This window comes from Convolutriloba macropyga, chromosome 4 (assembly GCF_964194025.1).
Source record: "Convolutriloba macropyga chromosome 4, txConMacr16.3, whole genome shotgun sequence".
Taxonomy (NCBI): Eukaryota; Metazoa; Xenacoelomorpha; order Acoela; family Convolutidae; genus Convolutriloba; species Convolutriloba macropyga.
The window spans coordinates 26,348,329-26,458,721 of NC_134471.1; the positions used below are offsets into that span (position 1 = coordinate 26,348,329).

The 110,393-nt window shown below is 35.5% G+C and overlaps 5 protein-coding genes across 6 annotated transcripts in view; 1 reads left to right on the top strand and 4 right to left on the bottom strand.

Annotated features, from left to right (window-relative positions):
• Positions 1-11,442: 11,442 nt before the first annotated feature.
• LOC142337558 (uncharacterized) lies at positions 11,443-25,458 on the bottom strand. Its single transcript, XM_075386873.1, has 6 exons — positions 24,499-25,458; positions 13,745-13,937; positions 12,632-12,740; positions 12,142-12,239; positions 11,978-12,057; positions 11,443-11,593 (listed from the first exon to the last, which is right to left on the bottom strand). Exons 1-6 carry the CDS (start codon positions 24,684-24,686, stop codon positions 11,458-11,460), a joined length of 804 nt encoding a protein of 267 aa, XP_075242988.1. The 5' UTR covers positions 24,687-25,458; the 3' UTR covers positions 11,443-11,457.
• Positions 25,459-25,518: 60 nt separating this feature from the next.
• LOC142337559 (cilia- and flagella-associated protein 299-like) lies at positions 25,519-42,729 on the top strand. 2 transcript variants are annotated; one of them, XM_075386874.1, is made up of 6 exons: positions 25,519-25,639; positions 25,937-26,073; positions 29,897-30,027; positions 30,795-30,885; positions 31,209-31,481; positions 42,501-42,729. In XM_075386874.1, the coding sequence occupies exons 2-6, from the start codon at positions 25,969-25,971 to the stop codon at positions 42,612-42,614; spliced, it is 714 nt and encodes a 237-aa protein (XP_075242989.1). In that variant the 5' UTR covers positions 25,519-25,639; positions 25,937-25,968; the 3' UTR covers positions 42,615-42,729. The 2 variants fall into 2 exon arrangements, with proteins under 2 accessions (XP_075242989.1, XP_075242990.1); XM_075386875.1 differs by lacking the exon at positions 25,519-25,639 and adding an exon at positions 25,653-25,806.
• Positions 42,730-46,072: 3,343 nt separating this feature from the next.
• LOC142338346 (histone H1.0-A-like) lies at positions 46,073-48,050 on the bottom strand. Its single transcript, XM_075388057.1, has one exon. The coding sequence runs from the start codon at positions 46,782-46,784 to the stop codon at positions 46,242-46,244; it is 543 nt and encodes a 180-aa protein (XP_075244172.1). The 5' UTR covers positions 46,785-48,050; the 3' UTR covers positions 46,073-46,241.
• A 10,126-nt stretch (positions 48,051-58,176) lies between these two features.
• LOC142338347 (eukaryotic translation initiation factor 3 subunit K-like) lies at positions 58,177-58,990 on the bottom strand. The gene has a single exon (XM_075388058.1). It carries the CDS (start codon positions 58,948-58,950, stop codon positions 58,279-58,281), a length of 672 nt encoding a protein of 223 aa, XP_075244173.1. The 5' UTR covers positions 58,951-58,990; the 3' UTR covers positions 58,177-58,278.
• Positions 58,991-103,629: 44,639 nt separating this feature from the next.
• The window catches only part of LOC142338348 (uncharacterized), a 40,167-nt gene continuing 33,403 nt past the window's right edge, over positions 103,630-110,393 (bottom strand). Inside the window, exons 2-4 of the mRNA XM_075388059.1 lie at positions 106,939-107,146; positions 104,833-105,043; positions 103,630-104,035 (exon numbers count right to left, since the gene is read on the bottom strand). Of these exons, the coding sequence (XP_075244174.1) occupies positions 103,802-104,035; positions 104,833-105,043; positions 106,939-107,078 (585 nt within the window). The 5' untranslated portion in view covers positions 107,079-107,146 and the 3' untranslated portion in view covers positions 103,630-103,801. The remainder of the gene's footprint in view (positions 104,036-104,832; positions 105,044-106,938; positions 107,147-110,393) is intronic.

Below are 110,393 nucleotides of genomic sequence, written 5' to 3' on the forward strand. Positions count from 1 at the left end.
GGACACTTTCATTTTCAAAACGGGCCGACCTCATAGTTGAACAATTTTAAAATTTCCCATTTTGGCACCTATGAATCAGACTTTTTAAGCTCTCAGAAAAAAATCAACACCTGCAAATTTGATGCTAAAACGTCAACACTGTCAACACCTGCTAAGGCTCTTTCTAATTTAGTTTGAAAACCATTATCAGCACTACCCATTAGTTTGCTTGAAACTGTTTCCGTTCTCAGTAATATCTTGGTTTGATTACAATTGAGATCAAACGAGTTACCTTCTTGCACTCATGATGGTTTGCATTGACCAAAAGATAATGGTACAAGTCATTATAATCGACGATTCTTGGCAGTTTGTGCCGCTTCATTTAATGCAATTAATGATAACATGTTCTTTGCGAACTATGCGCGCGCGTACTATTTCAAATAGTTTTTATATTTTACATAAAACAATTTAAGAGCAGTCCGGATAAATAAACGGAAAAAAAGAGCAAACCGTGTGTTAGTAAATGTGACAACAATTTATTCAAAAATTAGGGAATTTATATGCGAGGCTGGCTTTTTTCTTCAGTCAAATTTTCACTTTTTGTTGACGCATCGAGAAGAACGAAAAACACCATTTTTCGTCCTGGGGATCTAGTTTTAACATATAAAAAAATAATCAGAAATTCGAAAAAATTTGAAAATTTGAGGGAAAAATTGAAAAGGAAAAAACATTGCTCGGGGGATGCGGTTAGGGGTGACGGTGACAGATCTCGAGAAAAAAAAGAACAAGAAAAAAGAAACGGAGATTTTTGTAGTAAACTTAGTTGCTTTAAGGTGAGTTTAAATTGACACGAGTAAAACTTTACAGTTCCAAGCCCAAAAATAACAATTTGACCCAAACAATTTTGACAATTTGACAAAAAGTTGTCAAAATTTGACAAAAATTGACAAATTTTCAACAATTTGACATAAAATTTCGAAAAAATCAATTATTTTGTTTTTCGTTTCATCACTATTTTGAGTAAAAATGTATTTTCAGTCTCTCCGTTTCCTTTTGATTTTAAACTACTGTAACAACCAATGTTTCGCTGTAGGAACCAAAGTATCGAACGGATTTTTCGGAAAACAGAAGACTTCAGGCAAATTGAAGCTCACAAACTAGCCAAAAGTTCGACTTTGAAATATTAAACCAGAAGCAGAAAACGACATTCTTTTCTAAAATTTAGAGTTTATACAAACGATTCGCCCAACTTTTTCAAAAGTAATCATTTCCCTATGTTCAAAACCGAGGTGACGTAAAAAAAAACAGTTTCTTCAAATGAACATCTACTCAACCAAATTATTTATCGAGAAGTTAGGACGGATTTCCTTTCGAACCATTTTTATCCGTATTCCTTATGTTCTCAGAGCAGATTCTTTTGACTAACTTCCTCTAGTATATTTAAATACAGAAGGTGTTGGAAGTAGAGAGTTTATGGATCGACAGTTTGGAAAACCCAATACAAATATCCATAATTGTTCTAAAAATTAAAAAAGTTCGTTTCTCTGTATTTCTAAATTAATCATGGAATTGACCTCTTCTAGACGGTGGGAATTACTGTGCGCTGCACAATTTAACAACTTGTTGATTGTGAAAATTCTCATATAAAAACGTAGTGTTTGATACAAAAAAATTCTCTTCCTCAATTCACACGACATTAAAATCTACTTTTTCTGTGAAAAACTCCAAAGAACGGCTCAGTCGCAACGTTAAATTTACTAATCACCACTGTCCTTTGATGCTACGATTTAAGAGTTGTTAAGGACAGCGTTTAACGTTCCCTTAGATGTTAGACACAAACAACGACAGAACGCAAATATCGCCAGAAATTTTTAAGTTTAGAAAAAAATACTTGATAGTTGCTTTAAAGAGCGGTATTAAATTAGTTCGGTCCCAATTTCTGTTTTTTTGCTAATTTTTTAAAAATCTGACGGATTTTGAAAAAAAACGAATGGGCCCGTTACGTTCATGAATCAATAAAGCAACCATAACGTCAGATACGAAAAATCAAGATATTTGGGCTTAGATCATGTGAATCATGGGATTAACATAATGATTAATGTTGAAAGAGTTTAATCAAGAGCTGGCCCATCTGCAACAAGTTCCGCAATCCATAAGAAAAACCGCATCCAGTGTGTGTTCTGATTAATTGTTTCCTCGTTCCAGTATTCACTAAGGGCCAATTGTTTGGCGTCCAAAAAAACAAACGTTGCAGCGCTTAGGAATAATGCAGAGAAATAGTGCAGATGTGTTAAACGGGCACTCAGCAGACAGGAACTCTCTGATTCAGAACATTCGTCCTTCATTCAGAACAGAGTTCATTCTTTCCTTCAACATTCTTATCCGACAGACAACTATGAATCCAAATCATTTCGGGAAATTCATTATTAATGATTCCAACATAGGCTGTAGCGGCGAACTGTTAATGTAAAGGCAAGAAAGCAAGGGCGATGACAGGAAAACTTTCGAAAAGTAGCTGTCAAAGTTTTAAAATTAATTGATGTTCTTTCAAGTGACTAATTTGATTCAGCTAGTATCCATCAGCAACTGAAGTAATCTGCCAATAAAGAGATTAAGTTATTAAATAGTACTAAGTACAACAACTTCTAATATAAAAATCAGTAAAATCTTTTGAAAACGAAAAGCGTATAAGTCAAAGAAAAAACAGACGATAACAGAAAAGAAGAATACAATTGGACATTCGAATTGAACATTATCAGTGTAAAGTCGTAACCAATAGGCTAAGACCACAACTATTAGAATTTTGGTCGTGAAACCTTCTTTTTTTAGTTAAACGGACAATTAAGTAAAGCAACTAGTGACAAAATAATAGCTATGAACAACGGACAACTTTTGAATACCTTTAAGTGAAAATAAAATGTGGACAGGGAAGAAGCTAACAAGCAGATTAGGGTCAGTGACGGCTGTAATGAGAGACTGAGAGCGGATTAATTTTGTTGAAACGGTTTAACTTGAACTCTTAGAAGTCGCAGGTATTCTATTAAAGATTGGGGATTTGTGGTGCACTGAGTGAGAGTTGGCGGAACCCCGGTGCATGCTGTTGTCATAAAGACTGGAGTCATAACAAATGTCATCATTATACTGTTATCATGAAAATGATTATATCATGAAAGTCGTTATAAAAGGGTTGAGCCATCTCTTTCTATTTCCTGCGAGAATTATTTATGGATATCCTAGCTCTCATGATGCCTGATAAATGCAAATGAAAGGCCGTTGCTACGCAGCTGAAGTTCATAAACCGAAGATAACGTATTACTGACCTCAATGCATTTTAAAGGGATTTATATGAAATTGAGTTCTATAATGAATACTAGGCTGCTGTAATCCGCGAGTAGCTTGTTGCAACGAAGAAAACCGTTAGTAGTAACTGCCATGCATTATAAATGAAAAAAATTAGAGTTTTACAAAATACCCGATTTTGGTCAAATCTGAAAATTTTTACAAATTGGGACTGAAAGTTTGTCCACCCCCACCCCCGATTTTGCAAACCCGATATTGCCGAACCCAACCGGGATCACCAACACCCTAGAGGACCTCTAAGCTCTTTGTGTACAAGAATTTGTAGTGACAGCTTTACTAGGCGGGTAGCCATTAAAACTTATAGGGGGAAAAGTGATAATTTTAGGAGAAAATCCAATAACGCTGATTTTCAAATCCATGAAAGCCACCTATTACAGGGTGTAATAAGGCCTTGAGCCCATGCCTGAGTAGGCCGAATGGAAACCGTACCCCCCAAACCGCCTTATGTAAACAAAAGACCGGAAACGTAGGATCGGCCGAGAACTAAGCGTGGACCGATTTGTCGGCCATTTTGAATTATTTCGTTTATCACGGACGTACGACGCAACCAGGCCGTAAACCTGCAGCGGGTGAGTGGACGCGCGCGGACGGTACTTTAGGAACCCCCCTATGTAAACAAATTGCATGTAAGGACAGAAAAATCCGGAATTCACATATACGTAAATTTGGCGGCCATCTTGACTGACGTTTAATAAGTATGTGTTGGTATTTAACACGTCACCATATTACGGCATTGGTATTGCGGACTTTCAACGAAGTAGCCAATAGCAGTATAGAAGGCTGAAAGCCTTGTGCAATAATGACGGTTGTTTGGTTTGAGTAAACAAACTGTTTGCTCGGCTCAGTATATAAGCGGCTTACACTATAAGCGCAGCGGAGAATTTGCTAACCGTGAACGAGTTAATATTCGATTGTTTGGCATAGTTTGTCGGTATTATTGAGCTAGAGGCTCTGTGAATCGTTATTGAGCGTCGTTGCGTTAACTTTGCCGGAGCGATTGAGCGCGATGCTCTGAATAGTCGCTGTTATAGAATTAGAGTTATTTGGCTAAGTTTGCCTGATTTGATTGAGCGAGAAGCTCTGAGTAGTCTTTGCAGTTCGGTTACGTTATTGAGCACCGATTGCTGTTGCAAATGAGCGAGAGGCTCAGGAACTTGCATTATATGATTGAGCAAGGGAATCGGATTAGTTATAGTTATTTGGCAGCGTTTGCCTGATTGAGCGAGAAGCTCGGACTTATTGTTGTTGTTAGACTGTGGTTCATCAGTCTGTTATTAGCTGAGGGATAATTCCAGCTGTTTGATTGCGTTTGAGTATAGGCGGCAATCGGTATTATAGTAGAGTTGAATCGAGAAACAACTTAGTTAGTTATTGTTTCAAGCTTGTGGTTGCTTGTGTTAGAATCAGTTATAGTGGTAGTTATTTTGATTGTCATAGTGCATGTTACCTGATGCCTATTGGGTTATTGTAATTAGCTATTAGAATTACTTATTTTAAGTGTTTTACCATCGACACTTTTGAACAGCCAAGAGCATAGTACGGGAAATCTATTGTTGTTAAAAAGAAGACTAACCACCAAACTAAAATCCTTTCGAATTGTGAGATCTGGGCGCTATCGTTTTCCCGTGATAGGCAACCTAATCAAAATTCAGAATCTTACAGTGGTGCTCCTGGGTGGGCTTCTTCTTCAGCGGGACACAATGGAGCGGAAATCTACGAGTGGTGATAATGTATCGAAACAACGACAGATGCGAGGGGGATGGCAACGATCGGTGTGACTTTGGCTCAGGTCCAGGACAAGTGGCGAGCAAGTAGGGCGAAGAGAACAAAATACACAATTGACAGAGGAATGAAGAGATGGAATTGTTGGAGATGGGTAGACAGCTCTTCTAAAATGTTTCGATCATGTTCTAATGGACGTGTTGTGGATTTGGAGCAAGTAGATCGCTGGATTGCGGACAATGGACTTAACTCAACAAACGTGTTAGAAATGATGCGAGAACAAGTAGAGGCGAAACCAGCCCCCGGTTTCTACAGGCAGCCGTAGGACTTAGAGGGATGTGAAGACTATAGAGCACCGACGGTGAGCTACGCCGAACAGGATGTTGAGACGATGACTAACCTGGACGAGATAAGTTCCAGACTGCAAGCCATTCAACAAGGCATCCACGCATTTGAAAGACATGACCCTATGTGATGGTAGAAGACTTCGCACAACGTGTTCATCTGTGGAGTTTAGAATTGAGCTGCTTGGAAGAAGGGGAACGAGATGACATAACCATCGACGTGATGTGACAAAAGCTCGCGAGGAATTGAAGGAGGGGCTCGAATCGAACCACAACTATAGCTATTTCGAAGAAGTTGTCTGGGAGCTCCAGAGATTAGAAATAGAAACTGGAATCCTCGTCCCAGAATCAAAGACCCTAAGTGATGGCAGCGAGGTGGCGGTGTACCAAACATCGAGCGAGTGGTTAACCCGTAGCAAAGAAAATGAGACCCTGCAAGGGAGAATACTTGAAACTGAAAAACTTGTAGAGGAAGCCATCTCCTCTAAAGACAAAGGCAATTCCACAGCACAATCAATTCCGAGCACTGAGAGGGAAGTGGAAAAGGAGACTGATGTGACTCTCAACAATCTCGAACTGGAAGACACAGCAGAGGCAAGTGCCGAACCTGGAGTACTAGACATCGACTGGTCCAAGAGTATGGAGCTAGAAGGAAGCGAGCATGAGTTGGACTCGCTGATAGAACACGAGTTAGACAACTTAACTTTTCAAACACCAGAGGAACTGGTAGCCAATTTTGCGGAGCGGGTAATTGCTTGGAGCACCAATCTTGATCTCAACGAGGCGGACATAGAGTACGCCAAGATTCAAGCGCTTTGGTTCAGAACGACAGATCAGTTCTACCTTCAATTGCCTAGAGACAGAATTTGGAGCCACATGCCAGGTCTAGTGGAAGACATGCAGGTGGTGGAGTGGCAGATCAATGAGAGACTGCAAGAGTCGGTTGAGCGCAACGAATTAGTGGGAACTGAAGCAGCAGCAGCTAGTGCAGTCCTGGAGACTGAGGAGCCCAAAAACACTGATCAGTGGGACCAACGAAGTCAAAGAGGGTCTACTGAAAACTTTCTGGTTGACAGTAAAGAGTCAGAAATGAATTATTTAGCTCTACCCACCAGTGAGAGGACAATAAAAACCTACCCCTTTCCTCACAGAGATGAGCGAGTGGACGAAGTAATCACGTTGTGCACTCAAAAATGTCCATTACTGAAAGTAGTGGCAGTAACAGACGGAGACGGACTGAATTGCGAAAGTCTTGCCTCCCAAATTGGCACGCAAGAAGACAACCCAGACAATCACAAGACAGCTGGTCCGTCAAAGGAGAAGGGAACAAATGTGAAAGAAAGAAAAGCAAGTAGAGGATGCAGAAGACGATTTAGAGTTTGTCACCAAAAAAGAAGATCGAGCGCAAGGCAACGCTACCGGAGCCTACCTGAAAGCTTATCTGAGGAAGCCTTGCACTCTGATTAAGCGACAACACCGCTTCAGCAGGAGGAGAATTAGATGATGGAAAGACAACTGAGCTGGTCCAAAGCAATTTGCAGCTATCCCCAAGACTCCCGACGAATGAGGGGCCTGATGAAGGGCCGCAACACAGCCAAGAACACGCTGACTTCGGCCCTCCGACCCCGGATTGCGAGGAGAGCTACTCAACAGATTGGGAGCGTCCACCCCCTTCCCCCGTTTTGATAGATGAGAGGCAAGGCAGTCGGAATCGGGAGGATGCACAACCACAGGGAGCAAATTTTACGGTCAGAGAATTAATTGACGTTAACACGTCGAACGAGCAGCTAGCCGTCGAACATTTGAGTGCACATCTTGGCTCAGGCACAGACTATAAAATTGAGTTCAAATCTCAGTTGCATGCGGCTGACCATTGGCGGGAAGCGATTGGTCTGGAGGCACCAGTGGTAGCTAACAGTCAGGAATTGTTCTCCAGTAGTAGCACGGAACTTGATCCGGCAAGTAGCGAGAGAAGCGGCTGCCAAAAGGAAACCCCTTACCAGGAGGAATTGACGACAGAACAGAACCCCACAGGACCTAACCAAAGCAGACCAGCGAACCTGTCTGCGCAAAAAGCAGGAGCGACGGACAATCAAAACTTTCTTCCAGCGGACGGGTGGGAACAAAACCACAGATGGAGTCAAACCCTACATGCAGGCCAGCCAAATTCTGGTCAACTTCCGGACGGGAGAAACATGTCTCCCAGCCGATGGGCAACAATGAAGGGAACCCAGTCAGAGTGTAGAAGGGAGGAGAAGCAGGAACAAGAAAGAGGAATCATGTGGGTTAGTTCAATGGAAACTCAGATCCTTGGTGTGGCTTATGAAAGCCCGTTTGATCCAGGTCCTTCACGAAGTCCGTAAGACTTTTCAAATTTCTTGCTCATTAACTTTTGCTCTATTCATTCATGGTGCTAAAGAACCTCCATTTGTGCTGTAAATATCACTAAAGTGGTAAATTGTTGCCTTCAGGGCCAATTGACAGCAAGCAATCACAAGCTAGAACTCAAATATGACTCGGCAAACAAATAGGTAAGGTGATATAGAAACATGTATTGGTTTAGCAAATGTCAAACAGCATAATATGCACTCGCCAGTTAAACGTAAACAAACCAGGGATCATTGTTAAGAATCAACAGTCTGAAGCCGGTTATCTTTCAGTTGGCATCGCGAAACCGCTTAACTAGGCTACGTAGAGAAAATACGGAGAAACCAAAAACTATAAATGGATACGCAGTTTAGCGTGAGGCAAGCACTGCAGGACGATGGAATCTTCTCATCAGAAGAAGTCAAAGCCGCTGCCAGGAACGTAGCGTGAAGACTGGGAAGGGACCTTAAAACTGATGTTTACCCGGCGATGCTCGAACTGAAAGTACGGCATCTCAACACGTGCTTCTTTGCCCATTGGGATTATTCTATCCACCAAGTGCTCATCTATATGGATCAATCATACATTGGACAACCAGCATTGATGGCCAACGAGATACACAGGCTCGATGTTTTCCAAAGGAATGGGGGTACTCCAACTAAAGATGGGAATATTGGAGGAGTCTCTGAAGAAACACTAAAAATACTGCGATTTTTTGAGAAAGGTGCAAAGTTGAAGAAATATAGAGAAATATCAAAGGTGTGGTGGAGCCCAACCGAGGGAGCGCTTTTTCAGAGTATGTACGACAATCTTAGGGAAGGGAACGTTAGTGGGATCAATTTGGCAGACGATACGCTCAGGAGCTTGATTCTGAGGCAAGTGATAGAGCGAGCCGATGAAGAGGCGGAAGCTTAAATTGGACACTTAAATAAGATGAAGAACATTGGCCTAATCGAAAACTTTTTGTGTGTTCGAAAAGTCTTGGGCTAAACGTTACAATTTTACTGATAGTGCATTTTGATCTGATGTTAAATTTATCCAGGAGGATAAAGAGTATAGAAGGGAGGTATGTAAAATCGTAACCAATAGGCTGAGACCACAACTATTAGAACTTTAGTCGTGAAACATTTTTTTTAGTTAAACGCACAATTAATTAATGCAACTAGTGACAAAATAATAGCTATGAACAACCGACAACTTTTGAATACCTTTAAGTGAAAATAAAATGTGGACAGGGAAGAAGCTAACAAGCAGATTAGGGTCAGTGACGGCTGTAATGAGAGACTGAGAGCGGATTAATTTTGTTGAAACGGTTTAACTTGAACTCTTAGAAGTCGCAGCTATTCTATTAAAGATTGGGGATTTGTGGTGCACTGATTGGGAGTTGGCGGAACCCCGGTGCATGCTGTTGTCATAAAGACTCGAGTCATAACAAATGTCATCATTATACTGTTATCATGAAAATGATTATATCATGAAAGTCGTTATAAAAAGGTTAAGCCATCTCTTTCTATTTCCTGCGAGAAATATTTATGGATATCCTAGCTCTCATGATGCCTGATAAATGCAAATGAAAGGCCATTGCTACGCAGCTGAAGTTCATAAACCGAAGATAACGTGTTACTGACCTCAATGCATTTTAAAGGGATTTATATGAAATTGAGTTCTATAATGAATACTAGGTTGCTGTAATCCGCGAGTAAATTGTTGCAACGAAGAAAACCGTTAGTAGTAACTGCCATGCATTATAAGTGAAAAAAATTAGAGTTTTACAAAATACCCGATTTTGGTCAAATCCAAAAATTTTTACAAGTTGGGACTGAAAATTTGTCCATCCCCCCCCCCGATTTTGCGAACCCGATATTGTCGAACCCAACCGGGATCACCAACACCCTAGAGGACCTCTAAGCTCTTTGTGTACAAGAATTTGTAGTGACAGCTTTACTAGGCGGGGAGCCATTAACACTTATAGGGGAAAAGTGATAATTTCAGGGAAAATTCCGAAAACGCTGATTTTGAGTTTCATGAACGCCACCTATTACAGGGTGTAATAAGGCCTTGAGCTCATGCCTGATTAGGCCGAATGCGAACCGTACCCCACAAACCGCCTGATGTAAACAAAAGACCCAAAAACGTAGGATCGACCGAGAACTAAGCGTGAACCGATTTGTCGGCCATTTTGAATTATTTCGCTTATCACGGACGTACGACGCAACCAGGCCGTAAACCTGCAGCGGGTGAGTGGACGCGCGCGGACGGTACTTTAGGAACCCCCCTATGTAAACAAATTGCATGTAAGGACAGAAAAATCCGGAATTCACATATACGTAAATTTGGCGGCCATCTTGACTGACGTTTAATAAGTATGTGTTGGTATTTAACACGTCACCATATTACGGCATTGGTATTGCGGACTTTCAACGAAGTAGCCAATAGCAGTATAGAAGGCTGAAAACCTTGTGCAATAATGACGGTTGTTTGGTTTGAGTAAACAAACTGTTTGCTCGGCTCAGTATATAAGCGGCTTACACTATAAGCGCAGCGCAGAATTTGCTAACCGTGAACGAGTTAATATTCGATTGTTTGGCATAGTTTGTCGGTATTATTGAGCTAGAGGCTCTGTGAATCGTTATTGAGCGTCGTTGCGTTAACTTTGCCGGAGCGATTGAGCGCGATGCTCTGAATAGTCGCTGTTATAGAATTAGAGTTATTTGGCTAAGTTTGCCTGATTTGATTGAGCGAGAAGCTCTGAGTAGTCTTTGCAGTTCGGTTACGTTATTGAGCACCGATTGCTGTTGCAAGTGAGCGAGAGGCTCAGGAACTTGCATTATTTGATTGAGCAAGGGAATCGGATTAGTTATAGTTATTTGGCAGCGTTTGCCTGATTGAGCGAGAAGCTCGGACTTATTGTTGTTGTTAGACTGTGGTTCATCAGTCTGTTATTAGCTGAGGGATAATTCCAGCTGTTTGATTGCGTTTGAGTATAGGCGGCAATCGGTATTATAGTAGAGTTGAATCGAGAAACAACTTAGTTAGTTATTGTTTCAAGCTTGTGGTTGCTTGTGTTAGAATCAGTTATAGTGGTAGTTATTTTGATTGTCATAGTGCATGTTACCTGATGCCTATTGAGTTATTGTAATTAGCTATTAGAATTACTTATTTTAAGTGTTTTACCATCGACACTTTTGAACAGCCAAGAGCATAGTACGGGAAATCTATTGTTGTTAAGAAGAAGACGAACCACCAAACTAAAAACCTTTCGAATTGTGAGATCTGGGCGCTATGGTTTTCCCGTGATAGGCAGCCTAATCAAAATTCAGAATCTTACAATTAGCATAAAATTCCAATGAGTCTTATCATTAAGGAGACTAAGAGATTAAACAAATTGAGCAATAAAACTAGTAAAACCTTTAAATATTGATAATATTTTCGAAAAGTCAAAGTCATAGAAAGGATTAACTGAAACCTTGATTTCAACTGAAACATTTAAATCGATTAAAAGAATTCACATTAAAACCAGCCTGCAAGAGCTAGAAGAGAAAATGATGATTCTCTTTTCCTCTACGATGCGCTAATAAAAATTGAAGTTTTGACTGAAGAAAATAACCGGCCTCAAATATATTCACCATTTTGGAAAAAAACGTTGGAACAAGAAATTCAACAATCATAAATAGCATCGATTTCATCACGAAATCCACGTTTCATTACTTACTTCTTTCCTTTTGAGTTTCTGCGTAAACTCGTCTGTGATTCGTTGGATTTCAAGTTGTTTTAAGTTTAACTCCGCCATCTTGGCTTTGTACGCTTTCTCCACTGTTGATCTGAGAGGAAATGAAACCAAAAGTACACATAAAAAGAATTAAACTTAGCAGAGGCTATTTAATTAAATTATATTTTGACATTCAATTTTTAATTATCTGAGAATGTAATTGTAGTATATCGTCAGTAAGATCTGACGAGTTGGACATAAACTTTAGGAAGAGAATATGATACTAAAGAAAACGACATTAAAACCCGAGTTTGTCGATGAGTCAGCGTTAATTTCATTCTTATTAGTTTCTGCCTCAAGAGGCCTAAGCCTCGATCCAAATCAACGACTTCAGTTTTAAGTATCTTCAAGGATCATTTTAAGGTCTATAATGTTCTCGCCAAACAGGTTTTTTTTCGTTGGTTTGTATTAAAAATATGATCACAATTTGGCTTACAATTGTAGGTCTGATTTCCTGGCATTTTTGGTTCTACTGATTTGATTGCTTCTGTTCTCAACACTTCTCGCAGAAGACTTCTGAAATAGAGAAACACAGTTGAATAGTCATGCTTTTTATCCTTCCCTTTTCTGATTTGATTGATTTATGATAAGAGTAGTGACCTCTTTTCTTTTGTGAGCATACTCCTGTTGTGATCTGGCACTCTCCTGGTTCAGACTCTTGAGTTGTTCGTCTTTCTTGTCCATCCTCCCGGACACCACTACAGTCAACATACAAGTTAAAACTGGAATATAAACGTCAAAAAAGACATTAAACTATGATAACAAAAAAAAACAAAGGCTTTATTGATATGAACAGATATCAACAGTTGATATGCAACAGTTATCGTATTACAAGATGGCGAATCTGCATGGACGACTATATGAAATCCGTCTAGCTTTTACCCACATAGCATAATCATGAGGAGAGAGGTGAACAACACAAGACAATCATTCTGTAAAACAACTTCCCTTAGGCCCGCCTACATACCCAAATGAGCAGTTCATCATCGACAGTGTTGACAAAAATGCTTCTATATGTTGTCAAAAATAGCAGCCCAAGAAACTTCATGTGTTCTGTTGTACGTCTAAAACATTCTGAATACTGACTGACCTGATTCGAACTTTTTGAATGACTTTCTAATGGAGTATTGATGTTTGTTGAGGTCGCCCTCCAGGCGTCTCAGGTCTCTCTTCTTGGCACGGGTCAGGGCTATGTTTTGCTAAACACAATAGAACCCTAACAGCCACAATTGATCTAACATAAATTGTTCTCAAGTGGAATGGACATTTGTTTGCAACTCGTATGTTATAAATTATGTTGCATAATATGACATCTACTCGACAGGTCATCAATATCTCCCAGGGCCCTAGTCAAGTGAAATGGACAGTATCAGTACTATGATGTGTGGTGTAAATTAAGTGACTTACATAGCATTGGAAAACAGGGGGAAACCTCAAAACGTAGTTTATGGAATCTATATAACTTTGTTAATAAAACAGAGCAAAAAGTTCCATGTTGTTCACAAAAGATTGTCCCACAAATTAGAAAGAAATCACTTCAGTTTTCTTGGACTTCTAAAACAAAATTAGGATAGAATTTTAAAATGAAGCTCTGTAGTTTTCGAGTATGACATAAATCGGCTACGGTTAAACCAATGGAATGGAGTGCCATGCCGCAGAACTAATTTACGCTGCGACTTAACGACAGTCATTCAAAACTTGAGGCCAGACAAAATTCAATGACCTCGTCTGACCTCGCCTTTAACACAGACCTCGCCTTTTTTGAACGCACACACCTTAAATATTTTGGAATTTATATTTTAAGTTAATAGCAAAATTTTATAAACAAACTAGACAGGAATACATTTTAATATAGACTCAACTTGTATAGTAAACTGTCCATGTTAAGTTTTGTTTCGTTTGAACAACTCCTGTGCTCGATTCGATTGAATCTGCTTTTCAATCGACAATTTTTTTGTTATCTTTTGAGCACCAAGTAAGTCTAGGTCAAAACCTCGGGTACGTTGCGCTCAAATATAAACATGCGCAAGCCACGGTTTCTTAACGAACCACATAAAGACCCTATTTACTAGCAGTAGCTAGTGCTAATTGGTCCAATTATTTAATTTTTAAAAATTGTAACAGCTGTAAATGCTAACAGCTCTTAAAATTTTCAGACACTGACAGAAAAGTATGACAACAACAATAATTCCTGTAAACGTACCTCGATAGTTCTCAATTGCGTGTTCCTCTCCTCTTCGAGGTCTTTTGTGGTACTCAATGCATCTACCAGACTCCCAACGGACCTGGATCTCTTCACACCTCCAGATGGTTTCTCTGGTGGCAGGTACTTGGCTTCTCCGCTCCTCATTGAGTCTATCGCCCGGTTGTCAGGCCCAAATGCACGTTCTTGAGCTCTAGAATGTGGAAAAGTATAGAAATATTTTTAAACTGAGAATTTGAATCGATAATTAAGTTGGTTGTCATATATATGGTTATCAACAGTATAAATAACAGTTTAATGATTATGACGTTAGCAGTCCATCTCATTTTCAACCCGTACATTTGGCATTTCTAGTAATTTGTGAATGGATGGTCGCAATTTTCAGTACAGAATAGCCTTAATTCTCCCCACTTTGATCAGGTACGAACATAATTTTGTTCGCCAGAGAGAAATTAAGAAGAACTAAAAAGTTAGTTTTGTACAACTCGTCCATGGCATGGTATGATAGTCCCAGTTTAGACTTAGACTTATGGAGAAACTCAAAGACTCTAATGTGGAGTTAACTTTTAGTAATATTACATTGTCCAGAACCCTAGTTAAAATCGAACCGAATTCTTTGCACTAACGGGGAAATAAGATTTCTATAAACAGGGAAAAATGTGCTAAGCAGGGAATGCGCATAAAGATCGAAAAATAAGATAAAACCGAGTTTAGGACAACTAGCATTGAATTTAACAGTATCACGTAAAAATATAGCAATTTGATTTAAAAAAATTTTTGAAATCCAATTGCAATAGAGACACTTTTCGTTTTATGATTACAAAATCACACTCAGTATTCCAGTCTCACAGACCTCAAATAACTCTATTTTGAATATTTTTAGTCCTTAATTATTAAAAGAGAACAAAAATCATGCCAAATCGCAGCAATAAAATTTTGAAGCAACAATTACATTAACTAATAAAATTGCTAAAAATAAAATTTGTTTTTGTAAAACGAAATGCTTCAGTCTGAGATAACATTTTAACATAATAAAGATTCCCTTCTTAAAAGATCTACATTAAACTGGTTTCAGCAAAGTCAATTGCATAAATACTGATCGTATGTTCTTCTTCTCATCAATTCTTCTCATATTTGTCTTCAATAGGCAAATTCCACGCATAAAATATTATCGCAGATCATTGACTCAAGAAGGCGTAGAAAAGTAAAAGACACTTCAGATTTTTTCAAAAGTAAAAATTGCGAACATAAACCACTAATTTAGGGCAAATTGCTCTCAGACGACTGACAAGCGGTTGGCTTCGTCAGCAGCTAACTGCGGCCTAATAAGGCTAGCTTAAGTTTAATTGAGGAGTTGGGTGAGAAGTGCATGATGAGCAGTGAACGGGGAAGGGTCGTGTGCCCGGTTGAATGAGGTGCGGTAGGGTTGATGAAGGGAAAAAGGGTAGAGTGGGGGTGAGTGGGGCGAGGGCAGGTGCTGAGTGGGCGGTAAAACTCTATAGAACCGCACTTTACACCATAAATTCATGCCTCCTCATTGGAACCCAGGCGTTACGAGCATATCCCGTTCTTGACGGAAAGTAAAAAAAAATCAGAATATTCGACGAAAAGTTAGTAACACGAAGAATTGCAAAAAACATCAGAACTAATATAGTTGCTACAAACATCGTTTCAGAGAATTTCAAAACTTTACAATAGCAGATTGAAACAATCTAGAGATCAATCAACCGAATTAAATTTGAGAGCAAATGAAATTCTTACAGGTTCATAGCGACATTAAATATTTTCTCTTTTTTGCAGTTAAAATTGAACAAAAAGATTGACAAAAATTCTCAGTTACAAAACAGCTTATACGACAGTTAAAAAGTGAAAACAATGGATGATTGTTAGGAGTGCATAATTTGTTTTTTGTTCATCCTTATAGTTTTTTGTTCTTATTTTTTCCAGCAAGCAATTGTACAAATGATGCTTTGAAGAGAAACAGCTTTTTGATTAAACTCTAAAGTGATAAAATCTTGAATTATGCAATGCGAGGTTTGAATTGATTTCAATTCAGATTTAATTCGTAACTAATGAGTTTTCTGTCTGTTCAAAGTTGTACAGTTTTATCAGATTAAAATTTAGTGGACACCTCTAAAACACAGAAAATTTTTTATTTAAAACAACCGTTTAGATTTACTATAATGAAACTTGTGAATAAATCAAACTTACAGACCGATAAAAACAAAAAAAGATGAATAATTATGACGCGATATCAAAATCTGTTATTTTGCAACATCGAAGGATATGTTAGTTGATAATTTTGTATTCAGATATATTTTTACGTGGAGATTAGAATACAGTTAACATCTTCATTCTAAATTTTAAATTGTTCTCTTCTAGAGCAGACACTTTGAGCTATCATACAAAGTTGTCACCTAAGCCATCAACCCAAATAGTTCTCCGTATCAACTTTTCTGTAAATTTGTGTCCTCAAGTGATAAACCTCAACAATTTGTAGGAAGAGCAATACAGGGAACAAAATATCAACCATCCCATTTCAAACAAAAGAAGTTATATAAAACATTCCACCAGCACAATGATCATGATTATGAAAAACAAACTTGAAAGCTTTCCGTTGAAATTAATTATGTTTGATGCATTCAATAAACAGCAGAGTATGTTCTATGTGCGAAGAATACGCTTTTGCACAATGCAATCAAAGCTTAATATTTGTGAAAATCTAGCTTATCTGAAATTTCTGAAACAAGGGAAAAAACTGAATGAGAGGCACAAATTGAGATTGCTATGACAGTTATTGTTTAAATAGGAGGAATTTTTAATTCTTAAAATCTTTTTTAATTTGAAATTTGGGATCTTTCGAACAATTACCCCACTTTTCCAAGGGGGGGGGGGGGGTTGGGCAATTTATTAACCAATCAGAGCCGACTGCTAAATATCAACGTATACGCATACTATGTTAAACTGAGGAGAACAAAAGAGGCCATGCAGTCACAATCAGCCAAATTGGAATATAAAGCGAAATAAATTTCCAACTGGCGGGTCAGTGGGCGCGCTTCGTTAACAAAAATTGACAATTTTTGAAAAGATCCAAAATTTGTTCAAACGCATACTATTTGCAAGTTAGCGGGAAATTCCGGAAGGGAAGAAAGCAAAAGAAAACGTTTTAAGAGTTTGCGAGCTCATATAATACCTGAGATTAAAATGCTATAAAAGATTGTTCTGTATAACAATTTTTGGGGCTGGCAAATTAAAGTTCAAAATTTGAACCAATCGAGAAACTTGTGATTGTTCCGGCCCACTTTATTGGGGGAGAAACTATATTCCAAACTCGTTATTTATTGTTTAGTCAATTTTAGCCGATCGATATATTCATAGTTCTGAAGTTCAACATTGGAAAGCTTGCCAAAACGTAGAATATTAAATTAACAAGGGTTCTCTTTTATTTTCAATTTTTGAGAGGAATTAGGAAGGCAGTTTTGAGGTTTTTTGAACGTTAGCCTCACTTATGTATTTTTGTTTGCATTTTCACAGCATTTGCATAAACATTTAATTAATTTTACTACAAAAAACGATGAAATTGATAAAGAGTGTCATTGGTTGTAGCTTTTGACGATAAAAGAGTTGCTGAACTGTTCAGAACAACACTTTTGACTAAAATTTGGGCTAATATTTGAGAAATTCGGCAGATTTTTCATATTTTCTTTTTCTTGATAATGGCACCAAATATGCTTCTTTAGTCCAATTTGACCAAATTGTCCAAAGAGACAAAAAAATTGACGAAATAGTTCTTGTTCATCCAGATGATGGTTGCTTTTATCTCCGTTTCTTAACAAAATATTCCTGAACTAACAATTTGGCGGACTTTATCTATTTTAAAGTGATATTTATCAAAAATACATAACTTATATTTGATATATTAATATTACCGTCTGCCAACATATCTATTACACAATTAGTTGGTAAAATAACGTTATTAATTAGCTGAGCAGCGATAACAAGTCCTTTTGCAATGAAAAAGTATCCGGATTGTATTTAAACTCTGTACTTTGTAAAATATTTCTTGCATTTTTTCATCCGCCCTTTCAACCTTCCATTTAGAGGTTCAGTCACTGAGAGGTTCCATTCATGATCAAACGAGAACCAATTTAATTTTTTGAGTGTCTTCTGAGTAAAGCTCATAGTTTGTCTCCCACGAACTTGAAGTAAATGCTTATTGAGTTCTTATGTTTTACCAGCATAGGTTGTTCTTTTTGCTGTCTTATGATAGAGTCTAACCAATCAAAAGTCTACTTCGCTTTCTAATCGAATTCTTCAGCTGATACCTAATGGATTTTCAATCAAACAACCTGACAACTATCCAAAATTCATAATTTATTAATCATCAAATTCATCATTTGGAACAATTTGTTTTAAGGGACAAAAAACAGAAAAAGGACAGTTCACGTCTAAGATACTGTTATAGCTTTTATTTATTTTAATTAAATACCAGAATTATATCAAAGCAAAACTCACATAGTGATAGATCAAATTTAAGTGCAAATGAAGCCCAACGTACATTAAAATTTCGGCGAAAAGAGTAGTTTTTAACCTTTATTACTCTGTTTAAGTAAAATTGTTTGCAATTTGAAGTCTACCTGTGCTTGTTGCTATCTATTTGGTCTTTTGACTTAAACACACTAATGAGTTGATAATTGGATTCCCAAACACTAAAATGTTCATCTAAAAAATTTCTTAGTTGAACACTTTCGCTTGTTATAATTTAGGATTTTAATAAATTCGTTTTCAAAAAAAATTATTGTTTTTTATATTTTGCCAAATTTTATCACATTTTTTTCACATTGTAGCGCGGTGTCGACAAGTCATTTTTTTAAATGACTCAGTTTTGTTTGCTCTTTCATCATTAGAAAAACTGTTTTTTCGCCTTGATACTACCTTTATATATTCTTGGACATTTTCAAGCTTAAAGGTAACTTTTCTGTCTTGTCCGATGGTCGCATTAAGCACAAGTCATATGACACATAAGTGGCGTTTAAAGAATGCGCAATTGGCCATATTTAGTTTTTTTATGATCAATAGATTATGATTTTAAAGGCGTCGACTCCATTTTCTCGCTAAACATAAGTGACTGTTTGATTTTGCATGTATTTGTTCATTTTGTGGTCGCATAACATTCTTAATAATGACAAGTCTCAAGGGCTTCCTATTGAGGTATAAATTGAGTTTTGGTTGTAATCAATGTTAATTGTTTTCATCTGATTTTGTTTTTTGTCTTGACTCTATTTTTCTGTAATGGCAGGTATCATCGCTCCTCTAATGAGGAATTCTTTATTTTGCTTATTTTTGTAATTTTTTTGCGATTTTTTGAATACATCAATTATTTTTGAACAATTCATGAATTCTTGAAAGCTTCCTATCTCTTCCTCATCTAATAGGCAATTAAGTCAAAAATGTGGTTGAGCTGGGTCGGAACATTATGTGCAAACGCACATTACCGAGTTTCCTTGCTTTGTTTTTACCTACAAAGGCTAATTAAAAAGCTGATCGTGACATTTAAGAAATGAGTTGTGTTCCTAATATGAAAAGTTGAATTTTTTAATTCCTAGCAATTAATTCCTGTATTTTAATTCCTAACAAAAAATGATCAAAATACCCAGAATTTTATGGAAAAAATTTCCAACAGAAAATATTGCGAGCTTTTTATTTGCTACCAGGTTCTAGAATATCCCTTTCGGCAAATTTTGAGCATGCTTAATTTTTTAAAATCAAAAGTACATTGCTGTACATACTTTTATAAACAATGAAAAGTAGATCGTTTTAAGAATTTGCATCAAATTTGTAGTTTGATTTTGTCTGGTTTAAGAAAATATATAATGAAACTCAAGACTGCAAATTGACCTGAACTTTGAGCCATTTCTTCAGCTTTTAGGTGTACTTAACTGGATCTTGATGATATATTTGCTTTATTTGTTGTCTCTGAGCAAGGTGAATCATAAGACCCTCTTAATCAGAATGTCGACATCAGAATGCTCAATCAAATTTGCACGATGAGCGGTGAACGGTCGTGTGCTGGGTTGAATGAGGTGGGGTAGGGTGGATGAAGGGAGGAAGGGTAGAGTGGGGGTGAGTGGGGCAAGGGCAGGTGTTGAGTGGGCGGTAAAACTCTATAGAACCGCACTTTACACCATAAATTCATGTCTCCTCATTGGAACCCAGCCGTTACGAGCATATCCCGTTCTTGACGAAAAAAAGTAAAAAAAAATCAGAATATCCGACGAAAAGTTAGTAACACGAAGAATTGCAAAAAACAGCAGAACTAATATAGTTGCTACAAACATCGTTTCAGAGAATTTCATAATTTTACAATAGCAGATTGAAACAATCTAGAGATAAATCAACCGAATTAAATTTGAGAGTAAATGAAATTCTTACAGGTTCATAGCGACATTAAATATTTTCTCTTTTTTGCAGTTAAGATTGAATAAAACGATTGACAAAAATTCTCAGTTACAAAACAGCTTTTAGCACAGTTAAAAAGTGAAAACAATGGATGGTTGTTAAGCGTGCATAACATAAATTGATTTCCGGCATCCTTATAGTTTTTTGTTCTTATTTTTTCCAGCAAGCAATCATACAAAAAATAATGCTTTGAAGAGAAACAGCTTTTTGATTAAACTCTAAAGTGATAAAATCTTGAAATATGCAATGCGAGGTTTGAATTGATTTCAACTCAGGTTTAATTCGTAACTAATTAATTTTCTGTCTGTTCAAAGTTGTACAGTTTTATCAGATTAAAATTTAGTGACACCTCTAAAACACAGAAAATTTTTTATTTAAAACAACCGTTTAGATTTACTATAATGAAACTTATGAATAAATCAATTTTACAGACCGATAAAAACGAAAAAAGATGAATAATTATGTCGCGGTATCAAAATCTGTTATTTTGCAACATCGAAGGATTTTTTAGTTGATCATTTTGTATTTAGATATATTTTTACGTGGAGATTAGAATATAGTAATCATCTTCAATCTAAATTTTAAATCGTTCTCTTCAAGAGCAGACATTTTGAGCTATCATACAAACTTGTCACCTAAACTATCAACCCAAACACAGTTGATAGTTCTCCGTATCAACTTTTCTGTAAATTTGTGTCCTCAAGTGATAAACCTCAACAATTTGTAGGAAGAGCAATACAGGGAACAAAATATCAACCATCCCATTTCAAACAAAAGAAGTTATATAAAACATTCCACCAGCACAATGATCATGATTATGAAAAACAAACTTGAAAGCTTTCCGTTGAAATTAATTATGTTTGATGCATTCAATAAACAGCAGAGTATGTTCTATGTGCGAAGAATACGCTTTTGCACAATGCAATCAAAGCTTAATATTTGTGAAAATCTAGCTTATCTGAAATTTCTGAAACAAGGGAAAAAATCTGAAATTTCTGAAACAAGGGAGAAAAACAAATTGAGATTGCTATGACAGTTATTGTTTAAATAGGAGGAATTTTTAATTCTTAAAATCTTTTTTAATTTGAAATTTGGGATCTTTCGAACAATTACCCCACGTTTCCAAGGGGGGGTTGGGCAATTTATTAACCAATCAGAGCCGACTGCTAAATATCAACGTATACGCATACTATGTTAAACTGAAGAGAACAAAAGAGGCCATGCAGTCACAATCAGCCAAATTGGAATATAAAGCGAAATAAATTTCCAACTGGCGGGTCAGTGGGCGCGCTTCGTTAACAAAAATTGACAATTTTTGAAAAGATCCAAAATTTGTTCAAACGCATACTATTTGCAAGTTAGCGGGAAATTCCGGAAGGGAAGAAAGCAAAAGAAAACGTTTTAGGAGTTTGCGAGCTCATATAATACCTGAGATTAAAATGCTATAAAAGATTGTTCTGTATAACAATTTTTGGGGCTGGCAAATTAAAGTTCAAAATTTGAACCAATCGAGAAACTTGTGATTGTTCCGGCCCACTTTATTGGGGGAGAAACTATATTCCAAACTCGTTATTTATTGTTTAGTCAATTTTAGCCGATCGATATATTCATAGTTCTGAAGTTCAACATTGGAAAGCTTGCCAAAACGTAGAATATTAAATTAACAAGGGTTCTCTTTTATTTTCAATTTTTGAGAGGAATTAAGAAGGCAGTTTTGAGGTTTTTTGAACGTTAGCCTCACTTATGTATTTTTGTTTGCATTTTCACAGCATTTGCATAAACATTTAATTAATTTTACTACAAAAAACGATGAAATTGATAAAGAGTGTCATTGGTTGTAGCTTTTGACGATAAAAGAGTTGCTGAACTGTTCAGAACAACACTTTTGACTAAAATTTGGGCTAATATTTGAGAAATTCGGCAGATTTTTCATGTTTTCTTTTTCTTGAAAATGGCATCAAATATGCTTCTTTAGTCCAATTTGACCAAATTGTCCAAAGAGACAAAAAAATGACGAAATAGTTCTTGTTCATCCAGATGATGGTTGTTTTTATCTCCGTTTCTTAACAAAATATTCCTGAACTAACAATTTGGCGGACTTTATCTATTTTAAAGTGATATTTATCAAAAATACATAACTTATATTTGATATATTAATATTACCGTCTGCCAACATATCTATTACACAATTACTCGGTACAATAACGTTATTAATTAGCTGAGCAGCGATAACAAGTCCTTTTGCAATGAAAAAGTATCCGGATCGTATTTAAACTCTGTACTTTGTAAAATGTTTCGTGCATTTTTTCATCCGGCCTATCAACCTTCCATTTAGAGGTTCAGTCACTGAGAGGTTCCATTCATGATCAAACGAGAACCAATTTAATTTTTTTTGTCTTCTGAGTAAAGCTCATAGTTTGTCTCCCACGAACTTGAAGTAAATGCTTATTGAGTTCTTATGTTTTACCAGCATAGGTTGTTCTTTTTGCAGTCTTATGATAGAGAGTAATCAATCAAAAGTCTACTTCGCTATCTAATCGAATTCTTCAGCTGATACCTAATGGATTTTCAATCAAACAACCTGACAACTATCCAAAATTCATAATTTATTCATCATCAAATTCATCATTTGGAACAATTTGTTTTAAGGGACAAAAAGCAGAAAAAGGACAGTTCACGTCTAAGATACTGTTATAGCTTTTCTTTATTTTAAAGAAATACCAGAATTATATCAAAGCAAAAATCACATAGTGATAGATCAAATTTAAGTGCAAATGAAGCCCAACGTACATTAAAATTTCAGCGAAAAGAGTAGTTGTTAACCTTTATTACTCTGTTTAAGTAAAATTGTTTCTAATTTGAAGTCTACCTGTGCTCGTTGCTATCTATTTGGTCTTCTTTTGACTTAAACACACTAATGAGTTGATAATTGGATTCCCAAGCACTAAAATGTTCATCTAAAAAAATTTCTTAGTTGAACACTTTCGCTTGTTATGATTTAGGATTTTAATAAATTCGTTTTCAAAAGAAATTATTGTTTTTTATATTTTGCCAATTTTTATCACATTTTTTTCACATTGTAGCGCGGTCTCGACAAGTCATTTTTTACATGAATCAGTTTTGTTTGCTCTTTCATCATTAGAAAAACTGTTTTTTCGCCTTGATACTACAAGTTTTCATAACCTTTATATATTCTGCGACATTTTCAAGTTTAAAGGTAACTTTTCTGTCTTGTCAGATGGTCGCATTAAGCACAAGTCATATGACACATAAGTGGCGTTTAAAGAAGGCGCAATTGGCCATATTTAGTTTTTTTATGATCAATAGATTATGATTTTAAAGGCATCGACTCCATTTTCTCGCTAAACATAAGTGACTGTTTGATTTTGCATGTATTTGTTCTTTTTGTGGTCGCATAACATTTTGAATAATGACAAGTCTCAAGGGCTTCCTATTGAGGTATAAATTGAGTTTTGGTTGTAATCAATGTTAATTGTTTTCATTTGATTTTGTTTTTTGTCTTGACTCTTTTTTTCTGTAATGGCAGGTATCATCGCTCCTCTAATGAGGAATTCTTTATTTTGCTTATTTTTGTAATTTTTTTGCGATTTTTTGAATACATCAATTAGTTTTGAACAGTTTATGAATTCTTGAAAGTTTCCTATCTCTTCCTCATCTAATAGGCAATTAAGTCAAAAATGTGGTTGAGCTGGGTCGGAACATTATGTGCAAACGCACATTACCGAGTCTCCTTGCTTTGTTTTTACCTACAAAAGCTAATTAAAAAGCTGATCGTGACATTTAAGAAATGAGTTGTGTTCCTAATATGAAAAGTTGAATTTTTTCTTTCTGCTTTTCTTGCGTATTTTAATTCCTAACAAAAAATGATCAAAATACCCAGAATTTTATGGAAAAAATTTCCAACAGAAAATATTGCGAGCTTTTTATTTGCTACCAGGTTCTAGAATATCCCTTTCGGCAAATTTTGAGCATGCTTAATTTTTTTAAATCAAAAGTACATTGCTGTACATACTTTTATAATCAATGAAAAGTAGATCGTTTTAACAATTTGCATCAAATTTGTAGTTTGATTTTGTCTGGTTTAAGAAAATATATAATGAAACTCAAGACTGCAAATTGACCTGAACTTTGAGCCATTTCTTCAGCTTTTAGGTGTACTTAACTGGATCTTGATGATATATTTGCTTTATTTGTTGTCTCTGAGCAAGGTGAATCATAAGACCCTCTTAATCAGAATGTCGACATCAGAATGTTCACATCGATAAATTGATTACCTTAAGAATTCGGCATATGTTAAAGGTTTGCGTCGCCTCCTTGATGACAGGTCGCCCCTCTCCCCCGAGGGGTCACTCTCATACCCCCCAGCTGTGGAACCCGCTTCGGACTCCGTGTCGTCATCAGTGTCATAATCAGGACCCCCAATCCGCTCCAGTGGGGTCAACTTCGACCGGGCAAAAACCATGTTATAATGGTAGTTATAACTACTAACTCAATATTAAAGAAACTGTTTGAAGGCTCAAATTTTGATTATTTGGAATTAATTCGCACTGTTTTCGAACCAATAAAACGTTTCAGAAAAAAGCTGGATGTGAAGAAATTTTGTCTCAACGATAAAAATTTTGCCGTTACCAATTAGAAATAACTGCAAATTAAAAAATGAAAATTTGAACTGACAGCAGATATCAGATAATAAAAACCTGGAGGAAAAGATTGGGAGCAGAAAATTTTTTTGCCAAGTTTTTTTTAACTAAATGATCAGATTTGGTAGATAACAAAAATACAATAGCTGGAGTCTATTATTGCAACTTGTTTCAAGAAAGGGTTGTTCCAATCTTGAAAGCGATAATTCTCATCTGATCTCAACAGAAAAAACAACAGAAAACATAAAAGCCAGATAGCTTAAAGCAATCACGGAAAGTGCACCTTAAATTTGTTGATTTGTAATAATAAACAAACACATCAATTAAATTTCAAATCATTCAACCATGAAGCCAAAGAACAGAAATAGCGGAAATCGATCAAAATTTTAGGCGCCGAATTTTGGTATGAATTTTCCACAATTATGCCATCACAATTTTTCATTAATGGTATTAACGTTTTTCACCCGGCATTCGCTTGTTAATATTAATATAAGCTACAAGAAGAAAGACCGCAAAAGCGAGAAATAATAATTACACGTGCGTTTTCGCAGCTGCGCCAGAACTAAAACCAAAACGCATTAATCCCCCTACGGTTCAAATACAACTACATACAACAGTACTGCAGCGTTTTTGTACCTTTCATTGTATATTAAGTGTATTACACACCAAATCTTCAGCCGAGCAGATTATTTTCAGAGCGAAAACAAAAAATTCGAGAGATATTTTGTAGCATTTGTTCGCGCGTGCTTAGCTGAAGGAAAATTACGCTTTCCAGGTATAAATATATGCATATTGTTTTGGTACGAATTACCAGCACGTGAGATTTTGTCAATTTTGATGCAACGATGCTGGTCGTTTTATAAATTATTCAAAGCATTTTGAAGAGTTGCAATTACATACAGCCATATTTAAAAAGAAAATAGAAAGTTCGGAGCGTTACAGGTACAACAGAGCACAACTTTCAACGTTTAATTTTACTCAACAATTTTCGCAGAGCTTTTATAGCACAAAGTTCCCTGCAAAAAAACCAATTTTTTCTTCGTTTTATACCAAACTTTATTTTAAATTGTAGTCACAGACCAGACAGAAAAAGAAGGACTAGAAATGGAGGAAGAGAATCTGGGAGGCGATACGATGATCTCTGACTTTGCTACTTACGAGGACTTTTTAGATGCTCAGATCACAGTCGCAGATCTTTTCTATTTGGAGGTAAGAAAAAAGACAGATTTTTTTTTGGTGGTAGGGTATCCGCAATTGATCTTTTGATACACTGATAATAGGACACTTTCATTTTCAAAACGGGCCGACCTCATAGTTGAACAATTTTAAAATTTCCCATTTTGGCACCTATGAATCAGACTTTTTAAGCTCTCAGAAAAAAATCAACACCTGCAAATTTGATGCTAAAACGTCAACACTGTCAACACCTGCTAAGGCTCTTTCTAATTTAGTTTGAAAACCATTATCAGCACTACCCATTAGTTTGCTTGAAACTGTTTCCGTTCTCAGTAATATCTTGGTTTGATTACAATTGAGATCAAACGAGTTACCTTCTTGCACTCATGATGGTTTGCATTGACCAAAAGATAATGGTACAAGTCATTATAATCGACGATTCTTGGCAGTTTGTGCCGCTTCATTTAATGCAATTAATGATAACATGTTCTTTGCGAACTATGCGCGCGCGTACTATTTCAAATAGTTTTTATATTTTACATAAAACAATTTAAGAGCAGTCCGGATAAATAAACGGAAAAAAAGAGCAAACCGTGTGTTAGTAAATGTGACAACAATTTATTCAAAAATTAGGGAATTTATATGCGAGGCTGGCTTTTTTCTTCAGTCAAATTTTCACTTTTTGTTGACGCATCGAGAAGAACGAAAAACACCATTTTTCGTCCTGGGGATCTAGTTTTAACATATAAAAAAATAATCAGAAATTCGAAAAAATTTGAAAATTTGAGGGAAAAATTGAAAAGGAAAAAACATTGCTCGGGGGATGCGGTTAGGGGTGACGGTGACAGATCTCGAGAAAAAAAAGAACAAGAAAAAAGAAACGGAGATTTTTGTAGTAAACTTAGTTGCTTTAAGGTGAGTTTAAATTGACACGAGTAAAACTTTACAGTTCCAAGCCCAAAAATAACAATTTGACCCAAACAATTTTGACAATTTGACAAAAAGTTGTCAAAATTTGACAAAAATTGACAAATTTTCAACAATTTGACATAAAATTTCGAAAAAATCAATTATTTTGTTTTTTGTTTCATCACTATTTTGAGTAAAAATGTATTTTCAGTCTCTCCGTTTCCTTTTGATTTTAAACTACTGTAACAACCAATGTTTCGCTGTAGGAACCAAAGTATCGAACGGATTTTTCGGAAAACAGAAGACTTCAGGCAAATTGAAGCTCACAAACTAGCCAAAAGTTCGACTTTGAAATATTAAACCAGAAGCAGAAAACGACATTCTTTTCTAAAATTTAGAGTTTATACAAACGATTCGCCCAACTTTTTCAAAAGTAATCATTTCCCTATGTTCAAAACCGAGGTGACGTAAAAAAAAAACAGTTTCTTCAAATGAACATCTACTCAACCAAATTATTTATCGAGAAGTTAGGACGGATTTCCTTTCGAACCATTTTTATCCGTATTCCTTATGTTCTCAGAGCAGATTCTTTTGACTAACTTCCTCTAGTATATTTAAATACAGAAGGTGTTGGAAGTAGAGAGTTTATGGATCGACAGTTTGGAAAACCCAATACAAATATCCATAATTGTTCTAAAAATTAAAAAAGTTCGTTTCTCTGTATTTCTAAATTAATCATGGAATTGACCTCTTCTAGACGGTGGGAATTACTGTGCGCTGCACAATTTAACAACTTGTTGATTGTGAAAATTCTCATATAAAAACGTAGTGTTTGATACAAAAAAATTCTCTTCCTCAATTCACACGACATTAAAATCTACTTTTTCTGTGAAAAACTCCAAAGAACGGCTCAGTCGCAACGTTAAATTTACTAATCACCACTGTCCTTTGATGCTACGATTTAAGAGTTGTTAAGGACAGCGTTTAACGTTCCCTTAGATGTTAGACACAAACAACGACAGAACGCAAATATCGCCAGAAATTTTTAAGTTTAGAAAAAAATACTTGATAGTTGCTTTAAAGAGCGGTATTAAATTAGTTCGGTCCCAATTTCTGTTTTTTTGCTAATTTTTTAAAAATCTGACGGATTTTGAAAAAAAACGAATGGGCCCGTTACGTTCATGAAACGTGAAAAGTAACAGAAATTTTAGAAACAAATTTTGAAAAATGTTCATTTAAATTTTAATGTCAGTTTTGCAATTAACGAGTTCTGCCTGTACTCGTTGAAAATTTTTTGTCTTAAGACTTGCTTGTCTCCATTTGTTTGAGGTACCAATTAGCTCCCATACATTTGAAAATTGTTTCTAGTATATTATAGTTGAAAGTTTAGGTTTTTTGAAACTTTAGAAAAATCTGGTTAAAAAATCATAACTTTTGAATTTCGGCGTTTGTTAAATCTCATTTCTGACAATTTGCTACAGAGTCTCTAACGTAAACACAGCGCAACTAACATCTTTTTTCCCGAGAAATTTTTCTAGAAATTTCACTAGTTTTTGTAGATTAGCGGCGTTGTGGCTCCGTTGTTTTAAGTTTTCATAAATCTTTTGTGACCCGATTAAAGGGATTTTTTTTGAAATTTGAATTTCTTGTGTTTCATATTTATTGCTTTTTGGCATACTGCAACAATAACGGCTATTTTCAAAACACATGACGGTTGCTTTAATTTTGAAATAGCCAGATGAGAACCGTTAATGATATATAACGGTTTTTTAACGAATTTGAGGCCATTTTCTCCCAAATTTAAAATGAATTATTGATTTTTAGATTTATCTCTCTATAGCTCACGGTTTTTAACGAATTTGAGTTCATTTTCTCCCATATTTAAAATGAATTATTGATTTTTAGATTTATCTCTGTCTATTGTAGTCATAGGAGAAATTCTGGATAAATCGAGATTTCAATGTATCTCTGTATGGACGTATAAAAAAACCTATCCCGTTTTTTCGGTTGTGAGCTAATTGGTTTTTTTGAAATTGTTGAACTTCAAACGTTGAAAATGGTTTCAAAAATATAAATGTATTTTCAAAATTCGATCTTCCGTTCTTTTTCTGTCTAAATGTTACCTAGTCTCAGTCAGGCACAGTCCCAGATGTTTTCTGGACACAGTCAAGCTTTTTTGCCAATTTAATGTTAATTGATGTTTTAATTGATACTATTTAGGCTTTTGTCTGGTTTTATATGTTGCCTTTTGACTTTTTTTCATGTTGCATTTTGTCTCCTAATTGCAAGTACCATTGATTTCCAAGGTGGCATTATTTATTTCATGCTAACGAATCCTCTCAAGGGCTGTGACGGAGCTACATGAGACTATATAGTATTTGTAGTTAACAGCTGATGGTTGATTTCTGCACATCTGCTTTGAGGTGAACTCAAAGTTGTTTTTTTTTAATTTAGGTTTTAACTGATTGTATTTTGAGGTTGCTAGTAATTTTTTGAAATATAAGAAACAGATTTTGAGTTAGAGGGGAATTGTTGTTTTTTGTTTTTGTTGCTTATCTTGTCTCGTAGTTTCATTCATTAGCAGCTATCATCGGCTCTCCAATGTTGCAGTAATTAATTCAGTACTAGGTTTGCACTTAAGACAAATTAGTCTTTAACAAATTGTTTTTCGAGCGTATGTGTCTTTTTGAAAGTTTTCTTTCTTTACGTCATTTCGTAGACAAGTAAGTCAAAAATATGAGCGGGGTCGGAACATTATATGCGAACGCACATTATCGAGCATCCTTGTTTCCTATCTGAAACGAAGTGGTTTTTTTCCGGTGGAAATTAAGTTATTTTTCCGAAACCGAGCGAGCTTATAGCTCATATTATATGCCCACAGTACGTAGATATTTGATACTAATGCTGATAACATTTGAGGCAACTCTATCTGAACTGTTTTTCATAGGATGAAGATTTGGCTCGTCAGCTGGTGGAGTTGGGCTATCGCGGCAGTGGAGAAGTGCTCAAGAGATCAGAGTTCGAAAAGAGGAAGGAACTGGCAGAAGCAAGCAAACTATCCAAGACCAACCAGGAAATGTTAGCACACAATTTTCACAAATTTATTAAAATTCACTATAAGCAATCAAAACTATTCGTCTCCCACAGATATTTCAGATATGAAGTTCTGATAACATTTTTCCTCTATTTTTTTGGTCTGCAATAAGTTATTTCGTTAGTTAAATTTTAAATCAAATATATTCCTTAATGTAGTTGCTCACAAAAGCAGTCTTTTACAAAAGTAAATACAATTTGTTGAAATCTGTTCTGGCAGTTCCCAGAGCAAAATCAAATTTCATCACTTCCTAATTAAAAATTTCAACAATAATTTTAATCTAAATTTTGTATTCATGCAAATTAAAATTGACGTAGAAAACGATGGACTCACATGAGGGTTTTCATATAGCTCAAAGCTGCAACTACAAAATGGGGAAAATGGGGAGAAAGTGGACTTGGAAGACAGAAAATTTGTATAATTCTTTATAAAACCTATAGGTTTATATGGAGTTGGGCTCTATACTTGAAAATCAAATTTTCCTCCAAAAAGGGACTCCAAAAAGAATTTTCCTCAGCATGAATATTAGCAAACATATTGCTGCAGTGTCATTTATAATAAAAAACCCGATTGTATGGGTTTGTTAGCTCTAAATGCAGACCCGATTGTGTGGCTCCAAATGCAGCTATGTTGACGTTGTAATTAATTGAATCGTATTGCGAGTTCAACTTCTGAGTTGAACTTAATTAAAAACTAGTAAAATTATTCGATGTTCACTTTGCATGTCATTAATGCATTTCATGTTTCATAGGACGTTGGCAAGTTATGGCAAATCAATCAAGAATCCTTTGTTGAAAGAATTGGCCAAGAGAGAAGAAGCCAATAGATCAGGAAAAATGACAGTGAGTCCATTTTTTAACTCTTTCATCAATCTGCAAAATTCCCATCCAGATGAGTGAAAAATGAAATTTATTTCCAACTTATTTCAATCGATAACTTCCAAAGAATGAGTTGTCTGTTGTTGTCTTATAATCCAATTGCACGATATAAACAAGAGCGCGTATTGTTCATATTGCAATGATTATTTGATTCCATGAGCTGCTCAAAATTTATGTGAAGTTTTTTTTAACTACTAGATGTCACGATATCCAGAGATATTATAAATATTGAAAATCATTTTCTGGAATCTTAATCCAGCGATAATGTAACAAATTGTTTGTTTCAGACAATAATTTTTATCCGAGACAGAAATGCCAAGGGTCAAGAAATATCTGGCTACATAGACTACGCATACAGGCTGAAAAGCGAGGATTTCGGACCATACTTCACGGGAAAGAAGCGACTCCTTCCCAGGGCATCTGATTTGAGTTTCTACAATTGGGAGACACAGAAGTCAACGAGTAATCACACGACTAACTTCGAAGTCATAACTGAGAACACGAGTGGCTTATTGTTCAAAAGCAAACGAGATCGAAAGATAATCAACGTCGACCCAAAGGTTAGTTAATTTTTTGTAAGCCTAATTTAACAGCAGAGTCGCATAGGGTGTGTCAGAGCCAACAGTTTCTGCACCTGGTGTTGAGATTACTTTAACTCGTGTCTCAAATACTGGCTTCAACTGTACACGTACTCAAAATCGGTTTTGTATACAATTGTCTCAACTCAAAACTTCTGGTGACTGGAAATTAATTTAAAAAAGTTACGCAGTAGATGCGCATTTAGCCGCTGCTAGTTGAAGAATGTCGGATTTTATGTGTCTTTTTTGTTTCATATGAAGGCAATATTTCAAAATTTAAACTGACGCAACTTCGAAGAGATTTTGTTTCTCTGAAAATACTGTTATCAAACGCCAAAAGTTGATTTTCGGCGAAAATCTTAAAAACTTACCGTAAGAAAACAGGTGCTATTGTCTGCAGCATTAAACTTGACAGAAATTCAAATTAGACCAATTTTGTTCTCAATAGTTTCTTAATTTTTGTCCTATCAGACATACGCCGATGGATGTCTAAAATTCTTTTTTTTTTCTATTGACTGAGACTTTTAAACAAGCCAACCTCAATATAGCCCGATATATTAACCAACCGATTAATTACAGGCATTGCAAAAGGCTTCAAAAGACATTCCATTTATTCTCGTTGATCCAGGTGCACTAAAAATCGCAGATCACTCTAGTTATACGATTACCATGAAGAGGATTTTTCGATATTATGAAACTTCGCTAATAGGGGTTACCGTACATGGTAAACAAAGCAAAGTGCAAATAATTTTTTTCCTTAGCATTTAAAGATAACAAATCCGCGCTTACACTTGAGGTAGGTATTATAGAGAGAATGGCAAAGTAGTCTTTTGAATTGAGCTCTTCAATAGTGTTCAGATTGTTTACTTCTTGAAGCATCTGGCCTCAAAATAAGGATTTCGCCAAGATGTGAGAGCAGGGGAAAATTACGTGTCTCAAGTCGAGCAGGTGCCTTCTTTAATAAAGTTGTTTGAAATTTTAAATGAACAATTAAAATTGAGAAAACATATTAAGAAGAACGGAGAAGTTGTTTATTTCTCGAGCACTTCAAGAGATGCGAACTCCTGAAGTGTTAAAAATTTTAGAGCGATTTAGATCAGCTTATTTGTTCTAACTTCCGCCAATAATTGAGCATTGCCGAATTTACTATTACATTAAAGTTGGTTTTATTTTCTTACTATTTGACACTTAAAAGAGCTTATTTTCAAATCGCGAAAAATTATCAATTAGCCACTGAAATGGTAAACATCTTGAAAAAGTCTCCCACATAAAACTTTTATCGCAGAGGTGTCTATTTTAATAATATTCTGCACATAAAAGATTTTGTTGATTTAAAGTGTCAACTTCTTGAAAAATTCTGCTTTATAGTTAACGGTTTGTAAGAGTTCAATTGCGTTGAAGCTGTGAAAGATTCAAAAACCTTATTTGCTAATTGAAAATAGACTTCCTCATAAAAGCAACTGTGGTGGAGGAATCCACAAAACGCAACCAAGTATACCAAGTATTAATATAAACACTCTTAAACTATATACATATTTATCTTATGGTATAATCTCCATCCGTAGAACAAACTCATTTGTTGTCGTACGTACTTCTCTACATGTTAACACTTCACCAATTGGTGACAACGCATTGTACATAGATTGATGATTGTGATTGACATTTCTGTTAACTGTTAACCACACAGTATAACTGGTACTGTGTCTTGACCAACAAGTGCGAAAGCACTCCGTTGCAGTTCTGCCTTAACGCGTTCAGAGATTAGTTGTTGAAATTCAAGATTAACTCTTGCTCTTTTCATTAATAAGCGAATCGTATACAACATGGCGCAGTCAACTATGGCTCGTTCTCCACTAGGAGTAAATTTCTTTTGGGACAAAGGTCACCAACCCGAAATAGAATGGGAAAAATGGCTAGCTACAGTAAAACTAGCAATCATGGTAAAAGAAAATATACAAGTTGACAAGCTACTACAACCAAGACCCGAAAATGAAGATCTTGATTACCCAACAGAGCCACACTACGAACCAGCACTACCTGATGAAACAACCGCCAAAAGAAGGCAAAGGGAACAAAGAAACGTCAAAAGACGTACCGATTGGCAAAACTCATGCAAAGACATAGAAGACAAGGGACCACAAGTAGATAACATACCATGGGAAGAAGCAGATAACAAAACAAAAAGCCACATATACCTCTCACTAGGAACACAAGCAACAAACACTTTCCACCAAAGATTCCCTCACACAGACATTCAAAAATGCACCACGGACGCACTAGTAGAACAACTCAGAGAATCATTCATACAAACAAGGAATGAAACATTTGACAGATATCAATTCTTCCGATGCCGACAAAAAGAAGGCGAATCACTAGAAGTATTCCACTCACGAATCAAAAAACACGCATCAGTCTGCAACTGGGAACACATGGAGGAAAGCCTTGTCAAGAGCATCTTCATGCAAGGAATGAACAACCAGCAAATCCAAATGGATTTATTATCAGAGGCACGAACACCATCAGAGACACTACAATATGCACTAGCACGAGAAAGAGGACAAGAAAGCCAACAGATAATGAGAAACACTTATACAAATACACTACAAGCAAACCCATGGTTCGAAAAAATTCAGTACATAAAACGACAAAACAGGGTCCCAATTCTCCCAACCCCACAATCAGGACAAATCCAAGACTGCCGACGCTGTGGCAACAAATTCCTCCCTGGCCACTTAAACGTTTGCCCCGCAAAAAACGAAATCAGCAGAATATGCAAGAAAATAGGGCACTTTGCAAAACAGTGCAAGTCAGGGATGCCACCACGTCCACAATACAACCCACAACAACGCAGACAACAAAACTATCCCGGACAACAAACATATTCGGGCTACCAACAACAACAAAAGAGTAACCAATTGGTTCAAAGAAAAACATCACAGAAAATGAGAAACATAAATGAAGAAGAACAGGAGGATATACACAATTCAACTGAAGAAACAATCGACCCAGAATCAACTTGCTACATTCGGGAAATGATGGAAGACTGACAAAACACAACAAACTTCATCCATTCAGTTAAATTTACAAATGAAAAAGTCAGCGACATCAACAAGACTAGAAGAGGGGAATTTTGGCTGAAAACATACACCAACAAAAAACAAACCTATTGGTTAGCCGATACAGGAAGCCCCAGGAGTTCCATGAACATCCAGACGGCAAAAAACCTACTAGTAGATAACAAGACAAAGATCCACCATCCGGATAAATCCTTGGGCGAATTCAGATGTTTCAACAACAACAAAATAAATATACTCGGCACAATCCACGTGGACTCCACGTCAGGAACATCAACTGCAAAAAACTGCACAATCCTATTGGTAGACACCAATACAATAAATATTATGGGAAGAGACATCATGAAGAAACTAGGCCTCCGACTCACAATGGGAACACAACAAAAAGAAGGTGAGAGAAATTTACTCAACATAACAAACACCCATTTAAGAATATCCCAATGGATATTCCAAAAGTACCCACACCTATGCACAAGACTAGGTAGATCACAAAATCATGTAGCAAAATCAACATTCAAAAGCGAAATCAACCCAACACAACACAAGGGTAGACGAATCCCACTACACCTAGTAGAAAAAGTAGAAAACGAACTTAAAAAATTAATCGAAGACAAACAAATTAAAAAACTAACATCATGTTCAGACGAATATTTCATAAGCCCAGTAGTAATAACTGTCAAAGCAGATCACTCCATCAAAATCGCATTAGACTCAAAAATACTCAACGACGCAATGGAATAGCGCAATAGCTATGAAAATTTCTGAACTCAAAACAACAGGGGGGACGCTATACTTTAGCAAAATAGATCTCAAATATGCTTATAGCCAACTCCCCCTACACCCCGAAACACAAAAACACTGCAATTTCAATATACTAGGCGGCAACGCTACGGGCACTTACAGATTCCTAAATGGCTTCTACGGCCTGACAGACCTACCAGCAACATTCCAGAAAATGATGGATACGACACTAGATGGATTAGACTCAACAAATGCATTCCTTGATGACATAATAATAATAACAAAAGGAACAATAGAAAAACATGAAAACGAAATAGACAAAGCACTAAAAAGACTAGACCAAGAAAATCTTGCAATAAGCCTTCACAAATGCGAATTTGGCCTAACAGAGATTACCTGGCTAGGATACAAAATAAATTCGGAAGGCATTACCCCAACTAAACGAAAAACAGACGCAATCATCCAACTGGAGAACCCAAAAACGCTGAAACAACTAAGATCATTTATGGGCAGCATACACCACTTGGTAAAATTCATACCAAACCTAGCAGCATTAAGCGCACCGCTAAGACCACTATTAACAAAACCAACAAATAAAACACCCAAAAAATTAGAATGGGAAGAAATACACACCAGTGCATTTAACAAAATAAAACAAGCAATTAAAACAATCGTCGAACAAAAACATTTCGACATTAACTGCCAAGCACGAGTAAAATGTGATGCCAGCAAAGAAGGCTTAGGCGCGTGCCTCGAACAAAGACAAAACAACATATGGCAACCAATAGCATACGCCAGCAGATTCCTTAACAAAAATGAACAAAGATATAGCATAAACGAACTAGAACTACTGGCCGTAGTTTGGTCACTCGAACACTTTAAGTACTATCTATACGGATCACATTTCACTCTCCGAACGGACCACCAAGCTCTACTCTCCGCCCTAAAAAACAATAGAGGCAACAAAACATACCAAAGTAGATTAACTAGATGGGTAGACCGATTACTACCATTCCACTTTAAAGTCGAACACATCGCGGGGACAAACATGGGATTTGCGGACTATTTAAGCCGCCATCCAATAACACAACCAACCGGTGAAAACTTCGACGAAAATCATGTAATAAACACCATAGAAGCAATACATTATACACTACAGACAACGCAAAGAAAAATAACCAATCAGATCGCTAGAAAACAGAATGAACTAAATGACGTCACAAACCAGTCCAATCCAAGCAAACAGAAACAGAACGCTTTTCGCCATTTACACGCTATAAATCAGTTGCCTCCTAACACATTAAACAATTCAATTACTTCAAAATTAACTCAAAATTCTACAAATACAAATCGAATTATCAGAAATTATTTATACAAATCTTCTATTCATCATATTACAAATCCTTTATCAACATCTTTATTTAGTAGATCTTACAACTCAATTAACCCTTTATTTAGCAACAAAATACACGTTACGACAAGTAACAACCCACAAGTAGAAACGTTCCAAGTCCCAAAAAACGATACCGAGCACCAAACACAACGAAAACACAAATGATGACAAACCCACTGGAAACAAATACAATTGCCACACAGACAGACGAAACATCTAACATTGGGCAAGGACGCCAACCACTAGAAGAAAAAGAGGAATTCAACCCAATCCCAGAACTAGACTACCAAAACACTCCCAACTACCTAACACAACTACATCGAGTATTCGGAGAAAATTTCATCGCCGAAGCTACACGAAACGACCCACAGCAAAAATTTACTACAAATCATAGAAGATAAAAACTGGGACTCACTCAAACAATTCAGCAGATACTGGCACTCCCTAAAACGAGATCTGAGCACGACACCAGCTGGCTGCATACTCTATGACGGGAAATGTATATACCTACACAACTACGTAAACTAATCATGAACTCCATTCACCGCAATCACCCAGGCCAATCAAGAATGATGCACTTAGCAAACATGATATGGTTCCCAAGAATCCATAGAGAGATAGTAACTCTCACCCAGAATTGCCAACCGTGCATCAAAATAGGTAAGAATTTAAAACCAATAATCCCAAAATCAAAATTAGCAAACCTACCACCACTACACGAACCAAACGAAGAAATCCAAATGGATTTTGCCGGCCCCATACTAGACGAACAAAATAATGATTCGTATATATTAGCTTCGGTAGATAGATTCTCAAGATACCCACACGCAATAGTATACCACAACTGCGACACCGACACAGCAATAAAATATTTAGAAAAATACAAAATTTCACGGAATACCTAGAAATATAAGATGCGACCAAGCCCAAGCATTCAAATCCAGGCAATTCGAAATTTTCTTTAACAATCACAATATTAAACTAATACTAGCTCCAGCTGGAGACCACAGAGCTAACGGAATGATAGAACGTCTAATACAAACAATAAAACGCCGTCTCTCAGTCCTAAATAACGACCCCAAATGGTCAAAAATCACACTTGCAGATAAAATCACAGAAATAATCCAAGAAATAAAACCCATACCTAACACAACTACAAAAATCGCACCATTCACAGCTCACTTCGGCAGAAAACCTAACACACCAATATCAAACATTACATCCAGGACATCACCAAAAAACCTATCATACAATGAAATAACAAAATTACATTTAGATAAACGAAGAGGACTAAAACAACCGATGCTGAAAGCCGACACAATCGGGAATCTCGAGTCAGATTCTGAACCTCAACTGGACATACAATTCCAACCAACAATCGAGGGAGATGACTCCTCGGACCAATCTACGCTGCAGAACATTAAGAAAAAAGCCATCAAACGTAAGAATACTTCTCCAATTAAGATAACACCTGACAAACTAATGATAACATTTGGTGATAAAACAACATCAATAACTAACAAACGAAAACAAATAGCACGAAAAACAATAGCACGCAAAGACCCTGAACCACGCGGCACACTAAAACCACTTTGGAACATAATACCAGATGGTACTATTACTAATTACTCACCAACAACAATAACTCTAGACACAAACACCAGAAAGAACACAGTAATCAGAAAGAATGACTTGGCAATCATAAACGAAACAAAACCGAGACTAATGCACTTCGTAGCGTGTAAAACAGTACGAGAATATAATAGAAATCAGGAAAAAATAAAACAATTTTTGTTAACAGAAAAGAAACAATTCAAACAGTCCAAGCAGAAAGACCAACTGGACAGACCAGAAGAACCAACCAACATAAACGAAGCCCACTTCTACTCGCAACCTGGACCATCCCACCAACTCGACATCCCCGGACCAAACAACCGAAACCCACCTCAACGAAAAAGAAAACAGCAGCCCACAAAAAGATCAACGAAACCCAAAAGCGATTTTGACAGAAAATCAAAAGAAGCGGCTATAGCCCAATCGAAACTAAACAAGGCAAAACAGCGCCAGCGCAAAATTTCCAACTCCCCAAGAATCCAAATGGATACTTCAAAGTTAGAACAAAACAAATCTATCGAAGTTATTAACCTAATCTCGGACTCCTCACAAGGCAGCCCGATAAAGATATTTACCTCAGATGACCCAACAGCCTTCATGTCAACACCAGCGAGGAAAAAGTCCCAAGAACAAGTAAACAAAAAGATAGATAAAATCATCCACCGCATCACCCACTCACCAAAGAAACAACAGAACAACGACGAAAAAATAATCTCAATCACCCCAGCTAACCACACAAGACTAATCCAAGACATCATATCCATTACTCCAGCACACCAGTCGACCCCTGTAGACCCAATAACTAAAACAATGACAACAACTCAGGATACCGCGAGGACCAGCACAAATGATTACCAATTGGTAAAACCCAACGCACCCACCACCACCAATTGCGAGAACGAAAACAGTAACCAACTGGTACATACTATTTGGACAACCGATACCAACTCCGACACAACATCCCAAGACAATTAACCGAGACAAACACAAAACAAGGAAACAATCAAACACACAAAACATCACAACATCGAAGCACAACCAGACATACCGGAGGAAAGAGAAAAGGCCGACGAACCTATTGATTTAATACACATGGAGGAGGACAATGGCGAAAGCCTTACAACAAGCTCCATCTCATCCCTCAACACAGAGGATATCGCCGCCCTCGACAAACTCTTTGACTAGTCAGCCAAAGATTCGACGAAGGGGGAGTGTGGTGGAGGAATCCACAAAACGCAACCAAGTATACCAAGTATTAATATAAACACTCTTAAACTATATACGTATTTATCTTATGGTATAATCTCCATCCGGAGAACAAACTCATTTGTTGTCGTACGTACTTCTACATGTTAACACTTCACCAATTGGTGACAACGCATTGTACATAGATTGATGATTGTGATTGACATTTCTGTTAACTGTTAACCACACAGTATAACTGGTACTGTGTCTTGACCAACAAGTGCGAAAGCACTCCGTTGCAGTTCTGCCTTAACGCGTTCAGAGATTAGTTGTTGAAATTCAAGATTAACTCTTGCTCTTTTCATTAATAAGCGAATCGTATACAACAGCAACAAAAAATCAATTGTTAACATCCGGGCAATGATAATAAAGGGTATATAGGTAATCTTTTGCATTTGTAGATTTAGGATTCATTTTCGTAAGTATTAATATAGGTTTTATTAATTTAGTTCGCTAAATTAACCTATGAGAATTTCTCAACAATTTGTATTGAAATAAACTTTTCCAATTTTGAAAAGAGAAATATGAAGGCCTTTGAAATTAAGTATGGTATGCTTAAACTTTTTAGTTTTGTTTTAGGTTTTTACCGCAAAACGTTTTTCTTGCTTTGAAGTTTTTAAAATAAGGGTATAAGACTTTTGATCAGGTTGTCCATTAAATATGCATCCAACTACCAAACAGAAAAAACTATTCATAGCTTCAAAACATGCAAGGAAGATGAAATCAAACAAAAAGATAAAATAATAAATGGTTTTTGTGCAGTTGTCAAAGAATCAAAATTGAGGTAAATTTTTATTGCTCTCGTAGTTTCCGTAATACCGATCTTGTTTAAGCTTATGATCAAAAATATTCCGAGAAAGACCAATAAAGTCACATTCTAACGTAAGTTAGCATTTAAAAAAGTAAATAGATGGTAACGTCGCAGCCAGCTGTGTAAAAGCACAAAACTGATGTTGAGGTGTGCCAGAAAAATAATACTCACTGAACAGCTTAACTCATTATTTTTGAGCTCCAGGTTTGACCAAATGGTCAAACGGAAATTCAGGTCAGTTGACAAATTATAATTTCACGAACTGGTTCGTAAGAGCGTCAGCTATCGGATAATATCTACTAGCAAAATTAAACCGCCACATTAAAAACCATAATTTCATTTTGCAAATATGCAAAATTGTTGATCCAAAAATCATAAACTGCCAGTTTCAAAAATTAGTAGTCCTTAAAAATACCTTTTTAAAATCTAAATGGCAGCAATTGTTTGCCTTTCTCTGCTAGGAAAAACACATGAAGCTTGAACTTTTAAACCAAGATTTAATTTCCATGCTGACAAAAAAACCAAAATTTGCACTATGGTATCAAGAAGCTGCTTTCAGCACAATTTGAGCTGTTTAAGCGTTATTCATTTGTAATATGGCGAGGAAATAAGACGTGACATTTCGAAGTTTTAACAAGATTTTTGCTGTTCTGCGATTTAAAAAAATGTTGCGAAATGTGATGGTCAATGATTTCTGTTGTCATGGACAAACAGAAATAACTAAACCCAATATTAATATCTACTATACAGCGTTCATACAAACGTTGCCGAAAAACTAACAAGCTCAAGGCATCTCCAGCAAAAAAAATGTTCTTCGAGGAAATGGAACGAGATTTATGGAGAATCATCGAAAACTTCAAATTCAGAAAAGCAATCTGAGGGGCTACAAGCAATTTGTTTTTCAGTTACAATACAATCAAACGGGCCCAAACTCTTCCATAGATCTTCAAACAAGTTAAAGATTCTAGGTTATCTAGAAATTTAAATAAATAAATCACAAAGACGATTTGCATTTCAAGACATTTTTCAACTAGATGATGCTCCTGTGCATAAGTTTAAGATTGCTAGCAATTTCGTGAGGGAATAGCAGCAAGGTGCACTAGAAGTATTAGCAAATTGTCCATATTTGAATGCAATTGAAAAAGTATGGACAATATTGCACCACAATAACTAAGACAGTAGTGGAAAAATTTGGAATTAAAAGTGTCGAAAATTTCACTGAGATGTCGTTATAAACTTGTAAGGAAACTATATAAACCCTCTACTAGATGTTTAAAAATTTAATGGCGTAATGACTCGTTAATAGAGAACTGATTTGAACACAGAATGTTGTATTATTTGACGTTTGTGGCGCTTTTTAAAAACTCCTAAGGTGTAGGAAGCTTTTTGGAACATTAGTGTTTCTGCTTCAAAACACTTAGGTACGATTTTAGTTTTGTTAAAACCCTGATAGAAATATATCTTGAAAAGGTACTTAAATCCTATTAAATCTATTCTCCTTTTTAAAAGAACTAGTTTCTTATCCTTTTAAAACTTTGCCTATTTTGTCTGAAAGAGGTTTTCTAATGGGGGGAAACATTTAAAATGTTCACGTTTATTAACAAAAACTAGGGAAGCTGTTTGAAATGATCGTCAGATTTTGCGGGACATTATTTCGGACATGGTCCTTTAATAAAGTTCTCTGGAATTTATTACGTCAGTAAAGTTTTTGTATGTGACGTAGTAAGGCAACTTGTCAACAAGTCGTTTATGGTGCTAGGACAATAAATCGAAAGACAACAGATCGAAAGCGAAAAATGGGACAATAGATCAAAATTAAATTATTCAAGTTGCGTATTGGCCAATCAGATTTAAGCCCTCATTTAATAAGCACATTAAGATGTTCTGTTGTGATATTTTGTTCGGTTGCAATAGATTCATATCAAGTCCCACGGGCCGTTAAGGCATGGTCATGGCTCGCGAGGCATGGCCATTATGTGGTAATTATATTGCAGCTCGCAAATAATGCTTAATTTCAACCAATAAGGATAGATTAATTTTCGATCTATTCTCCCAATTTTTCTGTTTTCGATCAGTTGTCCTTTCGATCTATTGTCCGATCACCGTCTTTTATTTCATTTCAGGCATCGACTCCTGGTGACAATTCGACGAGAACACGAATTGAGAACAACGAAGACTATCCTCCAGTCTACAATCAAGTGGTCCTGTACGATCACATCACCAGGAGGAAAACTTAACGCAAACCAAGTCTCAGTCTCCGCAATTTTCCAAAGGAGCTAGTTTAATCTGCCTCTGCCATTATATTATTGTTCAAAGAATACAAAATTAGAACAAATTGACGCTTTCAAAGTAGCTGTTTTTAGCTTTAGCGCCCTCAACTTGCTGTGGCATCAAAACATAACTGTTTTTCCTTAGTCAAAATATTGGCAAACTTACTGTATTCTAGTTATCGTGAAAAGATTTTTTAATGTATCTTCCTTTTTAATTTTCACAGACCCATTCATCAAAATCAAAGTAATCAACTGCTACCTATTTTCTTGTAGTATTGATCGCAAGACGAATCACATCCCAAACATACAATTATATCTCAACCATAACCGGCAGATTGCCAGAAAATTGCACCGCTCTCAGAACAGAGCATTCAAAATTAGGTTTTCGAGATAGAAAATTTAAAAAATCAAATCATCGGCTTCTAGAGCACAAAAATTTGGGGCACAATTTCCGTGCCTTCAATTAACCAATGTTTAAAAATCAAACTTCGTCAAGTGCAGAGTGCAAAAGTTAAATTTGCCGTACGAGGTAAGTCAAAACTTTTGATAAAAATGACGTAAAAGCTGACACCACTGAGAGTAAATTATGACATCAGTCATTCAATTTCAATCTTTGGGGGCAGAAATCACTGAAAAAGATGCCAAATGGTCACAAGAATTGCTGTAGACGATCAATTAATACAGCATGCAAGACAAGTCCTGAACTACAAGAAAAAAAGCACAACTTGTGACTCAAACAATACTCAAAAGATATACTCAATGGACCATGCCAAAGAGCTTTTCTTTAATGAGACATAAGGAGATAGAGGAAAACAAAAACAGCTGACAGATCGTCAGGAAGTAGCAGCTATAGCTTTGTAGATTTGCAGTCTCGAAAAAGAATCTATAATTTATTGCTGTTTCTATTAGCTGCTTCTATATAACTTCACTCTTCAATTAGAGTGACACATTAAAGTGATAAAAGGTCAATTCGAGAGAGGAAGTCTTTTTTGAAAGAGAGGTAAGTCACGTGCGGCTAAAACTTATGAAGCGGATCAACAAAAAACTCGCTCCACTAAGAGTTAAAAATGACGTCACATGCAATTTAGTCATGGCCTCATGCTCAAAACAAAAATCCTGAAGAATAAAAAACAGCAAAAATTAAATATACAAAAATTTCAACAAGTCTCGTCCTAAAAATTAAAGAATTATCATTGACTTAAGAAAAAACTAGACCTAGAATTGATTATGCATGGCTTATGGCTTAGAAAAACTATTGAGAAAAAATCCGAACACAAAATCGAAAAAACATTTTCAAAAGTCAAATCGCCGAATATTATTACTTCTATTGGTTTAAGCACTATTTACATTATCAAAAGTGCTCTACAATAGATTTCTTCTTGTACAGTAGCGCTGTAAAAGACTTCCAATTCAAGAGGGGAAGCCTTTTTTGAAAGAGAGGTAAGTCAAGTGCAGCCAAAAAATTATGAAGCGGATAAACAAAAAACTCTCTCAACCAAGAGTTAAAAATCACGTCACACATGCAATTTAGTCGTGGCCTCATGCTCAAAACAGAAATCCTGACGAATTAGAAACAGCAAAATTTAATACATACGATAATATAAACAAGTTCTGTCCTAAAGAATGATCATTGACTTAAGGAAAAACGACCTAGAATGGATTATGCATGGCTTCAAAAAAACTTTCGAAAATCTGATTAAGAAAATCGAAAAACATTTTTAAAAGATAAATTGCCACAAATTATTATTATTTTAAAAATTGGTTTAAGCACTAACTACATAAACAAAAGTGCTTTACAACAGATTTCTTAAAACAAAAAAGTTTTTAGTTTCTGAATGCAATTTTGTTTGATGAAAGTTCTTTCAAAGGAAGTCTCTTCCATTCAAGAGGAACTGCAAAGTCGAATAATCTTTTTCCGAAAGCTGTCTGCAAATCTGAAGTTTGAAAGTTGTAAATATAGAGATCTTGTCACTTTGCCATTTCGAGATACCAGCGAGTTAAGATAGTCTGCAAGTCTTTGCGGATGGTGATCCAGACGATGACCCGTCAGAAGAATTTTGAAAATACGTTTTTGTACAGGTAACCAGTGCAACTGTTAAATAAAAATCCGAAGTTGGTGTGCCAGGTGATAGTCGAAAAATTAATCTGCATTCAAAGTTCATTATCCTTTGTAATTCCTGAAGGAGAACGTCGGGCAACCCATCGAAAAGCCAATTACAATAGTGATGCCTAGTGTGAATAAAAACTCACTAATAGTCGCATATATTGCTTTGCGGCTGTTAAAAACAATACATATGAAGAAACGGAAAAGGTAAAGAAAGGAACACATAGATATTGGCAAAATCTTTGTCGCCAACAACAACCTTCAATAATTGTGACGTCTCATTATTTCTTCTCCCGAGAACCTATAAACTTCATTATTTGCTACTCAAACTGCGAACAAATTAAGAAGAACACGAAATGTCCGTTTCATTCATTTTCGGTTCATTCATTTTCAGTAAAATGGCCTATCAACCTAAAAACTGGCCTATCAACCTAAAAATGACTATATAAAACATCAGAAACGTCGGAATAACATCGGAAAAATTGCTCTCGAATGACAGGCGCAGCAATTTATTTTAGGGGCTGTAGCTTAGATTAATTTTTCTTTATGGGTGCGAAGACATCAGCCAAAGGTAGGGTTCGTTCGAACCCCGAGCTCCTGAGTCCGATTGCGTCACCTCAACAGAGGTATTAACAACACTCGTCAATCAGTTTCTTGCAAGCGTCTCTCTAACAATCGGTTTTTGTTTGAGCAACAAACTTTATTTCAGAGTGAGAGCAATTGAAATCTTGAGCACTTGAGAAGTCAAAGAAAAGCGCAAAAATGGTCAAGCAAAAAATCTGCATTTAGAAAGACATACAAGTTTGCAATAATTGATTCTCATTTGAGAGCAATTAATAACAGTAATCAATCGAAAGTTCGTCTATACTAGTCCAATCTTTGACCGCCAAAACTCTAACAGTAAAACATTTAAAAAAGCCAATGGCTGCAAAAGGCGCAACCTGACAAAATTGCATCTAAAAGTCTAATGTAATGTATACTTCAAATCCGATCGGTTCCCAAAATTACTATTGCTGGTTAAAATATGTCAGTAAAATCACTTTAGCAGGAAAAGTTGAGCAAAAAAAGCTTTCGAAAAAGCCGAAAGTGAAGAATTTTAGGTCGCTTGGTGAAAGTTTGTGCCTTTTTTCGCTATAATTTATAATCCGACGTGAACAATTAACTATTCTCTATTACTCAAATTTTTTTCACGCGCGTTATAGAGATCAATAATATCCTCGCCATCTCTTCGCGGCTATTTATAAAGACTGATTTTTGGCGCGAGATCGTATCCGTAAAAGTTCCCTTGTTAATCTATCCCTATTCTGATAATTATTAGAACTCAGGCTATATCAAGTGTAAATTCATCTGATATCCGTAAATTCGTTCAACTAAAATTAAAATATCTATTTCCATAAACAAAAATGTTTTTAATAACAAGTTCTGAAAGCTGAAACAACCAAATTCATTTGTAAAGCAAAGAAGTTCATTCAATTTAACGCAAGAGTCATTCAATGTTTGGTTTTACGCGATTTCGAACCTGTAGCTTTTGACATTGCAACGGATTTTCTCCCTGATTTTGGACTAGAGGGGCCACTTTGCTTCGAAGATTTTTTAGCAGCTGGTGATTTACTTGTATCGTTACTCACGGATTTTTCCTCCTTCTTATGTAACTTTGACCTGGGAATTCTGAACACGCCGTTCGCTCCAACAGAAGCATCAGATGCGTGAGCAATGTCCCCTTCCTCCAACATGGACAAAATGTTCTTCCTAATAAGACCTGTCAGTCGATTTTCACTGACGTCATAGTTTTCCTTCACGTATTTCTGAATAGCAGCCCGGCTAACTCCAGCTCTGTTATGTAATGTAGTTACCGCTTCCGTAATCATATCACGAATAGTCTTTTTGGAACTTGAAGGGGGTTTGGGCGAAGTTTTTGACGTTGGCTTTGGGGACTCTTTTGACGCATCTTTCGTTTTATCGGGTTTTGATTTCTTGCTGCTTTGCTCTTCAGCTTGGCGTTCTTCCATTTTTCGCTTCGAACCCTTTCCCATTATAACAGGAATTTAGACAATTTCCAACACAAATAAATAATTCACAAGTTGAAGGTCAGATTTTATTTCGCAATGGGTGGCGGAATTTCAAGTAACTGATTTCAAAGTTTCAGACAATAGAGCAAAAGGCACTGAAAAAGGTCAAACAAAACGGTCATTGTGTCTGGTTAGAAAACTGAAATCAAAGCAATTCGAAAGACCTCCATCTAATGAGATTTTAGCAATTGCGGCTCAGGGGAGAATCAATAAAAAGTCAGGACATCTAATATGCATAGGTTCAGATTTTACGCTTTTGTCCGCTTATACTTCGTATGTTCTCTTTTATTTCCCAACTCTATCAAACTACAGTAGAGGATGTAAATTTCCATCATGCAAAAGACCCGCACCATATTTTCTTAAAATTTGAAACGTAACCAACTAATGTTGGGCTAATTGCTCTCAAGACGACCCGCAAGACGTTGGCACCGTTGGTAGCCAGCTTGGAGATAGGACAGCAAGCATTAAGAGTATATTAGGTGGAGGGGTTAGGAGATGTGTGGGGAGCCTATGGACGGGGCTTCCTAATTGACGTGGTTGGGGGCTTAACTGAGGTCTGTGTGCGCTGAGAGCATGATTTTACCTGTCTTCGCAGCAACTTCAGTGACGGAAACTTAGACTAGTAAAACTTTTACGAGATCAGTCTGTTTAGCCCGTTGTTGAGGACGAAAAGTCAAACCAAACCAATCACAAACAGTCGGTCGTACAAAAAATTGCATAAACAGGAAAATTTTTTTCTATTATTAATTTTAAACTTCAAAATTGCCTCATTTGAAGCATTTATTAGTGTGAGGTTTTTGATTGAGTAGCATAAAGGTCATGGTAGGTTCTCCTCTGTAAAAGCTAGCACGAAAACATTTATTACATTAGAGGGAGTTTTTATAGGAAATTTTATGGGAGTTTTTATAAAAAAAGAGTAAAAAATACTCGCTCATTTACATTTAACACTAGAACAACAAATACAAAAGAAGAGCACACAAAATCAAAAATTTTGTTCAGAAGTTATTATTACTGCTCTTCGAACAAAACCGGATATTTTGTTAAAAAAATATCGATTTCGCATGCGCAAATGGCAAAGTTTCCATTGGCCTGACTTAGTCCGCAGCAAGTTAAGAGATTATTAGTTGTCTGGTGAAGCTCACTGTACCTGATTGAATGACAAAAAGCTTGAGAAGTTTAAAATTATAGCATCCCGATAAATTTTGAGACAACAGGGCAAACGTTCGTAAGTTGAACTCATAGCACCAGGCGAGAACTTAATGGTCTCTTAGATGTTTAGAATACATCAGTTTTTTGTACTTACAAACTGCCTTTACCAAGGGATGCTTTTGTTACTTAATAGTTATAAACCGATAGAGTGAATACAACTCGCCTTCTTAAAAACTATACTACTAACTTTATTACGATAGATTACTAAACTACAAAGCTATGACCATCCCTCGACAAGTCAGCTCGAAAAAGACAAGCAATCATCTAACGTTGGGTTAAACGCTCTTTAACGATTGGCGAGACGTTCGCATCGGCAGTAGCTAGCTTGGACTTGAGGAGACAAACATTACGGAGTACATTAGGAGTGGGAGCGGGCGTAGGACTGACAATTAAAGTGGGGGCTAGGTGTGTATATGAGTGCAGGGGGCTAGGAGTGCAATGAAGGGATTAAAATCCCCAAAAATGGCCCTCAAAAGGAATATTTAATGTATACTATGCAACTTACCTGATTGGTAGACTTAAACAAAAGTAAAACTCTATGAACTCAGTCACTTGATGCAATCAGGGAATTATCTGTTCACACCGTTGCTTTGGACAAACAGTTATATGATTAGAAAAGAATACTATCAGACAAAAGGTCGGTAGTACCAGAAGTCAAAAAACGAAGATTAACAGGACTAATACAATTACTATAAACTTTGTTTGATAGCAATATAAATTTTTGAAATCAATATTCAGCTAATCAAAAAAACGAGACTCTGGTTAGGTGAAAAATTGAAATCCACAAAAAATGAAGCACTCAACATGGCGTTTAACAAGCAAATGTTTTTACACGCGTGGCAAGCAACGAAAAATGTCAAAATTTAAAACGTTCAACAGAAAAAATTATACTTCAAAATAACCCAATTTATACTTTGAAACACTTATCAATACGAGGTCTCTCACTGTGAAGCAAAAACGCCAGGGAAGGTTTTGCTCTGTAATCGCTAGCGCAAAACATTTATTAATGATTGCAATTATTTCTTGAACCTAAGCCAGGTTCATGAAAAAACTCAACTCAAACTCAAGATAAAAGCTCGTCAAGCAAATAATTATTAGGACAAAACACAAAAAAAATTTCTCGTTAATTGAAATCAACGCTACAGCAATAAAAATTTGAATCAACAGAATTTGAAGCACTTATCATGACGCTTGTCAAGCTCGACAGTTTATACAGGCTGGGAAAGCCACAAAAATTGATGAAAGTTCAAACGTTCAACAGCAAAAATTGTTTTCTATTAATAATTTCATATTTCAAAATAAATCAATTTATACTTCTAAGGAACTACATTTGACAAGGGAAGCTTTTGTTATTTTAGAGCTAAGAAGCGTCACAGTACGCTGATTGTAATTAATGAGAAATATTTTTTAAATTGTATTTTCTCTCCTTAACGAGCCACAAACACTCTCTAATAATTTGCTTGGCGAGAGCGTTTTTCATTTTATTTTAGCTACTCATTCTTTTTGGAGAGTTTATCTTCGCAGCTACAAACAACCATTGTCAGATGTAGTTTCGAAACGACAAACACAACAGACCAACGTTGGGCTAATTGGTCTCAGGCGACCAGGGAGGTTGACTTAGGAAGTAGTTAGCATTCAATAAGTTTGAGAGCAATTCAAAACAAACTTTTGAAATCAGTTTTCCGGAAAGATGTCAATCTGCCTCGGTGACAATTTCAATCCACAAAATTGGAAGCACCTATTATGACGCTTGACAAGTACAAGTGTTTATAGTCTTGGAAAGCAACAAAATCTGATTGAAAATCAAAACGTTCAACACCAAAAATTAGTCTTCTATTAACAATTTTATATTTCAAAATAACCCAATTTATACTATGAAGCATTTGCCAGTTGGAGGTCTCTCACTGTGAGGCAATGTAACCATGGAGGGGGTTTCTCTGTAAACACTCTCATAGAAAAGTTAGCAATGGCGGTAGCCATTATTTCATGAACCTAACTTTCAACTCAAACTTGAATGAAAAAAATGAAAAACGCTCTCGCCAAGCAAATTATTAGAGAGTGTTTGTGGCTCGTTAAGGAGAGAAAATACAATTTAAAAAATATTTCTCATTAATTACAATCAGCGTTACAGCAATAAAAGACAGAGGTTATTTTTACTGCTAATTCTTTGAACAACAGGCTTGAACAATTCATAATTATAGCGTCCTGTTAATTTTAAGAAAAAGCCAAGCCTTCTCATTTTAATTTTATAACAAATAGAATTTCATTGGCTCTATGATGTTAACAAAACGTCCCGCATTTTCATCTGGTAGTAGTTTTCACACTGCAATTGACAAGGGAAGCTTTTATTTAGTAGCTAAAAAGCATCAGAGGGAGTACTCACTACTATTTGATAGATTACTTATCTTCACAGCTATTAGCATTCATTGTCAGAGGTAGTTTGAAACCGACAAACTAAACAGACAAACGTTGAGCTAATTGATTTAGACGACGTTGACTTATGAAGTAGCCAGCATTGAAGATCTTCAGGGGGCTTGCTATGAGGTGGCTGGGGGCTTAGCCTTGAGGTGAGTTTCCAAGGGCTGTTAGGGGCCGAATGAGGTTGGTTTCAATCGCCAAAAACACGGTCTTAAAATTATGATTTTACTTTTTTCTTAGGAGGCAAATTAAAATGAAATTTATTTGACGAAATTCACTTGTTTAAATAAGAACAGTCTCGAACAATTTGCAATTAAAGTAACGTGTTAACTTTGGGAAAAGAAGCCAAGCGTTACCAATTCGATTTCATAACAAATATAGACAACATTAATAGCTTTTAGATGTTTAGAATACCTTCTGCAGTGTCGTCTTGTTGTTGTTGTTTTCGAACTATCTTTGACAAGGGAAGCTTTAATACTTATGAAGCGTCCAAGGGACTTTTAATATTCTGCTAATGGATAGATTACTTATCTTTACAGCTATCACCATGCCTTGTTAGAGGAAGTTCAAAGGAGATAAACATAAGAAACTAACTTCGGGTTAATTACTCACAGAGGACCATCGAGATGGCTTCGGCAGTACCAACTTGGATTTAGGCAACATAGGGGAGTGCATTAAGGGAGGGGGCTTCGGAGCGGAGGGGGACCTCAGGGAGCGGATGAAGTTTCGAGCGTGTCCAGTTAGGAGTGGAATTGAGAGGAGGTGGAGGTTGGGGGAAAGAATTGCGGACGGAGTAAGGGAGCCAAACCGCCAAAAACGGCTTTTTTCACCATAATTTTTTTCTCTCAATAGCTTCGGCGAAGTGTAAACTTAGAGACTAGTAGGATTAGAAAGGTCAGACAAAAAATCGATCACGCGATAGATTGCATGAAAAAGACTGCAGGACTTTTTCAAGAAATATCTGGTACAAACTTTGTTTCAGAAGGAATCAATAACATGAAGACAATGCGGCATGAGGGTTTTAATTCTCAAGTTCAAAAAAGAGCTGACAGTTAACAGACAATGGTAAGTTGCCCCTGAAAAGAACGAATAAAATCTTCCTAACGCAGGAAAGTTGTTTGAGCTGAGTCTTTGTTAGCAACAAAGTAACATATAAAGCAGCTACGCGGCAACAACTCTATTTCACTCAAACAAAAAAGCAATGTTTAAAAAATTGGCTCACAAAAAAATTCTGTTATTACCAGCTATGATGATATGAAGCCGCAAGCTCTCATGGGAAATTTATTTGGCTCATCCCAATCTAATTACAGCAGTAACACTCACTAAGACTTGTCCCCCGATATATATACAGGATACATGTTCATTCAGCAACAACCGTCTATGATCGGGATGAAAAAGAAGAAGACGAGAACTAAATGAAGACGGACAAGTCAGCGCATCAAAAAATTCGTTCATCAGGATTAGTACTGATTTTTATTTCTCTGATGGCCCTTGGGTTATTTTTTATCGAATCTAAATTGCCACTGAAATCCCTCTAGCAAAATTATTTTTGAGAAATTATCAAAATTGAAAACCAAGACAGTTGCAAAACCCCTGGACACCACTTTGAAAAAGCAACAAGCCTCAATAGCATAATTGAAATGTTAATTTATAGCAAAATTAGAAATAAAAACTTCCTCTATTTGGCCTATCTCACAGAATATATTGAAATATTTGGATCATCCATTTTCTTCCGACCCCACTTGTGGGGGGAGGAACTATATACTCAAATGGTTTTTTTCAGACAATATTGGCCGATCGATATATTCATCGTAGAGAAATAAGAGTGGTATCATTAAAAAAACTCGTAGCGTAGAATTCAAAATTAAAAAGAGTTTTTTGAAGAATTTCGTTTTTTTTTTTTTCGAGGAGTTATCGAGGTTTAAAATTTAGTGAGAAGACAGGAAATTGACATGATTTTGTTCGCTTTCAACTTAATTTTCGTAATTTTTTCTATAAAAATATTAATTCAAGATTACATTTCACGCTACTAATTGAAACAATTTTGCATTCCTAATAGACTAAAGGCAACAAAAATAATAGTTTCGGTCACATGGGTGTGTTTACTATCAGAAAAAAACCTGAATTCTCTTTAAGAGCTGTTTTTTTAAATAAAGCTTTCGCGTTTTTTGTTTTTTTAAAAAGTTACTCATAGACTCATTTCGAGATTCCGTTGATGACGGGCCCCACTTACAGTAAAATATAGCCCTAAGAACCGCTCTTGTTTTCTTTTGGCATCTTCTCTGAATTTTGTAATTTTCAATGAAATTTTGATTTTATTTTTGAGATTTTACTAAATTTTTGTAGTCCAATGGCATAGACTCGTTGACTAAAAGTGCAATTGGCTTCCTAATGAGCATTAAGTGAACATATCTAGTGCTCTGAGTGGACAGATAATGGCTGTTGAATGAATTCGCAATTTTTTTTGAACATTAACCGATATTAAACTTATTTTTTTGAACTGTAATTCAATTTCAGTAATGAGAGTACCCACTTATTGTCCACTGCAACCGAAATTGATCCGGATAGCGATTTTTAATTCTAACTATTGGTTTCATGACATCGATGCCACGAGTTTTCATATTTTTTTAATTTTTGGATAACTTTTTTTTCATTATTTTGTTCATTTTGAAATCTTAAACCATTATCTCAAAATTGATAGTTCCAATTTGCAGAGAGAAGACTTTAATGTATAATTCTGAAAATATTCATAGAAAAGCTTATGGTTTAACTGGCTTCGGCACCTTCTCGCACTTTTCTATTGAAATTTTAGCTTTTGCCTGTATTTGTTGTTGTTTTCATAGCCATAAGACTGACAGTGATGTCTTATTGATAACTTATGAATGACAAACATTATATTCGTCCCATCCAGGCACAAGTTACCGTATTTATTGACTTCCGTTGAATGCCATTGAATTTAATGGCGTTGATAACGTTTTTTTCAAAAATTTCGTCCTTTTGTTATACTTGTTCATATTTCTTGATAATTTTTAGGTCAAATTTTCTAAACAAAGAATCAATCCATTGTTGTTAAAAAAATAAACTAAAAAGCAAGCTTTTAATGAAAATTTTTCTTTAATGGCTTCGACACTTTTCTCCCTCATTTTTTTTAATTTGCTGTTTTTGACTGCTTTTTCTTTAATTCTTTTTGTAGTCGTAAAAAGCTGGGAGGTCTCATAATCTACGAATTGAGAATTGCAAGAATGATGATTCTCAATGCAGTCAGTTTATAGCGAAGAGTCTTAAAGTTTATATTTATTTTCAAAAAAATTTTTAATATTTTCAGTTTTGTTGTTCTTTTCGTCAACTTGAAACTTATTCTAATCACAGAGGTCCTATTGAACATCAGGACCTAGTGAAAATTTTAATCGTTCAGATTATTTTTAGCTGAGTTAAAAAAATAACAATTGAAATAAGAAACAATATTGAGATAAACGCTAATGATTTTAATGGCTTCAATAATTAGTGTATTTTGCAACTTTTCTACAAAAAAGTTTTTCTACAACGTTAGTTCGTTTCTATGGTTTAGTCTAAACAAATATAGGTCATATCAGTTTCGTACGGCCATTTTAGTAAAATTATCACGAATGTTTCGTTAAAGGCTTAGGGTTTTTAAGACGTTTGAAGTTATGATACGTTTTTAAAAATGTTGATTGAATTTTGCCCCATTATTTCTTTTTGTTGACCTTCTACCTAGTCCCATTAAGGAAAAAACCCATCTGCTGTTTAGCTGAGAAAAAGTAAATTTGTGTAGCTAAGGTTTTATCTGACTGCATTTTGACTTTGTTACTAGGTGCTTTTAAATTTAGATATTGAGGTTTTGCCGTGAAATGTTTGTTTTTCCTGATTTTGTTGTTTGTTTTATTCTCGTAGTCTTTAGAATACCTCCTGCAGTGTCGTCTTGTTGTTGTTGTTTTCGAACTGTCTTTGACAAGGGAAGCTTTAATACTTATGAAGCGTCCACTGGACTTTTAATATTCTGCTAATGGATAGATTACTTATCTTTACAGCTATCACCATGCCTTGTTAGAGGAAGTTCAAAGGAGATAAACATAAGAAACTAACTTCGGGTTAATTACTCACAGACGACCATCGAGATGGCTTCGGCAGTACCAACTTGGATTTAGGCAACATAGGGGAGTGCATTAAGGGAGGGGGCTTCGGAGCGGAGGGGGACCTCAGGGAGCGGATGAAGTTTCGAGCGTGTCCGGTTAGGAGTGGAATTGAGAGGAGGTGGAGGTTGGGGGAAAGAATTGCGGACGGAGTAAGGGAGCCAAACCGCCAAAAACGGCTTTTTTCACCATAATTTTTTTCTCTCAATAGCTTCGGCGAAGTGTAAACTTAGAGACTAGTAGGATAAGGTCAGACAAAAAATCGATCACGCGATAGATTGCATGAAAAAGACCGCAGGACTTTTTCAAGAAATATCTGGTACAAACTTTGTTTCAGAAGGAATCAATAACATGAAGACAATGTGGCATGAGGATTTTAATTCTCAAGTTCAAAAAAGATCTGACAGTTAACAGACAATGGTAAGTTGCCCCTGAAAAGAACGAATAAAATTTTCCTAACGCAGGAAATTTGTTTGAGCTGAGTCTTTGTTAGCAACAAAGTAACATAAAAAGCAGCTACGCGGCAAAAACTCTATTTCACTCAAACAAAAAGAGCAATGTTTAAAAAAATGGCTCAAAAAAATTCTGTTATCAGCTATGATGATATGAAGCCACAAGCTCTCATGGGAAATTTATTTGGCTCATCCCAATCTAATTACAGCAGTAACACTCACCAAGACTTGTCCCCCGATATATATACAGGATACATGTTCAATCAGCAACAACCGTCTATGATCAGGATGAAAAAGAAGAAGACGAGAACTAAATGAAGACGGACAAGTCAGCGCATCAAAAAATTCGTTCATCAGGATTAGTACCGATTTTGATTTCTCTGATGGCCCTTGGGTTATTTTTTATCGAATCTAAATTGCCACTGAAATCCCTCTAGCAAAATTATTTTTGAGAAATTATCAAAATTGAAAACCAAGACAGTTGCAAAACCCCTGGACACCACTTTGAAAAAGCAACAAGCCTCAATAGCATAATTGAAAAGTTAATTTATAGCAAAATTAGAAATAAAAACTTCTATACCTCTATTTGGCCTATCTCACAGAATATATTGAAATATTTGGATCATCCATTTTGTTCCGACCCCACTTGTGGGGGGAGGGACTATATACTGAAATGTTTTTTTTTCAGAAAATATTGGCCGATCGATATATTCATCGTAGAGAAATAAGAGTGGTATCATTAAAAAAAACTCGTAGCGTAGAATTCAAAATTAAAAAGAGTTTTTTGAAGAATTTCGTTTTTTTTTCGAGGAGTTATCGAGGTTTAAAATTTAGTGAGAAGACAGGAAAATTGACATGATTTTGTTCGCTTTTAACTTAATTTTCGTAATTTTTTCTAATAAAATATTAATTCAAGATTACATTTCACGCTACTAATTGAAACAATTTTGCATTCCTAATAGACTAAAGGCAACAAAAATAATAGTTTCGGTCACATGGGTGTGTTTACTATCAGAAAAAAACCTGAATTCTCTTTAAGAGCTGTTTTTTTTTTAAATAAAGCTTTCGCATTTTTTGTTTTTTTAAAAAGTCACTCATAGACTCATTTCGAGATTTTGTTGATGCGGGCCCCACTTACAGTAAAATATAGCCCTAAGAGTCGCTCTTGTTTTCTTTTGGCATCTCCTCTGAATTTTGTAATTTTTAATGAAATTTTGATTTTATTTTTGAGATTTTACTAAATTTTTTGTAGTCCAATGGCATAGACGCGTTGACTAAAAGTGCAATAGGCTTCCTAATGAGCATTAAGTGAACATATCTAGTGCTCTGAGTGGACAGCTAATGGCTGTTGAATGAATTCGGAATTTTTTTTGAACATTAACCGATATTAAACTTATTTTTTTGAACTGTAATTCATTTTCAGTAATGAGAGTACCCACTTATTGTCCACTGCAACCGAAATTGATCCGGATAGCGATTCTTAATTCTAACTATTGGTTTCATGACATCGATGCCACGAGTTTTCATATTTTTTTAATTTTTGGATAACTTTTTTTTCATTATTTTGTTCATTTTGAAATCTTAAACCATTATCTCAAAACTGATAGTTCCAATTTGCTGAGAGAAGACGTTTAATGTATAATTCTGAAAAAATTCATAGAAAAGCTTATGGTTTAACTGGCTTCGGCACCTTCTCGCACTTTTCTATTGAAATTTTAGTTTTTGCCTGTATTTGTTGTTGTTTTCATAGCCATAAGACTGACAGTGATGTCTTATTGATAACTTATGAATGACAAACATTATATTCGTCCCATCGAGGCACAAGTTACCGTATTTATTGACTTCCGTTGAATGCCATTCAATTTAATGGCGTTGATATTACGTTTTTTTCAAAAATTTCGTCGTTTTGTTATACTTGTTCATATTTCTTGATAATTTTTAGGTCAAATTTTCTAAACAAAGAATCATTCCATTGTTGAAAAAATAAACTAAAAAGCAAGTTTTTAATGAAATTTTTTTTGATGGCTTCGACACTTTTTTCCCTCATTTTTTTTAATTTGCTGTTTTTGGCTGCTTTTTCTTTAATTCTTTTTGTAGTCGTAAAAAGCTGGGAGGTCTCATAAGCTACGAATTGAGAATTGCAAGAATGATGATTCTCAATGCAGTCAGTTTATAGCGAAGAGTCTTAAAGTTTATATTTATTTTCAAAAAAAATTTTAATATTTTCAGTTTTGTTGTTCTTTTCGTCAACTTGAAACTTATTCTAATCACTGAGAGGTCCTATTGAACATCAGGACCTAGTGAAAATTTTAATCGTTCAGATTATTTTTAGCTGAGTTTAAAAAAATAACAATTGAAATAAGAAACAATATTGAGATAAACGCTAATGGTTTTAATGGCTTCAATAATTAGTGTATTTTGCAACTTTTCTACAAAAGTTTTTCTACAACTTTAGTTCGTTTCTATGGTTTAGTCTAAACAAATATAGGTCATATCAGTTTAGTACGGCCATTTTAGTAAAATTATCACGAATATTTCATTAAAGGCTTAAGGTTTTTAAGACGTTTGAAGTTATGATACGTTTTTAAAAATGTTGATTGAATTTTGCCCCATTATTTCTTTTTGTCGACCTTCTACCTAGTCCCATTAAGGAAAAAACCCATCTGCTGTTTAGCTAAGAAAAAGTAAATTTGTGTAGCTAAGTTTTTATCTGACTGCATTTTGACTTTGTTACTAGGTGCTTTTAAATTTAGATATTGAGGTTTTGCCGTGAAATGTTTGTTTTTCCTGATTTTGTTGTGTTTTATTCTCGTAGTCTTTTTGGTGGCAGATCTCATGAGCGCTGTAATGAGGCAAGGCATTATGTAATTTAATTAGTGGGTGTGTAAAGATTTTTTTAACTCAAACTTCTATTTTTGATTATCTCTTTATTTGGTGGACAATTAAGTCAAAAATTAGATGAGCCCGGGTCGGAACATCATGGGCGAACGCACATTAACGAGCCTCCTTGTTATATTTGAGATTTCAATGCAGCTAATAAAGTCTTTTACTACTACTACATATTTGAATTGCTTCGGAATATACTATTGTTCCTGAAGCTGACAGATATTGACAAAAAGCCTTGAACAAATTACAGAAGATTTGAATTAATACCATAAGAATCCGAAACACATCAGATCAAATATAAACATTATCATCAGGGGTCTCATGCCGTTTTCTATTGCATAGTTAATTTGAAGACAAAGCGGAAGCCACCTTCTCAAAATTCAATATCTCTACGATGTTCTTCGATTTCACATTATCTTCGTGTCCCGGGAAGAACACCTGGTTTGTGGTAACTTGCCATTTCTTAGCTGCTGCCATCTGGTTGAGAACCGTGACGCTGATTCCTCCTAAATGTTGGCACATAGTATCGCGCGGAACGTTTGCAAATGTCGATGCCACAACGTGTCCGATATAATTACGAATGGCTATGTCAAATCCTTCAATCTTACAAATAAGATGTTGCATCTGGTCAATTCTTTGCCATGCATCTTCGAATTGACACGTCTCCAACAAGAAGTGTATTTCAAACACTCCGGTAAGATCATGGGGCGGAATTCGCTCGCATAAGTCTTTATCCATGAGAGCTTTGCAGATTAGAAAATCCGGATGCGGCAGATTCATTAGAGCTTTGAGCAGAATTTTCAGAATTATCTGGTCATTGGATTTCTGAGGATCGAATTGATACAACTTCAGCAAACAAAGATTAGCTTTAAAATCATATTTATTTGCAGCTACTTGAGCATCGACGTAAGCCTCGAATTGCACTGCATTTTCAGGATTGTATAGTTCAATTCCTTCTAGAAGATACTCGATTTGCTCTTTGAGTTCTTCGTAATTCCCATCGGTTTCACTCATTTCGACCTAAATTTGCATAACTGCGACAAGTCGTGATACAATCAATAGACTAAATAGAACGCAGTCAGCAAGTTGAGCAAAATTGAGACACACAATTTTTGCTATTACTGGATTAACTAGTTTCCTACTTTCTCTGGGATTTCGGATTTTTTCAGTTACTAACCCCCTGGGATTACGTTAAGCCGACCTGGAATATGAAAAAATTACCTGCAAATAACTGGCGGGAGAAAATTGAGAACAACCAACTAACTTAATTGTCAAAATACAGCATTCATTGCAATTATTGATTCAACCTTTTAACCATAATTATTTTCGTAGTTCTGCCTTGATTTTATCAAAATTTGTAATAAAACTTGGACTTGAGGGTTGCTAATGACGGGTCAGTCAACTAATATGGGGTCACAAACCGACTATCGTATGTTTGGTAACTATACGTTTTCTTTAAATCCCAAATACTACAAAAATCTTTTTCTGCCGAAAAAATTTCTCAAACTTCAATCAAAAGAAAGTCTCTCCCAATTGGTTATTAGGTCAACTCGGAAATGGCAAGTCTACTCAAATTTTTGGGCATTATATGTAGTAGTAGATAGGCTTTAGGACGAGAACAGGGTTGAAAATTCACCCTTCAGTTTTCAGCTGGCACAATTTTCTTGGCAGGGTCACAGAGACAGAGAATTCGCTAGGAACAGGGTTCCATTGTTGCTCCTATCGAAGAACTCGTGATACATCTTCGTCAGTCTTGATTTCGTTAACTCATTCTCAGGTATGTGCTTGTTTAAGATGTTCATAAGTCTGTGTCCACAAATTTGCATCGGTCTTCTTCAACCTGTTAAAGGAACTTCGAAGTTTTTGTTTTGCCGCGTTTCTGTTGATCTGGATTTTGGTTTGTCGTTCGAATCTAGAGCATAATTGTTTTGGCATATTGCGTTTGTGAGTGTCACACGTATGTAAAAAAAGGGTGTACTAAAAACCTTGGGTTTCAAGGTCAAAGATTTAGTTTAAATTTTAATTTATTACTTGATTAATGACTGACACAATCTTGATAGGTGTCGACAGATTGAAATAGACAAAGCTCGGGCTTCGAGCAATACTAACAATTGTGACATATCAGTATTTACTTGGTTAATTTACCACGGTGATAGAACCGATATTGGGTACGGGCAAAACTGAGGATAAAACTCATTCATTGAATAATAACCCTACCTTCAGAGTTAATCACTCAATTAGATCTTCATTTATTTGAAACAATTCTCTTCTGCTTTTATCTACTTATTAATTAATCCTCAATCCTTGTATTTTAAACAAGTACCACGCTCAATTACAAAAGATAATACATATTACGTACGGGCGGCTGCTATAGTGGCGACAGAGATTAAAAGTAAATAGAAAACCACCACCCAATAACATTGAGCGTTGTACTAATTTCCAAGAGAAATCTATTTTTTTGTTTGAAAACCAATTTTTAAACGCGAGTTCGACGTCTTAACATCACGAACCGGAAAAGGAATTGTGGACTGCTGTCGGGATTCGACAACAACAACTGCCACCTTGGAACTATCAAGTGAGTACTCCCTAAAAATTCGAATAGCATAAATCAGGGCGTACATGTTTTTTTGATAATAAAATAGCGTTCAGAAATATCAGTATTTTAATTTGACTTAATTTGACTTAAACTCAAGCATTAAACCTCGAGTTTTTTATGCATTTATTGACGAGGGAATTAGAGTTTCAATCAAATTTAAAAGCTGTTAACTAGAGTATCGGAAAAATAGTTCGAGTTTCGAACAGAATTAAAGAAATATTTTGAATAATAACAGCTTTTAAATAAAATAAGGATGGCGTGGCACTCCTCAAAAACGATGTTACCGGAACCGTTTACTGAATCAAATGATTTTGAAAGTTACATTACACACTTTGAGCTCTTGTCACAACTTCAAAAGTGGCAAAGAAAAGAAACAGTAAACGGCGCCGAGACCGAAATTGATGAACGGCCGCATTATTTCGCGATAAGGGTACAAAACCGGGCTATTGATTTCTATCGTACACTTTCGGAGGACACTAGAAAGAGTTATGACGAGACCGTAAAGGCTTTCAGACAACATTATAATGACTAAATAGAACGCAGTCAGCAAGTTGAGCAAAATTGAGACACACAATTTTTGCTATTACTGGATTAACTAGTTTCCTACTTTCTCTGGGATTTCGGATTTTTTCAGTTACTAACCCCCTGTGATTACGTTAAGCCGACCTGGAATATGAAAAAATTACCTGCAAATAACTGGCGGGAGAAAATTGAGAACAACCAACTAATTAATTGTCAATATACAGCACTCATTGCAATTATTGATTCAACCTTTTAACCATAATTATTTTCGTAGTTCTGCCTTGATATTATCAAAATTTGTAATAAAACTTGGACTTGAGGGTTGCTAATGACGGGTCAGTCAACTAATATGGGGTCACAAACCGACTATCGTATGTTTGGTAACTATACGTTTTCTTTAAATCCCAAATACTACAAAAATCTTTTTCTGCCGAAAAAATTTCTCAAACTTCAATCAAAAGAAAGTCCCTCCCAATTGGTTTTTAGGTCAACTCGGAAATGGCAAGTCTACTCAAATTTTTGGGCATTATATGTAGTAGTAGATAGGCTTTAGGACGAGAACAGGGTTGAAAATTCACCCTTCAGTTTTCAGCTGGCACAATTTTCTTGGCAGGGTCACAGAGACAGAGAATTCGCTAGGAACAGGGTTCCATTGTTGCTCCTATCGAAGAACTCGTGATACATCTTTGTCAGTCTTGATTTCGTTAACTCATTCTCAGGTATGTGCTTGTTTAAGATGTTCATAAGTCTGTGTCCACAAATTCGCATCGGTCTTCTTCAACCTGTTAAAGGAACTTCGAAGTTTTTGTTTTGCCGCGTTTCTGTTGATCTGGATTTTGGTTTGTCGTTCGAATCTAGAGCATAATTGTTTTGGCATATTGCGTTTGTGAGTGTCACACGTATGTAAAAAAAGGGTGTACTAAAAACCTTGGGTTTCAAGGTCAAAAATTTAGTTTAAATTTTAATTTATTACTTGATTAATGACTGACACAATCTTGATAGGTGTCGACAGATTGAAATAGACAAAGCTCGGGCTTCGAGCAATACTAACAATTGTGACATATCAGTATTTACTTGGTTAATTTACCACGGTGATAGAACCGATATTGGGTACGGGCAAAACTGAGGATAAAACTCATTCATTGAAAACCAATTTTTAAACGCGAGTTCGACGTCTTAACATCACGACCCGGAAGAGGAATTGTAGACTGCTGTCCGGATTCGACAACAACAACTGCCACCTTGGAACTATCAAGTGAGTACTCTCTAAAAATTCGAATTGCATAAATCAGGGCGTACATGTTTTTTTGATAATAAAATAGCGTTCAAAAATATCAGTATTTTAATTTGACTTAATTTGACATAAACTCAAGCATTAAACCTCGAGTTTTTTATGCATTTATTGACGAGGGAATTAGAGTTTCAATCAAATTTAAAAGCTGTTAACTAGAGTATCGGAAAAATAGTTTGAGTTTCGAACAGAATTAATGAAATATTTTGAATAATAACAGCTTCTAAATAAAATAAGGATGGCGTGGCACTCCTCAAAAACGCTGTTACCGGAACCGTTTACTGAATCAAATGATTTTGAAAGTTACATTACACACTTAGAGCTCTTGTCACAACTTCAAAAGTGGCAAAGAAAAGAAACAGTAAACGGCGCCGAGACCGAAATTGATGAACGGTCGCATTATTTCGCGATAAGGGTACAAAAGCGGGCTATTGATTTCTATCGTACACTTTCGGAGGACACTAGAAAGAGTTATGACGAGACCGTAAAGGCTTTCAGACAACATTATAATGAGAAACCAGTAGTGTTCCGGGGGAGGCTAGCTAGGAGAGTCCACCAGACTGGTGAAAAATTAACAGATTCTCTCGGTGATTAGCAAACTTTAGCCTTAAAAGCATACCCTCAGGAGTCTAATGAGATAAGAGAACATCTCATTTTGAGGGGTTTTCTCGAAGGCATAGAAAATAGTCAGGTGCGACGTGACCTGAGAAAAAACTTGGGTGACGCGGATATGCCTTTAGACAAAGCTTTAGAAAGAGCACTACACATTGAAGCAGTCACGAGAATTGAGGAGGAGGATAATGAGCCGCGGGTTTCTGCCATCCAGTCGAATGAAAACACACAACTGGTTAATTCGATTAACGATTTAGTGCGAACACTGCAGAGTAATCAACCTAATAGGCAAGAGAATCAAAAGTTTTCATCGCAAGGAGCGCGGCCAAAAGAGTTTCTGCGCGGTAGTCAGCGAAGTTCAAGAGAGAACAAAGATAGAAATAGAAATACTAATAGCTATACTAGAAGCAGCGCTGAGCATAGACAAAACAATTACGAAAGTAGAGCGCGTGCGCTAACACCGGTAGGTGAGAACAGAAGCCGAGATCGATCGCACGAGAGTCTTGCCGAGCAGTCGAAGGCAGCGGCGAGTTTCGAGAAAGAAAAATGTCGCCGTTACGGTCAGCGAAACCATGCATCTAGGGATTGCAAAAATTATTTCGAATGTGGGAGTCCAAATCACTTCAAACGAAATTGTTCGTATTTGAACGAGAATTAGCTGGAAATGGCAGAATAAATAATTGAGTAGTTCGAGATACAACGATACAGTCAGTTCGTTGAGTTTTAGTAGTCGCTGTTTGTAGTCAGCATCTTTTCCGCATATCCATGCAGTGGCTTTGCGTTGCACTCTTTCATCGACTTCAGGTCAGTTTTTGATGCGTAACAAACCTGGGAAGCGAAGGTCAGAACAGGCACTACGTAACCAACGTTTGCATTTAGTTTTGTGTCGGGATTAGCTTTGTGTGAACATATTATTTTCAAGAACCAGAAAGATCGCCAGGCCTTGATTGTTTTTCGAGAGCAGTTATCACTCCAGAAGATTTCCAGATGATTACCCCAAGGTTGTTCTGTTGCGACACCACTTCGAGTGAATCGCCGGATTCTCATGAGGCCCTTCCTTACAGACATATTTTTTTGCTTTTCTCGACGTTAAGGGACATGTGGTTGTCTTTACTCCAAGTTTGAATCTTTTCAACGAGCCAATTTGCGTCAGTTTTGCTCTCCATGATGACTTTGAAGTGGTCAGCATAGCCATACGATGAGTAATGGGCATTTTCTATGGACACTATATGCAACATCAAAGGGCATTTTAAGCCAAAAAATTGCCGCGAGACCAACTAAAATGTGCGATAACTTCGTAGACCTGGGGTTTTAAAAATTTTAGAAAATATGACCGAAGATAAGAAAACTGCTCTGATAGAATTGCTATCTAGAGAAGAGTCGCGTAATTTCTACGGTTATCCACAAAGGAACATATGGAACTCGACAAAACGAGTCATGCAAAAACTGTTTTCATTCAAAAATATAGGGAAAAAAGAGAAACTGAGAACATTTACAACATGGTGTGGACTTGCTCATAGCCATCATCGTAAAATAAGAGATTGCCCAAGGGCATTGTTCTCGTAGTGTTTCTTAAAGTTGAGGTATCACTGCAAATACCAGAGCTCAGTGAAAATATCTCTAAATCTGACTAAACCGGAATTGAAAGACTGCAACCGGAGAGCGCCTTTCCGAGGAAAAGCAGAATGTGAGTCATGCAAAAATTGGTTTCAATCAAAATGCCAGATATCAAATGAGGAGTACGCCAACATGCAGGATGTTGTTTGAATTTGTACGTATTGCAGCAATCCACAGTCGGAAGGGCAAGTTGAGGAGATGAAATTGTTCAAAAATATGTGGATGATACTATCTGCACAGTTCCTGGTGAACCGGAAAAGTACTTGAAATTTGCCAATTCATTACACAAAAAATCTGCAATGTACCTTAGAAAAAATGAACATGGAAAAGGATTTGGCTTTTCTTGATATCAGCGTATATGTGAGCAGGGAAAATAGAATCCCCTGTAATTGGTATCAAAAACAAACTAGCACAGGAATAAAAACTGAATTTTCTCTGCTCTGCACGGTTTCAGCATAAAAAAATGGGGTTTTCTGGCCCCCTAGATTAGTGGACACATATAATTTGCTTCCCCCAAACGTACGTGCCATGTTTTCACATAAAGATTTGCAAAATGATTTGTAATGGAACGTGCTATCGTAACTGGGTGGCGCATAACGTACTGGGGTGAGGCGCAAAGTGAAAAGATCCAAAAAATGTGATTCAAGGGACGGTTCACATGGTTTTCAAAGCAACATCTAAGTGGCCTCCGATCAAGCGCTCGAAGAACAAGACATGCTGAACCAAGTATCAGTACCCAGATGAATGGTCTTCAAAACTAGTCAACAGATCATACAAAAAATAATAGTTTGCAGTCAAGATTAATTGAAAACAGCACCAAAAGAGCATCAAAAACGAAAGATCAGATCTCATCATAAATCAACAATTTTTCTCCGATAGAGAAGCAACAAAAATCAAAATTTTGCAAGCAAATTGAAGAACCTATGCCACTTGCAGGTTGTTTTCGAAACGGGAAAAATAAGATCATGCCTCACCACCCTTAAATCATCTCTGGATTGAGACATGAAATCCCACGTGGTATATGAGATAAACTGTAATTTATGCGGATCTATCTATTTTGAAAAGGCAATCAGGCATATTACCACTAAAATATCAGAACATCCAAAGAAGGATTCACATGTGGGTTAAAACCCTGTTGATTGTAGGGGCTCCACAAATGATATTGAATGAAAAGTTTTTAATGGTGCCGCACAGTAGAGAACCTCATGAGCATCGAATCTATATACATTGGCAAGTTGAAGCCGGGACTAAACACACGCGATGAAAATAGGGCTCATGAATTCACACTAAAATATTAGTTCAAGTCATAATTTTAGATTGGGAAAGCAAAATAGGGCAAAAAAATTTGTGCATGACAAAACGAATTTTGCAAGACCTCTCCCAACAGGAATATTTGGTGTTAGTGGTAATTCGGAATTAACTTAGAAATACAAAAACATTGCCAAAGTAGAAAATTCAGGAAAAAGAATATTTTAAGAGAATTGGATAATAGCTGTAATTATCAGTTGTATATAGTTTAAATATTGTTTAATTGGAAAAAATTTCTATGTGATTTTTCAAGGTATTTCAAGTCTTCACACAATTAAAAGTACATACGCATTTTATCTTTTAACAATTTGTGAAACAGATTTAACCTGACGATGAACATAAAGTTCGAAAACGTTTGTTTTAAATATCACAATTGCTTTTAACTTGACAAACTTACTGTTTCTACAATAAAAGTTTATAATTTGTTCGTTCAAGAGTCCCCATAAAATCTCGTCACCTATGTTGATGATCAGTGGCGCTCGGTTGTTGGCCACTATCTTTCTCTAAGTAATTCGATTACCACCGATGGTTCTACCCCATTTTTCAAGGTTGATGGAGTGATCGTTGCACAGGCTTTCCTGGAGGCAATCTAACTAAGTTCCCGAAGAATTGTAGTCTTCTTCTAGCAATCACTTTGGACCAGCGTTTGTGTTGAGCTTTAGATAAATAAGTAAAAAATCCTGATTGGGTAGTCACTAGGAGTTGGACTTGAGCGCAGAATGAACCAGTCACTATACTGCTCGGGCACAGGAAAATGAATTTGACAAGTAAGGCAGCCGCTTAAGAAAAATTGTTCAAAGAATAACCAATAACGGATACAATACAGCATGATAATCTACATAGTCGCTCAGTAAAGTTTTAAGAAGGGATTTTTGCGCTCCAAAGTTTCGGAAAATTGTAAGTAAAATTGTAAATAACATAATGAAGACTTGATTTTCAACGGTGCAACTCCACGATCAAATCATTGCTAAAAAAGTCTTTGGATAGAAAATCTTGTTAAAATATGGCGTGTCAGTCAGAGTTCCCAACAGACACGCAGTGTTTAAGACTTGGATTAACAAAGTTTCAATATTTAAAAAACGCTAACTCTGCATTCGGTGTTTACGTTACAGAGCATTTTGAAACGATCTCGTTGAAAGGATTCGAACGAAGACCCATCAGCTCCTTGCAAATCTTTTCTATATGCTGGTACAAATAGCCCTTCTCAGCGAGTTCTCAATATTTTATTTTATTGCTTTTAGTTTTCGGCCTCTGCAGCTGCTCTGCCAGGGTTGGCGACCAATCTATTCTCAACCAGAGCAGGGCAAGTAAGTGCACATCTGTAGCATCCCAAACATATGCTTACTTTTCTTCTATGGTACGAGTGTAATCCCGTTTGGTCTCTTGTTGTCTCTTGTGTTGAGATGATACAGTTCTATAAATGAGGATATATGAACTGAAAATATTGTTTGTGAATCAAATGGTTGAAGTTAGCGTTGCGACCGACAGAAACTCCTTTTGCTCATGAGACAACAAAAGCTTGCCTTCTGTTTGACTCAACCATTTTACCACGTTCGCGTTTGTAAGGTTCCCAGAACCCTTTTTCTGGGAGCAAAACTATTGACATTGCACGGAATTGCGTTTAATTATTGGGAAGCAAATATCCCTTGCAAGCTGTCAAAATGCTTTACTCTGAAAAACAAAATGAGTTCACCAGAGAATGTCTCGTAAATTTGCTTTGACTAATCTTTTTTGGTGTTCAGTGGCAAGTGCATCTTGAGACTATGCCTCCTCATGTCAAACTGCTAAGCCATGTTTAAAGCTTAAGTCGTTAACTGCCTCACCAGAAGATGTGAAATAGTGTCCTATGTATACCCACTGCTGAAGCTAATAAAGTGTAAAGAACAATTTTTCGCGCAGATGAAACACCAAGTCCACCATTTGAGGAGGGCAATTCTGCTTGGAGAAACGTTTTTTATCAATAATTACATTTTCTACTTTTCTTAATTCTTATTTCACGATGTTTGCGTATTTCTCCAACAAATTTTTTTCCATGAAACAAGGCTTGTTCTGAGAAAGTGGAGCAATTCTGGAGGAAGACGAAAAAGTAAGTGCGCATCTAGTTTGTCAATAATTTCAGCGTTCTTTTCATTTCTTTTTTTCCCGAGAGCAGAGAACACCTCATGTTTTTGTAAGAGTCGAGCTCGTAAGATAACATCATCGTGTTTTGCTGTAACCTTAGTTCAGAGAAAAGTTTTGAAAATTGGGTAGGCATGTCTTTTCTCTGTGCTTGAGTTGAATCTCCCAAGAAACACAGCTCATAGTTTGCAAACATAAGACTCATGAATAACTCTTCTTCAAAAGTTGAAACCTGTTTTAAATCACTAGCACATTTTTTGGTCATCTGTCAGATTATCAAAGTCCAAGTACAGTATGTTGAACTTGGACTCAAAATCAGTTAACGAGGGCCTGTTTTCTTTCCACCAACAAGAGAGGCGTTTCTGTGTACTTCTGAGGACTGCTTTACTCCGATGAAATACTAGTGTTTCACAGGAAACCGGGTTGACTGCGGGCGGCGTTTGTATAGGTTTGAGCAATTGGTCAGACATTGTGTTCAGCTTTAAGCATTGTTTTTCCAACATAAGTAATTGAAGCCATTTTCATAGTCTTAATTAGAAGAAACGTCCGTTTGAGGGAAGGTGAATCAAATAAGTTTTGAAGAAGATGAACTAATTGAAACCTTTGCAATTTCCACAACAGATTTGCCTATTAAAAATACGTCTAACGTGCATCAAGAGTGTTTTAGCCCAAACAATTAGAACTCTACTTAATGCAATTAGAACAATTATAGCGCAAAAACACTTGTCAATTTCAACAAGCTCAATCAATTTTGCTCAAAAAAGAAGCGTTCTTCGTCTGGAATTATATTTACTAGTTTCGTTAAAATACTCAAAAAATTTTTTTTGACGCCGTTCGACTTACAGACCGGATCCATGCAAACTATCAAGTCCAGTTTCCGAGCCGTTGTCAAATTTATTATGTTTTTGCGAACATAGAGACCACTTGTGATGAAGGGCTCTGAAAACCATGAGAGGCAGCATTTATATTCGACCACTTTGGGTTCTCTTCAAACAACTTCTCTTCATTGCTTTTGTTTTTTGGAACAAATTTGTCGCCAGAGCATGCCAAGCGGATGCCGTTTTGTATGTTGCTTCCGTTGAAATTGATTGAAATTTCCCTATTAAATCGTTCACCACGATTGATTTTTGTTATTGGCCTTTTACTTTCCACAATCAGCATCGTTGAGGGTGGCATTATGAGCTCTAATCCTCTGATTTATGACTGAGTTCAAGTTCGTCGCTATCTTCTTAGCACCTTTGTTGAAACTTAGAAAAACACAGTTAAGGCAAAGACAAAATTCTTTTTATGAGCGTTAAAAGGTTGAGATGTAATCTTGTCATTTCTATCCGTGGGAATCGTTGGCAGTTGAACACTTGCGTCTCTGGAAACGCGCTTTAGAAGACTTATATTTTTCCTCAAGACATAATGTGTTATCTGAGTGGTCGAACTCTTCTGACCACCTTCATATTTATGCAATTTGGACAGTTTAACAGTTCACATTTTTCAGAAACCTTAAGGGTTAGGCCAACGCAGATAGTATGATACCTGAAACTAGAGCAATCTTAAAATATCCAATTCAAACAGTATCCATTTCAAATCGAGAAGTCCTTTGCGTTGAATAGCTTATTAACTTTTGGGGATTTAATGGTAAAAGTGTAACAGGCGTGCCCGATCATTTATGACCGGTCGAAGAAAAGCTACAATTACCGGGCTAAAATTATACAAGGTAAACTAAGGAATACGTTAAAAAAAACAATGCGAAAACACGAAGTAAATGAGCAAGCTCACGGGAATCCGACTTATAGTCCCATTTTCCTGAAGCCTCAATTCAGATCCTTGCAAGAAAGAGCAGAATTTTAGCCCAATTGTGCAGTGACGACGAAAATTATCATATCTATTTATCACCAGAAATTTGTTAAAATAGTATCATTCTGTACTGATGGCAAAATGTAGAAGGATGCCCACAAAGCGATGTATGGATATGTACTTTAAAGGATGATCCTCAACATTTCTTCATTGCGCAAAATTACTGAAAAAATCTCAGGTTACAATACTTCAAAAGTTGATAAAATTTAGACTGAGGGGCTGACAGGCAGCATTTGAAAATCCATGCTAAGCTGATCACTGCAAGAGGAATTAGTTTGGAAAATTTTTCTTTTATTAATCTCTAATGCTTAATTGCACCCTAAAATGTATAAATATGTTGTGCTTCTCCTTTTTTGCTTAACCTTGATTTTGGTGCCATTTAGTTCAGTTGGTTTTTAGGGCATCTTCAGGACACCGAGGACAACGAATGGTTTTTGAGGACACCGAAGTAGTTTTTTCATAAAAATCTCAACAACTTTTCTTGGTTTTTGTTTTCTGGTTTTTTGTTGGCATTTTTAACGTTTGGAAGAGATTTGTGTTTGTTCATCAATTCAGGCAGCCATATCGAAGAAGGCTAGTTAACAATTTTTATTAAATCTGTTCAAGGCAATATTTTAATGCACAGAATGTCCTAATTAAATCAACCCCTTTGGGTTGTCTTTGACTGTACAATTAATGACATTTCCATATCTTTTGAATGCTTCTCTTGTCCTAGTTTAGTCATTAACTTTTGTAATTGTAAATTAAAAAGATTTCAAAGCAACATTCCACAATTTTTTGTATTGCTAACTACCCGGGAACATCCTCCCAGACGACAATTAAATGGTCTGGATCGTACTTTTTGTCGCACTAATTTAAATCATAGCCGCATTATGTTGAATATTAAACAGTCTTTTTCGGACAGTATCGCTCTAATTTGATTCTTAGAACTCGCAATTTTGATCAAAATAACGCTATTTCGAATCATAAGACCTGATTTTTTGATTCATACAAGCAGAAATTTCAATTATTGTTCCAAATTATTCCGATCAAAGTTGCATTTATTAAAAAAACATGAAAAACTCTCCCAAACAGGTTATCAGACATGTTCTGACAATTTCTGCCTCATAGTTGCAGAAATTCGAAAATTAGGTAAGAGAAATCTCCCTGAGAATTTCAAACTCTGAAGAATTCTGTCAATTAGTGAAAACAATTAGATGAAAATTTACAAAAAATCACAAAGAACGAAACATTGTCTGAAGAATGCTGCCACAAAGTCAAACAAGTTATCAGAGCAGTGCTAATCACAAATAAGCTCATTCAAAAAAATGAGAAAACACAGAATAATTCGTTTGTATTTTTGAAACCCATTCTGAAAATGAGGTTATCAGATATGTTTGATCGCAAATTTGTCTGCTGTTGATATACAACAAGAACTATTGCGAGACACAGCGGCACCCAAAATAGCTTTCAGTAATGCAATGAACAAAAAAATGGGTCAGAAAACTCAACAACGCATTGGGGCTAGCATTTCAAAGAGCGAAAACGTGATACAACATCATTAGCAATTTTGGGGAGCAAATACAATTCAGAATAAATAAGGACAAAGATTATACAACTGCGGAGGCAACAACTTAAACAATGGTAGAGGTAACAGGAATTGTCAGATTATTGGCCAAAATTGGAATTCATCCCACAGACTGAACTGCTCTTCACTTTGAAAAAACGCATTGGGAAAACAAATTGGGAGATACTAGAAGAGAATTTGTTGGGATATGTAGATGGGAGATACCTCAAGAAAATGATACTAGACGGAACATTTGAAAAAAAAACAACTACAAAGTTCAAACTTGCAAAAAAGGAAACACTTTGGTACAACGTTGGGAGAACCCCTAGGCAGAAAAAACTTTTATCATTTACAAGCATTTTAAGCCAACTTGACAGCGATACAGCAAATTCCGAACGATAAAAAGAGTAAAAATGAACAAATCATAGATTTTTTGCGCAAGAGGTATCAATCATAAAATATAGAAGTAGTTGATAGCCTTTGAGGAGACAAAAAGTTTGATATTTTTACCGAAGTACTATTTTTATAAGTTCTTGGTCGTTATTGTTTGTAAACTCTTCTCAGTGATTCCGATAACACAAAAAACGGAACGGTAATAGTTCATTATACATTTCCCTAAAGAAATACTTTAAAATCTTTTAAATACCACATCCAGTTTATGAGATAGAACTGTCTTCGAGAGCATTTCGCATCGCCAAACAGCTACAAAAGTATGTTGGTGGTTAAGTGCTGTTGCTCATTTGTGGAGCAATGCTGAAATCATTAGAAGAGACGCAATGCTAAAGTCAGAAGAGCATAAATGTTTAGCGATACCCCGATCAAATCATTCTCATAAATTCATTTTTTTGCACTTAAATTTTTATAAAGTTTGATTCTTATTTCAGTTCATTTCTGTGTTTCCTTTAGATGCACTTATTTGGTGGTTTCTTCATTTTTTTCAATTGTTTCTCTGGTTGAGACATTGTGTGTAATGAAAATCTCATTTTAATTTCTTCCCCCATCAAATTTCAGTCCATATAATTTATCTTAAAATCAACGACGTGAAACTTAACTTAGTCAAAGCTGAACAATTGATATCAAATTGCAGAAGCAATTTGAAGTAAAATTTTAAAACTACTTTCCACACAGCAAAATTAAGTTAAATGTTGAAAAAAAAGGAATTAAATTCAAAAACAAAATAATAAGCAAGTTCACTCCGCGAAATCAGTCAATTAATGTCAAAACCCAAGTCTAGATTTCGTTGATTGAATTCAACATTCAATGGAATTGTCTTGCTGGTGACGACATGGCACAGTCAGCACACAGAGTCATTACGGAGTATGCCCTTCTCTAACAAACCTTTCTGGAAACGACCAACTCCAGATCCACTAATTATATGGGAAAAAAATTGAACTCATAATGGCTAGCCAGCTTTTTAAAATGTTGCATTTGTCATCCGCCTCCGCCAAAAATCGAAAAAAGCCTCTGCCAATAAAAATCAAAGACGACTCCATTGTCCTGAAGCCTCACTTCAGATCCTTGCAAGAAAGAGCAGAGTTTTAGGCCAATTGTGCAGTGACGACAAAGCCTATCATATCTATTTATCACCAGAAATATGCTAAAAGTAGTATCATTGTGTGCTGATGGGAAAATTTAAAAGGAAGCGCACAAAGCGATATATGAATATGTACTTTAACTGATGATCCTCAAAATTTCTCAATTGTGCAAAATTACTTCATTGCAAAAAATCTCAGGTTACAATACTTCAAAAGTTGGTGAAATTTAGATTTAGCGGCTGACAGACAGAATTTGAAATTCCATGCTCTGTTGATCACTGCAAGATGCATTAGATTAGATAATTTTTCTTTTATTATTGTCTAATGCTTAACTGCAATCTGCAACCTAACATGTAGAAATATGTTGTGCTTCTCTTTTTTTGCTTAACCTTGATTTTGGTGCCATATAGTTCAGTTGGTCTTTAGGGCATCTTCAGAGGACACCGAGTTAGTTTTTTTCATAGTAACCTCAATATTTTTTTAATGTTTGAGGGGTTCGCAGCTAAAGAAATTAGGAATATTTCTTGTTTTTGTTGGCTTTTGTTCACATTTGCAAGGGATTTCTGTTTGTTCATCAATTCAGGCGGCAATACTGAAGAAAGCTATTTAATAATTTTCATTAAATCTGTTCATCGCACCATTTTAATGCAAAGAATGTCCGAACTAAATCAATCCCTTTGGGTTGTCTTTTACTGTACATTTAATGACATTTCCATAGTTTTTGAATACTTCTCTTTTCCTACTTTGGTCATCAACTTTTGTAATAGTAAATGAAAAAGATTTCAAAACAACATTCCCCAATTTTTTGTATTGCTAATTACCTGGGATGAATTGAGAAATAGCATCGGGGGGGGGGGAATCCTCCCAGACGACATTAAATGGTCTGGATCGTACTTTCTGTTGCACATCATAGCTGCTTTATGTTGAATATCGCTCTAATTTGATTCTTAGAACTCGCAACTTTGATCAAAATAACGCTATTTCGAATCATAAGACCTGATTTTTTGTCTCATACAAGCAGAAATTTCAATTATTAATCCAAATTATTCCGATCAAAGTTGCATTAGTTAAAAAAACCTGAAAAACTCTCCCAAAATGGTTATCAGAGATGTTCTGACAAATTCTGCCTCATAGTTGCAGAAATTCGAAAATTGTGTAAGGAAAATCTCCCAGAGAATTTCATGTTCTGAAGAATTCTGTCACTTAGCAAAATTTTTTTTTAAAAAAATGTACAAAGAATCTCAAAGAACAAAACATTGTCTGAAAAATGCTGTCACATAGTCAGACAGGTTATCAGAGAAAACCTAATCACAAAAAAGCTCATCAAAAAAGGGAGAAAACACAGAACAATTCTTTTGTATTTTTGAAACTCATTCTGAAAATGAGGTTATCAGATATGTTTGATCGCAAATTTGTCTGCTGTTGATATACAACAAGAACTATTGCGAGACACAGCGGCACCCAAAATAGCTTTCAGTAATGCAATGAACAAAAAAATGGGTCAGAAAACTCAACAACGCATTGGGGCTAGCATTTCAAAGAGCGAAAACGTGATACAACATCATTAGCAATTTTGGGGAGCAAATACAATTCAGAATAAATAAGGACAAAGATTATACAACTGCGGAGGCAACAACTTAAACAATGGTAGAGGTAACAGGAATTGTCAGATTATTGGCCAAAAATGGAATTCATCCCACAGACTGAACTGCTCTTCACTTTGAAAAAACGCATTGGGAAAACAAATTGGGAGATACTAGAAGAGAATTTGTTGGGATATGTAGATGGGAGATACCTCAAGAAAATGATACTAGACGGAACATTTGAAAAAAAAAACAACTACAAAGTTCAAACTTGCAAAAAAGGAAACACTTTGGTACAACGTTGGGAGAACCCCTAGGCAGAAAAAACTTTTATCATTTACAAGCATTTTAAGCCAACTTGACAGCGATACAGCAAATTCCGAACGATAAAAAGAGTAAAAATGAACAAATCATAGATTTTTTGCGCAAGAGGTATCAATCATAAAATATAGAAGTAGTTGGTACCTTGATTTTGGTGCCATTTAGTTCAGTTGGTTTTTAGGGCATCTTCAGGACACCGAGGACACCGAATGGTTTTTGAGGACACCGAAGTAGTTTTTTCATAAAAATCTCAACAACTTTTCTTCGTTTTTGTTTTCTGGTTTTTTGTTGGCATTTTTAACGTTTGGAAGAGATTTGTGTTTGTTCATCAATTCAGGCAGCCATATCGAAGAAGGCTAGTTAACAATTTTTATTAAATCTATTCAAGGCAATATTTTAATGCACAGAATGTCCTAATTAAATCAACCCCTTTGGGTTGTCTTTGACTGTACAATTAATGACATTTCCATATCTTTTGAATGCTTCTCTTGTCCTAGTTTAGTCATTAACTTTTGTAATTGTAAATTAAAAAGATTTCAAAGCAACATTCCACAATTTTTTGTATTGATAACTACCCGGGAACATCCTCCCAGACGACAATTAAATGGTCTGGATCGTACTTTTTGTCGCACTAATTTAAATCATAGCCGCATTATGTTGAATATTAAACAGTCTTTTTCGGACAGTATCGCTCTAATTTGATTCTTAGAACTCGCAATTTTGATCAAAATAACGCTATTTCGAATCATAAGACCTGATTTTTTGATTCATACAAGCAGAAATTTCAATTATTGTTCCAAATTATTCCGATCAAAGTTGCATTTATTAAAAAAACATGAAAAACTCTCCCAAACAGGTTATCAGACATGTTCTGACAATTTCTGCCTCATAGTTGCAGAAATTCGAAAATTAGGTAAGGGAAATCTCCCTGAGAATTTCAAACTCTGAAGAGTTCTGTCAATTAGTGAAAACAATTAGATGAAAATTTACAAAAAATCACAAAGAACGAAACATTGTCTGAAGAATGCTGCCACAAAGTCAAACAAGTTATCAGAGCAGTGCTAATCACAAATAAGCTCATTCAAAAAAATGAGAAAACACAGAATAATTCGTTTGTATTTTTGAAACCCATTCTGAAAATGAGGTTATCAGATATGTTTGGTCGCAAATTTGTCTGCTGTTGATATACAACAAGAACTATTGCGAGACACAGCGGCACCCAAAATGGCTTTCAGTAATGCAATTAACAATAAAATGGGTCAGTGAAATCAACAATGCATTGGAGCTAACATTTCAAAGAGCAAAAACGTGATACAACATCATTAGCAATTTTGCGGAGTGAATACAATTCAAAATAAATAAGGACGAAGTTTGTACAACCGCGAAGGTAACAACTTGAACAGTGGTAGATGTAACAGGAATTGTCGGAATTTTGGCCAAAATTGGAATTCATCCTACAGACTGAACTGCTCTTCAATTTGAAAAAACGCATTAAGAAAACAAATTGGGATATACTAGAAGGGAACTAGTTGGGATATGTAGATGGGAGAGACTTCATGAATCTAACACTAGATGGGAACAACTGAAAAAAATGTACAAAGAATCTCAAAAAACGCTACCAGTCTTTACCAATCAAGACGCTACCAGTTCAAGAAAAATGCAAAGTTTACGCAAATTGCACCACCAGGAATATTATCTCCTCGTCGGACACCACCAACGGGAGTATAATCGTCATCACAGAAAAAATCTTGCCCAATTCAAAGTAAAAAAATCATATTGGAATCTGCTTCTCGATATTTTTCATATGGCACAACATTTAACCATCACAGGAGGCGTATAAAAGTTCTCATTTCGTCTACAGAAAAAAAGAAGAGTCTCGCATAAATAGTTACTATTACCAGAAATGTTGGAAGACTAAGGTAGCTTTGCCTCCACGTTATGATCCGCCATCTTTCATTGCCACACCCGTACGGCAAACATCAAAGGTAAAAAGTGTGCATTTCTGAACAACAACTCACTCAGTTTGGCAAATTGTGGCTTTTCTGAGAGCCGCAGAGAGCTTGCAAAAAAGGAAACTCTTTGATACAACGTTGGGAGAACCCCTAAGCAGAAAAAAATTTTATTATTAAAAAGCATTTTAGGCAAATTTGACAGCAATACAGCAAATTCCGAACAAAAAAAGAGTAAAATAGAAAAATCATAGATTTTTTGCGCAAGAGGTATCAATCATAAAAGTATAGAAGTAGTTGGTAGCTTTTAAGGAGACAAAGAGTTTGATATTTTTACAAAAGAACTGTATTTATAAGTTCTTGATCCTTATTGGCTATAAACTCTTCTCAATTTTTCCGATAACAAAAAAAATCCGGAACGGTAGGAGTCCATTATACATTTCCCTAAAGAGATAGTTTAAAAACGTTTAAATCCTACATCCAGGTTACGAGATGGAACTGTCTTCGAGAGCATTTTGCATCGCGAAACAGCTACAGAAAAATTTTGGTGATCAATTGCTGTTGCTCATTTGTGGAGCAATGCTAAGATCATTAGAAGAGAAGCAATGCTAAATTCAGAAGAGCCTAAGTGTTTTGCGATACCCCGGTCAGACCATTCTTTTAAATTCAATTTTTGCTCCTAAATTTTAATTGAGTTTGACTCTAATCTCAGTTCGTTTCTGTGTTTCCTTTAGTTGCACTTATTTGTGGTTTTCTTCAATTGTGTTCAGTTGTTCCTTTAGTTGAGTCATTGCCTGTTACGGAAATTACTTTTTAATTCCTTCCCCAATCTTATTTCAAATTTCAGTTTATATAATTTCCTTTAAAATCGACGAAGTAAAACTTAACTTCATCAAAGCTAAACAATTGATATTAAATTGCAAAACAATTTAAAGTAAAATTTTAAAACTACATTCTACGCAGCAAAATTAAATTAAATGTCGCAAAATATGAATTAAATTCAAAAACAATATAATAAGCGACTTCACTGCGCGAAATCAGTTAATTAGTGTCAAAACCCTAGTCTAGATTTCGTTGATTGAATTCAGTGATCAATGGAATTGTCTTGCTGTTGACGACATGGCACAATGAGCACACAGAGTCATTACGAAGTACGCCCCTCTCTACCAAACCTTTCACGAAACGACCAACTGCAGAGCCACCAATATGAGAAAAAATTCAACTCGAATTGGCAATTCAGCTGTTCAAATAATGCATTTGTCATCCGCCTCCGCAAAAAACCGAAAAAAACCTATTCCAAAAAAACTCAAATATAAAGAGCAAAGATTTCGCAGAACAGAATGATCAATACCGCCAAATTTAAACCGTCAACTCAAATCTCAGTGAGATAAGAAAAAGCCAAAAATTGATTTGGACAGGCTTTCCTTGAGGTGAAATCCTTTGCACCATAGTTGACCAGAAATGTGTTTTTTTTCTATATTTAACTATAAGAACGAACGACAGACAAATTTTGACAAAAAATTTCCAAATGAAGAGTTTACGGTCTCACAAATCCCCGGCTTCAAGAGACACTCAAACAGCCTTTTTTCTCCCTGGGAACATCATTTTTGACGGGTACATTTTGTTCTCAAGAAACCAGAAAAGAGAGATACTATAGAAAAATATCTGCAACTCTAGAAGAATTGGCAGAATACTGCTTTTTCGAACCCCATCGTAAAAACAAGGTAATCAGAGATGTCTTCATCACGAGTGTGTCTCTTACTGATATTCTATTCAAACATTTGCAAAATACAGTAGCACTTTAAAGATTTTTGAGTATATTATTCTCTTTTGTTAGATTCGCAGCACATCTTCAATTTGTAAATTGTATTTGCCATAGCAAAATATGTACAATTGCGAGAAAGAACCCAAAAATGGTTTGATAAAAATATCAATGAAATTAAAAAATTTCAAATGAATCAGTTGATACACTTTGATGCCTGAAAATACATGTCAAAGAATCATGTTGTCAAACCGGAACTTTACAAAAACTGTAGAACATAGAACTAAAAAGGACGAAAAGCACCAAATAATGCTCAACCAAAAGTCTAATTTGACTGAGAAAAACTCTAGACAGGAGAAAAATTAGAAAAGCTTTCTTGTTGTTCTGATCAAAAATTTGTATCTCTAATCGTTGTTACTATTAAAAAAGATCAGTCTATAAAAATAGCGCTCGATTAAAAAATTCTCAATAAGAAGATACTCTAAAACAAATACCAACTGCCATACAATGACTCAGTACTTCAAACAATCTCAAAAACAACCAACTCTATTGCTCCCCATGTTATGGCATTCATAGATTTGTAGTACGCACAGTCTATTAATTTTGTAATCAGATACCGTCGGCCGTTGTAACACTAATTTTTGCAGCCCAGATATGAGAGGCATATACCGCTTTAAAACGGAATTCTACGGAATAACCAATGTGATTGCTGAGTTTCATTAAATTCTTGATTGGACGCTAATTGGACTGAATAATACCATTTGTTTCCTGGACGACATCTTAATATTAAAAAAGCAAAGAAATCTATGACGTCATATAAATACCAGATAAAAATAATTCGGAACGGTAGTAGTCCATTATACATTTCCCTAAAGAGATATTTTAAAAGCGCTCAAATCCTACATCCAGGTTACGAGATAGAACTGTCTTCAAGAGCTTTTCGCAATCGCCAAACAGCTACAAAATAATTTTGGTGATTAATTGCTGTTGCTCATTTGTTGAGCAATGTTAAAATCATTAGAAGAGAAGCAATGCTAAAGTCAGAAGAGCCTAAGTGTTTTGCGATACCCCGGTCAAACCATTCTTTTAGATTCGTTTTTTGCCCTTAAATTTTCATAAAGTTTGATTCTAATTTCAGTTCATTTCTATGTTTCCATTAGTTGCACTTATTTGGTGTTTTCAGTTTTTTTCAGTTGTTCCTTTAGTTGGGTCATTGCCTGAATTCACTTATTATTTCATTCCCCAATCTTATTGCAAATTTCAGTTCGTATAATTTCCTTTAAAATCAACGAAGTAAAACTTAACTTCGTCAAAGCTAAACAATTGATATTAAATTGCAAAACAATTTAAAGTAAAATAATAAAACTTCTTTCTGCCCAGCAAAGTTAAATTAAATGTCGCAAAAATATGAATTCAATTCAAAAACAAGATAATAAGCGACTTCACTCCGCGGAATCAGTTGGTTAGTGTCAAAACCCTAGTCTAGATTTCGTTGAGTGAAATCAGCGATCAATGGAATTGTCCTGCTGGTGAAGACATGGCACAGTTAGCACACAGAGTCATGACGAAGTACGCCCCTCTCTACCAAACCTTTCACGAAACGACCAACTGCAGAGCCACCAATTTGAGAAAAAATTCAACTCGAATTGGCAATCCAGCTGTTCAAATACTGCATTTGTCATCCGCCTCCGCAAAAAACCGAAAAAACTTTTGCCAATAAAACTCAAATATGAAGAGCAAAAAATTCGCAGAACAGTATGATCAACACCGCCAAATAAAACCGTCAACTCAAATCTCAGTGAGATAAGAAAAAGCCAAAAATTGATTTGGACAGGCTTTCCTTGAGGTGAAATCCTTTGCACCATAGTTGACCAGAAATGTGTTTTTTTTCTATATTTAACTATAAGAACGAACGACAGACAAATTTTGACAAAAAATTTCCAAATGAAGAGTTTACGGTCTCACAAATCCCCGGCTTCAAGAGACACTCAAACAGCCTTTTTTCTCCCTGGGAACATCATTTTTGACGGGTACATTTTGTTCTCAAGAAACCAGAAAAGAGAGATACTATAGAAAAATATCTGCAACTCTAGAAGAATTGGCAGAATACTGCTTTTTCGAACCCCATCGTAAAAACAAGGTAATCAGAGATGTCTTCATCACGAGTGTGTCTCTTACTGATATTCTATTCAAACATTTGCAAAATACAGTAGCACTTTAAAGATTTTTGAGTATATTATTCTCTTTTGTTAGATTCGCAGCACATCTTCAATTTGTAAATTGTATTTGCCATAGCAAAATATGTACAATTGCGAGAAAGAACCCAAAAATGGTTTGATAAAAATATCAATGAAATTAAAAAAATTCAAATGAATCAGTTGATACACTTTGATGCCTGAAAATACATGTCAAAGAATCATGTTGTCAAACCGGAACTTTACAAAAACTGTAGAACATAGAACTAAAAAGGACGAAAAGCACCAAATAATGCTCAACCAAAAGTCTAATTTGACTGAGAAAAACTCTAGACAGGAGAAAAATTAGAAAAGCTTTCTTGTTGTTCTGATCAAAAATTTGTATCTCTAATCGTTGTTACTATTAAAAAAGATCAGTCTATAAAAATAGCGCTCGATTAAAAAATTCTCAATAAGAAGATACTCTAAAACAAATACCAACTGCCATACAATGACTCAGTACTTCAAACAATCTCAAAAACAACCAACTCTATTGCTCCCCATGTTATGGCATTCATAGATTTGTAGTACGCACAGTCTATTAATTTTGTAATCAGATACCGTCGGCCGTTGTAACACTAATTTTTGCAGCCCAGATATGAGAGGCATATACCGCTTTAAAACGGAATTCTACGGAATAACCAATGTGATTGCTGAGTTTCATTAAATTCTTGATTGGACGCTAATTGGACTGAATAATACCATTTGTTTCCTGGACGACATCTTAATATTAAAAAAGCAAAGAAATCTATGACGTCATATAAATACCAGATAAAAATAATTCGGAACGGTAGTAGTCCATTATACATTTCCCTAAAGAGATATTTTAAAAGCGCTCAAATCCTACATCCAGGTTACGAGATAGAACTGTCTTCAAGAGCTTTTCGCAATCGCCAAACAGCTACAAAATAATTTTGGTGATTAATTGCTGTTGCTCATTTGTGGAGCAATGTTAAAATCATTAGAAGAGAAGCAATGCTAAAGTCAGAAGAGCCTAAGTGTTTTGCGATACCCCGGTCAAACCATTCTTTTAGATTCGTTTTTTGCCCTTAAATTTTCATAAAGTTTGATTCTAATTTCAGTTCATTTCTATGTTTCCATTAGTTGCACTTATTTGGTGTTTTCAGTTTTTTTCAGTTGTTCCTTTAGTTGGGTCATTGCCTGAATTCACTTATTATTTCATTCCCCAATCTTATTGCAAATTTCAGTTCGTATAATTTCCTTTAAAATCAACGAAGTAAAACTTAACTTCGTCAAAGCTAAACAATTGATATTAAATTGCAAAACAATTTAAAGTAAAATAATAAAACTTCTTTCTGCCCAGCAAAGTTAAATTAAATGTCGCAAAAATATGAATTCAATTCAAAAACAAGATAATAAGCGACTTCACTCCGCGGAATCAGTTGGTTAGTGTCAAAACCCTAGTCTAGATTTCGTTGAGTGAAATCAGCGATCAATGGAATTGTCCTGCTGGTGAAGACATGGCACAGTTAGCACACAGAGTCATGACGAAGTACGCCCCTCTCTACCAAACCTTTCACGAAACGACCAACTGCAGAGCCACCAATTTGAGAAAAAATTCAACTCGAATTGGCAATCCAGCTGTTCAAATACTGCATTTGTCATCCGCCTCCGCAAAAAACCGAAAAAACTTTTGCCAATAAAACTCAAATATGAAGAGCAAAAAATTCGCAGAACAGTATGATCAACACCGCCAAATAAAACCGTCAACTCAAATCTCAGTGAGATAAGAAAAAGCCAAAAATTGATTTGGACAGGCTTTCCTTGAGGTGAAATCCTTTGCACCATAGTTGACCAGAAACGTGTTTTTTTTCTATATTTAACTATAAGAACGAACGACAGACAAATTTTGACAAAAAATTTCCAAATGAAAAGTTTACGGTCTCACAAATCCCCGGCTTCTAGAGACACTCAAACAGCCTTTTTTCTCCCTGGGAACATTAATTTTGACAGGTATATTTTGTTCTCAAGAAACCAGAAAAAAGAAAAAACTATAGAATAATCTTTGCAATTCTAGAAGAATTGACAGAATACTGCTTTTTCGAACCCCATTGTAAATACAAGGTAATCTGAGCCGTCTTTATCACAAGTGTGTCTCATACTGATATTCAATTGAAACTTTTGCAAGATACGGTAGCACTTTAAAGATTTTTGAGTATATTATTCTCTTTTGTTAGATTCGCAGCACATCTTCACTTTGTAAATTGTATTTGCCATAGCAAAATATGTACAATTGCGAGAAAGAACCCAAAAATGGTTTGATAAAAATATCAATGAAATTAAAAAAATTCAAATGAAATAGTTGTTACACTTTGATGCCTGAAAACACATGTCAAAGAATCTTGTTGTCAAAACGGAACTTTACAAAAACTTTAGAACATAGAATCAAAAAGGACGAAAAGTACCAACTAATGCTCAACCAAAAGTCTAAATTGACAAAGAAAAGCTATAGACAGAAGAAAATTTAGAAAAGATTTCTTGTTGTTCTGATCAAAATGTTGTATCTCCAATCGTTGTTACTATTAAAAAAGATCAGTCTATAAAAACAGCTCTCGATTAAAAAAATCCCAATAAGAAGATACTCCAAAACTAATACAAATTTTCACACAATGATTCAGTACTTCAAACAATCTCAAAAACAACCAACTCTATTGCTCCCATGTTATGGCATTCATAGATTTGTAGTACGCACAGTCTATTAATTTTGCTATCAGATACCGTCGGCTGTTGTAACACTAATTTTTGTAGCCAAGATATGACAGGCACATTACGCATCAAAACGGGACTCTAAGGAATAACCGATATGCCTGCTGAGTTTCAGCAAGTTTTTGATTGGACGCTAATTGGACTGGATAATACCATTTGTTTCCTGGACGACATCTTAATATTAAGAAAGCAGAGAAACCTTTGACGTCATATAAATACAGTTAAAAGGTATCATAAAAGATTAGATGAAGAAAATTTTCAAAATCAATATGGAATTATATCATTTTGCATGTTAAAAAACCGAATTGTCAAAAATGTCATCAATGGTTCTGACATTACTCAATAACAAAAAAAAACAATTCTTTCACTATAATTTCTATGAATTTTTAAAAAAATTACGTTCATTCTTAAGACCAATTCATCAAATTGGAAAGCTCATACCAAACCTATTGCAAGTATGCCAACCAATTAAACATCCCTTGAAGATTAACAAAAAATTTGAATGAGCAAAAATTCCAAAATAGTGCCAAGAATTAAAATTTGGGATCTCTAACGCCACAGAAAATTGACAATTTAATCTTGAGTTGGAACGCACATCAATTGTGAGGCATCACGGAATCCACAGCGGAGAAAGAGACAATAAAAAAACTAACCAAACTGACCTCAACAGCTCTCCAGAAAATGATCTAAATTCTAATCCTTCCAAAAATTGGTCAACAATTACAAAATAACAAATTGTTTTTTGCCAAATTCATTCTCCGAAAATATTTGAATACAATCTCAGCAAAATAAAATCGAATTGCTAACCGACTTTTATCCGTTCTTACAATGTTTAACTCAGATGACGCAACACTCAATGCTTTTAAATCATCTAACACGCCAAGCAAAATACGATTTTCTGATGAAGACGGCCCATCGAAAGGTCATTCTACCCGCACCCTTGTAACGCAACGCCATCAACCCGAGGGCTTTAACCTGATTATATGATAATGCCTTCAATTTCGCAGTTGCAAAAATCTTCACCAATCTCCTACTAGCAAGTCTAACCTTCAGGGATGCTGCATTAAAGGAAGTGAGAGACTTCACTCTCACTCAAAATAAAGAAAGATGAAGAGGAATAAAGAAAGAGAGTGTATACTCAGCTTTTAGAGAAATTTGTAAGTTTAATGAAGTTGCATCTGTCTGGATGATCAAGTTCCAATACCAATTTCAATCCTAGAGACATATTGGGAAGCTATCCACGCAACTCAACAAGGAAGCTGGGGCTTGACAGACAGAGCTGTACATGTTTTGATGACCTTATATGCACGGCGATTTTGCCACCGTGGCAGCAAAATGCAATCCCTGCACAGTAAAAGTTAAAAACTGAACACCAATAATGCGATCTTCATAATGGGCACCTTAAAGATCATGTAAATCTCTTATTGAGGAAGATAGAATTTTGAATTTGGAGGGCCAATACTCTACGATAAGGACACAGGGAGTGTATTTCCTAGCTTGATTTGATTGATTCTCTAATTACACTACGGCAATAAGTTTTTAAAAGACAAATTAGATTAATGTACATCCGTTTTTTAAAAGTTTTATTCCTTTGCTTGGAGTTCTCCTCAAAATGAGATTACACCAGGGATGATGAAAAGTTTTGAGTAGCAAAAAAAAACAATTTGCAAGAACAATAGTTTTGATTTAATAGAAGCGCTAAATCACAATCACAGAACATTTGGACTACTGGAACGGCTGTTAAGAACTATCAAACGCCATCTATCTTGTATTAAACAGGCATCTAAAGAAAAATTTTATCTGAGAGCATCCATTTATTGAACAATCTACCAATTAAAAATTGTCGTCAAAAGACAGTCAATATGTCCCCAATTGAAGCTCAGTTTGGCACAAAACTTAACACACCCCTAACGATCATTAGTACAGAGCAAGAATAAAAAAATTAAGTCATGCATCTAATTTTGATATTACTTAGAGCTTGAAACAGTGACTTGGAGCAAGATAATTTACGAAGACAAGTGGGATGTGGCAGAAAGGAATGTGAGGGAGGTAGAGGAAATTTATACAAAAGAGACGCAGAGCGCCAACAGACAGATAGGGGGCTGTCTGCAGGGAAATTTAAAGGTCATCAGACGTCCATTCATTGGCATGGCGATCCAGCAGTCCGCAGGTAGCCTATGCAAAAAAACGACCACTAACTCGACTGGGAAAACAACTGACGAGAAAATAGGAAAAAATGCAAAAAAAATTGCTGAAAAAACTGGAAGGCAGAAAAACTATCAAGCATATGAAAAAAAACGATACAAGCTGCGTGTCATCCACACACACACACACACATGAACGTGTCAAAGATATAAGGTAGAAAAGGCAAACAGTGCCAAGTGCCAACGAAGCCCAATTTTGCGCCGAAATTCAGTAACAGATGAGACATAAAAGCATGCCACGAAGAGTCCCAAGACCCCAAGCGATACTAAAACGAAAAGAAAAAGATCATTCTACGAAACAAAAGGCTAGGAAACAAAAGGTAAACAAAAGCATGGTTGGCAAGAAACAGGCAACGGCAGTGCACAATCCAGCAACCCAAGATACAGTATTTCTGATTGTTTAATTTCTGTTTAATATTACGTCTCACCTAACTACAGAGAAATTGAAATGAGTGTTGGTGGTGCAAAAAACGGATCGGAGTAAGACAGCCTATAACGAAACTCCAAAGCAAACTCCTATATTTTGACAAATCAATTAAAGTATTACATTTGTTGTTTTCCTTATATTCTTTCAAAATGTTCTTTCAGGTGAATCAATGTCGGTTGTGGAAATCACAATTTGATTTGTTTGTTCAACTTTAAACATTTTGACAAATTTTGATCTTTTTTGTCTCAATCTGTTTTTAGCTCAATTCCTCTGATTTAATCTGGTTTTATTCTGGTCAATTTTATATCAATTTTCAGTCATCATACAATCTTTTCAAATCAGTGAAACAAAGCTTAGCTCAATCCAAGCTATAAAATTGATAGTAAACTGCCAAGCAGTATACAGTAACATTTTGTCACTTGAATCGGCTCCGCAAAACCAAGCTAAATTTTGTAACAAAACGGAATAAAATTCTAAAACAAAATATTACGTAATTTTGCGCTGCGAAGTCAGTCAATTAAATTCAAAACACAAATCTAATTTTCGCCGAAAAAATCCAGCATTCAGAGCAACTGTATGTAGTATTGTCGTTATTTCGTTGAACTGCAGTAAGAGTCGCAATTTTTAGCGCTGATTGCGGCTGATAAATAACTTCGCTTTTGCAGTGAAAACAGAAATTTAGCGGCTTTTAAATGCTTGTATTACGAAATTTTACCACTTAGATCAGGAATTTTTTCAAAAATTATACGCATATGTCATCGGTAAAGTATAGTGAATCTGATTCAAATTCAAAAAAGCTGGAAAGTATTTATTGACAGTCGGTGGACTGGAAGAAAAATGGGTGAACATGCAAGACGTCAGGGTTTTGAACTCTTGTAGGGATGATTTTTTTGTTATAAACTTGTTGAACGCACCTAAAGTATAATTTTCATCGCCAAAAACCACAAATCTTTAAAAAATATATCGCTAAAAAGCGCAATTATTTGTAAAGCATCCGGGCGTTTGCGGTGAAATGTAATTTTTTCATACCGCTATTTGTAAATCATTGTTTTAGACAAAGTTTTGACCCGGGTTCGAATGAAAAAGTGTTAATGACAACACTTTATATAAAAAATGTTTCTAGTCATGAAAAGCTCCGGAGAAAAAGATTTAAGTAGATGTTTGTACTTTCAGATTGAAATCTGATTTGACAGAAAAACGCCACCTTCCGCAAATAGTGCTAATTGAAAGGTTGCATGGTTGCGTAAATTTAAAGCTGGACAAATCTCTGAACATTCCTCAACAGTTTATCTCAAAACTTTTGTCTCACTTTAAAAATGTATTGCACAATTTGCTAAACATAAAGCGAAAACTGTTATAAAGAAGAAAACATAAGTTCAGAGCGCGGAGATGTAATCCGACTGAAATGTGTAATCGGGCGGGGGTTTGGGACGGAGATGACCCCACAGTTCTAGCCTAATTGGAATAGTTATCTTTAAACAAGAATAATTCAAAATAAAATCTGAAAAATCTATGCAATCATTTCCTTTATATATATTTGCCCACATGCCTGCAAATGCTTAACTCAATTGTTTTCCTTTCATTCGTTTTTTTATGATCTTGCACAAAGCCACAAAAACACAAAAACACAAGACCATGAAAATATTAAAAAATTTTATAAGCCTTTGCAAAAATCAATAGATTTGAACATTTTTACCCGAAATTATATTTATTAGGTTTATACATCTTTAGTCTCAAAAAAATAAAAACGTCAAGAAATGAATTTCTTTTTTTTATTAATTGGTGATCTGTTTTATAATTTGATTTAAAATCTTCTTCTTTGCTGTTTCTATTAAAAGGAAGTCAATTTCTTGAGTGGGTAAATAAATAGTTAACAAAACCCAGTAATAAATAGGATTGCACTTGGCAAATCATCCAAAAAACCCTACCAAAAAGTTTGAAATGTTTAAAAGTCAGATGCAGATGCCACATGGGATCAAAAACAACGAACATTTAATGAAAATTTTGTTCAACAACGTTTCCTAACAACTTAAAAATTAGACTGAAAAAAAATTCAGCCACAACATCTCTCGCTCTATGGCTTATTTTCCAGTTAGGTTTTGAGCAACTTACTTCTTTAATACTTAGAAAAAGATCAGAAAAATCTGCCAAAAGATAGTAAAAACATCGCAGCAGGAACTACGAAACATCTCGAAGTAAGAAATTGACCACCAAAACTTTATAACAAACCTCTTAATTAATTAAATAAACTGTCATCTTTAAAACAATAACAGGAAGATTATAATTGGAAAAGTAGGTGACAACAAAAAATTGAAGCATTTGAGAAAAAGAACACTTTGCTATACGGTCAGTTTTTATTCTTTAAATGACTAACAATTAACAAAAAACGTTAAGAGGACCGTTGAAGCTATTATAATTCTCGTACAAAGCTGTCAACGAAATTCTAAAATGGTACTTCTAAAGCATTGATTTGAGACAAAAAAGTTTAAATTTTTTTGCAAAACATCCACCCAACAACTAGCAGTAACATATTAAACATAAGACAATGCAAAAGATTGAAAAAATCAGAAGAATTCTAGAAACTTGTTTGTTTGAAAAGGGCCCTGTCCAGCTTTCAGTAGCTGAATTTTGGAGCAAGTTGAAATAAATAGCTCTTTGCTAAAAAAGAAGCTGGAAAGACAGGATAACATAGGCTAGCATAACAGTAGAAGAAGTAGACAAAAGAATTAAAAATAGACAAAATTCGTTTGTTAGAAAGTACTTATTAATCTAAAAAACTCACAACCATGAGCAATTCAACTAAAAACCTGCAAAAATGGCCTGAGCGCACAACTGTTTCCACCCAATGATCTTAAAAAAGCGACGAAAAGTAATGAGGTATACAAAAATTGCCTGAAAACGAACATTAGAAATTTATGGCGAAGTGGCGAAAATAATTCAATTTGACTCTCTTTGTATAGTAATCGCCTCAGACATACAAAAAGCATCCAAATTTACTAACATGAATTTGCATAACTGTATTAAACAGCCTTAATTGACAAAAAAAGATGTTAAACAAAAGTACTGCTTTAATGCTTAAATGCTGCGAGTTTAAAAGCCGAGTACTAAAAAGATTCGGAGCCTGCAGAAAATTTTCGAACACCTTATTTCTCGCTCTCTCACCCTCTCGCTTCTCTTCCGCTCTCTGCGGTCTTCAATTTTTCGGCCATTTGAGCTTAACACCTAGTTTACATGTGAGGCAATGATTTTTAAATAATCTTTTGAATACACCGTTTTCTCTATCTAATTCAAAATTGGATTGACAATCAGGCAAAAAAACCACTAGCGTAAAGCCATTAGCTCAATTTCCGGTTTAGCGATGACCAAAATCACATCTACAGTTTTTCATCACAGTAATGAAAATGAAATGTGTGATCAGATCTTGAAAACATCGTCGGAATTACTTCGGTATCAACTCAAAGTACAAAATTGCCCACCCTAGTTGTAAAAATATACTTCCTTCTTAATTTTACTAATCATTTTCAAACAAAAACGCAAGAATTAACATTTAAAAAAATAATTAGTTGAAAACCGATAAAGCATCTGATAGATTTTTTTAAACTGAGGTTCCAAATCAATTATTTACAGAAGTTCCTGCAATATGGTCAATTTTCAAACCGGTAAAAGTAGCTCAAATTGAATCAAAATCTATCAATTGCTTCAGATAGAAAAATCTCGCATAGGCACTAATTCTGGTTTAGATAGATGAGAAAAGACTAAAAAAGACTGATTTAAGACTGCCACCTCTTCTCTGTTCTTTAATTTGTTCAGCCGTTGACCTAAACACCTAATTATCAAGTGCAGCAATGTATCCTCTTTTAGATACGCATCAACAAAATTACCGATATGAACAAACACTCCACCAATACTTTTCTTTGAGTCGTTCAAACAGCACCCAAATACAGTTAAAATTCTCTACAATTTGATAAGACCAAGAGATTGCCAATAATATACCCATTCATACAGCTTTGCGGCAGTTAGTAAGACCAATACAGCCAACTCAGATAAAAAAATTGTTTTGTCTGTAATTGACTCTTACAGACCAAGACTCGATTCCACACTGACTACACATACTGAAAAAAATCTACATGGTTTGGACGCCTTTGACACATATGTTATGGGAGATCAATCGTTTCCTTTCAGACTTATTTGCGGCATAAATAAGAGAAGGGTTCTCCGACTTACTAATAAAGACGAACTCCACGAACTAAAATGACTGTGGAAAAAAGATATAAGTCGAACAAATATACGTATCAGCAACACACTTACGTAGTTTTGGAGAGAATTTTAGTGAAGAGGAATTAGAAAGACCAACCTCAAAAATTGTTGCGTCAAATTATTGGCGAAAAAACGAACGATAATATCAAAGCACAGCATTGGTCGACTTTGAGAGAATATACTGATGAAGCCTGAGTTTACGCTGCCTCTCGAAAACTAGTGCTTGTTTGTCTTCATCAAATTTTGCTTCCAGAAAATGGGTTCTCCAAAAGATGTTTTGCTAATTCCCGTGACATTCTTCCAAAGTATATTAGATGCAAAGAATCTGCTTTAGTGGCGGATATGTGCACATATTTTGTTTTGAATGAAAACACTTCAAGGACATCAACACCAATAGCTGTCAACTGAAGGCATCATAGGTTAATTTAAATTTCCTTAGGAAGATAATTAGACCTCAAATTAATCGGAACTTTTTACGACAACAAAAACAGTCTAAATTACGGACAGGATCAGTAACAAAAAAAGTCCCAAATGTTTGTTTCTCTAAAAATAATTTGTTTTAATGAAAGATGAGAAAAAGATTGAAGTATTTTCGTTTTTTATAAGGTAAATTGAACTTTAAAAAGACGGATTTGATTGCCTCAAGTTATTTCTATTTATTTGTCCGGAAAGTTGTATTGGAATTCAAAATCTTGCAAGAATCTTGCAAGATTCTTGCAAGATTTCACATCCAAAAGGCGTTTAGGAAAAAGTCATTTATTTTCAGTTTTGCTGATCAAGAATTCTGATATCAGTCAAGATATTTGGTTTTCAGTTAGTTTTAGCTACCAAAAACACATAAATAATTTTTCCGGAATTCAAAATCTTGCAAGATTCTTGCAAGATTTTGAATTCTGGCTTATTTTTCTCATTGAATTAGGCTTCGTAACTTGTTCAATAAACAATAACTTGCTTCGAAAATCTTTCCTAAAACACTTGTACCCAGATTTATTTTTTGGCATTGATTGATATCTTGCAAGATACTTGCAAGCATATTGCAAGTTTTGAATCATCTTGCAAGATTCTTGCAAGATTTGAATCCGCTCATTACTAGGGTGCTGTTGTCCGAATTGATCTGCGGCTAGTAAAGATTTTATTGACTTTGACGTTTAAGTTTTTGTTTAACTAATTTTCACTAACTATTTTTCTGTACTTTGATGTTTTGTAATTCAGTCGAAACACTGACAGGTCTAGCTGAAATTGTCCCGAATTCTAATTGTGCGAAAAAAAGTTCAAATTTGACAAGTTATGTCAATGATCACTGCAATAGCAATCACTGCACTCAGCAAGTTATGATGTTTTGACTATATCTGTTTTTTCTCCTGTTTTTTGGACAATTTTTCGTTTCTGTTAATCATAGATGAAAAAGTCAAAAGGACTCCTTTTGGTTCTGGGAAAATTTGGATAGTATCGTATATATATTTCCCTCGTTTTCTTGTTTCGGTTGATTTTTCTTGCGTAGATTTGGACCTATCAATTATTTTGACTCAAAGTCAGGCGTTTCAATTGTTTTATTTTCGGGCTCACTGTTTTCAAAGAACGAGAACTAGTCTCACTGTAATTAACCCATTTTGCATTCACGTAGAGTATGCTATAATGATCAACAAAGTTTGAGCTACGCAAAATGATTTATTGCGTGCAGCAAATCCTAGATGTTTGTCTCAGTGGTGCATAGTGGCTCGTGTCTGAAGTGACCCATGGGCAAACAAGTTGACTTTGACACGCGTTTTTGATTAAAAAACAACTTCTTGTACATTTTTTCGTAATTTCTATTGCAACTAAGTTCAAATTGTGAGAGATACTTTGATATTCTGATGAGGTCTAAAAAAAAATAAAAATGTTTTTTTTTGAAGTTTTTGACTCTGATTACTCTGAAATTACTTTTCAATTTAAGCTTTTTGTTTTTTCAATACACTTATGTGTATATTTTTGAGTTTGGCTTTAGTTGTTCTTTTCTGAAACGGTTGTTTAATGACGTTGTTTAATGACGGATTTCATTGATTTCAATACTGGCTTATATGGATGAGAATATCTGAATAAAAATGTCGTTTCAATGGATGGTTAATCATCGACTTTAAAATGACGCCCAGTCAGTTTTTAAAAGGTTGCAGAATCTTTTGTTTGTATATAATTGATTTTTCAAAAGTTTTTTCAGCGTTCAACTTATTTCCGTAATTGAAACGTATTTTTGTTTTGATTGCTGACAAGTTTAATGGTGATCTCTTGTGGAAAATTAAAGCGTCTAATTGCGTTCTTATGACAACGACTGTTTTTTTTGTTTCAAAGTTATTAGCAGAATTTGAAAGAAAAATTTGCCCCTCAATATTGTACTGCGGACTCCTAACATCATCATTTTAACAATTTTCTAGGGGTTTCGTACTCTGTCCTAGTTTCATGTTCTCCGTGGTTTTAACTTTCTGAGAATACCGTATTATTTGATGATGATCAGAAATTTCCAAAGAGATTGGAGTTTCAATCACGATCTTCTCTGTATTTCTCCGGGTATGTTTGTTTATATGGATTGATAACTAGTTTTCTCGAGCGACCTTGTGATAGATTTCAAGGGCAAACATGAAATACATCTGCAATCGTGACTTATCAGTGACTATATAACTTTGGTAGCCTCTATTTGATTTTGGTATCTTTTTGTATTTTCAAGTTTGATTTCTATATGGGTGCAGAGGTCACTCTATTTTACTTCTGTGCTCATTTTTGGACTTTTTTCTGTAACTTGTTGCTTAATTGATCAAAATACGTTTTTGTATACTTAGAAATTGCAGTAGAGTTGATTTCATGTCTATCGTATTAACATTATTCTGTGTTCATTCTCGTGAATTGAAAAAAAATCGGGAGCTTTTCTGTTTGTGCCCCCAGCTTAATGGGTGCACAATATTTACATCCCCAGACGCGTGTGTCATATTTTTCATAATGATTTAGTATGTAATGGCACTGTAACTGTGCTCTGTAACTGTGGGGAGGATAACGTTCTGGGGTGGTGTAAACGGAAAAGATCCAAAATTTGATCTAACTGTAATGAAATATTTTTATATGGACCGTCGGGTCTTTTTTAAGTATCTCTCAACGTTTAAATAATAATTTGAACTACTTCATAGAGACAGTCTATCTCTGCTTATTAGCGAGTCTCCTTGTCTTCTAAAAGTTTGAGATGCTTTAGTAAGATCTTGTTAGGCTTACTTTTCATGACAGTTCTTGATAAATTTTGGGGAGATCGTGGTAAAGTTTTTTTTGAGACATATACAAAGCTTTTGAAAGTTTGTACATATGTTGCCTTTCTTAGTCAAATATTTTTACGAGATCTTACCAAGAGATTTCAAGTTTTGTTTCAGGGGGCTAATTTTGATGCCAGGCAGTCTTTTCATGAAAAGTTTCACAATTGGAAGGTTTTTTTCTATCCAAAAGCTGGTTTTTTTTGCGTTTTTTTGCGCTCCACAATCGAACGCTTTCCCCCTTATGTACACAAAAGTTTTTTTCGCTAAGTTTACTGTCGGCAAAACCGTGTCCAGTTGTCAATGGCCATAATCGCTAAAAAATAAAGAATTGCGGCTAGTGGTAAGCATACGAAGAAAAAAAACAATTCCAGTCAATTTTCCAAAATTTTTGCGATATAATCACACCACTTCCACACCATTCAAGCTATGGTGGATAATATTTTTTCCACAACTCACAACGATTCTTACTATTGTTTCCTGATGATTTCTTGAAAGGGACGTTTTGCCATGTATTGGCTGAAATTGTTAAAGCTTAAATGAATTTGGTTTTAGTGAACCCACCATCTTCTCAAATTATAGACAATCACTGTTAGAATTTTGCCTCTGGAACAGAATCATAACTCAAATTTTGTAATGGTAATGGTAATGATTTATACGTTCTATATGATACAGGGAAAAAGGGTGTATAATTTGAAAGACCCCAAAATTATGTTAAGGGAGTCAGAGAGACAGTTAGCCTAACATTGAGTTCATGTTAGTTTACCAAAAACGTATCAGTTTTGCTGAAGAATTATAATTAAAATTGCTGACATTTTTTAAATATGAAACAACATATATTATGTACACATACACATACTGAAACACAATGAAGTGTTGGTCGAACTTTATTAAAATTGTGAAATAACTGATTGTTTATTATTACGTCTTGGACAAGTTACTAGACCCCAAAACTAAGCACCCATTAATTATTACACGCACTATTTATGACATTTTACAAGTGAATATTTAATTATTAAGTACCAGCCATCATATACATTGAACTAACTTTAACTGCACGGGGTAACTAGATTACTGATAGGAGGCCAATGGGATACACAACAGAAAACGATTCTCCCCAAAACTGTATACATTTGCATGAACAAACAAAACCCCATTTCTGCATTGGCATTGTTCCCAAGACTTAAAAATCTAAGTAGAATAATTCAGTTGCAAATGTGTCAGTTCTACATGTCTTTTTTTCAAAACACGAAAAAACTGTAAAATTAGCATCCATTATTCAAGCAAATTTTCAAACAGCTTACAAAAGTTGGTTATACAACTTACGGGTTGTGACTTCTGAATGAAAAACTTTTTTACAGCTCAAGAAAAAACTATGAATTTTTAGAACTGCAGGGTCAAATTTTGTGATACTTGATCATCTTTATTTAATTTATCGCAATAAATATTAATTTAGTTCATATTTATTTTCCCTTCCCTCCATTATTTTATTCAGATCTTATTTGTTAGCTGTCTTGCGTTAAACCTTATTTCAATTCCAGCTGCATGATCAGACATTTCTGTTCATACTAGCCATTTTGCTGACAACCACATCAGTTTCATATTTCTTTTCAATTCAAATTCAGTAATCAGAATCTCTTTTGACTTCGCTCCGCAAAGTTGATAAGTAAGCATCTCGCCTGGTGAAATCCAATCCTGATTTTGAAAGTGTGTATTTGCGCCGCGAAGCCCAGTGAAGATTAATAAAGTGAGATATTGCGCAGTCAGCTAACAAACGATCTCCCCTGGAAATCAGCGCCATTTGGGAAAAACCTAAACCCGGCCCACATCTCCGTTGGGAAAAGTGGAGAGTACAATTAAAATTAACCCTGCTAGCTAAGGAGAATAGCATTTTGGATACACATTCTTGTTCTCAACCAGAAATGGTAGAATTGGCCCTGGGACCCGTATGCGAAGAAATGATCATCGGTCCTTCAGCACAATCGGAATAGGAACGTAACGCTATGCTCAAGAGAAAATGAAGTGACAAAATAAAAGTTCATAGAAATCGGAATAGAGTGTGAGGATATACATTGGCCGCTTGCCGATAGAGAAACCGTTTCATTTCACTATCTCAGCATCGGTGTGGAAGGGGGCCAAATTCAAAACAGCAAGAATCCACATATAATGGTAATTACTCTTTCAACCGCAGATTTTTAAAACATTGTGTGGGTAGAATTCATCATACCCCGAAATATAACGTTTGATAGACAAGCTTTTCTCATCACAAAACAACTTCGAGGAGAAACAGAGGAACCTTGCTATGGAAGAACTTACAGAACTAGCGGAAAATTTCGACTTCGAGAATAAAGAAGAGATTCTAATCAGAGATTTCAACATCAGAGTTTTTGAAACAAACGGTGAAACCGAGGAAAGCTCTTCATTTGGCCATGAACTTAGAACTCGGGATGCGGTTTGCTAAATAATTTTGCTAAAGTTTGCAAAAAACAAACAAAACAGAAAAAGCTGCGAGCCAAAAGAAAAAAGTGGTCAACTCAGTAGAAGAACGTCGCCCGGGGAATCAGTGAACTTTTAACACTCTTCGACAGGTATGTTTAAATCAGACTACCGTAGCGGAGAAGACCACATGGTTGCCACAATCAACTATGATTTGGAGAAAATCTAAACAATTAATATGCCAATCAAAATCGGAAACATCTCAATGGCTCTACTAGTTGACTCGGGAGGCGTATTCAGCATTTTGGATAAATCAGCAGCGGCCCGAGTAGTTAGCAGTCATCCACAAGCGATATGGGTAAGCAAAAACAACAAACCGCATTTGCGGACATTTTTCAATGAATCATTTCCTTGATAAAATTCGAATCCTGGTAACAACCAATAACTAGTATATACCAACTGCCATTTTCTTAGCTGTTGCTGATGGTCTCAAATCACTCATCGGTCGCCACTTCAGAAATCAAAATTTCAGAAACATTTTAAACCACGACACCAAAGAGAAGACTGAACTTAAAAAAATTACTCGATTAAAAACAAATCACAAAAAATTACAAAAAGCCCAGACGAGTTGTTTATTTAACCTATTGTAGTTACGGTTAACAAAAATTATTCTCAAAAACTAGCACTTGACTCAAAAATTCTTAATAAAGCGGTACACAAAAATAAATTTAAAGTGCGCAGCATTGATACACTTATCAAATCCCTATCTCAGCAAATTAGTGATCCGGCCTGGAAAACAAAACATAGTTCCAAAATTAATTCTCAAATATGCATACAACCGACTAAACCCAAGATCAGACCAAACTAACCAAGATCAGAAGAAAAACGTGAAAACCTTTTGTTTGACTGTCTTCACAAACTTGATGAGGAATATCGTAGGATTGATCTTCCCAAATGTATTTTGCAAAACTAGAAGCAGATTGGTTGAGTTACCACAATTCACAAACAGAAATTTCAACAAGCAGTTTTGTGCACTATATAAGAAATTTTATTCTAAATCTGGCACAAATTAGTCAACCGTGACTCTCTTTATTACAAAATCTGTTAAATTTATTTGAACTGATATCCATGAAAACGAGATTCTTGAAATAAAAAATCGGATTGTAAATGCAACTGAAAATTCGCACCATAATTCGCAACTCGAAACACGAGTTAAATGCGACGCTTCACGTGTCGGACTTGGCGATGATCTAGAACAACTAACTGTAGACGGTTAAAAGGCCATTGCAATCCCATCTAGTTTTCTAATTTCAAGCAAAGAAAGATATAGTGTTGATGAATGAGACTTCTTAGTTGTAGCTTGGTTCAATGAGTATTTCAAATTTTAGTTGTATGGGAAACAATTTGAAGTAATGACAGACCATAGAGAACTACTGTCAATATCGAAAGAAAATCGTTCAAAGAAATTATAAAACAGCCGTCTACCCTTTGGTTAGATAGACAATTACCCATCCAATTTACAGTTGAGCACATTAAAGGCGCAAAAGGGTGCCTTGTTTATTATTTTTCTTGACAGCCAAACCAAAAAGCTAAAAAAGTTACCGTCTATCTTTAGGAATTCATTGTCGCAACATTAAAATTGATTTCTACTTTTGCCAATTGATTAAGTTTGAACACAATACAACCCGATTTCTTTTATACAATTTGCTTAAAACAAACGATACTGCAGCCCAAATCACTACACAAAGTGAAACTGGCCAAAACCCAATAAATACAATCAGCACAATTGACTACCAATTACGCGCGCATGCAAATCTGTCATGCAAATTTGTCATTCGCTACATAAATTTTATAAGTAAATGCCAGCAATATTTCAAAAATTTCTAACATGCATTGCAATTGTCGCAAATACCAATTAACACACCACACGCGAAGAGAAGTCCACCTTATTTCTTTAAAACTATTGAAAATAAATATGTAAGCGTTCCTGCATGGCGCGAAACTCAATTATTTTAGAACCATTTCCCGCAAACTAATAGACGTTCCTGTCATAGTGGCAAAAGTCAAACAACAGACAAAAAATCTGTGCTTTTTGGCCACCAATTTAATCAAAGAAACGTACAACCCAAATCCGATTCGGTGAATCATTTCACGCAGAGAATCCATCATCTTCCCCAAAACTCGTTGTGCCATTCGCATACTCTAACGTTACCACACCTCTCACAGCTAGCCCTCAAATACCAACATTCGACAACATTATAGGAAAATCTTGATTAAAATTTTAATAGCCTCTCTTACAAGCAGAGACGCGGTGCTCAAAGAGGTACGCAGTTGTATTTTCAATAATAACGATCAATGACTAAAACTGATTAATCTGTACATGCGCTTCTACTGGCGGGACCTTCATGTGCGATCTGGGTGTGTATACATTGACAAAAAGATCGCTATTCCGAACGTCCTACGGGAAGCCCTCCTATATGAATTACATGCTAGCCAATCAGGTACATGGGGTATGATATGTATGGCCAAACATTGCTGGGTGCCCAACATGAATAGCAAAATGATAGTCAGATCAACAGTATGTAAACTCTGCACTGCAAACGGTAAAAGTCCTAAATCAGTAATTCCCCTTAAATGAGCAACTCCATCCTCATATACCTTTTTCTGAAACAATCATGGAAACACAAATTACTTTTAGAGGACCTAGCTATGACGAAAAAGGCAATGAAATATACTTTCTTGCCGCACTTGATTAGTTTCCTAAGTACCCCACTGCATGTTTATTTCACAGAGCAAAAGGCCTAATTGAAACGTTTGTCTTGGAGATGTATATCGAAAATAATGGTTCACCTCGTACAATTCAATTGGATCAATCGAAAAGTCTCGTAGGAGATTGAGTAAAAAATTCTTGTAACAAAAATAACGTTGATATTATTGAGGCTCCGGTTAATGAAAATCGGTCATTCGGACTGGTAGAAGAATTAAAACAGACAATTAAGAGTAGACTTGTCGCTATACAATAAGTAAAATCGGGTACAAACTCGATCCTCACAAATCTTGCATTGAAGATTATCATCCACTAACTACAAAAATTTAAACAAAAAAATACAAAGGTCTCGCCCTCCGAAGCACAATTTGGCTGATAACTTAAAGCTCCGCTGATAACTTAAAATTATTCGTCTGACAGGAGCAAAAAGGACTTGACAAGAGCAACTCGAGATGCCAACGAGAGATAAAAAAATTGCACAGAAGACGAACCCCTATTTCTCCGTTCGCCCCTCTGTTGACACATTCCTCCCTCAAAAGTCACGATACAACTAAAACTGGCCCTTAAAATCCACGGAAAGAGTAGGCCAAAGAAGAACATCGATAGTTTGTACAAAGTGTTTGCTCCAGGATCTAACATCATAAAATTTAGGACTAAGACCTCGACCATCCAAAAACTAGAGAAACCTGTTGTCATGGTACGCGTTAGCGATATTGTTAAGTTCGGTACTCAACTTGGAGGTCAAACCCCACTCAAGGTGTATAATGGCCGCCTCGGGTCCCGAACTAGAGAGAAATTGGTGGAAAAAAAGCTCCAAAGCTATGTGAAAAAGTGCACACGCAAAACCAAGTTGACAAGAAAGTCAAAAATATAAATGCGAAACGGGTAGCGAGGTTTCGTCCTCGAAATCAATCATTTCACGCGCAATGCGGGATTGCATTCCCAAATTACTCAAATTCTCTGTCATCTGGAATCAAAGTTTAGAAGTAAAAATTTTATATTCGCCGGGTTAATTTTCTATCGCCACAACACATACACCTTCAGCAACTCTACAACAAGTCTCCTACTTTAAAATCAACCCCAATACAGACAAAAGACCCAGTGAAAAAACCAGACGAAGCCCAATTTATTACGGTTTTGATTCATTGATCACCGGCCCACCAAAACCCCAACGCAGAACCGGTGACGTCAAAAATTTTCAGCACCCCACTACTTCAATTGTTGAAACTGTCCAATCAACGGCAGAAAAAGCTCCGGAGGAGATGAACAGCTCACCTGTAATTGGTAATGTGTCATATTGTGTCCCATGACCCCCGAGTGAGGTATTTGGCCAATTACAGGAGCCCGACACGCGAAGAAGATACAGTTTCATTGACCGTCTACGAATCGAATTTGAATACGAAATCTGGATAGATCTTCTCAAACTCACAAGCTCATCATTGAATTTTAGTAAATATCACTTGCTATGATAACCAGTACATATATTGTTAATACATATTTAACGGTGGACCGAGTATTTTTATTGAAATTATGTTACTATTAATAAACACTGTTCTTATTATACAAGATTTATTAAAATTCAAAGGAATTTGTGATACCCGAACATCTTTAATTAATTTAGTGCAGTGAATCTTAAGAAGATGCAAAAATTTAGATCTTATTTGTTTGCCCTGAATTCCATTATCTTATTCAGATGTTTTTTTCATGTTTCACGCCTATTATGTATGTTTCACGCATGTTTCTCATGTTCACCGTTTTTTCACTTTCCGCTGCATGATCAGACATGTCGGTTCATACTAGCTATATTGTTGACAACCACTTTGATTTCTTAATCTTTTTTAGTTTAAATTCAGTACAAGAATCTCTTTTGATTTTGCTCCGCAAAGCTGAGCTCATGAATAAAGTAAGCTTTTCGACTGGCGAAATCCAATCCTGATTTTAAAAGTGTGTCTCTGCGCCGTAAAATTGATTGTAAGTAATAAAGTACAATCAACTTTTGTGAATCCAATCTTCATTTTTAAGTTTTTTAAGGCGTTGAGGCAAATCTGAATTTGTGAAAACAAATAAATCTCTACAACAAAACTGCGAGAAGTTAATTTAACTTGCCCTCAAACCGAAATGGTAAAGCATATAACTGCCTTACCAAAAGAAGTTTTTTTTGAGAAAAAAACTACATAATGACTATTCTCTTGGTCTTAGAAAAGTTTAAATTGATAAATATTAAGAATGTATGGCAATCACCACATGCAACAATTTTCTATCCTTAATCAATGTTCATTTTTAGGAGTAAGTCGTTAATACTCACAAAGAAAAGTTTTATGATAATACTTTCGACTTATTATAAATGCTGTTCTATCATGGGCAATTGGATAAATTTTACAATCAGAAGCATTGTTGCCGAATGGTTTTGGTCTTAGGAACCTGGTACTAACTTTTCTAAGTAGATGTTGAAATATAAATATTTTTATTTGACCGAAGGACTTAGTGCCCAAACATGAACGCTCTTGCCACCAAGTGTTGTGCACAATTCACAAGGGAGTCTAGGATATATTTTGTAACGTTATTAGAGATTCAAAGAAAGTTATGCGCTTTTTGTCATCAGCTGAGAAAGAATCAAATAAGATTTCGTTAATAAAACTTAGAAAAACTTGCAGCAAAAGCATTTTTTGCGTTCGTCTTTTACAAGTACTTTTCTAAGATATAATTTCAAGCCCATATTGACTAGGTTGGGTTGCCTCTAAGTCTTAATAGCTGACTACTATTTACTGTTTACTCTCGGTTCTCTATTATAAAGCACTGCAACCTTTAATCACATTAGCTATTAAAGGACTAGAAGTGAAGTGAACCGAGGACCTTATAAACAGCATGATGGTGCTCTTTGTTGACCTTACCTTTTTCCAATGCTAGGAGAACATTTTTTCTCATTTATAAAATGGGTTCTAAAACATCAATGTATGTTATTGATATAGTTTTGTTGCAAAAAGTGAACGCTCTAGTAAGTAATTTGTGATCATAAGATGAATCTTGAATTTGTAGCTCAATTTAGGAGATCATAGTGAGACTCTCCAAAAGTGGAACAGTTGGCTCAGTGGAGAGCAGAGGATTGCAATGAATTAAGTGAACCGAAGTGAAGTGAACCGAGACTCGAAGTGAAGTGAAACGAGGCCCTTATTAACATCATGATGGTGTTTTCTCTGTTGACCTTACCCTTTTCCAATGCTAGGAGTAGATTTTTTTTCATTTAAAAAGTAGGTTCTGAAAAATCAATGTATGTTATTGATGTAGATCTTTGCAAAAAGTTAACACTATAGTGAGTAATTTGTGATCATAAGATGAAGCTTGAATTTATAGCACAATATAAGAGATCATAGTGAGACTCTCCTAAAATGGAACAGTTGGCTCAGTTGAGAGCACAGGATGGCAATGAAATAAGTGAAACGAAGTGAAGTGAGCCAGGACTCCAAGTGAAGTGAAACGAGGCCCTTATTAACATCATGATGGTGTTTTCTCTGAAGACTTTACCCTTTTCCAATGCTAGGAGTAGATTTTTTCTCATTTAAAGACTAGGTTCTGAAAGATCAATGTATGTTATTGATATAGATCTTTGTAAAAAGTTAACACTCTATTGAGTAATTTGTAATCATAAGATGAAGCTTGAATTTATAGCTCAATATAAGAGATCATAGTGAGACTCTCCAAAAATGGAACAGTTGGCTCAGTTGAGAGCACAGGATTGCAATGAACTAAGTGAAACGAAGTGAAGTGAGCCAGGACTCCAAGTGAAGTGAAACGAGGCCCTTTTTAACAGCATGAGGGTACTTTTCACTGTTGATCTTACCTTTTTCCATTACTATGAGGAGATTTTTCCCATTTAAAAGAAATGTTCTGAAACGTCAATATATGTTATTGATATAATTGTTTGCAAAAAGTGAACACTCTAGTAAGCAAGTTGTGATCAAAAGATAAGGCTTGAATTTGTAGCTCAGTATTAGAGACAATATTAAGACTCTCGCAATGTGGACCAGTTGGCTCAGTGGAGAGCACAGGATTGCAATCAATTAAGTGAACCGAAGTGAAGTGAACCGACACTCGAATTGATGTGAACCGAGGCCCTTATTTTCGCTGTTAATCTTACTTTTTTCCAATGGTAGGAGGATATTTTTTCCCATTTAAAAGGTATGTTCTAAAAGCTCAATGTGTTATTGATATAGATATTTGCTAAAAGTGGACATTTATTTTTCCCCCAATTGTTTCTATTATTAGAGCAACTCTTTGCTTGTTACGTTGATTCTATGTCAACACCATTATAGTGAGAGTAAAGTTTGGGACCTTTTTGGGCCTGGACCCCACAATCTTTTAATTGATTGCAATCCTGTGCTCTCCATTGAGCCAACTTGTCCACATTGCGAGAGTCTTAGTATGAACTCTTATATTGAGCTATAGTTTCAAGCTTGATCTTATGATCACAACTTTTTTTCTTAAGTGCATACTCTAACAGCTATTGCTCATAATTATTACACTAAATCGGTTCTAAAGCGATCAGAATCTGCCAAAAAATCGCAATAGCAAAAATTTGCAATTTGTTTCGATTAGCTTTAAAATAGATTAAGCTGATGAAGTCTTCACGGATGCAATTTCACAGACAGATATACATCTGTGCGTTCGTGTCTGTTTAAATATGGGAGCTTGATAACTGTTAAGAAAACTCTTGTATCCGTTTCGGAAGTTTGAAAATTTTTTTGTTAAAAAGTTAACATATTTTTCTCCCTTGTTGTCTCAAGTAAGGTATGCATTATGTATGGTCAACTGTCGAAGTTGTTAGGCTCATTGTTCAGTTTCTTTTTTTTAAATTTTCACAAGCATGTAATTTGGTTCGCACAGGTTTTTGAAAATAATTTTTTAAGCGGTTGGTTTAGAGGGAGAATTAAAATAAAGGTAATTAGCAGCCAGTAGTAGCAGTCTTGTAGCTTCCAAATTTGGTCCTGTTGGTATGAGCGACTGTGGTAGAAGTGGTTGTTGTGGTCGTTTGGAATTGAGTGCTGCCTATTCCCCCTGTCCCTGCCCCAGCTGTTTGTTCATTCGCATTCTCCTCCTCCCCCTGCTCTGTCCTGGCTACCATGAATCCACCCCCTCCCTGCATCCTCTGTGGTTGGCATCTCAGAATGGAAATTATCTATTAACACAGTAAAAAATAGGGTTACATTTGGTTTCAATACCACCCCTCACCTTTTCGAGGTTTATAACTTTTACTTTTAACAATACTTTTAAATTGTTTGAGAAACAGTACCATTTAGAAGTTTACCAAGTACAAATACATCAGACAAAATCGACGCTACCTGGACGTTGTTGAACCTATCTGGTTTGTATCCAAGCGCCTAAAGACACCCTTTTGTTTCAGAGTTTTTGGATCTATCTGATACACACATGAGCCCAGATTTGAGTCCAAGTTCTAATTATCTAATTATTGTACTTGAAAACGGTATTGCGTTAATCATACTGGAGATGCCAACATCAATTTGCTATGAAACTGAAATATTTTTTGTGAAGTAAAATATGATCCTGTTGCTGCCTTCAGAATGCTTTTTTTCTGATTCAGGAATAAATGTCGTCCCACAGAACCGCATATGAAATTACGAAATATTTTTCATTATTTAGCAAATTGCTCTTCCTTTTCCTACCTCAATTTAATGGCGCAATTTTTGTAAGACTAATGATCCGAATTAGTTCATGCTTCTTGAAATGTTAAAATGAGCGCCAAGGCCAGAGAAGCCAAAGTTGTTGAATCTCCAGATCTCTAAATTACGATTGGCCATAGAACTGAAAAGAGAAACCTAATGTTTTTAATTATCTGATACACATTAGCAGTTTTAGTTCAAATTGCAAAAATTTTTAAAAACTTATTAAACTCTGATTGCATTGTACTCAAAGCTCATTCACGAAATTAATGATGCGGAGTAAAGAGTGTTATACCTCATCTCGGAATGTCTTGTTTACGAAGGTGTATATGATTGGATTGACAGCATTGTTGATATAGTAGGAGCTGCCGAATATGTTGATGACGTGTTTCTGTACGAGGAGAGAGATTGAGTCAGGGAAGTTGTACATGAGAAGGTACATTGTCCAGTAGGGAGTCCAGGACAGAATGAATACTGTCGTCACCAGAAACAGCATCATTCCAGTCCTATCACAATTCAACCACAATTTCAAATAATTTTTGGCTATCTCTGATATCCACGTGCGACGAAAAGGTTGTTTTTCACAGATCTCTCCCATCAGAGCCGCTCAAAAAAAATCAGCCTCGTATAAAGTTCTGAATAAAGAGCAATGTTTTCGCTCCCCCTAAAAAATTGATTTTTAAATTTTAGAAACAAAAACTTTTTTTTGTTAGTTATTTCTTTTTCATTCTAACTATTTGCAGGATAAGTTCAAACAGCAACTTCTAAATGCTCTGAAAATTTCAAGGCCGCAAATATAAATTAATGCAGACCAAATTTAGAGAACCTTATTTGTGTTATAATTTTCCGTGAAAAGATAATATGACATGATAATAGTACTATATGATGATAGTACTGGTCAAATTAAAAACACAAACTTGAAGATCCATAATTCAGAACTGACATTGTCTACAAGCGCAGTCCTCCGCGACATGTGTATATGCACAACTATTATCCTACATCACTTCACCTCAAATTCTAAATTACGTGTTGGTCGAAATTTATGTAGCTTTTTGAAACTATTGTCGATTCAAACTATAGTCTTAAACTTAGTTATAAGTCTTAGATCGTTTAGTTTACCATTTTAATCTGACAGCAGCAAATTGATTCAAGTCACAAAACTGATATAAATGAATCTTCAATAACTGTTGCTCTGAATCAATAATCGGTTCAAACTGATGATTCTAGATAGATATTATTAGAGTTAGATCATTTGATCAAAAATCTTTCCAGCATGTACTGAATAATTATGATACCACCAGAAGTGTGAATAAATTCTTAGAAAAGTGCAAATGCATTCTATATATAGTATTACGACTGATTTCTAGGAATTTTTGCACAAGCAAACCACAATGGGTAACCCTTGCGACCCCCACTATAAATCTTTGTGCTCAGATTAGTTTTAAATCTTGAGTTTTTCGCACTGAAATTTGTTATCTGTACAATTGATTTTTAATTCATTTTTCTTCCTTGAAGTCAAATCATCATCTTGATCTATTATTCAGATCTCTCCTGAAAATTTCTAATTTCTATTGTAAAATTTCTTTTGCTATTCTCTTTTTATTGAAAAAAAACTTAAAATACTTAGTTAAAAATGCCTTTCATTCCGCCTGCGAAAGTCCATAACCCAACACAATTTAATATGAGCAATTTTGTCTCTCAAAATACTGTACTTTGTGCATTAACATACATTTAAGTGCAATTATTATGGTGCTTCTGTAAAGAGTTCTTTGAAGATTATTCTTTAATGTTCACAAAAAAATTCCAGTTAATTTACCGAAAACACTTTTTCGTGCCGTTGATATTTTTGATATTTCAATAAATTTGTCTGTACAATTTTTTGATCATTCAATTGATTAGCACTGAGTGCTTTAAATTCAGAAATTCAGTAGAGCAAGCATAGACAAAACTGACAACTGACATCTTGACCGTCGATGAATTGCCGCCCTACAAGCAATTATTCTCAAGGTTTGGGTTCTATGTAATCGTGGTGTGCCCCACGGCTATTTAATTTAAACTAAAATATATTATAGAATTTTTTTCAAAATGTTGACTGAGACGTGCATAAGACGGCTAGAGCGTAAATGTGAAATGAATTCTGAATCAGTACTGATATCAGACTTGCTCAGTACTGATATTGAGTTGCCGTTAGATCCCGGAAAAGTTTTTTTAAACCACTGGCTCTCAATGAGTAAATTATTAAGCTATTGCTCGACTCTTGCAGTCTTCTATTTGACCTAATCAGTGTCTGAATCAGACCTGAAAACTTTTCTGAAAATTTTATCAATCAGGCTTCTCGGTCTCTGAGGACATATATGGTACGGGAAAAGTTTTGTGGTGTTTGAAATAGTGGTTCATTTGCCTAGCGGTGACGTGATCCCGCACGGCCTGCACAGTGGATCCGAGAGCATTTGTGTTCTGGATTCCAGATCGATTCCTGAGGTTGCGACGTTTGATGGCTTGTCTGAGTACACTGACAAACACACTGGTGTATAGGAACATGATGACAGCAGCACTGCTCAGGTAGAGAGACAGCGTCAAGTACAAGATGCCTTGGGTCACTGACTGTTCTGTAACAAAATAATAAAAACAATAAAAAGATGATAATCTTTGTCATTTTTAGAAACCACATCCAAGACCATGATGGTATACTTAATATTGGTATACTTAATAGAAATATATACCATCTGTGGGAAAATCCTGAAAATTGCACTGCTCTAATCAAACTCCTTTTGTTGGGTAGAATGTAAAATGTCATACTTAGAAACCATACCAAGATCGTAAAAGAAATTTGCTTAGACGTGGATAGAACCACGAATGGTCTTTGATATGATATTTAAGTCCATGTATGGTTCCAAACAACACATTTCAACAAACTTTAGATTTATTGTTCCGACCCTCTTGAGGGGGGAGGAACTATATACTCAAATGGGTTTATTTTTTGTTCCGTGAATTTTCGCCGATCGATATATTCATCGTAGAGAGTTGAGACTGGTATCATCAGAAAGCTCGTCCAGCGTAGAATATGGAATTAAAAAGATTTTTCCAATTTTTGTTTTCTACAGGGAGTTATCGATGTTTAAACTTCTGAGAAAATTAGTGAATTCACATTGTTTTTATTCACATTTTCCGGAATTTTTGCCTAAACTTTTGCCAATTTTGCTAAAATTTGTTAAAATTTTTAAGAACAGTGTCGTTGATTTTATTTTTAAAAACAAACAAGCAATGTTGAATCTTTTGATTAAATTTTTCTGGTCAAAAATTCTGGATGAATATTTCAAAATTCAGCCTTTTTCATCAAAAACAGCGCGAACTAAGCTACTTTAGTCCACTTTGATTACAAAAGCCGGCAGTACAATCCAAAACAACAATCACACAACCTTTGTAGACTCAAAAGAGGGCTACTCCTGCTTCAGCGTCCGCTGCGAGTGCTCTGTAATAAAAACTTCGCTATTTTTTGCTAACTTTACCCGTTGATTATAAAAAATGCTGATTTTATTTTTGAGTTTTCAACTAACAAATTATCTATATCTACAACACTCGAAAAATCAATTGTCCTAGCACACAAAAGGCATTAGCAGGGCTAGTTTTGGGCCAATCTTGGACTGTTACAATCCAAAAAGAAATCGGATTGTAATCAGTCGGTCTTTTTTGAAAAAAAAGAACTTTTTTAAATAATAAAGAACATAACACATCAAATCAAAGCTCAGGAGTGATAGGTCCAATTGGCTTCCTAAGCAGCTCCAAGCTTTTTTTTACTTGAATGGTCCTGTTTGGACTTTAAGAAAAAATTGATTTTTAAATAAATAATGGCTTAATTAACTTTTCCTCTATTTTTTTTCTTAATTTGTTCGAGTTCTAGCTTAGTGTCGGCGAAGAAAGAAAACTTCTTCATTCTACTGATTTAAAATTCAATCTCGGTTGCGGTTTTAAGCCTGAAGTTATTGTTTTCTGGCTTTGGTACTACTAGATATCAGATTTTTTTTTGTTTTTAGATATTTGCCAATTTTTCACGTTTTCTAGTTTTGTCACATTATCACATTATTGACAGTTCTCATGTCACATTATTAGCGTTCCAAATAAGGCACAATTGAATATAATAAAATGATAATAAAATCTTGAATGATATAGATTATCGTTTTAACGGCCTCGACACCTCTTTCTTGAAGAAATTAATTGAATTTTTTAATTTTGTCTTTAACTGTCATTTTCACTTTGTGGTTTTGGTCCTATGAAATTTTGTGTATAGTGATAGGTTACATTGGTTTTTATGAACTAATAGATGAGCAGATAATCTGATATTAGTAGATAGCTGATGGCTTTCATGATTTTGAAAAAAAATCTTTTTCCAAAACTAAAAAACAATTTTAACTTCGCAATTTTGTTCTTTTTTTATCTTTTTGTCACCTAATCTCGTTAGTTAATAACAGGTCTAATATGACATTATGGATGTCAAGGGAAGGTGTCAAAAAAAATTGCTGTCCTAAAATCTATTTTTAAAGAATTCGTTATGACCTTACTGGCTTCGACACAGGTTTTTCATAAAAAAGTAAATTATTTTGATTTTTTTTTTCAAATTTGACGTTCTTGTTGAAGACGCAAGAAATATTCTGGATAACATCAGATCTCGAGGGCTTCTTTTGGATGAATAAATGATCCTATTTAATTAGTTCTTTTGTAATTAATGTCCTTCATGACCTTGGATGCAATTTTATTTCGAAAAAAAATCAAAATTATTACATACTTTTGCCCTTCAATTTTTTGTCTACTTGTTACCCAGTCTCACTAATGAATTGCCGCATACTACATTGCCTCTTTTTGAAGAAGGCGCAATTTAATATATTTTGAGAGCCAAAATATGGCTTGACGGTTTTGACAGCGTTTTCCGGCAAGTTTCAATTGATTTTTTGTTTGTTGTTTTTTTTGTTATTCTTTTAGCTGCTTAAAAAAATAAATAAGGAATGGTCCTTATTGCCCTTCTATAGAACCGTTGGTAATCGTAAACCTTAGGCATATTTTACTTGATTTCTAATAGTTTTCATTACTTTGAAATTAATTGTTTCAAAAAAATAAGCGAATGTTTTAACTTTACTGTTTTTGTTCTTTTTTGTCTATTTGTTGCCAAACCTTTTTATGGACTGGTCCCATATATTTTCTGGTAATTTATAAGTTATTTTGTTTAGTTTTTGCTTTATTTGACTCTACTTTGACTGTGTTATTAAATTTTGTTTTTTAAAACGGACATAAATTTTTTGATGTAATTAATGTTTGTTGTTGTTGTTGTTTGATTTCGCTCTTCGTGTTGACTCGCTTTCTTAATATTGGGCATATCTCGGCAATCTAAAGCATCAATTTTTACTCCACTGAGTTGTTTGCTTTGGAGGCTATCGTATCGTTCATACACAACTTTGTTGAAAATTACTTGTGCATTTTTTGGGTTTTTTGGGATTCCCAAAAAATAATTTTTGGGTTTTCTATCTGTTCCCCGTTTGGTAGACAATTATGCCAAAACTGTGGATGGGCGGGGTTGGAACCTTATTTGCCATCGCACATTACCGAGCCTACTTGTTGTAAAATCAGATTTCATATCGTTTCAAATTTCCGTGAATGTGAATTATTAAACCGGATCGCCATCAAAGTTCAACAAGTCTGTTACGTTCTTAGATGTAAAAAGAAACAAAAAATCATTTTCATTCAACTAAGAAAGAGAGAGAGAGAGAGAGAAAGAGAGAGAGAGAGAGAGAGAGAGAGAGAGAGAGAGAGAGAGAGAGAGAGAGAGAGAGAGAGAGAGAGAGCGAGAGAGAGAGAGAGAGAAAG

Excerpts from the sequence above, each read along its gene's own strand:
- LOC142337558 (XM_075386873.1), bottom strand. The coding sequence starts at position 24,686 with ATGGTTTTTGCCCGGTCGAAGTTGACCCCACTGGAGCGGATTGGGGGT. Across the intron at positions 12,240-12,631 it reads ATTCAAAAAGTTCGAATCAG|TGGTGTCCGGGAGGATGGAC; the intron begins GTCAGTCAGTAT and ends TGTTGACTGTAG. Across the intron at positions 12,058-12,141 it reads ATGCTCACAAAAGAAAAGAG|AAGTCTTCTGCGAGAAGTGT; the intron begins GTCACTACTCTT and ends TCTCTATTTCAG.
- LOC142337559 (XM_075386874.1), top strand. The coding sequence starts at position 25,969 with ATGGAGGAAGAGAATCTGGGAGGCGATACGATGATCTCTGACTTTGCT. Across the intron at positions 26,074-29,896 it reads CAGATCTTTTCTATTTGGAG|GATGAAGATTTGGCTCGTCA; the intron begins GTAAGAAAAAAG and ends TGTTTTTCATAG. Across the intron at positions 30,028-30,794 it reads TCCAAGACCAACCAGGAAAT|GACGTTGGCAAGTTATGGCA; the intron begins GTTAGCACACAA and ends CATGTTTCATAG.
- LOC142338346 (XM_075388057.1), bottom strand. The coding sequence starts at position 46,784 with ATGGGAAAGGGTTCGAAGCGAAAAATGGAAGAACGCCAAGCTGAAGAG.
- LOC142338347 (XM_075388058.1), bottom strand. The coding sequence starts at position 58,950 with ATGAGTGAAACCGATGGGAATTACGAAGAACTCAAAGAGCAAATCGAG.